General features: G+C 47.6%; 2 protein-coding genes and 1 pseudogene across 2 annotated transcripts; 2 read left to right on the top strand and 1 right to left on the bottom strand.

The window, feature by feature from the left end:
- Window positions 1–26,637: 26,637 nt before the first annotated feature.
- On the bottom strand, window positions 26,638–124,201 carry LOC144719666 (uncharacterized). The gene is made up of 43 exons (XM_078595805.1): window positions 124,026–124,201; window positions 117,753–117,985; window positions 116,706–116,844; window positions 115,420–115,543; window positions 113,763–113,913; window positions 111,593–111,724; window positions 110,035–110,165; window positions 109,190–109,269; window positions 107,913–108,025; window positions 106,592–106,676; window positions 104,090–104,264; window positions 102,452–102,589; window positions 100,973–101,993; window positions 99,312–100,622; window positions 98,478–98,626; window positions 96,703–97,096; window positions 96,152–96,263; window positions 94,588–94,744; window positions 65,877–67,444; window positions 64,352–64,730; window positions 62,989–63,400; window positions 53,951–54,071; window positions 52,803–53,072; window positions 51,125–51,291; window positions 50,416–50,555; window positions 48,657–49,035; window positions 47,462–47,544; window positions 46,670–47,077; window positions 45,619–45,712; window positions 44,945–45,153; window positions 44,370–44,462; window positions 43,417–43,503; window positions 42,393–42,654; window positions 41,591–41,938; window positions 40,839–41,136; window positions 40,409–40,634; window positions 39,903–40,057; window positions 39,002–39,110; window positions 37,959–38,056; window positions 36,913–37,042; window positions 34,707–34,922; window positions 33,094–33,258; window positions 26,638–32,908 (listed from the first exon to the last, which is right to left on the bottom strand). Exons 2-43 carry the CDS (start codon window positions 117,865–117,867, stop codon window positions 32,498–32,500), a joined length of 11,355 nt encoding a protein of 3,784 aa, XP_078451931.1. The 5' UTR covers window positions 117,868–117,985; window positions 124,026–124,201; the 3' UTR covers window positions 26,638–32,497.
- Window positions 70,030–73,164, top strand: LOC144719640 (desmin-like). Its single transcript, XM_078595776.1, has 3 exons — window positions 70,030–71,070; window positions 71,513–71,637; window positions 72,096–73,164. The coding sequence occupies exons 1-3, from the start codon at window positions 70,030–70,032 to the stop codon at window positions 73,162–73,164; spliced, it is 2,235 nt and encodes a 744-aa protein (XP_078451902.1).
- Window positions 82,084–83,794, top strand: LOC144719639 (vimentin pseudogene; annotated as a pseudogene).
- Window positions 124,202–125,239: the final 1,038 nt, after the last annotated feature.

Genomic DNA, 125,239 nt, shown 5'->3' with positions numbered 1-125,239 from the left:
CTCGGAAAGGGAGTTTCACAACATCTGTGTACGGTGATCCGCCAACCCTCGCTGTTGCCTCCACAGTGCTGGGTTACAGGCCACGTGCAGTGTAGCCACCAATGGCCCAGCGAAATAATCAGCCTCCTTTTTGTCGCTTGAATGCTCCCACTGAGACCATTTCGGTAAATGTTGTGTACTATTTCATTTGATTTATTTACTCGTTCTTTTCCAAATCGTTTTGCATTGCTCTGTGTATTCTTGTTTTAGTTTAGTATCTTCCATCACTTTATCTCTCCTCTTTCTCAACACGTTTTACTGGTAGGAACCTCCTGGTTACACCAGCCCACAGGGGATTATTGTGTCCGTCGTGCAGGGAGGGGCTGGGTGGGGAGGGTGGGGAGGGGCTGGGGGTGGGGAGGGTGGGGAGGGGCTGGGTGGGGAGGGTGGGGAGGGTGGGCTGGGTGGGGGGTGGGAGGGGTGGGGCTGGTTGGGGAGGGGCTGGTCACCCCGTGGTGCCCTTATAAAACTCAACGTTTAACCTACTCACGCCGGCTTGTGCCCGCCCTCACAGCCGGCCATATTTGCGGAATACACCACGCCGCCGTTGACCCTGGCCATTGACCGAGCAACCCAACGTTCCTACCAGCTCCCTCCGCAGGAATGTGTTTTTTGTTGTTGTTAAAAACAGAGTAGTATTTAACACAGAGTCCGTGTCTGGTCGTCCGTGCGCGTGTGCATGCGCGCATGCTATAATTTTTTCCCAACAAGGTTTATTTCACCAGGTAAGGCCCACTGAGCTGCATAGCTATTTTCAGAAGCTACCTAGCCACAAATGACGGCTCAACGAAGTGAATTATCACGTGGAACTTAAGCCACGCTCATTGTGGCACAGCTGTCAATTACAATGACGTCACCGAGCCGCAGCCATCACCGCCGGCACACGTGGGGACATGCGTGAGACTCCCCCCACCCCCAAATATTATTCCAATAATCGAACCAATAATCGGTAGAGTATTCGATGGTTTCAATCATCGGAGAGCCCAGCTCTAGCCGTCTGTGTGTCAGCGAGCCTTCGACACTTCGCATGGCCTCAAAGTGCAACTAACCTTGATTAAATCTTGACTTTAAGCCAGTGGCGGCTGGTGATATTTATTTTTGGGGGGGCGCATTTTTTTTATTTTATTGAGGGGGGCAAATAAATATAAAGCAGTACCAAAAACCATTTTGACTACTTGAATATAAATTTTGATGATCTTTATTTACATTTCAGACCAAAAGAAGTACCAAAAAGCATGTTTCCTACTTGAACATAAATGTTTCTCTTTTATATACATTTCAGACCAAAGTACCAAAAAGCATGTTTCCTACTTGAACATAAAAACGTTAGTTTCATGCTATTATCAATATGGCTGCGGCTACTTTCATGACGTTTGCATTTGTCAGAGAGATGTTTGAGGTCTCTTACCCCCGTCGTTGTCCACAAAATTTCAGTGCCGACACTTTGAAATAAAAGACAGGGAAAACAAAAAAGAGAATTGCTAACATCACATCCAGCCAGCCACCTCCGTTTCTCATAACAAGCGCGGGTGAAGCTTCGTGTGTAGCTTCGTCCTCTGTCACTGGCCTGCTGCTGGATTTGTAAATCGGGTTGGTCCGGTCCGAGATCCTTTATCTTTTTTATTTCTTCCAGCGAAAGCCTTGTGAAAGGGTTTTTTTGTAAATAAATTACAGAATTTGGATGAACTGCTGCCATTGTTTACACAAAAAATTTGATCAGCCTAGCAAGTGTCGAAGTGGTGTCGCCTGCGCACTCGCAGTAGTGACCCAGAGCGTAAATTTGAATGACAGGTGACGAGAACCAATCAGATTGGATAAAATAACATGTATCCAATTCTGATTGGCCAGGGACGCAACGACTTGCGCCCCGAGGAGAATCTTTAAGAAACCAATTAGAGACCAGCTTCAGGTCACATGCTGTCCGAAAATGTAAAGTCTCACATAGACATCCATTTGTCCGGCGCCCCGCATGAAACACATTGAAAAACATAGAAAATAGTTGACCGATTAAAGCCAGTTTTTATTAAATGCTGATGCTTTTCTTACTACCAGCCGGCACATCGTATGAAAAAAATATTTTATTTATGTATTTTTATATAATTTTTGTATATGTATATTCTTGAGTCTTGATGGGGGCGGCGCCCCTGCGCCCTCTATTGACGAGCCGCCACTGCTTTAAGCTTTCGTGGCTGCAGGAATTCTTATTCTAGTCACGTAGATAGGTTCAAAGAAAATAACAAGATAACATAAAACTACGACGTTTCGATCGCAACACAAGCGGTCGTCATCAGTGTTGCGATTGAAACGTCGTAGTTTTCTGTTATTTTGTTTGAACCTATCTACGTGACTTTACCGAAAGACCCAAAGAATATAACCTTTATTATTTACTACTATTATGAGCCAAGAATGTCTGTGTGTCCTGCGCGTGACGTCACTCCACGTCGGCCAGCCCCCCTCATTAATAATCATGAACAGATGACGTCCTCCACATGGATCCCCCCCCCCCCACATTATTAATCATGAGCAAGTGGCGTCACTCCTCAGCGTCAACTTACAATCCTCACTACAAAGGCAGAACCCTCACGTCACGCGATCTCCGTAACGCTATTGAGACATCGAAGTAAAAAGGACGTCATGATGAACAAGGGATTATAGCCTTCAAGTGAAATATGTCTGTGTCACCACGACCTTACAAACTGCACACGAATTGATGCAATGAATATCACGTCGCGGTCTGCTTTTCGCTTCCAAATTTCAGATTCACTGCAATACACCCGTCCTTGGACGGGCAAAAGGCTAGTGAATAATATTTGGTCGCGAAAGCCTACCTGTTAAACTGCACCTAGCCTGGCACGAGCGCCGTGGTGACGTCGCCGCTGTTTCGTGGCAAATGACGTCTGTTGTTGTTGTGATGTCCTTTATGCCCTCTGTGCTTTTTTTTTCTCTTTTTCACGGAGTTGAGTGGTTTAAACGCATCGCTTTGCCGCCCCTAAGATCCATCCCTTCACTCCTGCCTGAGCTAGCACAGGCTGACAAGAGCCGGCGACGCACCTGAAGCCTTCCCCTCCCCCACCTCCTCGCCCCTGTGCTGAAGGGAGGCAGAGGCAACAGGCAACCGTGACATTGTTTTTTAGAGTCGCAGGGCCAGTTTTACATCTCGACGTAGCATCTGGGGCCCATCGCCTCCTGCGATTTCTCCGTGTTGTGTGTGGTCCATAGTTTGGGTTGCATTTAGTTTATGTATTTTACCCGGGGAGATCCACTGAGCTGTATAGCTCTTTTTCAGAAGAGACCTGGCCACAAATGATAGCTCAACGAAGTGGCTTACATCACGTGGAAATGTATTGCAGCCAGATACACTTGACACGTGTTTCTAAATGTGGAGGGGGGAAAAAGGACCCGGAGAAAAATCCACGCTACTACGGGGAGACACCACAAACTCCAAATATACATACTCGTTGGTTCTTTCGGTAAAAATCACGTAGGTATTTTGTTTTACCTACGTGACTTTACCGAAAGAACCAAAGAGTATGGATTCCTGCAGTCATGAAAGCTTCAAATCAAGATCCAGATATACAGCAGGCGTCAGGGTCGAACCCACGACCTCCTATATACCAGGCGAGGGAGTTAACATCTCACCACCGTGGCACACACAAATGGTCACAGTTACTGTACTTTGTGTTTAATGTATCTCTAGACATCGCTATGGGTATCTATGCATCTCTATGTGTCTCTATGTGACTGTATGTATCTTTGTGGCTCTGTAGGTCTCTATGTATTTCTAAATTTGAAGCTTTCGTGACTGCAAGGATTCATATTCTTAGGTTTTTTTCGGTAAAGTCACGTAGGTAAAAAAAATTTAAATTAATAAAAGTAAAATAAAAATAAAATAAAAATCACGTTTCGGAGGCAACACAAGCTTCCGTCTTCAGGTGGAACTGTCACAGCACGATAGCTGTATCAAGTGAGAGAAATTCCAAGAAAACAGTATCTGTATATATGTCTCTATGTATCTCTGTGGGTCTCCACGTAGCACGATGTTTATCTATCTTCTTCTTGCGTAAGGCAACAATATGTTCAGGAGCTAAATTCCGGTGTCGAGGTCCGCTGGCCACGATGAGAGGGCTTCAGAAGAGAGAGAGAGAGAGAGTTCGTGCAGTTCTGCTGTTTCTCCTCCTCCTTCGCAGGAGCGCAGACCCACGGTGGTTTACGGCGTGGTCCATAGTTTGGGTTGCGTGACCACTATCGTACAGCGCGGGGTGGGGGGGGGTTGCCAAAAATAGAGCAAACAGCAACATCCATTTCTCAGTGAGCCGGACCCCAAAAGAATTTCCCTGCTGAGCGAGTGCGAGGCGGTGCGCGCCTCTATTGGTGGCCCTGGACCGGTGGCGGAAATTCCTCATTTCAAATGGCAGGGGCGAGATTAAAGCAACAAAAAAAGCACAATGAGTGTGCAAATCCAACAACGCTGTAGTGCGGTGGACGTAAGGGGGACTTGGGAAGTTTTGAGATGTGAGTTGTGGCGTCGGTGGTGTAGTGACTACGTTATCATCAGTTCAGTGGGGTGCGGCGATCGGTCAGGTGGGGTCCCCAATACTGTTGAAACCACATCTCATGGTGGTTGTCAAGGGGGCCCCCTGCTTGTAGTTTTGACCACCAAGGGGGTGAGGGAGGGTCAAGGTACCTCCTGCCCCTACGCTAGTTACGCTACTGTGTGGCAATCAGTTGGCTGGAGAGAGAGAGAGAGAGAATGATGACGTTTCTGGACAGGTTCAGAATGAGAGGCGTCTCAGGAGATACAAGTCACAAAAGGATAGAGTTGTGCATTGGGCACACCTATCCGAGAGATGAAGAGTTTGACGGAGGGAGTTCTCGCAGGCGGGATGTTGGGAAAGGGAGCTGAGAGGCAGAGACACAGCAGCTGCTGCTTGATCGCTTGAAATCAAGAAGAAGAAATCATGATGCCTCCTTTTCCAGTACCAAAATATACTAATAGGGGGTTTCCCCTTTTTCTGGCAACAAAACTGACTCCTTTTGCAAGGAATCATGTTTACATTAACCACAATACTTGCAGTCAAAGGAGTCAGTTTTGTTGCCAGAAAAAAGGGGAAAACCCCGATGAGTATATTTTGGTACTGGCAAAGGAGGCCTCGTGATGTAGATGCTTACCCCGAGCTCTCATTGCTCTGATAGTGCTTTGTCTTTGAACTGTGCGCCTTTTGGCGTCATCTGGTCGAACACCATATGAGACGAGGCTCTAAGAAAAGCTGTCTCTGGTGTGGACCAATGAGTTTCAAGGACAATGCATAAAATATCATAGTATTTTTCGATTTAAAGCTTTCGTGACTGCAGGGATTCGTCTTCTTGGTTCTTTCGGGAAATTCACGTAAAAGGGAAAACAAAGAAAAAAAAATTACGTTTTATTTTTATTATTTTAACATAATAATGTTTTATTTTTATTATTTTATTATTTCCCTTCTACGTGACTTTTATCATATTATTGTTTTGTTTGCATTTTGACTGCAAGTATTGTGGTTAATGTAAACATGATTCCTTGCAAAAGGAGTCAGTTTTGTTGCCAGAAAAAAGGGGGAAAACCCCCTATTAGAAGAAGACATCTAAAGATCGGTCACGACGGAGGGCGTTTGAGCCGTAGCCCAAGAGAAGGAGGAGTTATTCTTTGGTTCTTTTCGGTTAAGTCACGTCTAAAAATAAAATAATAAATTAAAATAACATATTACGACGTTTCGATTGCAACACAAGCAATCATCATCAGGTATAAAAGAAATAGTAACAAAAAATCTAACTAGAAAACTATAGACAGACATACAAGCAGACATACATCACAACGGCACACAGAGAGAGGACACACATCGGCACAAAGAGTTTTTCTATAGTTTTCTAGTTAGATTTTTTGTTGCTATTTCTTTTATACCTGATGATGATTGCTTGTGTTGCAATCGAAACGTCGTAATATGTTATTTTAATTTATTATTTTATTTTTAGACGTGACTTAACCGAAAAGAACCAAAGAATAATTCCTGCAGTCACGAAAGCTCCTAAATTAAGATAGAAGGAGGAGTGCCTCATTGGGAAGAGAAGCCAGAACGTCGGTCATAGTTGCAAGGCGGTGCCGCCCACCGCTCGTCGCTGTTTATAGTGCACTTACACCCTCGAACCTGCGAGTGCTTTATTTGTCGCTAAGAATGTGTAATGAGCGAGGGAATGAGCGCTTAAGCAAACGGTGAACACCGTGACCTCGCCGTTATTACATGAGCCATTAACAGCAATAAACAGGTGCGCGCACCCGCCGTTCGAACACGACTGCAGAGATTCCCCTTTGTGACCTCCAAGTCGTCGCCTCCAGCCAGCGGCGGCTGGACTGTGCCTCCCCCCTTGGGGCTCAATGTATGCGGGTCACGTCAAGCCGGGAGTGGGGAGGGGAGGTGACTGTGTGGCTGGGCGGCTGATACCGAGCCAGCGATGCTGAGGTCATGCCGCCCTAGAACCCGGCCCGCCGCTCGTTCTTGGTAGTGGTTCTCCAGCTGTAGCGAGATGATGTAGGTCAGAGGCCCAGTCTCCACCAAGGGCACCACCCCATTTGTGTGCTGTCAAGAAGGGACGTTGCCCGAAACGTTGCTGATTATAGATAGATTTTTTTGTCCTCTTAGGGCCACATTGTTACTGACAATTGTGTTTTGAGTGTTCATGAATTTGGGTTTATTTGGAAAACTAATTTCTTTAGAGCTGCTTTTTGCGTGTATTTGGCTTGTTGTCCTTTCCCCCGCACCTTCGATTAGCACGGTTGGCTACGTACGGTGAAAAGGAAGTTCAACATACATAACAATTATTAATTAAGTATGGAACTAAATGACTGTATTTCTCCATTCCAATTGGCAGAAAACATGTCACTATACCCACGCTCGACTCCCCTTCTGACATGTACCTGTTGTATAATATAATTTATGAAAAATTATTTCAACTTTTAACGCACGCAGAATTCGTGCCAAATACAGGGAATGACTCAACGGCGCGAGACCCACAGACAAGCGGGAAGGCAGCGGCCAGTTGTTGAGCCAGCTCTAACAATTGCTTGAGCTCTGCAGTCCTCTATATGTGAAGATATTTTCTGCCAATTAGTGAGTGATTGCTTCCGGAGATAACCCTCGCGTGCGAGGGGACAGCGCTCCATCCCATACAGACGGCACACAGGTGGAGTCCACATTTGCTCGACTGTATCCTCCCGGCGAGCCAGGTCATGGCTCCCCCTCGACTCCCACGGGGAAGGGAGTTTCACAACATTTGTGCGGCGATTCACCGACCCTCGCTGCCTCCTCACTGCTGGATTACAAGGCCACGTGCATAGCCACCAATGCCCGCAGATGATTTCCGAAAATAGGATTGGAGAAATAAGGACACGAACGCAAACGGAGAAAATAATTAACGATCTCGGATTTGCTCTTTGCGTCCACTATTTAACCACAAGTGCCAACGAATTTCAACAAATGATTGAATAGCTTGATGAAGAAGGCTGCAAAGTTGAGCTTCAGATAAACAAGGTAGAGGTGCAGCCCTGCAATTGCTTGCTCACACCACTGCTGGCAGAAGGCCCTCCACTGGAGGGAGCTTTAGAAACACCCTCGTTGGCCAGACAAACCATGGCAGATGTGGATATCTGATGCACAAATGGAAATGTTAAAACTCTCCAGTAGTGTGTGACTGTGGTAATCCAGAACAAGTTCAAGTTCATTTATTAGGTATAGCCCTGTGAGCCATTCGGCTCTTGAATTGGGTGCAACCGCAACAAACAAAAAACAAAACCACGAACAAAAACATCTTAAAGTAAATATGTGACTGAGTGCAAACAGAATATCCATGAAAAGACAGTAAAATATTGCAGAAAAAGCACCGTACACAAAACAGACCATAGTTCAACAGATAACGACTCAATGCCCCCGATCCACAAATACGAAGGAGACGTCACAGCGATGATAACACTCCTCGGGCTGCTCCTGACGTGGTTGTCTGCTGGCTTGAACGCCTGAATGTGAAATTGTAGTTTTTGCTCTGCATCTAACATCAGCAGTCAGTCGTACGAAAGAAAAAGAAGAACATTGACAGACGTCTTGGGAAGAGATGGAGGTGCCCACAGTTTAGCCCACCGTACGTGACCTGCCGCGGTCGACTGCGGTGAACTTAGTCACACCGTTGAGAGAACAGTGGTGGGTGATGTGGGATTTGAAACGTTCGTACCATTGTTTTAACCGCCGCCGCGCCAGGAAATTGAACCGGTGACCTCCAGATTGCAAGTCAAGATAAGGCGAGTCCAAGATAAACATGCTGAAACCAAACGTACAATGACTTCGCACGGCAAGTGAAGGCATTCGTTGGAGGAATACACCTGGAAAACACAAGGGTATGTATCTCTCTCGACGTGAGCAATGTCCTTACTCAAACATTTTTTTATTTTTCCCAGGTAAGGCCCAATGAGCTAAATGGCTCTCTTTCAGAAGCGACCTGGCCACAAATGAGAGATCAACGAAGTGTCTTATCAAGTGTAAATGTTTAGCAGCAAAATACTCTAAAACGCACGCTGTTCATTCTTAATGTGGAGAACACGCAAACTCCAAATATACAGGCGTCAGGGTCGGGACCGAACCCACAACCTCTTCCATACCAGGCGAGGTAGTCAACATTTAGCCCCTTCTTACAAACCACATTTGGCTCTGTTCGTAATATTTACTTCTTGTAAACTGTGTATGTATATTTAGGGCAATTATTGGCTGTTAGCCCATCTTCCTTTCCTTTGGCCTTTGTTTTTAATATTTTCTGTATTGAGTACTAATCCGCTATGAGATGCCAAGACATTTAAATGCGACATAATGTAAATCCTTAAAACGATACAAACAATACCATCCTCACTACAGCACAATACAAAACTATGCACAAGCATACTCATCGTCATCACCAGCCGTAATTTATCCACTGCTGGATAAAGGCCTCCCCAAGTCATAATTGCAAACGCAATTATCCGTCCAGCTCTCGCACCTCAGCTCATCTCCACGTCCCATCTCAGTGGCGGTCATCCTCCGGGGTGAGTTCCCTCTTCTGCCTGCCACTCTGTCGTTAGTCTCGACCACAAGCCAGTATCCCATTTCTCGCGAGATGTCCTGCGCAAGCCCCCGCTAAGATGACCAGCCAACGTGATGTCTAGAACACGATGTAAGAACCGACCACGTTCGTCCAGTGCTCGCACTCGTTACACACAAAGATACCTCGCTGATCTCGTCATGACGCATACATCGTCATCACGCGAACTCCGGTCATCCTCGGAGCAGCGGCTTTTGGCTAACCATCGAACAAAGATGGTCACTGCATCGCGCGCTTTCAGATTCGCTTCTGTGGCCGTCTGGAACGCTCTCCCTTCCGACATTAGGAAGCCACTGGTGTTGTGCACTTTTAAATCTAGATTTAAAACTAATTTCTTTAGAACAGTTTTTGTGTGTAGTGTGTTGTCCTTCCCCCCCGTACCTCCGATTAGCACGGTTGGCTACGTACGGTGCTAAAGAATGTAACATACATACAGGGTGATTTCAAGCATGGACCCCTTCATTATTCTCTGAGTAATTCTTCGACTTATTTTCCTTTGTATTTGTGCTTGTCTTCTCTGGGTCGGTGACAGGGCCCAGTGTGATCATGCATTCGCAGATTGTTGCAGAAGCTTGCGGTTCGAATGTGGCGGGCCACCCTCGTTAATACTGTGAGTGTATTAACCATAAAATAGGCATTGTTTGCTTAACAGTCGGTGTTAAATATCCCGTGGCGTCATTTGCAGAGTAGGTCAATGTGTGCCAGCGTTATGATCCAAATTTTACAACAAAATAATACTCGAATACTACTGACGATACAAAATACGAGAACTGCTTGTTGTGTTTAGTTTTTTGTCCTCAACCCGCACCTCCGATTAGCACGGTTGGCTACGTAGGGTGCGAACACAAGTTCAACACACGTACAATACGATACAACTCCACATGCAGTAAATGCTCGACAGTATGACACAATACCATTAATGCAATCCCCACACTGAACTGTGTGGGGTTAAGAGGCAATTTTTGTTGTCCTCGTGCTAGCCTGCCTGGTTCGTCTGCTGAGCTGCAGCTGGGACCTCCAGAGGGGACGTCAATCCGCACCCCAAACCTGGTCAGCCAATCCGCACCCCAAACCTGGTCAGCCATGGCTCGCGACATCATTTCTGTGAGCACCGGAACGACGAAGGCCTCCGTGCTCATGGTGCAGTGCATTCACAACTGCACCAATCCCTCGCCGTCTAAATTAGGGTCACTAAAACGAGTACCAATTCGTGAGAGGTCCACAGGAGGCGGTCCTTTAGGAGAGAATTCATCCCGCGAAGGAGAGTGAGCAATTTTTTTCCACGACAGAATCGTTTTGCTCGTGGCTTTTCCACGCAGACAATCAGCTCTGCACCCGATGCCCGTTTGAGTGGCCAGACGCTCGATTGAATGCGGCTTTGGCGGCGAGTGACGGGCCCGCATGTTACACCTGAGACGGTTGAGTCAACAGTGCTGCAGTTAGATGTGCCGTACCGTGTCAACAGGTGCGCGGTTTAACCCCGTATTCCTGTGCAGGGAAATTGAGTTTCCAGGTCCTTTCGTTGTATAGCCGTTTTAATACGGGCAAAAAAAGTTGTTTTGGTCTATTTGTTTGTGTTTCTCCATTGTGATGGGACTTTGTAGGATGAACGTTGAGAGGGCACGGGGTGACCAATAAGGTCTGAATTGGTCCGTAATAAGGTAGGGCACTGATAAGGGGTTGACAGGTATGCATTGCACGGCGAGCGGCATCATGTCGCGGCGTTCCGCGTTATATCGGGCGTGCCGCGCGCTGCTGTTGTTAACACTCCTTTGGGTCAGTCAGAGTTTTTGTCTTGTCCAAGGTGACGCTGTCGGAGCGAGCGGCCGAATGTACAGAGCACTTGGTGTGTGAGCGCCTCGGAATGTACTGTGTAGCACTTCTTTCGCGCCGTACGTAGCCAGTCGTGCTGATCGGAGGTGCATTACATCACTTGGGATTCGTCTCAGCGACTTATCATATATTTTACCGAATGCAATGATGTATTTGTCTCGTTACACGCTTGCTGATAGCAACAAATGTAATTTAATTGTGGGGGGAAAAACAGCTAAGACAATAATAGTTAAACAGTCCGAAACAAACAACAGCTTAATGATAATCAGAATTTGCTTCATGTCACTAAGAAGTAAGGACATTCTTGATGGGGTTGGGCCCATTCACCTCTGTACTTTATACACAAAACTATACATCATAATACTCATCGTAATCGCCAGCCGTAATCCACCCACTGCTTGATAAAGGGCCTCCCTAAGGCATTGCCATCCCACACCATCCTGCAAACGCACCCATCCGTCCAGCTCTCACACTCCAGCTCATCTCCTCGTCCGACCTCAGTGGTGGTCATGGATAAAGATGTTACGGCTGAGAGTGGGAGAATCTGAGACTAGTTGAAAAGGGTTTGAGAAGTCCACGGGCTGAACATGATAGCAATCATTCCACCACCCCTCGCAGACTAGGCCGTGCGGTTTATACAACGAACGCAGGCTTCGTGTGGGCCAGGAGTCGAGATGAGAATACGATTGAGGATCCGTCACCATCACCACTCGGCCATTGCCTCTCCGCTGCTGGATGAAGGCCTCCCCATGCTGGCACCATCCTGCGTTGTCCTGCGACGCCACACTCCGAGTGGGGATTCATATCGGGTGAATAAAAATAATGAAGGGTTCACTTGCAACAATAACAACAAGCCAGCTCGCCTTGCTAAGTGGCCCATTTTGTGCTGCCGAGCCAAATGCCTGCCTGGTAAACAAACGCTTTAACCATTCATACCGAAGTGCCCTCCTTGCTCCCAACGAACGACGAGACAGCGCATCTCCGTCGGTGGCCCTAAGTTTGTCAGCGGTGGAAATTACACGTTCCCAATGGCAGGGGGCCAGTCTATCCACAGGACCATCAATAATGGGTCACTTATACATGCGAGATCCCAGGGGATGAAGTTGTTGAAGTTGTGAGCGTGCGTTGCAAGCGTTTACACGGTCAGCGGTGACGTCAAGTGAAGTGAAGGCTATACGTTTTACAGGGTGGTCGGAACTCAATATACCAGCAAGACTTTGTTGCCTGAGCCGGTGACGTTGGTGACCCCAGCCCATATATTGAGGCACAGTAAACACAGAAAGCGAACAGTAAATACAATGTAAAGGCAGAGGGACGATAGGGCTGTGGTTAGAGAGGTGGGGTCAAGGCTAGACCTCGGGCTTAGAGCTGGTTGGTTATTGCGTAAGGGTTAGAGTCTGGGTTAAGGCGAGTGCTAGAAGCTGGTTGGCTAGTCTGTTACGGTTAGAGTCTGGGTTAAGGCCAATGCTAGGTGCTGATTGGCTAGTCTGTTAGGGTTAGACTCTGGGTTTAGGCGAGTGCTAGAAGCGGGTTGGCTAGTCTGTTAGGGTTAGAGTCTGGGTTTAGGCGAGTGCTAGGTGCTGATTGGCTAGTCTGTTAGGGTTAGAGTCTGGGTTAAGGCCAGTGCTAGGTGCTGATTGGTTAGTCTGTTAGGGTTAGAGTCTGGGTTAAGCCGAGTGTTAGAAGCTGATTGGCTAGTCTGTTAGGGTTAGAGTCTGGGTTAAGGCCAGTGCTAGGTGCTGATTGGTTAGTCTTTTAGGGTTAGAGTCTGGGTTAAGGCGAGTGCTAGAAGCTGGTTGGCTAGTCTGTTAGGGTTAGAGTCTGGGTTAAGGCGAGTGCTAGGAGCTGGTTGGCTAGTCTGTTAGGCTTAGAGTCTGGGTTAAGGTGAGTGCTAGGAGCTGGTTGGCTAGTCTGTTAGGCTTAGAGTCTGGGTTAAGGTGAGTGCTAGGAGCTGATTGGCTAGTCTGTTAGGGTTAGAGTCTGGGTTAAGGCGAGTGCTAAGAGCTGGTTGGCTAGTCTGTTAGGCTTAGAGTCTGGGTTTAGGCGAGTGCTAGGAGCTGGTTGGCTAGTCTGTTAGGCTTAGAGTCTGGGTTAAGGTGAGTGCTAGGAGCTGGTTGGCTAGTCTGTTAGGGTGACAGTCTGGGTAAAATCTTAATTTTGGAGCTTTCGTGACTGCAGGAATTATTCTTTGGTTATTTCGGTAAAGTCACGTATAAAGATAAAATAATAAATTAAATAATAGCATACTACGACGTTTCGATTGCAACACAAGCAATCATCATCGTGTATAAAAAAAATAGCAACAAAAATCGAACCAGAAAACTACAGACAGACATATAAGCAGACAGATATCACAAAGATACAGAGAGAGAGCACGTATCGGCACAAAGAGAGAGGGATCGTCTCTGTGACGAGGCATTAAATATAGAGAGGGGCGGGGGCGGAGAGAGGGAGGGGGCAGAGAAAAAATTTGCATGTCAATGAGTGGACGACGACGTGGTACGGTACGCAAGCTTGAAAATTAGGAGAAAGACACACTAAAATTAAATAACCACCTCCGCTTATATTGCCGCAAGCGCGGCTAGGCTCCGCCTCCGGCCACGCCCTCTCGTGGAACCTTCTAGCTGGTTCCCGGAGTTTCTCGGCCGGCCCTTCCCTTCACCTTTGGCCCAGATACCTCTCCCTTTGGGATTGGATGATGTTTATAGTGGTGCCTTTACCCGTGCTTCCTTTTACCAACCAGCAGATGTCATCATATCATTACACTAGTGTAATGAGTGGTCTCCGACACGGTAAGTAACTTCGGTTGTTTATTCAATAAAGCTCGGTACAGCCACGTTGTCTCCGTCTCTTTCTTTTGCAGGCGTCCACCCTTTCCTTGTGGCTACGCTGCCCCGCGCCACGTGGCGCTCACCCGCTCACCAATGCACCGCTAGCTGACGGTGCGCTAGGGAGCGGCTGGAGGTCGAGCCGCCACGTGGCCGATGGAAATGGCGGAGCAGCAGCGGCGGGGAGCTCCTCTTCAGTCTTCAGCACCGACCCCTCGCGTTGCTCTGTCCCCCGCTCATATCCCCCCTCCGGAGGCTAAGCCCCACCTGGATAAGCATGGACTGTATAAGTAATATATGCCCCCCCCCTTCCCGATAATCCAGGTGATGGTGCTCTCATTACACTAGGAGCTGGTTAGCTAGTCTGTTAGGGCCAGGGATAAAGGTGGATTGGTACGATTTCTCGATTCTCATTAGTTTTCTCCAACCGATGATTGCAAAATACAGCATTCAGAGGTTGTGTTTACCTGCATGCCTTGTATAACGCTCTCACGAAAGGAACTCGGACTCTGCAAAGGTCAAGAATGCTTACTTATTGTGTATATTTCCGTGCAAAAGTTAACGAACTTTTCGTCTTTCTGACCTGGTTGCCATATACATAACTCCAGGCTATCGTATCCCTGGAGTCAAACCAATAAGTACTGCTTGCGTGGTGGATTCGTACGCGGCCTGCAATCCAGTACGGGGGTTGGTGGATGCAAAACTCTCTTCCAGTGGGTGTCAAGGAGCCATGCGTATATGTATTTATGTTGAACTTCTTTCGCACGGTACGTAGCCAACCGTGAAACTCGAAGGTGCGGGGGAAGGACGACAAACTAAACAGAAAAAGCAGTTCTCAATAAATTAGTTTTCAATCGAGATGTAAAAGTGTGCAGCTCCAGTGGCTTCCTCATCTCGGAAGAGCGTTCCAGACGGCAGCAGAAGCGCGTCTGAAAGCACCACGTGACGCGGTGACCACCGTCTTTGTTCGATAATTAGCCAAAAGCCGCTACGGCGAGGATGACCGAAGTTCGTGCGATGGTTTATATTCCTTGACGAGATCAGGAGAATGTGGTACAGAAACCATGTGGACTCCACCTGTCCCGTCTGTATGGGATAGAGTGTTTCCCCCTCGCACGTGTGAGTTTTCTCCGGATGCTCCGGTTTCCACCCACAAGTAAACATTCATTAACCGGCCGATAACATCTTCATATAGAGAGGACCGCAGAGCATGGGGGCTTGAATTTTGCAATTGTTGGTGCCAGCTCATCACGTACAGTAGGGGAAAAAGTATTTGATGCCCTGTTGATTTTGTACGTTTGCCTACTGACAAATACATTATCAGTCCATAATTATTTATACTTATTTCCCTCATTAAAATGCAAATCAATTTATAACATTTTGACATGCATTTTTCTGGATTTTGTTGTTGTTATTCTGTCTCTCACTGTTCAAATAAACCTACCATTAAAATTATAGACTGATCATTTCTTTGTCAGTGGGCAAACGTACAAAATCAGCAGGGGATCAAATACTTTTTTCCCTCACTGTAGCTGCCTTCTTGCATGTACGGCACGGGGTTCCTCTACCCTCTTGAGTTGAGCCACTGTGCCCGCTCAAAGTCATTGCGAACTCACGTCGCCGGCCATGCTGTAGGTTAAACACGTACTGACGCCATGACAAACACATGTTGAAATTGTTCTCATTTCAACACCGGGCGTCACATTTTACAAAGGGCTCTGGAAAGATGGAAGTGACCCAAACCATTACATCACCCCCCCCCCCCGTGTCATTCTATCACCCGAATAAAGATCATATTTCATTTAAAATAAATAATGTAATAAGGTGGCCGGTGGAATCGTGTAGCATCTGTTTTGGAACCGGCACGATCCAGGATTCAAGGTTCAAGCCCTGGGTCTGTGTCTCTATCTCTGTCAGGATGTTCACAGGAGCCTCAATGCTATGCTGGTTTAACAGCACGTAAAAAGAACTCAACACATTCATCAATGTCACTGACCTCAAAAGGAAATATGTATTTATACAGTACTATAATAGCTCGATATAATACGAAGTAGATGCGTTCCTGGAGTTTCGTTTGTATATTGAAACTTCGTATATTGAATCACGTATAACAGTATACTATGAGGATGTGTTCTCAGCACTTTATAACTTTCCATTTCATACTGTAAACACTTCATAATTTACCATTCATACTAATAATGAAGGTTTTTTGGGGTTAGATCGCGTAAATGTAAATGTGTCGTTACACCCGCCACCACCCGACAGCCAATTCGTAAGTTTTGTCACGTAAACAGAACATGCCAATTCGTGATTAGTACAGCACACCGGTGTGTTGGAGAGTAAACCCACAACATTTACAATTCGAGTACGACCAGCCTCGTCTGGTGATAGCCAGGGTTGTGGAGATATTCTCCTCTTTCGTTCTTAAAGAGGAATAAATATGATGTCATCACTTGTTAGGCAATCAGGTGCGAAGACGGGAGGGGGGTTAATGTATTCATATACAATGGGTATCTATTATCGGTTGGGTTATTCACAGCTAATCAACATATATACTGTACATGTACATTATGTTTGGGCATTATGCGTGTGCATTCTGTCGTCTTTGAAACCGCAATACCTGTTATTGACTGCTCACAGTTAATTACCATCGACTAACGGTGACGTGTATGGGCATGAAATTAAACAGTGTTATTACTTGATAATACGCTTCCAAGCAGCACTCAGTCTGTTGCTATAAGAACGGTAAAACAAATGTTTTCTCAATTTCAATATATTCTCTAATGAGTATTGGCCAGTAGTAACTAGTTTTGCATAGAACCTCAAAATTATCCAAATCAATTGAGTGTCCTTGTTGGCACGCATGTTCTGCAACTGCCGACAGTTGCGTTTGGGAGCATTTCATATTTCATATTTGATGTTATTTTAGTCTCATGCGGATCATTCGGCCCGTCTGACCAACGAAGCTATGAACAGAAGGTGCGCATTCATTCTAGATTTGAAGTTTTCGTGACTGCAAGGATTCATACTCTTTGTTAATTTCGGTAAAGTCACGTAGGCAAAAAAAATAAAATGAATGAAAACAACTAAACTTCGTGATTTAATTTAGTTGTTTTCAATGATTTGATTTCATTTTTTACCTACGTGACTTTACCGAAAAAAACAAAGAGTATAGAAGGTGCGCACCGGATGAATTGCTCCTGTGGCAAATGCTGCGTTTTAAGGCAGGGGTCCCCAACCTCCGGGCCGCGGACAGCTACCGGACCGTGGCCTGTTAGGAACCGGTCCGCACAGCAGCAGGAGGTGAGAGCGGTGAGTCCGAGCGTGGCCCGCCAATTATCTTATTTACCACTTCCGTCCGCGACTCTTTCCCGCACTGCGCACTTGTCACAGTTTTGGTAAGCCCACAAGCTGCTAACCCCTAGTAGCCACAATGAGTAAAAAACAAACATCGCTGGAGAGCTTCTTTGAAAAGAGTGAAAGACCCAATAATGAACCCCCCCCCCACCCCGGTCCGTGAAAAAATTGCCTTCCACGAAACCGGTCCCTGGTGCCAAAAAGGTTGGGGACCGCTGTTTTAAGGCCCCCTATCTTATTCGTAAATTTGAGACCCCCTTGGGCCGCTTGGGGCCCTGAACTTTTGCCAAGGTTGCTTATGCCCAGAGGCACCGGCGGAAGTCTACCTGTGCCCGAGGGGCGCACAGCGTCAAGGGGCGACCGGGTGGAGGGGGGGGGGACGTGAGTGGAAAATTACCACGAGGAGTGTGGGAGACAGCGAGTGTGGTGGTGCTGGTGGTGGTGTTGTTATGCTCAGCGCAAAGTCACTCAAGGTGAGAGGCGGCGGCGAGGCAATCATTGATGGGCCTTGACGGAAGAGGGCGACGAGCAAATCGTCCCGAATGTTTAGCCGGGGTGGCGGTGGCGGTGACGGCGGCTGTGGTGGCGGTGGCTGTGCTGTGCGTGGAAGGTAATCCAGCGCTGTGGGAAGGGGGGGGGGGCAGCTGCGAGAGTTGGTGGATCGTGGGCATCGAGGAGGAGCCGTAACCTGTCTCGGTGCAGTGAATGTGTGGACCTCCACCTGTTCCGTTTCGTGTGGGGATCGAGTGTTTCCCCCTTCACACGCCTGGATTTTTTTTTTTTGCTGAGTGGTGCAGGTTTGTCCCACTTGTAAACACTCAACAATGGCCGACAACACCTTACTACGCAGAGGACCGCAAAGCTTTGGCAATTCTTGGGGCCGGCTCATCCGGCGACCCCGCCTGCGATTCCCCATCGCGCCTCCGAGTCGTCCTCTCTCTTTCTCCGCGAGAGCGAGCGAATAATGTGCGGCGCATGACAAGTTGGGATTATTGCTGCCACTACTATTATTGTATTGCTACACGGTGTCCAATTTACTCAGGCTCCGAGCAGCCTTGAGCCTGGCTCGGGATCAAAGATGAAGACGACACCACGGCTTGCAGCCGTTGATGTCACCACGCCTCGCCAAAGCGCTCTCCACCTTCTACCCGATCCAGCTGCCGCTGCTGCTACTCACTCGACTCGCGACCTCCCCCACCACCTGGTCTCAGGGTCACCGGAATCTTGGGAGACCGATCTCCAATGCCCGTCTCGGCAGCCGTTCCCTTGACGCCCAACCCGCACGCCGTTGTCTTCTCTGTGCCAAGGGGCCGTCCATAAATGACGTCACGCGATTTTTGGACGATTTTTGACACCCCCCCCCCACCCCCTCGTCACACGGCGTCACAAAAAGTCAGACCCCCCCCCCTCAAATATGACGTCACAAAGCTCTGCCCTCCCCCCCAAAACCATATTTCCATTTTGAAAATAAAACATGCTTCAAATCTAGATTTGAAGTTTTCGTGACTGCAAGGATCCATAGGGTTCTTTCGGTAAAGTCACGTAGGTGAAAATAAAAATAGAGAATAAAAACGTCGTGATTTTTATTCGTTCTTTTTAGTCTTTATTTTTTTATTTTTTTATTTTCACCTACGTGACTTTACCGAAAGAACCAAAGAATATGCTTCAAATCGCTTTAAACTATTGTCATTGTAGTGCGTATTTAATGTGGCGCTGTACTCTGATGTTGGAGGAGTGTTGTTATAACAATTAGTGTTGTTATAACAATTCTATATTTATTCAAAGTTGAGCATTTTGATGTGACGTCACATTTCTCACACCCCCCCACCCCCTCGTTACACATCGTCACAAAAATCTGACCCCCCAGGTGCGTGACGTCATTTATGGACGGCCCCCAAGCAACCAGTTGTCTGGGGCCCAGCAGTAGGGCGCTCTGTGCTCAAGTCAGAGGTCGCATTCGTCACACACAAAGTGCTTGCCACTAACGAACCTCGCTGATCTCGTCAAGGATGCGTAAACGATGACTCGAACTCGCGGTCACCCTCGCAGCAGCAGCAGCAGCGGCGGCTTTTGGCTGCAGGCCGTCGAACAAAGACGGGCACCGCATCGCGCGCTTTCGGATGCGCTTCTGTGGCCCGTCTGGAACGCTCTTCCTTACGATATAAGGGAACCACTGGAGCTATGCACTTCTTAAATCATCTAGATTGAAAACGAATTCCTATCGAATTGCTTTTTTTGTGTTTAGTTTGTTGTCCTTCCCCCGCACACCTCCGATTAGCACGGTTCGCTATGTATGGTGCGAAAGAAGTTCAAAATACACCCAGCGTAAGACATTTATTTTGCCCAATCAGATCACCAAACACTCGCGCGCTGTACAAACGCACATCACCAGCAGTGGAACGCACACCACATCCCGAGTGAGCAAACACGCAGAACCCAGACACGAAACCTTAGCGGTACTGGAGCAATTCTATACTAAGCGACGTTGCCAATATGAGCCCACGCACAGGGAGACACACTTAGCTCGCAATCACAAATTTCCGAACAAATCTTAGCACGGCAGCGCGTGTCATCTTGAAGTTGTGCACTATTGGCCGAGGTGGGGTTTGAACTTTTGTCTTCACAGCCTTATCACATTCATTCTCACCTCACTCGCAATCAATGCGTCAATCGTGTTTGTAGCAGGTAACTGTAATATATAGGCACAAGAGTCAAACAGAAAAAAACACAATGCCAGTGCGATTTACCAGATGTCACCGTTCATTCAAGTGCTTGTATTATTCTGCAGACATCTCGCCGTTCATTGTCACTGGCTCCTTGGGCTAAATGCACGTTTATGGCAGTTGAATTGCCTCTTCATCCCACGAATGTGCTTGCAATTGATGACAAACGATTGCACGTGCTTGTTGAACCAATCAAAAAAATCAACAGTGAATGCAACTCCGTGCTAAATCTTACGTTGGGTGGTGCTCAGTGTTGGCGTGAACACGCTGGCTTACACCTTCAGCAGTGGCTCTCAAACCCTTTGGTTTGCCCAGGCCCCCACTGGTTCCCATGCCCCCCCCCCCCCAATCGCAACCACCCACCCCAGATTACTAAGGATGCAACATAGTAGTCACGTGTCCACGCCTCTCGTCAGCGTGGTGTTAGTAAGGCATTTGTTCCACGTGTATCAGTGCGTTTTGTGTTAAATAAGGCAAATGTATCACGTGTATCAGTGTGTGACGAGATGTTAACTACCTCGCCTGGTATGCAGGAGGCCGTGGGTTCGAACCCGACCCCGACGCCTGTTGTAAATTTGGAGTTTGCATGTTCTCTTTCCTCGTGATCGCGTGGATTTTTCTCTGGGTCCTTTAGTTTTCCCTCCACATTTAGAATAAACGTACGTTAAGAGAATTGGCTTCTATATATTTCCACGTGATAAGCCACTTCGTTTAGCTATCATTTGTGATAGCCAGGTCGCTTCTGAAATGGAGCGATATAGCTCAGTGGGCCTTACCTGCTAAAATAAAATTAAGTTTTGGTTCCACGTTGGGTATCGGTGTATTGCCTCCACAGCATCGGCGCCGACGTTCCCCGTGAAAATTCAACGTTTCTCCTGCACGAGATCCATGCCGCAGCCTGCGGACCGATGCCCAACAGCGAAGCGGTGAAGCTGACGTGAAAGAGTGGATATAATAAAGGGGGCAGAGCACAGCTGCTTGTGTCAGCGCCTGTCAACGCCTGTGAATAATACACCCAATCACGCTGGCTGGATTTACATTACCAACGATGCATTTATTTTTTGGAAGAAAAAAAATAATCTCACAAAGCTTTGGAAACAGGTGATGTGAATGCACGATTCTGTACCCAAGGCTAACAACAACGACAAGGCAAATATCTCTCAGATAGCCTTCAGAGACTGTTGGGGCAAGTACTGTTAGCGAGAAGCACCTACGAAGGCCGGCACGGCACACAAAGGGGTGGGTGGCCATCACCATGCCCAGCCCGGCTTTGTCTCCCCAGTGGCGATGTTTACACGCCGCACGGTGGATACTGATTTGAGGCTGAGTCGACCTCGGGGAGGCGGGGGACCGGTTCAGATAATCGTCACTGGTGCTGGCCGTGAGCGGGAATCGCACTCTGGCGGCCGGGTTCGTAGCGCATTGCACTCACCGCTGTTAAACGAGGCAAATGTACCACGTGTATCAGTGTGTGGTGAGATGTCAACTACCTCGCTAACCGCTGCACCACAGAGCCACGCTTACACATACACTGCCAAGACACCCAGTGCTTGAACATAGACATGACTTCAACCGAGAAGATGGATACAAATTGAACAATCATTGGAAGGATGTTATTAACCAGGTAATGCCTTAACTGGTTGTGTTTTTTTTCCATCCTACCTGTCGTTTACAGGTAGCCCTCCCCCGTGTCCCACACTCAGCTTCCCACTTCTAGCCCCGCCCACTCCCCCCCCAGCCTCACGTCCTCTTCCCCTAGCGCTCACGCAGCCCCCTTCCCCTACCCCCCCCCCCTCTCTCCCCCCTTTCTTACCGATATAACCTCTTGCCACGGCAGCTCTCTCGCCAACTTCAGCATTTTCTTGCTGTGGTTGTTCCACCTGATGAAGATTGCTTGTGTTGCGATCGAAACGTCGTGATTTGTTTTATTTTATTTCTACCCACGTGACTTTACCGAAAGAACCAAAGAGTATGGATTCATGCAGTCACGAAAGCTTCAAATCAAGATGCAAGGAACCGTTTCACTACTAAAACGTAGCTAACAGCAGAATCGCAGTTGTTCTCTAAGGCAGCGGTCCCACAACCTTTTTAGCACCAGGGACCGGTTTCGTGGAAGACAATTTTTTCACGGACCGGGGGGGGGGAGGTCATCATTGGGTCTTTCCCCCTTTTCAAAGAAGCTCTCAGGCGACGTTTTTTGTTTACAAATTTTGGCTCGGGGTTAGCAGCTTGTGGGCTTACCAAAACTGTGGCTGAGACGAGTGCGCAGTGCGGGAAAGAGGCGCTGACGGAAGTGGTCAATAAAATAATTAGGTCGGGCCACGCTCGGACTCACTGCTCTCACCTCCTGCTGCTGTGCGGCCCGGTTCCTAACAGGCCGATAAGTGGGCGGGGGGTTGGGGACCCCTGCTCTAAGGGACGCGTTCTTACACTACACTGGTGGAGGGCAAAGGGCAACTTCTGATGATAAAAACAACAACACGCCTTTGAATTTAAGCGCACACCTGGATGGGGTCTGGGAGATTATATTTGCGGCTTCGACTGGCACATCAACTCGAGGATGCAGCCCTCGGCACGGCGTTTACGTCATACGCGGTACATACTAAATGACTGAATATCTTGTGCCCGTGAACGGATCAATAAGTGACATTTTGGACGCAAGTATACGTGACGTATGGTATGTACGGGTCTTCTGGATCCAAGGGGTCTCCAGGACCTGGTTTCAAATTTCTATTGCCTCAGCATCTGCGTTTGGCCCGTTGAAATCAGCAGTGTTTGGCTTTCTGGTGTCATATAGGCAAGGGCCTTCCAAGCTCATCATGGGGCATGTTCTGAAATGTTGATTGTTTCAGGGCACATTCATTATTGTGCAGGGGCACACCCGCCATTCTCCACTAAGTGACCATGACGTCACTTCGGCACCTGTGCCAGGCCAGGTGCACTTTTGAGGCCACATGAAGTGTCCAAGGCTCGCTGGCAGGTCATAAAACAGACCCAAGTGCCATGGGTTGACTTGACTGAGATGACTGGCAGATGCACCAGCTGTGCACCCCCCCACCCCCCCCCCACACACACACATATATATAAATACAAGGTGCAGCCCTGCAATTTCTTGTTCACGCTGTTGCTGGGAAAAGGGTTTCCGCAGGAGGGAGCTTTCAGAGGTGTGGACTCGAGTCATGTGACTTGGACTCGAGTCAGACTCGAGTCATGAATTTGATGACTTGCGACTCGACTTGGACTTGCATAACAATGACTTTGTCCCACCTATGAGATGTGGACTCGAGTCATGTGACTTGGACTCGAGTCAGACTCGAGTCATGAATTTGATGACTTGCGACTCGACTTGGACTTGCATAACAATGACTTTGTCCCACCTATGAGATGTGGACTCGAGTCATGTGACTTGGACTCGAGTCAGACTCGAGTCATGAATTTGATGACTTGCGACTCGACTTGGACTTGCATAACAATGACTTTGTCCCACCTATGAGATGTGGACTCGAGTCATGTGACTTGGACTCGAGTCAGACTCGAGTCATGAATTTGATGACTTGCGACTCGACTTGGACTTGCATAACAATGACTTTGTCCCACCTATGAGATGTGGACTCGAGTCATGTGACTTGGACTCGAGTCAGACTCGAGTCATGAATTTGATGACTTGCGACTCGACTTGGACTTGCATAACAATGACTTTGTCCCACCTATGAGATGTGGACTCGAGTCATGTGACTTGGACTCGAGTCAGACTCGAGTCATGAATTTGATGACTTGCGACTCGACTTGGACTTGCATAACAATGACTTTGTCCCACCTATGAGATGTGGACTCGAGTCATGTGACTTGGACTCGAGTCAGACTCGAGTCATGAATTTGATGACTTGCGACTCGACTTGGACTTGCATAACAATGACTTTGTCCCACCTATGAGATGTGGACTCGAGTCATGTGACTTGGACTCGAGTCAGACTCGAGTCATGAATTTGATGACTTGCGACTCGACTTGGACTTGCATAACAATGACTTTGTCCCACCTCTGGGAGCTTTAGAGCTCGGATATGTTTTACCTCCTCTTTCACACCGGCCAGACGTCTTGGAAGGGGTTGGAGCACCCACACTTTATCCCACCCCGTGTGACCTGCCAGGCGATTAACTGTAGCGTACAAATTCACGGCGACGAGATGTGAACGACCTCGCCTGTATATTGGGTGCTCGCGTGGATTTCTCTCTGGGTCCTCCGGTTTTTTTCTCTCCGCATTTAGAAATGTGCATTTAGAGTATTTTGCTGCTATACAGTGAGAGAAAAAAGTATTTGATCCCCTGCTGATTTTGTACGTTTGCCCACTGACAAAGAAATGATCAGTCTATAATTTTAATGGTAGGTTTATTTGAACAGTGAGAGACAGAACAACACAATCCAGAAAAACGCATGTCAACAATGTTATAAATTGATTTGCATTTTAATGAGGGAAATAAGTAACATTTTTGACATGCGTTTTTCTGGATTTTGTTGTTGTTATTCTGTCTCTCACTGTTCAAATAAACCTACCATTACAATTATAGACTGATCATTTCTTTGTCAGTGGGCAAACGTACAAAATCAGCAGGGGGTCAAATATTTTTTTCCCTCACTGTAAATGTCCACATGATAAGCCACTTCGTTGAGCTATTATTTGTGGCCAAGCCGCTTCTGAAAAAGAGCTACATAGCTCAGTGGGACTTACCTGCTAACATAAAAAAGGTTTATCGATTCGTTTCATATTATTGAGGTAATTAAGTTAATTGGCCGTTGTTTTTAACTGCCGAGCCGGGATACCGAACCAGCAAGTCCCGTGCGCGAATCGTTTCACCATGGCAGCATGCAGACGTTTCGTCAATGTTGTTCTCAATGGGCCCCAAACTGATCAAACCCACATTTTCCAGGCTGAACCCTGTTTAAACCAGTCCACGGGTATGCTTGCTTAAATAAAAGCTGCTGGGTAATACTGGTTCAAAGGGCCTTTAGGTAAAGACTAAAAATGTTACTTTACGTTTACCAATTTTATTTAATTTCTACCTACGTGACTTTACTGTACGAACCAAAGAGTATGGATTCCTGCAGTCACGAAATCTTCAAATCAAGATTGAAACCGATCTCGTTCACCGATGCTAAATGAAAATATAATATATTTTGCACACCAATTATATTTAGAAAAACTTTTACAGTAAATACCGGCAGTGTCATCGATGCTTAGGAATAGCAAATGGATGTCAAATAAAACTTGCAGCCACCCGTGACAACTACCGGGTTCCCAAGTTCGTCAAGTTCACCGTCTTGGCGCGATCGCAAAGTGACTTCAACCAAAAGAGATCCCATCACTGAATGGGGGCTTTTTACTTCATTTGGCCCAACTCCAGCGGAGGAAGAAACAAGTTCATGTGCTGCCTGACACGAACACCCTTTCAATACAGAAGCACAAGTCGCTCTCCAATGCGATAAGCGGAGGCAAGTGGCCGTCCAATCAGGCTGGCCCAGACCATGAAAATGTGGAATTATCACAAACGAATCGGGGGGGGGGGGGGCCCTCAACAGAGATGACGGCTGTCCCCATTGTTTGAGCAGGGAGACACTTTGACGAACGTTGGAGGGTGAAGTTCGCCACTGAGAATGGGACGTGCTTTTTCGGGAATTCAATGTCTCCGGCGGATGTTTACGCTCAACATGTTCAATTGGCCATAGCGACGGGAGCGGGCTGCACGGGCGGAAAACATTCAAGCCCTAATTGTTGTGCAGCTATCAGGAATGCGGCACTCAACAAATGATGTTTACGTTTGCCAGTGTTGCACCGTACTGAACTCTTGCAACCATAACATTTAGCCCGATGTGGCTCTGTCCGCCTGGGTGAGGTGGACCGTGAATAGATGGAAGTCGTGATGTACTTCACCCAACCTAAACAGCAAGGAGACGGCCAGTATGTGACGGTGGAGCAAGTAGGTTTAGGACTCTTGTCAGTACTAGGGTTGAGTGTTATCACCCAAACGCAATTATTTTGTCTGGTACAGTACTGTACTTGGTTTGGTCCTGTGGAAAAACTAGCCCTTACCATGGGGATGTGTAATTTCAAGGACTCCTGACCAAAAATATAAACTATACTAAACTAATTTTTATTTTACCAGCTTAGGCCAACGAAGATAAAGCTCTTTTTTTTTAGAAGCGACCTGGCCACAAATGATAGCTTAATGAAGTGGCTTATCACGCAGACATTTATAGCAGCCAAATATTCTAAACGCACGTTTCGAGATGAGTGCCACCCCAGTGTACCAATATATTAATTTCAAACTTGTTTTAATCTGATGCCGTGACCAAGACTATTATGACAGTTGAGAAAAAAAAATCTAAGCGACTGGCGGCCACTCAAAAATAATCTTCGCCCAATATTTTGCGCAATGGGATGGGTGCTTAAATCCACTGGTAATCCAGAGGAAGTGATGGAAATTCCACAATTCTATATCTTGCAAAGTGGTTAACCCGTGTTATTGACCTCCAAAGGAATGACGGGCTGAGTCTATCCCCAACAAGGGTTTGAATGTGTAATCTATTACAAGCAGCGCTCCCTTTAAATCACTGTGACACCAAACTGGGTTGGACGCAGAAGCATCAACACAAGTAAAAACAAAACCACCCCACATTTCAATCAGAAACAAAGATCGAGTCCACAAAAAAGTTCCAAATGAAACCACAATGTTTATTATCCTCTTTCAGAGTTTACTGTACTCCAATCAATACCTAGTTCGAGAAAGCACACGTAAAAAAAACACATTTCTGGTACTCAGCGAAGCATTAATTACAGCGTTTTTTTATTTGTATTTTTTTTACTTTTAATTACACCGCGACGTAGTAACGGTAAATTGTCTCTCACACTGCCGCACCGAAACAGTCGCCGTGTGAAGAGGAAAGCGGTGTGTGAAGGGGGGGGGGAAATCGGTAACAGCGCGGCGTTCTCGAACGATCTCTCCCGCGCCACACACCGCCCTGCCGCTGCTCGCGGAAGCCTACAAGACACAGGCTTGGGGGGTGGTGGGAACGCAATTCGGAGAACGCAACGACAAATCAAAACCAAATCCATTTCAAAGGGAAAACAAAACTGGCTCGGGTCACAATGGAACAACAACCCAAACGTGCCCCCAAAAGAAAGCCAAAGTGTGCAATCCCGAAGACAGGAACGAGTTACTGTCCAGTAAATCGCCCTCGCCCGATTTAAAGATTTGTGGGAACGAATTTTTGGGATAGGCGCGGGGGTGGACGCACGTTCTGCACGTCTCCAGGCGGCCTCTTGTTTATACAATGCATTTTTCACTTCCGACTGGACCACTGCAGTTAAATTGCTCTACTCGCAATCGGCAAGTGGCGATTTCTAATCGTCTGGGCTTAACGCGGACCATTATCTGGGGTTGTTCAAACGAGTGCCACTTTTTGAGAACGGTGGTTGTGGACCTTGCCATAGGAATGTGTAATTTCCTCTGCTGCCTTGGTAACCAACGGAGGTCAGTGCCGCTGCAAAATTAATTTGACCTGGATGATTGTTCAACGAAACATTGAAAGTTTCTGCGAAAAAGTAAAAACAAAAATATCTACTTGTTGATGATTACACAAGCTGATGCTGTAAAAGTCTCCTCCAAAAACTTGATGTGCTGTCTCAATGGGTGAACTGTGGGTGTGCAATTGACAGATATTTGACTCGGTGGGGTAAACATTAAACCCTGTGCATTGTTAGTTAAGTTGTAAGCAATTTTAGAGCAAGAGCGTGCAGCAATTAACCTAGCACCGTACACAGTAGTGTAATTCTCACTCCACCCAAAGTTGACCCCACGTGCCCATCCCTTGGCAGGCCAGCCAAATTTGGGTCATGGGTCTTAACGGCCAATTCAATAGACCTCTAGCAACGCGGTTTCACATCCAGTTTGGGTTGACCGCGACCAGCAGGGCCGACGTGGCAAACCTGGGGACAAGGACAGCGAAGAGGTCAGAACCATCCTCGCTCCCCCTTGCCTTCTCTGGTTCTAGCAGATGCAGTCTGGCCGAGTGGTTGGGTCAGTGAGAGTGCTCGACTCGGCCAATCAGAAGGTTTTGCGAGGTCGAATCGCGCGGGTTGAGAGCGCAAGCACCGCCGAAGAAAATCCAACATGGCAACAGCGGTCGTCCTACAAAGACGCTGGCCACTGCCAGAGGGAAGGTGAACTCTCCACCACGGGACCCACCACCACTACTATCAAAGAACGAGGTGGTTTTGCCTCTACGCTTGCACTTTATGCGCCCCGTTGCAGTATGGAGTCCAATTGGAGACTGAGAACGCAATGTGTTTGCCGACGATCAGAGGGTGTTTTGAAGCAAAGCATGAAAGCATTGAGAGAAAAAAAACTGCCCTCAGAAAAGGCAAGAACTGAGCCACGGACATTTAAAACCTGCTGTAAACTCGGTGCGGAAGGCAAGGGGCGTGCCACACGGGGACGGTCCGTGGAACGGGGGTGGACTGGTTCATTCCTATAGTTACCACAATCCAGTCACGCGGCTGGATTTCCAGCACTGTGGCGATACCGGCACGTGCTCTGCGATTCCCAGAAGTGCCATGAAATATAATCCAAGTTAAAGTGCCGCTCAGCTCAAACAAAAAAATGGGAGTGAGACTCAACTTCACTGGAGGTTTCGGCTTAGGGCCACCAATGGGAGAGATGTGTGCCACAATGCTCGTTTGAGCAGGGAGACCCGACGCTCGACTTTCCACCGCAGTTCCCGGCCCCCGTGGTGTTATTTTGTAGCACCGCCGGCTAATGCAACAGACGCACGAACGGCCGGACTCGACAGCTTGAATGGGAAAGCTGGCCACGAGTGCCCCGTAAAAGCTCTCATCGTGACGCTTGACAACAAAACCCATGAGGCCCATGCAGTTTCGTGAAATGAATTAACAGAGCACCAGCCCATATAGTGTCCAGTAAATCAACACTGAAGAAATGTCAACACCCCCCCACCAACACCCTTTAAGGATAACATAAAGAATAAATGTAATTACAAGCAGGCCACCTAAGCTCACGTTTGCACCCAAACAGGGAATTTGTGCAAAGCAATAAAAACGAAAATAACAGAAATCGCAGCAATGAAAAAACCCAGTAATAATATGGTTTAAATAACTTGCTTTGGAACACTCAGATTGGATTTCATATAATAGACATATGCTGTATTACGTTTTTGACGTGCAGACGTGTTGTGCGGTACTCAAACGCTCGCAACTTAAGTATCCTATAGGACAACCAAAAAAAGGGTACGAGGTGTAAATACATTTCGGTAATCGCACTGCTTTTAGAAAGGCTGGTAAATGAATGAACAAGCAGGAAGCCCCCACCAAGAACGAAAGGGGAGAGCTCGCTCTAACGGAAACCATGTTGAAGCGTTCATTTCAATTGCAGTGCTAGGAAAAAATTAAGTAATTGCAATCCCTACTATTTTGGTTCACTCCACACATTTTTATGATGCTTTTATTCCTCGACGCTTCTAAAGGTCAACCAACAGATTTTCCTATTCCCGTCCCGACAAAGACGCTCGCCTCCACTGAGAGAACATGAGTGAGCGGAGGCTTGTGCACGCACACACACACACATTTCACAAATGTCATAACAGCAATACACCAGCAGTATCATAAAACACATGTCTCAAACTGTTGCACATTATATTATATACGTTCATACATATACACACACATGCACACACATACCCATATTATAAAAATGGATGTGTGGGTGTGTGTATATATATGACTTTCAAATAAGGATTTTCAGTATATCTAGTTATTTTACATTTAAAATGGTATCTGGCTTGGTGGTGGCACTGTTGTAATGCCCAAACTCGCAATATTAAGATTTTGCTGAAATCTCAATTTAAAAGATTAATTCAGCTCATCCCTCCCAAGATCAATAACATTACCTCTTAGTGGGAGGCCAAGCGGTTGCCCAAAGGCAAGATTTGGCCGGTGTGACAGGCACACGGAGTTTTTTTCCTGCAAAAGTTGATGCAATGTATTTAACGACGGGACAGGCTGAACCAACTTGTAAATGAAGAACAGCTCACGCAAAAAAAACCCAGTATTGTAGATGCCATCAGAAATAGGGTAGGAGAGGGTGCAGGATTGAAGGCAGGCTAGCCGCGAGAGTGGCTGGTAATCCAGGACAATTCTGAAGCCAGACGTTGGTAAAAAGACAGGATGAGGAGACCCTGGAGCTCAGGTGTGTAGGTAGAGTCTTGGCAGTACAAGGGAAAAAGTGAGGTGGAATTTAAAGTCATGGACAAGACTAAATATTAATGTGTGTATAATCTAAATATTAGTTTCCTATTGCATCTAAGGGACGCTTTTATAATAGAGCACAAACTGCGTGCACAAGGCCTCTGCAAAGGGCTCTCAGCACGTGCACGTTGATTGACCGATGAGATGAAGGAAGGACTTGGGAGCATGAGGATGCACACTTCATTTGCATCCGGAGGACTGTTTCCCTGTCATACTTTTGAAGCACATTTTTACTCCTTGAGAAAGCTGTTTTAATTTAGGATATCTCTGCTTATAAAGGCCTCCACATTCAGCACCCAGTTTAACAACCTCACGATTGGCCGTTCGAGGGTCACATGATCAGGGGTTTCCTCAAATTGCTTTGGCAAACCACGTGCAACAATTGCAGTTTTTTACCATAGCAATATGTATTTGAATAAAGAGCATTTTGCAATAAACGATGTCTCGTTGCGTTTAAAAACATAGCTGTGGAGTAGAGATGTGCACCTCCGGAAGAAAACATTTTTAAATTCAAGATATCATGTGAAGCAAAGCCACTAAAAAAGCATTTCTGAGTAGGATGTATTTCATATTTTTTTTACGCGTAAAGACCTTAACTTCAAACAGGACGTGGTTGTGCATTCACATGCAACTAAGCCTCATGTCATAGTTTCCTAGGGCTCAGCTTCATAAGCTGGTATCGCCACCCCCCCTGGACAGAAGTTTACATCAAAACGTTCAACAAAGCGTCACCGTTAATAAAGCAAATGTCACTCCAGGCTGCGTCGTCTTACACTTGTGGCCTCACTGCTTTATTTGTTTTGTTGCAAAAAAAAAAAACCAAGACACACACCGAAACAATATACAGGAACTCATTCTTGCGTCGCGTGCCACATGCGGCGAACACGATTCCGGTTTGATTCGAAAAACGAGTCGTGCCACAGCAGTTGGACCGGGACCCAAACTCAACCAACAGGAGAGAGAGAGGAGGGGGGGGGGGTGCTTCCTATTGACCTCTGGCCGCCACTTGATTATTTGGCGAGGGGTTGATGGCAAAGAATCTTCATTGTGGATTTCAGGGTAAAAGCACAACAGCTGCGGCGCTGTCACAGCAAACTCACGGCGGTGTGCACGCTGTTATCAGCCTAAATTTAAACCAGCAACGGAGAAAGAAATAACGTAAAAAAAAGATTTCACGAATTGGAAAGAAAGCATTTGACTAAAAGCAAAAGCAGCATTCCATGAGTAACATGAATAGCTTTTTTTTTTACAGTAAATCGAATAATATTTTTCGACCGCCATGACTTGCCACTGTTGCCGCTTCAGTCCTGTTTTTTAATTAGGCAAAGTCGCTGAGCATGCGAGAGACAGCGCCCTGCGATGCCCAGTGTACATTGGTTATGGGGTGGGCGAGGGTCGGACTGCAAGTAGCCAATGTTAAAGTTACTGGCCAGCGAACAGTGAGCGAGCTGGGCTTGTTACAATACAGCAATCGTAACGTCGAGACTGAAAAATAAATCTACTGTGAAGCTTTACACCGTTAATTCAGTTGTCATTCGGATGTCAGGTTAAGATTTTCTTTATGGAACTTTCTAGGGATCAAAGGATGCGGTGCGGGTCCCAATTTGGAAGCTCTCAAGCCATGCTGTCCGAGTACATTGTTGTAAATCACGAGCAATTTTATTGTTTCGTTAAACTAGTCATCATACCAGTTAATAGACGTCTATGCTGTTGCATGGGCAAGCAATTGTTACAATTATGGTTCTCAGCTTCGCCTCAAGCTTGTAATACTAATAAGAGATGTGCAGCAATAGTGATAGCGCTGGATTTTAATAGAGCTGTAAATATCAGAAGGTAATGTAGTTCATTTCTTCCCACGTGTCACGGACAACGCGCTCTGGGGGTCCCCACTGCAAGGGCTGCCGCATGCGTGAAGGCAATCGAAATCGGGGGAGGACGTCACTACCATCATACACCGGGTTGGGCCAGGGCAATTGAAGTAACAACGGCATTTGGTTACCCCAAGCTTCAGAGCTATGAATGACTTCAGCAATTAAGCTATAGACTCTACACCAAGCCTGTAGCCAAGGCCTGATCTAATATGCGCACGCATGTGCACGCGCACACACACACCACACACACATTCACACGTTCGCACAAATGTACCCCACCCGCTCGCACTTACACGTCAAGCCTTGCAGGCTGCCCCACGCAAGCAACCCACACACACTCGCACGCCAATAACACGCAACGACAACACCCCAACCCTTTATCACTTGCCCTCGTCTGACTTGATCGCTTGGGGTTTGATGGGCCCGGTGCGCACTGGTTTCCCAATGGTTGCCTGTGGCGACGGCGTCTGGGCCAGCGGCGTTGTCGTCGTCGTCTGGGCAGGCATCGGCGTCGTGATCAGAGTCGGCTCGGATTCGACCGCTGCGCGCTCCGGTGGGGCCTCCGTCACCTCGGGTTTGGTTGTTGTTGTTGTTGACGTTTTGTGCTGCTGTTGTTGTTGCTGCTGCTGCTGCTGCTGCTGGGGTGGTGGCGGTTGCTGCTGCTGGGGTGGTGGCGGTTGCTGCTGCTGCTGCTGCTGTTGTTGTTGCGGCACCTGCGGATGGTGTACGACCGATTGCTGTCCGGAGAAGAAGAGCTGCGTGGATTGCAGAACCTCGGCCCTCTGTCTCGCCTGTTTTTCACAGCCGCACAGATACATAACAAAGGTCACCTTTCCACCTTTCCCTCTCAGAGCAAGCGCTGTTAGCGGGTACCGATTTAGGCCGGATCTCCTCACTTCAGTCAGTGTCCCCCCCCGAACACAGAGGGGCTCACCTTTTCCATACCCAAGGCCAAACCAGGTTTGGCAGTCCTCACCTTGATCTGGTCAGTGACGCGGGGTAAGGGGGCTCCGTGCGTGACGCCGGGGCGCACGCTCACCGGGCCCCCCAGCGAGGCTGCGGGTGGTTGCCCCCCCCCCACGGCTGGGCCCAGTGATGGGGGTGGGGCTCCCCCCCCACTGCTTCGGCCCCCACCCTGTCCCTGGGAACACAGCAGCGGTGTTTCAGCGAACGCGAGCATGTACACGCACAAGGAGGCGTACGTGCGCGCACGCGTGTATCAAGGGCGCGCATGGGTCAACGCAACAGTGAAAAAAAAACCCTGTGTGCAACGCAACTCAGTGTTGGTACAGTTGTAGCAGTGGACTTAACAACAGGAGCATGTGTGTGCACAAAGCAGTAACATGCAACTCTGTATCAGCTACACATTAACATAGCCGCGTGTCTGCGTGTGTAGCAGTAATGTGCGAATGTAGCACTTAACACAAAGGGTGCAAACAGTTCATAGACTATATTTAACACTTTGAAAACGTCCACTTGCCATGAGTTTGAGGCTTCAAGCAAATGCGTTGTGTTCGAGTAAAGGGTTAAGGATTAGACCATCGGGTTAATATTAAAGTTAAGAGTTATTCGAATTACAGTTAAGCATTATTGACCAATGTTGAGGGCGTCCAGGGCAAGGGTTTGAACTAAACATTTTTATTTTATTTTACCAGGTAAGGCCTACTGAGCTATATAGCTCTTTTTTTTACAAGTGACCTGGCCACAGATGGTAGGTCAACAAAGTGGCTTATCATGTGGAAACTTACAGCAACAGCCAAATCATCTAAACTATCTTTTTTGTCCCATCCAAGGACGGGTGTATACTGCAGTAAATCTGAAATATGAAATAGAAAATTTGTTCAGGTCATGATTATTAATGAGGGGAGGATGTTTGCCCCACGTGGAGTGCCATCACCACCTCATGGTTATTGGGGAGGGGTGCAGCATGTGGAGTGACATCACACGCGTGACACACGCATTCTTGGCTTATTATATTAATCTAAATGCAAGTTAATTGTGGAGGAAAAAAACAAAGGACCACCACACGGACAGAAGACAAATGTACAGGCGTCATGGTTGGGATCGAGCCCACGACTTGCTGCATACCAGGCGAGGTAGGTAACATCTCGTCACCACACTGATACACGTGATACATTTGCCTGAACACAAAACGCACTGACACCGTGCCGACTAGAGGCGTTGAACACGTGATCTCTATATTGTTGTCCTTAGTAACCTGGGGAGAGTGGTGGCAATTGGAGGGGGGGGCCAGTGGGGGGGCATGGGAACCTGTGGGGGCCCAGCCAAACCAAATAGTTTTAAAGCCACTGCTGGAACAGGAAGCCAGCGTGTTCATGCCAATATTGAGCAGCACCCAATGTAAGATTTAGCACCGAGTCACATTGACCGTTAATGTTTTGTATTGGTCTAAGAAGCACGTGCAATCGTTTGTCATCAATTGCAAGCACATTCGTGAGATGAAGAGGCAATTCAACTGCCACAAACGTGCAATCAGCCCAAGGAACCAGTGACAATACACGGCAAAATGTCTGCAGAATAACACAAGCACCCACGAATGTGGTGGGACGCTGTGTGGCGTGCCATTACCTGGGCGCTCACGGGACGCTGGGACATTGGAGGGGCGGCGGCGGCGATGACGACGCCGGCCGCCTGCGTGCCGGACGTGGGAGCCACGTTAACCGGGGCCGCAGCCGGTGGGGCTGCCTGGGTGGGGGCCGGCACGGTGTAGCGCTGGATGGGCGTCACCGGGGAGAACGGCGATGCAGAGGTGCTCAGGGATGACACTGGCGGGGGTCGGGGCGCCTGTGGAGGGAAGCAAACATGAAGGTCCTGCGCTCACACCCAGATTAGGCGCAAGGACTCATTGCACTGTTACTTTGTCGGCACCGCAGTGGCGAGACGTTAACTACCTCCAGCCTGGCATACAGGAGGTTGTGGATAGGCTGCAGGCTGATTTTACAGTCCATGTCATTATAATTTCCATGTCATTATTTATTTATGCCCCGTAATGCATATACAATAATCCCTCGCTTAACACATTTTCGCTGAACACGGCACTTTTCAGGAACGCATCGACCACGCTAAAACTAGGAATGACTGTACTTAATTTTCAGCGGGCAAGCAGAAAATCTAATTAGAATTGTTTGGCATGCACAAGTTAATGTACGGAGTCTTTGTCTCTTCTTCAGTGCTAATGTACACATACCGATTAACAAGACTTCCTGCAGACTTCAGGGGCAATTTTTAAAGCACCTATTAAGAAAGTCACGGCACATCAAGCGGTGGTGACAAGCACCACTCGCGGTGGTGACCTTTGTCTCCCCACAGTTCTGTTGTGGACACCCCGCAATAGGTGCTCATTTAAGTCTAAGACGACCTGAAGGTGGTCCAGAACCAGTTCAGACATCACTCGCCGTTTATGTAAATTGTGAAAGAAAATCAAATTCAGATTCTTCAGTTTGTAAGTGTGTTAACCACTGCACTACTGCTCTATCACGGATTAAGACACTCACCAATGCACATACATGAAAGATAAACTAGTTCACAAGCAAGTGCGTACACACACAAAAACATGGATGCAAATGCAGACGCTCACGTGTACATATACAACAACCGCCATTCGCCACGAAGTGGCGGTGACGTCACCAGGACGCTTGTGCCAGGCTATGTACACGTTGAGGCGACGTGAAGTGTTGAACGCCCGCTGGCAGGAGGTCACGGGGCAGACCCAGGTGCCACGGGTCGACTGAGATGACTGGCTGATGTACCACCTGTGCCCCCTACTGTGCCAACTTGCTGTGCTTTAGCCACCCGGCGCAAAGCTCGTTGTTGTGAGCGTCGCTCCTCCGCCCTCCGTTGTTGGAGGGCAACTGCCTCTAACTGCCCAGCAGCGTCCTTCACAAGCCTCCTCCACAGAGGCCGATCTTGACACCGCTGGTACCAGTCATCGGCAAGTCCACTTAGCTCCACGTCCTCCTGTACCACATCACTTCATCTCTTCTCTAGCTCGTGCTGCGCCCGTTTAGCCCCCTCGATCCGGCCGAACAAAGCTCTTTTGGTATGCGGTGATTGGGCATGCGGGCTACATGGCCCAGCCAACGCAGCCTTGCCTGCCGGAAGCGCTCACCAATGGGACTTTGTCTAGATCTTTCGAGGATTTGTGAGCTCCTCACACAATCCAGCCTGGTTAAACCCAGGATTGATCGTAGGCAGGCCAGCCTAAATGTTTCAAACCGACGAAGATGTTCCATTAGGGGGTCCACGTTTCGCAAGCGTAGAGAAGGGAGGGAATGACTGTGGCCGAGAAGACCCGAAGCTTCGTGCGGGGTGACAGACCAGGTGGCTTCCACACAGCGTTACGCAACCGATGAAAAGATAATGCCGCTTGGCTGATTCGGAGTGAGACCTCTGCTGTTAAACCGGAGCCGGTCATGAGCATACTGCCCAGGTATGGGAAACTCTCCACTCTCTCCACAACTGCCCCATCACCGATTGGGAGTTGTGGGGGTGGAGTGCCCGATGGTAAAATATACCCAAGGCAGGTGCTTCGTTTTGGTGGGTCTGATGGTAAGGCCCCACCTCTTAGTGGCATACTCCAGGTTCAGCAGCAGCGCCTCCAACTCCTCCTGAGTGAGCCGCAATTACGAGATCATCGGCATACATAACGTGGTTGACCAATAGGCAGCCATCCCTTGGCTGCACCCGGGCATCGATCAGCCTCCCATTGTATCTGTACCACACACACAACTTCACACACGCACTAAGACACCCAGAAGCCCACACACGTGCTCACCTGGTGCTGGTAGACCTGTGTGAAAGGTTGGCCCATACGGGTGGATTGTGGGGGGCCTCCCCCAGTTTTGCCGACCCCTGAACCTTTAGTCGAGGAACTCCCGGCCAAACCGGGACTGATAGAACCCGGCCTGAACCACACGCACATACACATCAGTGAAAACACACGCAACGTTATACACAATCATGCAAAACTAAACTAATAAAAACGAATATTTTACCAGGTAAGGACCACTGAGCTGCATAGCTTATTTTCATGAGCGACTTGGCCACAAATGATACCTCAACGAAGTGGCTTATCGTGTGGTCATTTATAGCAGCAAAATAATCTCAAAGCAGGTTTCTAAATGCTTAGGAAAAACCAGAGGACCAGGAGAAAAATCCACGGGGCCATTGGGACAGCATGCAAACTTCAAACCTACCGGCGTCAGCGTTGGGATCGAACCCACGACCTCCCGTATAACAGACGAGGCACTTAACATCTCGCCACCGTGGTGCCCCTATATAGTGGTGTTCGGTGCTGTACACTGCAAACCTTGTATGCTACATTGTACCATTATCAATGGGTGTGCGTGCCGTGAATGGGATGGTGTGCTGCATCATGCCTGTTGGCAAGGTGTGTACTCGACATGGTGTGTTGTGTAGCATGGTGCGAGCTGTACATGATGTGGTGCGTGGCATGTGGTGCCGAGAACTTTATGAGGTTCTCAGTGCTATATGTGGTGTGGTGTGGTGTATGCGGCGTGGTAAAAAATGTATGCGAGGGGTGGTCGATATCTGTATGGCATGTGGTGTGTGCTGTATGCGATGTGGTACTCGCTATATTCCCGCTCAATGCCAACAGAAGTGGCCTTTAACAAGTACCTGGTTTTGGTTTGGAAACAACAGCATTGGGGAGCCAAAGGTGTTTGCAAACAACCGCCTCATGAGCCGTGCCAGCCTTAATGTGCTCACGAACAGCACTTGCCCCAACAGTCTGGTAAAGGCTATACAGGGGATCTTTGTGTTCGTTTCTGTTGCTTTGTGTCACAGCGCAAGCCAAGCTACCTGAAGGGGCTCGTAGCCGGGGTGTTGCCGTGCGGAGTTTGCGGAGGAGTGTGATGTTTCACCTCTCCGGCCATGCCATAATCCGACACCTGGAAAATCTGGTTATGGGGTGGGTGTGCAAACAAACCATCGGGTTAATAAATGCTTCCCTCCAGGCCAACCGGCTTATGCTCAAACGATTTATTGTAATGGCACCGCAGTGTTACACTGGTGACATCAACACACGAGTGAACGTCATGAGGGTTTTGCTGGAAACTGCTAACATGGCAGTGTGCATGAGCAGAAGAACGATTGCATTGCATAACAGAGAGATGGCGACGGCTTTGGGAGGATTTAATTTCCTTATTATTATGCTCGTTTACCCAGGAAAGCCTCGGTATCTTTACAGCAGTGGCAAATGATTGTGATAGATTACAATTATTCTAATTTGGACCATGACGCCGTCAACACCATGGTCTACTTTTGCGAATAGCGTCACGGGATTTTTAACTATTTACTCTTTTTATTTTAGCAGGTAAGGCTGACTGAGCTGCACAGCTGTTTTTCAGAAGTGATAGCTCAACGAAGTGGCTCATCATGTGGAAATTTATAGCAGCCAAATACTCTTAAATGCATGCTTCTAAATGTGGAGGGGAAAAACCGGAGGACTCTGAGAAACATCAACGCAACCACGGGGAGAACACGCAAACTCCAAATATACAGGCGTGAGAGTCGGGATCGAACCCACGACCTCCTGTATACCAGGCGAGGTAGTTAACATTTCGCCAGCATGAAGCACATGGCGTGGTGACATTGTTATGTTAATATTCTTGGTTCTTTCGGTGAAGTCACGAAAGAACCAAGAATATGAATCCCAGCAGTCCTTTAAATCAAAATTGTTATGTTAATTACAACCAACTGCATTAATATTGAGGGCGGCCGCTGCAATCGTGCCGTGCACTTCCACAGCAAGCGGCGAACGCGCTGCCACTGGGGCACGTCACTGCCCACAAGACCGCGGCTGATGACGTCGACGACGGTTCACAGACGTGTGCGCGGCTTGCCTTGTGCTGGCTGGGCGTGTAGCGTGGGACCTGGTTGGAGATGGCTCGCGGCGCCGCGTGCGCGAGGACGCCTCTCGTCTGCGGGACCGCCATCGACGGCTGTGACATCCTGCGAGACACAAACCAGTCCTCAATGAGAACGACGCGGCGGCAACAGCAGCAACAGCAGCAACAGCAGCAACAGCAGCAACAGCAGCAGCAGCAGCAGCAACAGCAGCAACAGCAGCAACAGCAGCAACAGCAGCAACAGCAGCAACAGCAGCAACAGCCGAGCGTCCGAAAGGTGCGCGTAGGTTCCGTGGCTGGATCGGCTGAGAGTAAGGCCTCACGCTGGTTATAACAGGGAAACATCTTGTTAAAGCAGGATTAATGATCGTCGTTCATTACCCCCCTGAGTTATGCCTGCACACCCATTACCAGAGTTGACTGTAAAAGTCTTTTGTCCTCGCGAGTGAAGTTTTAAATCTGGGTCTGGAAGCCAGAACAGGGAGCTGCGGATGCACAAATATGAGATCGTTATTCTGGATTGTGCCATCCAAATTGTGTCCTCCCCCTCCAAAAGCCTTCTCTCCACACGTTCCATGCGGCCCCTGTGGGAAGACGCTAAATTAAACTGTGAAATGGTGATACTCACGTGGCAAAACAGCTATCGCCTAAGGATGTGTAATCTTCAACCGACAACACCATTAATAAAAATGGGCCATACGACGTATGTTGAACTTTTCGCACCGTACGTAGCCAAGGTACAGGGGAAGGACCACAAACTAAATACAAAAAGCAGTTGTCAAGAAATTGACTTTTCAATCAAGATGAGTTTTCAATACATATGTATTGGACGACAGAGCAAAGTCCCTGTGAACGAAGCACAGGCGGGCGCTCATTCCTCGCACACAGCCCTTACCCCTGGAGGGCAATGAGCGTCTGCTGGGTGCCTCCGTATCCCTGCATGGGCAGCCCCATGTGCTGCAGGGCGGCTGCCGGCGACTGTGATGTGGCGTAGAAGCCACTCTGCTGGGGCTGGGAGTACACGCCGAGCTGGCCCATGCCCTGTCGTGCCTGGGGGGAGCCCGCATACACACACACACGTGCACGCACACGCGTACGTGCACGCACACGGACACACGCGGACACACGCGCACACACGCGCACACACAAACAATCACCCCCCATTGAGCTGTAGAGATTGCCCAGACAAGTGGTGTGAGTCAGCACCTATGAAAGGTCGAGTGTGGGGCTGCTTTAGTCTGTGGTGCTGATGTTCACCACATGCACAAACACGCGAAAAACCACCAGACAGACTAAATTGGCATGCACGACACGACACATTCGCGCGCACGCTCCGACCACCTCGCATTCAACGAGAGATACACACGCACGCCAAGCCCTGCATCGCAGACGGACAGGCACCTGCATGAGGTGACTCGAGTCCATCATTGGCGTCTGCTCATAGATGAAGGCGGGCAGAGGCTGGTGCGGCGGTGGTGGCGGTGCAGGCTGGGGGGCCGCCTGGCTGTACTGTTTGCCCATGTCCGACGCGAAGCCTCCCCCGTACAGGGGCTTTGGGGGGTTGCCGGCCGACAGCACCAGTGCCGACGGCTGCGTCAGGCTTGGCTGCAGGAACGCCTGGCCGGACCTGCGCACGAAACGGGAATTACTACTTAAACATCAACCGAGGGAACGGCACGAGTGAAGTAACAATCAGCGGAGGTGTACATCTGTAAGGTTAAGAGGTATTTTTTTTGCGTCGCATCTTTCTTTAAACGTCGGCAGCCTTCACGCAACCAAGCCGAGCGCACATTTGCAGCGACACCCGGCAACAAAGCACGGCCACGCTCACCGGAACAGCTGCAGAGACGGCCCAAACATTTCAGGCCCCTGCGGCGGTGCAGGCTGGCTCACGGCCTGCTGCTGGCCCAGCTGCTGCGAGTACAGCGAGAAGGGCATCTGGGGCTGGTGGTGCATGGCCTGGGGTGGGCCGGGAGGGGGCCCAGGTGGAGCCGCCCCACCACCCGGCCCGCCCTGGTAGGCCTGGCCCTGCTGCATGGCTGGGGGGCCGCCCCCAACGCGTGCCTGCTGCATCGGGAACAGGTGCGACGTGTCCACGTGGTAGTACGTCGGGAACTGTCCGGTTGGGGCTGCAAGAGGAAAGGCGAAAGTCAAACAAAAGGACCAGGTCACGTCGAAAAAAATGCCCAATATAGCCGAGCGGCACCAAGTTCGGAGCGTTGGGGTTAGAATTGGAAGGTAATAAGGTTAAGCACCAGCTAGAGGTCAACTGAGCCCATCATCTTCCCTCTGATGTCAAACCAAAGTACCACGATGGGAAATCAATGGTGGTCATCCTATATTGAGACTCGTCCCCATTATGGGAATGTGGATTTTTTTTCCGCTGACAGCTCACGTCCACTAAATGGAGAGGAGTGCTGCACCAACGCTTATTTCAGCAGGACGACTTTCGAATCTTGTTAACAGAAGCAATCGGTACTTTAAAACATCATGCACGGGAGAATATGTTTGGATACTTCGAACACCTCATGCAATGAGTTAAAGATTACTTTCCACATCATCCTCTCAACACTGGCCACTCACCTGGTCCCGGTTGAGAAAGGTACAGCTGCTGTTGCTGCTGGTGCATCATGGACGGCGCACAGCTCAGCTGGGACAACTGCGAAAGCTGTGATATCTGGGTGAGCTGCGGCATGAGGGACAGCTGGCTGGCCGCCTGTTGAGCTTGCTGTTGGTGCTGTTGTTGCTGCTGCTGTTGTTGCTGCTGTTGCTGCTGCTGTTGTTGCTGCTGCTGCTGTTGTTGCTGCTGCTGGAGCTGCTGTTGTGGCTTCACCTTGCAGATGTTGCTGGCGTGCTCAGAGGTCATCAGGTTGGGTTTGGCCGCGAGCGAAGACGCGGATGAGGATGACACCACCACCCCGTGGTAGCTCACTGCGAGCACACGGGAATACGTCTTGGTTAAACTGGAAGCCAAATTGCTCCCTAAGGTACATCTAAGGTAAGACCGGCCAAGGCACAGGAGGGAATGGTGGTGGCCAGCATCACGCATAGCCACCATCTTCAATTCAACCAGTGCTGATGATCACATTCGACGTGACCTCACCAAGTGCCCAGGACAGGTTCAGGTAGCAATGATGTTATCCGTTGCCGAACATCTAGCCCAAGTCACGTGGGCGTTCACACGTGTGCCACATATTATACCGAACGAATTTGGTTAGTCCACACACAAACGAAGCTGAGTAAAACAATCAAAAGTTTTAACTGCGTGGGCAAACCGTGCTACCGTTCGGCTTCCGTCAACCATTCTGGTGACGGCACAAGAGGCTCTGGTGCGTGCTCCCGACGGACCCGTCATGGAAACGCTGGCGACCTCAGTGCAACCCACCGGGTATGGAAGAGACACCGGCGTCGGCCATCGACATGGTGCCCACGTAGCCGCCGTATGCAGCAGGCCCCATGCTGTCCCGGGGCGAGACGAGGGGCCCCACGGGCCCGCCGGGCCCTGGTGCCGCCACGACGTTGACCGCCACGGTGCTGGCCGCGGTGGGGGGTGGCGGTGGGGGCCCCGCCGGTGGGAGCACCGGCGCCGGCTCGCCGCCACCGCCCAGGCGCGGAGAGTTTTCCCACGCCTTCCGTGCCGACTCCATCTGCGAGCGGACGCAACGGTTCGTGTCGACGCTTGGGTCAGTGTGGAACGTGCCGCCGGTAAAAAAATAATAATATGCGCCGCCGATGTGGTGGCACGCGCCCGTGATCCCGCACTGTGGAAGGCAGGCACGGTGCATCATGCAGACATCTTCGTGTACTATAAGACATGCTGGGCTGAGATGTGGCCAGATGATGAAAGTGCAGCAAAGTAGGTTTGGAATAATCACAATAAGCAACTAGATTCCTTCCCAACTTCTGAAAAGAAACTGGCCAAACATCTTCTTTCAGAATCTACCTAAATTAATCTGTAGGCTCACCAAGACATTACAGGATAAATATGGGGCATAACCATTGCACATGCCTTTTTATTGCTACTCAAACCAACCAACCAAACCCACCCAAACTAACCCACACAACACGAACCCACCCACCCACACAAACCTTCCTCTGCACCTCCGATTAGTATGATTGACTACGTACGGTGCTAAAGAAGTTCAAAGTACATAGGCACATTGCCACGAATACACTGGCTCTCAATACCATCTTGTGGGTGCCATTGGCTTTTACTGGAAGTTCATCATGCCTTTATTGACTAGTCAATGATGGCCTCTCGACTTAGGTACTTTTGCGGGTCGGTGCTTGGCAAGAGCACTTGCCCCTTAGGTTTAGCATGCGAAATGGAGGCTCTGCACCTAAGATCTCTGTACGTGTGCTCTTGCGTACAAGTGCGAGCGTGCAAGCCTGTGCGAGTCTGTGCTGACCTTTAGCGTGAGGTCAGCTGCAGACAGAGCCCCAGGAATGATGCTGCTGTTACTGTTGCTGCGTGGGACAGTTCGAGGGATGGGCACCTGCAAAGGAAAAAAAACCCATTAGAGGCAGCAATGCAAATGAGCTGACCACTCCCAACACACACACACTTGAGTTGCATGATTATCGGGCAAGCTCCCCACACACAGATGAACAGAAGAGCACATTCACATGGCTGAGATTTCCCCAAAGATCCAGGGTCCTTTGAATATCAAATTAAAGAAGCAATGACTTTTCGTTTTTTTCATCTTCAAGGTGCACACCTAGACTGAGTCGTGTGCTGTCTGACATGAGTTTGAACAATTTGTGAACGACAAAAAGAAATTCGAATTATGGTCAAGTCCATAATTTTCGCACCTCGGTGACATCACTTGAGCATTATGAGGTAGCCATCTGAGATGTTAAAAGTTTGATTTAACGGATTAATAATGCATCCAAATCATATAAAACAGCAAGGAACACATAACCCATGTTCCCCTTCATACAAAATAACATGCGTCTTTTGGAATGCATCTTACAAGTCGGTGACTTCTTAAGATTATTTCTTTAAAGTGACCAATTCCACATCTATCCCGGTGTGGCAGGAGTGCTCAACACACATTCACAAAAAGTCGTGAGTTAATATAATAGTTGGGGGATTCAACACACACACACACAGAGTGGCATTAATCTCTGTTGGAAGTGCCAAGTCAGTGGTGAAGATCTTACATTTCTGTCATAGGGGAAAGGGGGGGGGGAGTCAATCTCTGCATTGCACAACTAATACAGACGACTTCTTATGAAAAACTTCCCCTAATGCAAAGTCCAGCGCCCGAACCGCCGCAACACCCAGCCCCTGTCACGGTGCACAAAGGGGGCCGCGTGGTGACATTTGGGCAGATTTATCTGCGTGCGACGGGAGGCTCACAGTAGACACGAGCGATGCGTCCAGTGCGGTGGGGTCATGGGCCGGCAGGGGTTCCGTCGATACAGCAGTCGACGTGTACACATTCACAGTTTCCTGTAAACGGAGACACAGATACACAGAGCGGCGACAATAGGAATACGTTGATCAATTGTGATACCCTGGCCTATGCCAACATCACCTGGAATTCTTCCCGGTCTCCCATTAGAAGCTAAGCAAGTTTGAGTCTGGATGAAATTTGAATGGGGGGCCAAGTTGCGGGGGGACTACTTTAAGCACAAGATGGCAGTTCAGCAATATCTGTTGTGCGCTGTACATCACATTCACCAACCCACCCTGACCAGTATGATGAAGTTTGGTAAAAATTCATACTACTCAGTGTGGGAAGGCCTTCCCTTCAGCAGTGGATTGATACAAAAGTTGTACACACACAAGCAAACACTGATAACTTGGGCAACAATTCTAATTCAGAAGTGTCTGGCAATGGGCTGTACATTTTTTTCTACATTTCTAGCTGTGACCGAATACAAGCGCCACCCCCTGAGGAAGGAGACAAGAGGACTTGACATGCCCATTACCTTAATGGCAGCGTGGCCATGCTGCCGACGCTCCTCCGATGAACACGGTGCCTGGCTGGGAACAAACTCGGGTGCTTCAACCCCGGTCAGCGCGATGCTCACAGTCTCCGCTCCAACGGCGACCGGGCTTATCTTGCCACCCAGCACCACTCCTCCACTACCGGCGGCAACAACGGTGGTGCTGTCACCACCACCAACTGCTGCTGCTGCTGCAAAGACACGCATAGCGCAGCCTGTGTCACGCCCCAATAACGAAAGCCTTGGCTGCAGTGGCCCACAGGAAACGTGATCGCACTGCTGCCCACTTGCGCCGTGTGGCCTCAGCTATGTTTTGCTTTGAGAGACAATCGGAGAAAGACACGACTTTGGTGGTTGCCCTCTCCGATGTGGTTTGCGGTTCTCCGTTTGTTTTTTCACATGATGTCCAAAGCCAGTTCAGTTCAGGAGGAAGCTCTGAGAGCATGTGGAGTGAAATGTCAGACATCGCGCTGAACAAGGTGCAACACAACCCGAAAATACATCAGACACCTGTGTAGCACAACCACTAAAAATGCAGTCGTAATGAACGGATTAACCTCTCTGCTAAATGTATTGAGCCTTCAGTGTGTGCGGCGTATGTGTGTGTGGCGTACGTGTGTGTGTGAGATGGCGCCTGATCGCGCGTGTAGCCTCACCCGTCGGGGTGTCATCCCTCCTCTGCCTCAGCGAGCGCTCCTTCCCCACGGGGCCTGGCGTAGGATCAGCACGATCGCTTGCAGTCTCCCGAACCTATAAGAAACGCACGCACCAAACACAGGATTCATGTGTCAACCTGGTACATACGAGTGCAAAAGACACTCGATCGATGACCACAGACGTGTAGGGGGATGGGGACACGAGACCTACAATGGAAGCGTGCGCACACGCAAATATACAACGCTGTCATACGAAAGAACACACACATGGGACATAAGCATACATATACAGCAATTGTGCACGAGTAAAACAAATGTGCGCACAAGCACATGGGACACACATACACCAGCAGGAGGCACACACACACAAGCACGCGACGTGTTTAAAATGCACGTTTTCAATGTAACCCTGTCCATACATTGTCTGCTGAACAAGAGGCACGGCGTATGAGAAAGAACCGGTACACTTTGAGTAGGCGGTAGGCATTATTGGCAGGGATGGCCTGCCTACTGGGACTCTCAGCTTAAGAATCAGAATATTTATTTATACTAGAGGAATCCGATGAGCGAAAAAGTTCTTTATCACAGATGTCCAGTATGATAATTGTTTTTTTAACCCTTTTATTTGGCAACAAAACTGACACCTTTTTTACAAGGAGTCATGTTTGCATAGACCACAATACCTGCAGTCGGAATGCCAAAAGGCGCATCTGGTCCAACACCATGTGAGACTAGGCTCTAAGGAAAGCTGTCTCGGGTGTGGACCAATCAACTTCAAGGACAGTGCTTACATTATCAGAGTTATGTGGTTTTTTTTGCATTCCGACTGCAGGTATTGTGGTCTATGCAAACATGACTCCTTGTAAAAAAGTTGTCAGTTTTGTTGCCAGATAAAATGGTAAAAAAAACAATTATCATATTTTTCTACTGGCAAATGAGGTTCCAAAGATGTCCAGTAGTTCACAGATAAGACTCGGCTCCAGCTCAGTGAAGCTATGGCTTTGTGCCGGACCTGCACATAATGCGGACGGCAAACCCCTGGCTCCCGTACCGGCTCGCGCTGGGCCCGGGACGACCGCGCTCTCTGCTCCTTGGGCTCGGCTCCTGCGGCACCTCCTCCGACTGCCTCCACACCGCCCGGAGGCACCTCCGCGTGGGCGGGCCCAGCGATGTGGCTCGAGCTTACGCTGGGGTGGGGCGCAGAGCCCGACACCAGGTGAGTGGAGCCCACGACTTGGTACGCAGAGCTGGGAGCGTGAGCGGAGCCCGACGGAGTTTGCTGGGCGGAGCTTGGGGCGAGCAGGGCGGAGGTTGTGACGGCCTGGTGGGCGGGGCCAGGGACCTGGTGGGCGGGGCCAGGGACCTGGTGGGTAGGGGTCTGCTGGATGGCGGGGCTAGAGACCGCCACGGCATCCTCCCGCGCGGGTTCCGTGCCTCCCTCCGCTTTTCCTGGGGCCAGCTGCGGGAAATTCACACGGGCACAAAAGACCTTCAACTCCTGCAAACGAAGGCAGTAATGTAAGGAAGTAAAAAAATTCAGTTTGTGCAGAATTTGAGTGTTTCCTCCAATATCCGTGTTTCCCTGGCCAGTATATGGGTTTTGCCCACATTCGAAACAATGAAAATACCAGTTGGCCAGATATTCCGAGCAGAACCACTTGCCACAACAATCTGTTGAAGGCTACAGGGTGGGATCTTTACCTTATCCACGCGTGCGAGTGTATACACGTGTGTGTGTGTGTGTCCGTGCGCGCACGTGCGTATGTGTCTTCACGTCTATGATCGCGGGTGTGAGCGAGCGTGCTATGCGTGTCGCCCCACAGTGCGAGTGGGGGAGGCTCACCTCCGTGGAGCCGGCTCGTGCCGTCAGGGGCTTGTTCCACGCATTCACAGGAGGCGGCACGGGTGCTGCAATCAGAGGCCCAACTGGACGCGCATGCAGAGAGAGGACACAAAGTTAAAGCACAGACACGAAAAACAAGAAGACACAAAAGCACAATCTAAGTCACAGACCGACACACAAGATATGTATCAAGACACAGAAAAAGATCCCCCCATATAGACAAAGACTGTTGGGGAAAGTGCTGTTCGCGAGCAGCAGCTATGAAGGCCAGCATGGCACACGAGGGGGTCGGTGGTCAGCACCACGTCTGGCAGTCTTAGTCTCCCCAGTGCTGATGTAAACACATCACATCAGGTACTCATTTAAGGCCGGTTTACTTATTTGCAACCCATTGTTAATCCCATTACACAGTATTGTAGCAGAAACTTGGGATTCATCAGACAATAAATAAAGCTACGACTGCAGTTGACCTGACACAGATGTATTTCCAATATTCGAAATAACATCATTTGTTTCCAACTATGATGTGCTTCTGGTAATTATCAACTCAAGAATTCTGAAACATAGCTTTTATTATGATTCAGCAGAATTATCCAACTACATGAGCCCACACTCTACCAGGTTGACGAGGGGCTAAACGTTCACCTGAACGTTCATGTTTCAAAGCATTATGGAATAAGACGAACGCTCTGTGAAAATCCAACTGTTTTACAATTAACGTAACATGCCTTCCAATGAGAATTACAATCGATGAGGACCATTTCCCATAATCATTTCCTATTTGAGCATTTTTTACACGCTTTTATTTAACTCACTCCGTCTGTTGTCGTATCCTCAAATCTTGTAACTCAATTTCAACCGTCTTTCCAATGTCGTATCGACGGCAAACTTGGTATAGGTATGTCATACTGATGACAATAATATATTCTATCATTAAAATATATATTTTTAAACAATCTTTTTTACGGCTCTAATTGTCCACGCTCAACTCACGTTGGCTGTAAATCACCACGTCCCTTATGTTATGGCAAGCCTCGGGGAGCCACGCCGAGGGGCGGGGGATGTGGAAGGAGGGGAGGGGCGATGGGGGAAGGGGGCAAGGGGAGGGGCAGCTCGGACAGTACATTTCATTAAAGCGTGTTTAAAAAAAAGTATTTTTTAATATTTTATTTCACCTCCTCCCACCCCAACAAACCTCTCTTGCCAACGTCTGCCTGCGCTCCATTGCTGGGAACAGCCACAGCTGCTCCAACATCACTCGCTCCGTTCATTCCAAACTCTTGCACTTTGCCCTGCTGCTGCTGCTGCTGTTGAGGTTGTGACTGCTGCTGCTGACTTGGCTGCTGTTGACCAAGTTGCTGCAGGTTTGGCTGTTGTGGGGGGGCTGGGAGCTGCTGCTGTTGCTGTTGTTGCAGCTGAATTCCCAACAGCTGGGCTGGCTGCTGCCCTTGCTGTTGCTGTGCAGCCTGCTGCTGCTGCTGCGTCTGCTGCTGTTGCTTTTTAGCCAAGCGAGGCGGCAGCTTATTGCTGTTGCGATTTTTTTCCTTCTCGGGGCGGCCCTTGGTCGCCACCTGCTGTGTGAACAGAGGGCAGGGATCAGACATCATGATCGTCGGCGTCATCGACATCAACAAACCAGCTAACTGTGTGAAAGTAAAAAGTGCAACTTTTTCCGTGTCCGTCCCTGAAAATGTCGTACAGTTGCATAATTCGAATTGAGGTGCCCACAGAAGTTTACAGGAAGGCAAATAGGTGGTAATCATGTCTGTTGTAGGTTGAGTGCCATCATGCCCTCATACACGGCACTCTTTCTGGTTTCCTCCCACATACAGTAAGGATTTAGCTCACCATCGCAATTGGAACCCACCATTATGGTTAAGATTGAGGCAGAGCACAAACTAGCATTTTCCCCCACAATAATATCCTAATTGTTCTATCACATTCCTAACACGAGACAAATCTCTATTTGGAACTTTCCCATTGTGTGAAATAACGGCCCAAGTTAGTGATATAGCAGACTGACTTCTGACATCTCTTCAATTCCCCTCTTATCCACACACGGTAAAGCACCTAATGATATGCCTTCAAAGAGTGTTCATCGAATGGGCAGCCAAATAAATGTCCTTGGCCTCGCGGGTCGAATACACCAAGTTATTTTAACACCGAGGGCTTTCGCATCCAATATTATCCATATGAGGTTTTCTTACAGGAGAATCTTTCCACACAATCCTGGCTGGCACCTGATGGCGCTGGTTGTAATTACCGGTGAAACATCACTCGAATTATTTTGTTAACGTGACAAACCTTACTAATTGCCTGCGTCGAGTGGTGGCGGGTTTGACGACACATTTAAATTTACGCGATCTAACCCAAAAAAACTCGTAAGGACGCCAAGACAATTGAACATGCTGGCTTCTTTGTGCAGTCAGATGCAGACACCAGTACCTGCTTAGATTTTCTCTGCAGATGGCGCTGCACGGCAGAGAAAAACTTGCAATCAGGGTAAGGGCACAACGTGTGCCCTTGTTATTAATAACGGGCGGCTGGAACCTGGACTGAACCGAATATTTCAGCGGTGCCATCTTATGTGATCTGACGTGGCCGTAAGCGCCCTGACTTAACCAGCAGGCCATCGCAAACGATCCAAAACGTCAAGCAGAAATGCTTAACAATCACTCCGAGTGATTGTTACGCTTTCCCTTACTACGCGAGTAGTGGGCCAGTGCACCCAACCACCGTACCCCGTGGGCACCTGGCGTCGGGGTTTGTCATCTGCGGAATATCTGTACCCCCCCCCCTCCCCTATCCCCGTCACTCGCGCGTTGTACCGGTCTCTCGTTTAATAAAAAAAGGTAAAAAAAAAATGTCGTGGGGATAAGAGGAGTGGCAGACGTGAGGCAAGGGGGGCTGGGGGGAGGGCAAGTCATGCCGTATGGCGTAGTGGCATGCTCTACCGGAGCGATGGGCTCCTCCTTCTTGTCCTGGAGACGCTTCTGTCGCTTGGACAGAACCTGAGTGAAGCCGGCGCCCGCGCTCTGTGGGTCCTCCGCCTCCTCCATGCTCAGCAGGGGGTGATCGTCGATGATCACCACGCCTGCGGGCACGCACACACGCACACACGCACACAGACACATCAACCATCATAGACCGTCCAAGAAAATGCTGTTTGCAAGCATCTATCAAGGCATGCACGCGACACAAGGAGGGTTGTGTGGCCAGCACCACTCCCAGCTGCCTTTGTCTCTCCGTCAAGTACTTATTTAATGGTTTCCCGTTCCGACACGTCTGCAAGTTGCAGGGTGGGTCCCCGTTCACCGCTGAATCTCGGAACGCGTAAGCAGTTGGCTTCTCTAAATAAAATTGAAGCTTAGCGCCGTTGTTTTAAAAGACAATGTACTCACACCACAGAGAACCATCGTGACACGACCGCACTCTATGATAACTGATGCCAAACTGTACCAGACGCCCTCCCGCATGAGCTTGTGGGAGCGTTGGTAATCGATAAACGTTGTAAAAATGTTTCTTCCGTTTCCATTCCAATGACGTAGGTCATCGGAACCGGAACGGGTTAAGAGCCGAGTGCTCGAAACGAGAACGCCATCCAGCAAGTTTCCACCGGGAGCCTCGCAGCTATGAGCGCGCCTCGCCCACCGCGACACTCACTGGCGTAGTTGTTGAGGTCGAACTGTGAGATGGCGTCCGCCTTCTCCTTGGCCTTCTTGGCCTCCGACTCCTGCCTCTTGGCCTGAGCCTGTTGGGGGTCTGGGGGGGGCTCCGATGGGGGACCGCCGCCGCCACCCCCTGCGGCGCTGGCGATGCGCTCTGGCACTCTGCACACACGCGACCAACAAGAAACCCGAGAAGAAAGGTGTCTTCCCCCGTTCATTTTCAAAAGGAGGGCATGCGCCGCCGGCGCGCACAATGCCAAAAGCAATCCCAAAACTGCTTCAACTACCTTTCATGTTACCAGGGTAAGGCCCACAGAGCTATTTCTCTTTTTCAGCAGTGAACTGGCCACTAATGATAGCTCAATTAAGCAGATTATTGCGTGGAAATTCATAGCAGTAGTTAAATACCCTAAATGCATGTTGATTCTAAATGTGGAGGGAAAAAAAAAGTAGAGGACCCAGAAAAAAATCGACATGACCATGGGGAGAATATGCAAACTCCAAATATACAGGCGTCAGGGTTGGGATCGAACCCATTACCTCCTGTATACTAGGCGAGGTGGTTAGTGTCTTGTCACCGTGGCGTCCAAAAGGAGAGGGGATAAACACCAACAATGCTCATGCGGAACTGTGTGCATTTGTCATGGTGTTTGCTTAAGCTCATATGAATCGGAATCAGAATATTTATTTATACTGAAGGAATCGGTTGCGCTATAAAGCTTTTTTTACAGATGTCCAGTCGAGGCGGGTCAGAATATTACAACAACGATACAAAAACAATATAGGAGTGAAAAGTATAGGAAAGGCAAACAAATAACTTAATAAAACATACAACTAAAACTAAGCTATGTTTCAGCTTAGAAAGTAAAGCTCACTGAGCTATTAGATTTTTTTTCAGAAGAGACCCGCCATCACGAATGATAGTGCATTTACGTGGAAATGTAAAGCAGCAAAAATATTTAAATAAAACGTTGCACAGAGAAGACCTGATGCAGGTCATGGTGAGAATGAAACTGGTACTATTTAGACACATGTGCAGAATGGACAACCGACGAAATGTTTTACTGTGTTCTGAATGGAAGGAACTGTAAAGAGAGAAAGATGCAACAGAGAATGGTTTGACAACGACATAAGAGATTGGTGCCAAAAAGATGTGCACTACTTGAGCATATAAGCACGAGACAAAGCAAAGAAAAAACAAATGACGAAATTCCCATGAATCGTGACGATGAGGATGATGAATCGTGTCGGCTCAGCGGCGGGGGGGCAGTGATGTCGCCGTGACAACTCGCATGGAAGTACACGGGGGGGTGGGTGTGTATGTGTGCCCGGGGGAGCAGTAGTGTAGCGGTTAGCGTGCTGCACTACAAACCTGGCGACCGGGGTTTGATTCCCGCTCACGGCAAACACCAGTGACGATTATCTGAACCGGTCCTGGGCCTCCCCTAGGTCGACTCAGCCTCAAATTAATACCTGGTGCGGTGTGTAAACATTGCCACTAGGGAGACAAAGGCGGTCGGGCGTGGTGCTGGCCACCCACCCCCTTGTGTACCGTTCCGGCCTTCATAGGTGCTCGCTAACAGCACTTGCCCCTACAGTCTGTTAAGGCTATATGGGGGATCTTTGTCTTTTATCTTTGTCTTGGTGTGTAGCGTTGTCAGCCGGCCACGTACCCCTTCTTGGCTCGGTGTGCCACCGCGCTCACCCGGTCCCCCCTCCCGCCCCCCGCCAGCCGTCGGTTTGTCCTCTCCCGCTCTCCTCCCCGAGGGCCACCCCCCAGTGCCCGGCGAGATGAACCCTGGGCAGGGCCGCCGGGAAGGGGAGCGGCCCCGCGACCGCCACCGCCGCCCCCACCTGCTCCTCCCCCGCCGCCACCGCCGCCGGTTACTCCTCCACTGCCTCCGCCACCACCACTGCCATCACCACTCGAGGAGTCTGGACCCCTATGGGAGGGGAGTGGGCGGTTGGAGAGGGGGTGAAGGGAAAAGCAGAGACCAGCAGTAAGAGTGAAACAATTGTGCAAGACCTAGTGGACGCTGCCATTGAGACTGTGTTCTGCCACAGCAATGTGGAATTTCCATCCCTTACTTATTGCTCCTTAAGGAGATGATCAATGCTCCATGCTTATTTGAGGCCATTTAGTACATCTTTGTTGAAGTGACAAAAGGTATTTAATGGGGGAGTTCCAGCAATACAATCACCAGAGCTGAAATGGCAAGGTCTACACTTGAAGATGATTCTAGATTTGAAGTTTTCGTGACTGCAAGGATCCATACTCTTGGTTCTTTCGGTAAAGTCACGTAGGTAAAATAATAAGAAAAAAATCACGTTTCGATTACAACACAATCGAAACGTCGTGATTTAATTCATAATTTTTTTTATTTTATTTTCTTTACCTACGTGACTTTACCGAAAGAACCAAGCGTACTTGAAGATGAGTTTACCCCCAGGTGTCTGAAATCCGCTTTGAAAAGGGCGCCCCCCATTGGCAAGATGTTATCTGCCTCACGTAGGATATAGGTCGTGGGTTTAATCCAAACCCTGTCGCCACCTACATTTTTTCCGGTTTTTCCCTCCACATTTAGGAACACGCGTTTAAGAGTATTTGCCTGCGAGAAATTTCCAATGATAAACCACTTTGCTGAGCTATCATTTGTGGCCAGGTCGCTTCTGAAAGAGAGCTATAGCTCAGTGGGCCACACCTCGTGAAATAAAATGTAAATAAACCCTAGATACTCAAGTGATGCTATCTGAGATCTCAGTGCTGGCGCATGTACCGCGAGCCCACCGATCCAACCGAACACGTGGCACTCCATTGTACCTGGGGTGCATGTCTCGAGTGCGGATCTTGCGCTCTCTCTCTGTGAAGTCACTGCTCTCTGAAGCCGTCTCCCACTCCTCGTTCGCAAGGTCGGACGGTTCGGGGGAGCGGGCTCCCCCACCTGGATGCACACACGCAGACACGGGAGGAAACAGAGGCAAACACATGTACCCAGACGCATACAAACGTAGACATAGGTCTTCTGTGCAGGCGTGAAGACTGCAGGAAAAAAAGTGCTTTTAGTGTGTGCCTGTTAAGGCCGACATGACACAGGAGGAAGTGTGGTCAACACCACGCCGCATTGCCCTCGTCTCCCCACCGCTGGTGTTTGCTTACACTACGAGATATTGTGCAGGTTTTCTGGGTTAGATCGCATAAGTATAAATTGTGTCGGTAAACCCGCCACCACCCGACACAGCCAATTAGTAAGGGTTTTCACGTAAACAGAACATGCCAATTCGTTATTGGTACAGCACACCAGTGTGTTGGAGAGCAAATCCATAACATTTACAATCTGAGTACCGGGTACTCGTTTAAAAACAGTCGACCTAAGAGAGGCCCAATAATGGTTTAGATTTCACGTGTCACTGAAGCTGACAATGAGCAGAATCCAAACACAAGTGTTCAGGATGTCAGTGCGCCGTGCTTAACACTTGCACCAACAACCGCCATTCGCCACTAAGTGGCGGTGACGCACCACGGCGTTTGTTCCAGGCTGTGTGCACGTAAAGGCTACGTGAAGTGTCGAACGCTTGCTGGCAGGTCACGGGGCAGACTCAGGTGCCATAGGTCACCTGACTGAGATGACTGGCCGATGCACCACCTGTGCCCCCTACTGTGCCAATGTGCTGTGTTTAAGCCGCCCGGCGCTCCGCTCCACCAGGCTCCACAACGCTCCACACGCACAACCGTGCATTTTCTGCGCCTTCAATGACTATGGACACCATGTGGCGTGCACTTTGATAGTAATGCACAGGAGGAGTTATTGGGCAACTGTGGTGGAAATTCAACTCTTGACTTTCAAAATTATCATTGTAGTGAGCGCATTCCACAATGGGATACGCAGCGATGCATCATCACCGTGATACCATCACAAACACATGCAATTATGGCACACAAAAGCCAACTGATTTTTTAAATTGCCTTCAATATAATTACAATTTAGATTTTATAAACTCTGAATGATATTGTGCCCCAGTACACGTTTCGGCAAGAAACTAGTGATGAGTTTGAATACAGGCTGAATAGGGTCCATGTTGGCTGGGTAGCGATGTGGCTCAACTCACAAACGTAAGATCACGTTACAATCTCAATCAGGGGTCATGTCAGCCCTTCATCCCTCTGGGGCTGTGGTAAGTTAGTAGAGGGTGTAATATTAAGAGTGGTCTCCACCAATGAAATCTGTTTTTTTTCCCTACATTGTTTCACGGCTGCCAGCATTGATTAGGATCGCCAAATGTGGCATGTAGATAAGGAATCATAAACCCGTTCCCAGAATCGGAGGAAAAACTAAAATAAAATCACTTTACCGTAACATCAGCAAGTCAGAAACAGAGGCTCCCACAAGACCATGTGGGAGGGCGTGGCAGTTTGGCGCCAGCTATCATTGTGCGGTCGTGACACTACAGTTCTCTGCGGTGAGCACAATGTCTTTAAAAATAGTGGCGCTCTGAGTCTCTAAATCAAATTAACGCCAACCGATTGAGAGTTCTGAGATTCAAAGGTGAACGGGACCCACCCTGCAACTTGCAGACGTCTCGGAACGGGAAAGGGTTAAGTGTATTCTGTACAATACCGTATAATGAAATACGATTTCATAACCAGAAAAGCTGTTCAAGTGAGTTTAGAGAAAAGTAGGACAGAAGTAGAACTATAAAATGAAAATATGACGAGACTGATGGCCGATGAATACTCCTAAGTATTGAGCCAATTGTCCAAACAACCCTGTGTTGTATCTGCACACTTCGAATGTATCCAAAGCAAAAGAGATCATTATATTATTTATCTTTTGTTTCACCCGAAATGTACATTCATGATCCAAAACAATCACCGAGTGCTCCTAAGAACTGCAGGAAAATGGATGAAGTAAATATTTTGTCGTGTGTGGTTTCATTCTTCTCCTTCGGTCGTCCATGTTCCCCAAAGTCAACACCAAACACAAGGTCACGCGACTTCCACAACCTGGCATCTTCTGGGTCTCTTCCAACGCTGCACATGTACCTCCAGGACGGATGTCTTAAACGAGGGTTTCCAAAAGTGTTTACAATGCAACGCCGTTTTCTTCGCTGCCGAGCCAGTGAGCTTGCTCCTGTGTGGGGTGTTGAAATGCCTTCCAAATGTTTCGGCGCTAGAGAAAGCCATTATTATCACCATTAATTAAATTAACCATATTTATGTGTGTGGCGTTTCACTTACTGTTGTCGGAACACACGTCCTTGTTTCTTTAGGTCCTGTTGAGTTCTCTTTAATGCAATGGCACATTCATTCTGTGGCCGTCTGCAATGCTCTTCCTTCCGATATTACGAAGACACTGGAGCGCTGTGCAGTTTTAAATCTAGATTGAAAACTCATTTCTTTGGAACTGCTTTTTGTATTTAGCTGGTCCTTCCCCTGCACCTCCGATTAGCACGGTTGGCTACGTACGGTGCAAAGTTCAACATAAGCTACATATTCATAAAATGTTTGTTACCGCTCCCAACATACGTTATCGGTGTGTTCTTTCTTAGCCTTTTACCAATTAAATTCACAATATATAATTGTCCAATAAGTTTATGCACTGCCAGTTCATGTCCTTAGATCTTCTAAACCCCCGGCATTCTCAGCTGTAATGCTCCCAATGCATTTTACCTCCTGGCCTCATTGTCACGTGCTGCATGGTTAGTCTGACGACAATATTGACGAACCTCTTAATTTTAAATATATATCACTTTGGTTTTCTCGATGTTGATCTTCAACCCTTGTTCTGTTGTAGCTCTGTTCAGAATGTTCAGCATTTCATGCAGCTCTTTTGTGCTAAGATAGCTAAAGGTCAGTGGTCTGCAAATCTATTAGCTTCAGCACGGCTGCATAGCCCGAATCTTCTATCCTCAACTTTATGCCATTCAGGCTTCAATCCACCTAATAGTTCCCATTTCACTCCCATTAGGGACACATTTCTGAATGTAACTTTGTCAGACCAATACAATTAAATCGGTCTTATTAGGAAATGCACTCCTCTCTCCGCATACACAGGACTGTATGTGAGGTTGTCATTCATCGTCCTTGGGCTCCACTGGGTGTGAGCTGCCCACTCCTCCCCGGTGATGGTGTGGTCTCACCAGCCTCCCTGGGTGGACAGAGGAGCAACAAGGCCCCCCCCAACCACAGCTGACCATCCACGTTCACCACTCGTGAGTGTGCCACAAGCCTGAGGTTAAGGAGGTAGTCCGGGGCTCCAAGCCATCTGTACCCTAAAGTAGTGCAGCTACAATTCTGCAGCTTTTGACTGGCCCTAGCAGTGACAGGATCAACTCGTGTACGTGCACCGCATAATGAGTTCCCTTCCACCTTTCTTAATCTTTCAAATTTATTTTTTCTAAAAAGCATTTTATGAGAATATTCAAAGTCTCTGTAGATCAACACAGCTCAGAAATTTGAGTCTAATCTCAAGTGAAAAACCAACACACGCTGGTTTAGTGAGGAATGGGCAGGCAGGGTAGATATGTTGGCAAAAGACTACGTTACATACAATCAGAGGTAGGATTCCAATGGGAGTTGTGAAATCAGAAAATACAATGCTACATGAGGGATAAAGAGTCCTTCACTGTTTTACAATAACGTTCCCCGTATAGCCTTTCAGACTTTGGGGCAAGTGCTGGTAGTGCATACTTAGGGCATAGCACACAAGGGAGGTGGAGGCCAGCACCACGCCCGGCAGTCGTTTCCCCAATGCTGACGTTTAAACAGCACACCATGCACTCATTTAAGGACGAGTCGACCTAGGGGAGGCCCAGGACCAATTCAAATATTGACCACTGTTATTGGTCATAAGTGGGAATTGAACTCGGGGTTGCCGGGTCTGTAGCACAGCACAATAGCCACTACACTACCGCTCCCCCAAATGAGTCGTAAAATCAAAGCACTCAATCTTAAAACACCATTTCACTTGAATTTTTTTTATATTATACTTTGATTTCCCTTGTTCTTTTTCTGGAAGAACTGTTGAGGTGGTGGTGGTGGGGCTCAAAGTGTGCAATTCACAATCAGATGGTTGTGAGTTCAAATCCCCTCTGATGGTTTTACTTTTCCCCTTCGCCCCTCTGTGCTCGTGAATCCTTTCCAATCTGTAAAAACGTAAACTGCTTTTCAGACAGACTAATGGGAAAATTCCACTTCTGGCCCAGTGCCAACAATAGAGGTGACAGCACTGTCAAACGCTGATTTAGATTGAATACGCATTTCGTAGATTAAGAACTCATTTCCTTATAACTGCTTTTTGTGTTTAGTTTGTTGTCCTTCCCCGCACCTCACATTCGCACGGCTGGCCACGTATGGTGCGAAATAAGTTCATACAACTTACATTTATTAAACATGGACACCAAGTTTTTTTTTTTAATTGGGACCATATATATAGATGTGGATTTTGTTATAACTGACATAACCTTGTCGTCAAGGAACCAAGGCAATAGATAAGATTTTGTACCTTGGTAAAAACTTGTTTCTCTGGTCCATGCCACTACTCAATCTCAACTATCAATTCCCATTAGGGCCACGGAACGTGATGCAGAGTTGTTGGGGTGGGCACCGTCTCTCACTGCTGCCACCTTCGTAATCAGAATCATTACTTACACTGGAGGAATCCGATGAGGTATGAGGCTTTTTTGTCAACTTACTTCCCCCACCCACTATCTATGAGCCTCGTTGTTTCTTCTGCATCTTTGAGAGCTGCAGACAGTTTTAGGCACAGCTAGAATATTTAACTATATTTAGAGCAATATTCAAACTTGTGAACGCCGAGCCTCAGGTAGTGATGCTATTTATTGAAAAAGCGCTGAAAGAATATACCAAACTGCTTTGACAAGCATTTCCTCAATAGACCTCTGATCACAGGAGTGTTTCCCCCATGCGGTGTAAAATGGGCTTAATGTGTTACCTGTTATGCATTTTAAATCTCTATTATACTGATGTTAATTATCACTACATGTGCTCATTCATGCCGTGCAGGACATTATTATTCTGCTGCTCTGTATAATTCAATATAATTATCAATGTACCTCCCCACGGCAAAGTTAATCCAAAATAAAAAAGACCAATCATGATGGGCTTGTTAAGTCATGAGTGACCGGGGCTGAGACCATCAACTTGCTAACACTTGAGAGCCCGTTTAATCACAGGTTCTTGCCCAGATTCAAACCCAGGACTCCCAAAGGTGTTGTTTTAGTGCTCAGACAAGGGCATCAAGATTCACCCAAGTCACGCGGCGACCTCTTTGAATTAGGGATTTTATTCCAGCATCACACGCATGCACTTTTTTTGTCACAAACATAAAATATTTCCTGACCACAATCTGTAAACACATTCCTCAGCATAAAAAAAAAATCACTACTGGGATGATGTTTTTTTCTGTATCTTAAAATCCTTTCACTTAACAGTTACTAAAAAGACAGAGTTAACAATGTAGCACATGTTTATTTTGTAAAACGGGTGTCATGTACAGTTATGTACAACAGCAAGGTCAGACATAACCTACAAAGCAGACCCGAATGGGCGCAATGTTGAAACGCCAAATCCTCAGTCAGCTGCCAGAGCCTCCGCAAGTTTAACTTTTTTTTTACAAAACTCCTTTAAAATGTTTTAAAAGGACTAAAAAACTAAGCAGGTGTCATGCTGCTTCAAAGAAAAGCTACACTTTTGTCAGTCAATTGCTTGTTTTGTAGAACGATGAAATGCATAACGGAAAGTCGCCAATTATTTCATTGCCTCTTGCTTTTGTTAGTTATATTAAGTGGTGAGTTGGCCGGTGAGCATTCTTTATCCGGATTGGTGGAGCATGCAGGGTACACAGAGGAGGAGTCTTTTGAGGCTTATACACAAGAGCAATTATTCTTGGTCTTCTTTTTCATAAGGCTGATTGATGTAGAGCAACAAGTGGAATTTTACAGAGGCGGTTGAGAGCCAGATGAATGTGTCAGGAGTAGCAGAGTGGTATCGCTGCGATGATGCCACCTTCGCACGAGTGAATCTGGCATGGAGTCGTTTTACGTTCCAGTCTGTTCTGGGTGTATGCTTGGTGTATGGCAGCGGCGAATCTCACCTACTTAAACGACGAACAAGCTACCACTTCCCTATTTTAAGCGACGACGACGACAACAGCATGGCAATAGGTCTAAATTGCAGCCAGCAGTAACATGCGCATGAAGCACACGGTAAGGATTAAAATTCCTCACAGCTGAATGCGTGTTGCTCATTGATATTAACTGAATCGTGGATTGCTTTTATGGGGAATGGATACCCAAAAACGGTGCTGTGAGATCTCGGTGAACAGAAATTTACAGCGTGTGGATTTACACTGAATGAGGAAGCTGTAAGGAATTTGATCAATACCATTCATACATTTACAGGCGTGTCTCGCTTAACGAGCGTTTTTTTACGAGAATTTGAGCAATTTGAATTTGACCAAATTTGTTAGAAAAACGAGTGAATGTTTGCATGTTAGCGTAACAAGCAGAGACCGATTTATCAAATGCGTCCAGTGGTGGCAGGGAGGGAAAACCACGGCCCGCAGCTATTTGCTTAGCAGCCGTGCTGCGTGAACCATGTAATTTAGGTGGGTGCAGGAGAGGGGTAGGGTGGCAGGGTGTGGGCCTCGTGAAAGCACTGTACCATATGGGTGGCTGGCGGGATGGGTGGCTGTGGGGAGCGATGGCGAAACGGTAAGCGCACAGCGCTACGAACCCATCGGCCCGAGTTCGATTCTCACTCATGGCCAATACCAGTAACGATTATCTGAACCGGTCCTGGGCCTCCCCTAGGACGACTCGGACTCAAATGAGTACTTGGTGGAGTGTGTAAACAAACATCGCCACGAATGAGGTGTGGTGCTGGCCACCCACCCTTCATCCGCCCTGCGGTGCCGGCCTTCAAAAGGTGCTCACTAACAGCACTTGACCCAACAGTCTGTTAAGGCTATACAGGGGATCTTTGTCTTGGGGGGAGGTATGTGTGCATGCATGAGAGACAGCGAGCGTGAGAGGGCTGTGTGACTGAGTGGAGAGAGTGTGCGCGATTGTTGATTTCAAATGTGGCTGGAACGAGGTGATATCATATGCTATATATGGGGGATCTTGCATTCTGGTTCCTCACGTGTGGCAAGTGTTAAATTTGATATTCATTACTTTATTTTAAAATTTTAGCAATTTGTATTTCTCATGTGAAAAAAAGTTGTTCAAAAGTGGAAGATTTTGGGGGCTGTTATGTAACTCTTGCTTTTAATATGGGAGTAGTCAATGAGAAAAACGACGACCGTTCACTTTAACCGAGCAATTTCCGCGGAACGTATATCTCGCTCGTTAAGCGAGACAAGCCTGTAGTACTACTGGCTCCCAATTTAGTGAAACGAGTAATGGGATGTTTCAGTTTTCCAGCATGCCATTTTAAGCTTGTTATTACACGTGATATAAAACACAGGAAAGCGAGCGGTACGTGTGTTGTAGTCCTCACAAATTAAAACAGGGCAGTAAAACTAAATTAAAACAACACAGTGTTATCTTAACAATTATCTTTTGTAACAAATAACACTAATAATTTATTTCCTTACCCTACAAACACCTTATTAAGACACGAAACTTATGAAGTTCCTACTTGGGATGTTTGGTTAATTCCTTTGAACTTATTTTTACCCCCTTTTGGGAATACACCTGAGTAACAGAAGAACAAAAAAAACAACCCATAACATGCACTCAAAAATACGTCCATACTGGTCGCCAACCTCCTCGGCTGTACTGCCTATCACAGGCACTTTTGCTGCCCCCGAAGGTGGCGTTTCATGCACTTCATCTCAGCATGATCCCCCACCAGCCCTGTCTCTAAAGTCACTGGAAAAGACACAAGCCACCGCGCCATTTTAACAGCGTTCAGTCAATATTATCTTCACTTCACAGTTTTTTTTGGATCAGAAGGAAATAACCTTGGGTCGGGTTTAAATCCCAATGGCTGCCCATCATTTAAACAACAAAGTCACTTGCCCTCACTTTGCCGTCCCATAAGCACTGCAGAACAGAGTTAATAAACCCCATCTCAGCCTCTACATCTGAATGCAAAAAGCCATTTGCTTCATGGACTCAAAATATTTAACTGAACTGCCCAGCAAATTCCATTGAGAATTTCCCAAACCACACAGTGTAGAGTAAAGCAAACATTAATATCATACCTACAAAGTAAGCCACAAAGTGCTTGAATCCCCATGCTTAAACCAGCAGTGGACAACGTTTTTAACTGTGGCATCCACATTCGTAGAATGAAAACTGACTCAATGACAACCGCTGTAGACTGCAATAAAATAATCAGTGCAGCCTCACAAGGTGTCCATTTTACTGACTGCAGAGGAAAGAAGCAGGAGGCAACGGAGGAAGTAAAGAGAGGAATGGAGAGTGGGAAATAAAATTGAAGAGAGGACATTTAAAAGGATGAGGGAGAGGAAGACTGGGAAAGTGATGCAGATGGGGGAAGAATAATAAATCAATCAATAAGAGTGAAGGGGAGGAGGAGAGCTGATGGAGCCAGTGGATCCAGGCTGAGATTTTCTCACCAGCTCATGACAAAGATTCCTGAAGCTCTACAAAGAGCTGTATCTCAGCCATACATCAGTAAATAACCCACACATTGATTGTAAATAACAATACACTAAATACATTTTGAGGCAGGGAATTCTTGTCCACTTACTCCCAGCTGGCCCTCTCAATCCAAGCGCCGTACGCTTCACTGATGCCTCAGCCTAAATGCAACGAGTCGCCCCCCAACCACCCACCCAAACCCTCAATGGCACGGTCGCGCGCTGTTACCTGGAGGGCCCGCTGCATCATCTCCGACTGTCGCCCCCCCGGCAACCGCCCCTCCTCCACCGATGGCCGCCCCCTCGGGTGACACGGCGGTCCCAGACGTGGCATTGCCAGCCGGCCCGCGGGAGGAGGGATCCACGCGGCCGCTGGTTGCCGCCATCGCCGCCGACCCGGGAGAGTGGCGTCGACGCGTGAACCGCGGGGGTCGATCCTGCCACCGCTGCCACGACGCCGCGTGGCCATGCGGGTGGCCCAGGGCCTGGTGGCGCCTGGGTGGGCCCTCGGTGCCACCACGCCGTGATGGGGGACCACCGGTGCCGCCGCCGCCACCCCCACCACCGCCGCCGCCGCCGCCGCCGCCGCCACCACCTCCTCCTCCTCCTCGAGTGAAACGCCGTTCTGGCTTTGGCTGCCACTGAGCGAAAATAGACATGAAACATATTATTTGGGTCTTTCGGTAAAGTCACGTAGATAGGTTCAAAGAAAATAACAAGAAACTACGACGTTTCGATCGCAACACAAGCGTTCGTTGTTATTTTCTTTGAACCTATCTACGTGACTTTACCGAAAGACCCAAAGAACATGAATTCCTGCAGTCACGAAAGCTTTAAGTCAAGACATGAAACAATTTAGAGAAATTGCCCTTCATAACGGTTATACAGACTTAATTTAAAGACAGAAAAATCATAAAATTGTGATTTTTTTTTTAGTCACACTTTCAAACTCATGATGGGGACAGCTAGTGTTAACAGAGCAAATGCATTCAAGGTTTCAACCTTAATTTGAAAGTGCTCAAAATGGCTGATCTAATTGGAGACTGGCACCCGATATAATAATAAGTTATGGTTAACGGTTAATTTTACATAGCATCGCTCATAGAAATTGCATCTCATAATGCTGAGAAAACCCAGACACGCTGGAAGGCAGCCAGGCTGTGAGAGCTGGTGCCAACAATTGCCCAAGCAATATAGTCCTCTGGATATTAAATGTTTTTAGCCAGTTAAACAGTGCTCATGCAGGTGGGAGGAAACAGGAGCACCTGGAGAAAACCAGCACGATTGAGGGGGCAACATTATTCCATAAAGAAATGACAAATGGAGATAGTCCAAATTTTGCTGTATCCCCTCCATCTGGCGAGCCAGGGAATGGCTCCGTCTCGACGCCCTCGGAGTAGCGTGGCATTTGTGCAATGCACTAACACCTGCCTCCACGGTGCTGGCATGCACGCGCACGTGACCCACCAACGCCACAGTGACGTGACAATTCCAAATCACTACGAGAGCAAAGACATAAGCCTTGTTTATAACCCTCTAACACGTTCATACCGTTGCAAACTTGCTGGCCCGTGAGCCGTGCCAAACGTTACCTGCGACTTGTCTGCGGGTTTGTCAGCGCCTCCAGGCTCAGCAGGGCCACCCCCCTCGCCCACCTCCCCGGCCCTCGAACCCCCGTGCGACCGGGGGGCCGCGCCGTTCCGCCCGCGCCCCAGGTACGCAGCGCCTCGTCCGCGGCGAGACGGTTGCCCGCGTGCCGAGAACACGGCGCCTCCCCTCTCTGCGCGTTCTCCCCCTGCCGCGCTGCCCCTCTCGCCTGTGCCGGAGCCGCCCGCTCCCCCGGAGCCAGCGAAGTTGTCGCGTCGGCGGTCGGGCGCTGGAGGCCGGTCATCTCGCTCGTAGTCATGCTGCTTGTCAGTGTCACCCCGTCTGATGTCGGTGTTTTCCGACCGGTGATCTCTGTGGCCAGACCTTAAATGGGACCATTTAAATAGACAACATGCACAACAATTATCCTCTGTTTAGTGTTGCAGGACACAGGAGTACGTTCCAAAGCACTCTAAATTGAAAACTCATTCCTTTAGAACTGCTTTGTGCAGTTAGTTTGTTGTCCTTCTCCCCGCACCTCTGAGTAGCATGGTTGGCTAAGTACGGTGAGAAAGAAGTTCAACATAATACATACATAGCGACGGTGGTGGGTTTTCCCACCAATCAAAGGGCTGCCCAGTTAAAATTTGCATGATAATGTAAGATCGTCGAGCGGCCTCCACGGCGGGCGCCCTGACGTGGCTATGTTAATTTGAGAGATTAGCATGTTAATTCGAAGATCGCAAAGCAAAAACCACGAGGTCGGCGAGCGAGGTGGCTGTTAGGGCGAGAAATTTTACCTGTTAATGTGGGAAAAACCCGCCACCGCCACGGTCGCTGCCCACCACTTACATTAACATTGGCTGGTTACATTTGGGCTACGCCCATTTCAAACCTTTATAAACAGTTTACCTTTAGAAGCTAACCCCCCTTCCTGATGACGGACGCTTGTGTTGCGATCGAAACGTCGTAGTTGTTATTTTTGGTTATTTTCTTTGAAGCTATATACGTGACTTTACGGAAAGACCCAAAGAATATTAATTCCTGCAGTCACGAAAGCTTTAAGTCAGGATAGTCTAATTTTCAAGAGTGGCATTGGACTGCCAGTAGCGGGCAATGATTGCGATGAAGAATAAGGATTGAGCAATTTGCTTCGGATAATTGACACTGATCCGACACATGACTTGCAATCGAATCTAGGGACTACGGCACAATGTGTTAGCCACTGCTCCACTCTCAAAACACAGAACTAGCCTGAAGAATCTTCTTGGTTCTTTCGGTAAAGTCACGTAGAAGGGAAGTAATAAAATAATAAAAATAAAACATAATAAAATAATTCTCACGTTTTATTTTTATTATTTTATTACTTCCCTTCTACGTGATTTTACCGAAAGAACCAAGAAGATGAATCCCTGTAGTGACGAAAGCTTTAAATCGAAATTTAGCCTGAAGAATGTTACGAACTGTGATGCAAGCATCTAGCAACCAGCAAGAGACGTGGCTATATATGAACCATAAGCTCCAACCCACCTGGCTCCTGGGGCTGCACGGTGGCCCCTGGATTCACCCACCCTCCCCGAGCCCACGTCCCTGCGAGGATGAGGCCTCCCGTCAGGCCGATTAGCCCCACCACCGCCACCTCCAACGCTACCGCCGGCACCACCACTGGGCGCAGCAGGCGCAGTAGCGGGAACGGGGGCCGGGCCCTCGCTGGCATCCGTGCTCGCGCGGTCGTTGTCCTCGTCGTCCTCGTTGTTGTTGTCGCTCTCGGGTTCGCTCTCCGAGCCACGCTGCCGTCTCCGTCGGATCGTCTGGTCCTCGTACTCGGAGCCCTCACTCCGTGCCGGTGAGCTCGCCTGCTGCGCTGCCCGAGCCTTGGGCTGCTGGTACTGCTGCTGTTGCTGCTGCACTGGATGCTGATTCGGGAATTTCGCCTGAAACTCACGTTGCCGACCACGGCCGCCTCTGTACGCAGGCGTTGGTCGAACCCCACGAGCGCTGGCACCACCACCACCACCCCCACGACCTCGGCCAGAGTATTCCCGGCCAGAGACGGTGCTAGGCACGGCATTCCCGTCTGCGCTGCCACTGCTAGATGTGCCCCCGCCAGTTGTGCCAATAGGCGCCATGAACGCTCGGGGTCCAGACCCCCGGCCCCGCGGCCATGTCCCATCCCGTCGTCGTTGGTTTTGCGGAAAGCCATGGCTGTCGTTACTGGGGAAGACATCCCTCTGCCGGCTTGATTCCTTGGACTGCTGGCTGCCACGTGGACCGGGTGCCGGGGGTGCAATCGGCTCCTGCCCCTTGACCGAACCCTGAGATCCGTCACCCTTGGCCTTGTCGCTTGTTCCGGCGTCGGCGGCCTTGGCGTCGTCCCTCTCGCCCCGGCTGCGCGAGCCACCTTTGCTCTGGGATGCTTGCCTAGTGTTTTGCGTTGGTTCCTGCTGCTGATGCGAGGACTGTTGCTGCTGCTGCCGGCTGCCACCTGCTGCCCTACCGTCATCAGTTTCGTCGCTCTTTTCCCCGACCTTCATGTCACGCAAAACCGGCTTCCTCCCACCGGTGCTGGCCTGGGAGCCTGCACTGCTGCGCCGTCCGCTGCCTGGTTTTGGCCCCCACCGCGTTTCTGTGCGTGCCTCGCGGCGACCAGAGAACGACATGGGTGGTGCGGTGTTCCGCTGCTGTTGCTGCTGCTGCTGTTGCTGCTGTTGCGGAGGCACACTGCCACCTTGAGACGACGAGGCTGAAACCACCGACGATGAAGACGAATGGGGTCTTTCCCGGGCTGGGGCTGCCACCTCGCCACTGCTGGTGTAAGGGGCGGCGGCGGGGAGAGGGGCGCCGCTGGGCGTTGTCACCGGCTGTTGGGAGCCTGGCGCCGAGGATACCGGGTGCGGCTTGGACGTCCCCTGGTAAGGAACCGGCGGAGCAGACGTGGGCAAGAACACGGGACTGGTGGCAGGTGACGGGGCTGGGTGGCGTGCAGTCACACCGCTCGCTGGGGATGGAAGAGCGCTCACTGGCTGTGCCTGGCCATTTTCAAGTGACGTCGAACGTTGGGCTGGCGCGGGCACCTGGAATTCCTTCGGTCGTCGCTCCTGAAAGATGAGAGAACAACACTGTTGGTCAGGATAGGCACTTGACCATACAATGCTTAATACTCAACCATAATCACCACACCTCACTCTCACCCATTAATACCGAAAAAACCCCACCTTTCGTCTCATTCTCTCTCGTATGCTCAATTACGATGCAGTAACTTGCTCGTATAATTACAGTGCACTCAACGCATCCTGATACACAACTCCCGCTACTGCCACTGACAGAAAATCTAAATTCACTTGCGATGTACAATAGCTGGAAGGGGAAATGCACTGGTCAAAAATCAAATCCCATGTGAGAATTTAGCTCAGCCCTTCATATTTTTTAGGGTCAATGCAAAAAGAGAGTTTGAACAGTTAAGGATTTTTTAATGGCGACAATCCCCGTCAAAGTAACGTGCAATTTACACCAATTGCAGATTCTCTTGGAAGGGCCGGTTCGCTCAAGGAGGGCGGAGGATCCCTTTCTTCTTGTTTCGGCATGGGAATATACAGTCTGTTCTAATAATGCATATTTTCACAAAGCGAATTGGATATAACAGTGATAAAAACACATTAGGTAACAGATTTTTCTATAACGCGGATGCGAGATTGGATATAACGCAATAGAGTCAACAGAACTACGCTGCGCGAGTAGGAATAAGCGGTCGTACGGCTGCCTCGGCGTAGCATCACACGAGACGGGATGATGCCGGATTCTTCTAGATGCTACTCACGCGCCTTGGTCTTTATTCAGCCAGCATATGCATTTTACGTGTTATCACAGACTGTGCTTTATCCTATATTATAAATAATTTTCATGCGATTTGTCCATAACGATGTTCTTCGGATAAACAACTGCTGCGTTATAGGGAGAACAGATCGTACTTGGCTTTTTAGTGCCATCTATTCAATATCTTTACTCAGGAGGGTTCTGCCCAATGTGTGAGGACAATCTTGTTGAAAAAATAAATTGCCCAAACACCTGGAAACTGAAACCCCTCCACGCTATCAGAAATGTACGTGTCAAAACGCTATTTGCTGCAACGCCCATAAAAAGGCACACCATTGCATACCATCCTGCTATGAGGGTACATCATGCACGTCAAATTTCAGATTCCCATAAACACCACCAAAATATTTGGATTCAAGGCAAAAGCAATACAATTAAAATTTAATAAAAGGTTCCAAGCTTTCTTTTACAAACCACCCCCTTTCTCTCTCCCTGTGTGCCATGTCCTTTGTTGGTGAACATGGCCTTCCATTTAGCTGTCCATGCCGATCAAGAACTATGCATTGGATACACTCGTTTGCATCCATTTATTCAAATAGCATATGTTCTATAATGGACCATTTCAATATAACTCTACTGCATTTTTTTTCAGTGGCTCAAGGCGGGGTCAGATTACACTCAATGCGCACACGTATTTTCCCGCAGCAGTGCCAGCCTGCACACAGAATGCCAATGAGCTCAGCTCGGGTGTGATCAGCCCACTCTTAATTTAATGCACTAATAGCAAAAATGCCACCTGCTACATACAGCAATGTCCAATGTAAATGTCGGTCTCTAGTGGAAGGTAATACATGAAAACAGTGGGTACATTTTTCCACAGCAAGCTTAATCCTTTGCCCAATTACAAAGATATGTGCAGACTTAACTATGAAACCATTAATTCAATTTACAACAATGGCATGTAACAAAATGGGAACATTTTCATGTGAAAAATGTTACTGTGGCTTTTGCATATTCACCATTTCACTGTTCAGATGACGATGATTAAAACGCCGATCAAATTCACTAATCACTTAGGTTTTAATGCCAAGTCAACCTTCAAATAAACGTGGATAAGAAAGATCCCCTGTGCAACCTTTAACAGACTGTAGGGGCAAGTGCTTTTAGCGAGCACCTATTAAGGGTGGTACAGTACACGATGTGGTGGGTGGCCAACACCACGCCCATCTGCCTTGGTCTCCCCAGTGCGGCAGAGGTCCCGGGACCAGTTCAGATATTTGCCACTTATTGGTTGCATACAGTTTCTGTCAATGCTATTCCATTATGTAACATAAGTAACAAAATTAAATATCCTATTCATGCTCTTGCAATAAAACCACCGGCTGTAAAATGCACATACCTCGTTTCAATCAACAGTTAAAAATGAATAAAGAACAGTATCAGACCACGGTTCATTTGTAAACAAGTTTAGAATTACAGTTGGAAAGTGGTGTGTTGACTTGACGTTCAGCTTGGTACCAAGTGCAGTGTTAACTTACAAAGGTCAAATTGTTTTAGTTTCTCCTTTAGAGATGACGCACGCAATATCACCCAGCGAGGAAAGCCAATGCCCAATGGCAAATCAATAAACAGGCGCATGGGAGTGGCACAGTTGGCCAGACGGGCAGGCCGCAATGAGCATGCATTTTTTTCCCATGATTTGAAGCTGCAATCTGCACACGTGCGCCTGCAGGTGTGATGCGGCACACGCTATGAAGTTCTGCTGTGCTTGGCACAAACCCTGTATTTAAGGGGCGAGATGAGCAGAGGAGGATAGCATCAGCTCAAGAGCCGGCATCGGACTGCAGCAACCTCCTCCAGCACAGCCATCATGAGCTACGCAGGCTCAAGCATCAGCAGCTCCTCCCGACGAACATACGGGGACGCGCCTCACTCCAGCAGGCGGCTCCAGAGCATCTTCTCTGGTGGACTCCGATCGTACTCGTCAACCAGACTCGGAGGCGAGCGCTCGGGCTACGGCAGCCTCGTGCATGGCTACAGCATGCCTGCTCTCAACTACACAGACAGCCTTGACCAGATCCGTCCCAGCGGGCTCACAGGAGACGCCATGCAGCAAGCTCGAGTCAACGAGAAGCATCTCCTGCAGGATCTCAACGAGCGCTTCTCGGGCTACATTGCCAAGGTGCACGACCTCGAGCAGAACAACAAAGACCTGGACGATGAGATCTCAGCACTCAAACAGAGGCAGTCGGGCACCACCCGCAGCGGGATCAACGATGTCTACGAGTGTGAAATCAAAGAGCTCCGCGAGCTCATTGAACACATTCATGGAGAAAAGACGTCCATGCAGATAGAGCAGGAGCGTCTGGAGGAAGAGATCAAGAAGCTCGAAGAGAAATGCGGTCAAGAAGTTCGTCTACGCAGTGAAGCTGACGAGCTCTTTAAGATGTTCAGCAAGAACACAGACACCGCCTCTCTGGTGCGAATGAGCAACGAGAAGCAGATACAGGCTCTGTTCGATGAGATCGCTTTCCTCAAAAAGAACCATGAGGAGGAAATGGACCAACTTATGGAGCAGATCAAATCCTCCTCCGTCTCGGTGGAGAAGGTAGACTACGAAGAGCCAGGCATCGCGGCAGCCCTGCGTGAAATCCGCGGCAAGTTTCAGCTCAAAGGGCAGGTTGAGGGGGCGGCAGAGGAGCGCTTCCAGTCCAAGTTCAAGGAGCTCACGAAGGCAGCGGAGCAGAACGAGGAGGCCCTGCGATCGACCAAGGAGGAGCTCTCGATTTATCGTCACAAGCTCAATGAGCGAAGCACGGAGCTGGACGCGCTGCTGGGAACCAGGGATTCACTCGAGAGGCAACTAAACGAGATGGAGGAGAGGCACCAGATCGACGTGGGCAACTTGCAGGTAACTATAGCCCTCCCTCAACCAGCACTGGTTTGTGCCTAATTTGTCAAAGACATGACATTCAAATACCCCTTCAATGTCCGTTGAAAATAGTCAGGTGACGCTGTGGCCAAAACACACGACTAACAAATTTAAATCGCGGGTCAACAGAGCCCATAGTGAGAAATCGAGAAGAGGTTTCATTTTGTTAGCCTGGTTCCCATAATATAAAGAGTGGAATTTGACAGATGGTTCGGAACTGCTGACAGAGGAATGCTGCCCCCATGCCCCGTAGATCTGAGGAACATTTCGTATGAATCAGTTCCCTTGCTCAAGAGCCATTTTGGTCTCAATGCCACTTGGGTGGTTTCAAACAAATGCCTTTAGAGAAGTGGTTCCGGGCCACATTAACCTAAACAGTGGAGCTCACACGGTGGTGCCCATTCCTCCCACACACCTACAGGACGTGATGGAACAGCTACAGGGGGAGCTGCGCGACTCCAAGTGGGCGGTGGCGCGTCGCCTACGCGAGTACCAGGACCTGCTCAACGTGAAGATGGCGCTCGACATCGAGATCTCTGCCTACAGGTGAGGGCTGTGCCCACCTACCCAGTGCTCACCATCTGTGTACATGCAGTCTATCAATAATTCCCGTATGCACGGCAAAGTTACACTATGATTAGTGCGCGCTGCCACTCCCAGGTCTGCTAACCAACTCGGCGCTTGATTGCTCCAGTCTACAGTGTTTGATATATGGAGTAACCCAAGTGGCCACTCCCATAAGAAATTGACATTTCAACCACTAGCTCTGGGCTTGTCAATGAAGACCAGTGAGATCTGGAAACTTTAAACCTGAATAGATTAATTGGAAACCGGGCTCACAACAATAACTTGCTACAAAATGTGATATCACACGACTCCCTGGATTCTAATTTAGGGTGTTAAAATCCCAGATACTGTTCACATGCAAACGTCAGCTTCCTAAGCCAACCAGTCACCTCCTAAGATCATTGGTTTAATTGCATTTTGGTGTGTTTTTCCTGCAGGAGACTTCTGGATGGAGAGGACTCACACTTTAGCAGCAGCCTGAGCTTGGACTCAGCGAGGTCCATTTACACCCACACACCCAAGGCCAAGTCCCAGGAGGAGCCGCCTAGCAAGGAGAAAGATGCTAAAGATGAAGCAGAGGAAACCGAAGAGGACGCCCGAGCTGATGGCAAAGAATCGGAAATAGACAAAGCTGCGGCCGAGGAAAAATATACGGCAGCATCCAAGACAGTGGACATTGTAGTTGAAGGTCCTGATAGAGTCGAGGCTGAGGAAAAGGCTGAGGAAAGTTCTGTGGCTCTTGCTCCTCCTGAAGAGGAGAAACATAAGGGAGATGGTGCTGACGAGAAAATCAAGGATGAAAAGGTTGAAGATACAAAATCCAAAGCTGAAGACAAAAAGGAAGGCAAAGAAGAGGATGCTAGTGAAGATCTAGAAGCACACAAAGAGGAACAGGAGGGAAAGAAAGTGGAAGCATCGTCCAAAGACAAGGCTGAAGAACAAGCACCGAAGGCTACAGATGATGAAGCTGCTGAAGACGAGACTGAGGAAGCTGCAGAAGACGATGAAGCACCAGCAAAAGAGGCAGTCGAGGATGCAGAGAGTGACAAGGCGGAGCCCGAAGCCAAAGAAGGTGGCAGCAAATCCATCAAGGAAGATGATAAACCAGCCAAGGATGAAGAAAGTGAAAAAGAACAAGGCACGCCTGAAAAGGAAGATACAACGGTCCCACAAACAGTGGCTCCAAAGAAAGACACAGAGTCAAAACGTGCCCTCAAGATCCTTTCCTTCAAGGTTCAGCCGATAGCTTCTGCTACAAAGACGACGGTGACGAAAGACGAGGTGAAGATTACTCAGGAGGAGATAACCTATGAAGAGACGACAGAGGAGACCTTCCTCTCGACCAAGACAGTTCACCACAAGCAGGAAGTCGAGGTGGAAGAGATAATTAGCTCTGAGACCGAGATGGAGGAATACGAGGAGATAATCGAGGAGACCGTGGTTTCCACGACCAAGAAGGGTGACCACGGCAAAGCTAGATCGGCATCGAGATCATCCCATAAGTGAAGCGGACAACCCTTAACAAGCACCTTCCCACGTTTTACAAGGAACCACGATTTGAACACCACCCGAAACTCGCATTCAATATTACCCACCCTGCATTGTGCTCTGCACATCAGCTGTATCGTGTGCCTAAGTACCTGTGGCTAATAAAAGAGTGGCATGTGTTAAATATTTCCACGAATGTATGCAAGACAAACATTAAAATCGGCAAAGGCCGTTTCGTGTCCAGATGCTTGCAATGGAAAAGGACAATAGGAAATTAGCAAAGTATAACAAGTGTCGATGTTATACCATGGTATTCCTGGAGGGCTGATGCTTAAAGAAAATAAATGAATTTTGCTGCACACATCCTTTGACTCCTGACCTTAATTTAACACCACGACCTTGTGATCATGGTTCATAACTGGGTATATTTAAGGTGAGACTGATATTTTTCACAACTAACCCACGAGCCAACTGATTATGCAAAATGCACGGTTAAAATGTTGCTAAATTTAGTTAGTCGTTTACACAAGTGCTCAGAACTTTTTAAAATGGCAATTACCAAGAAAATGCCAATAAAAGCTCAATGTGAGAAAAAAGTATGCCACACAAAGTTACCATTGCCATCAAAAACGATTACTTCTTAAAAGTAAATTTTTCAGGTTACACCACAATTCTTAATATAAAATCAAGTTATTGCATATGCTACATACATAATACAAGAAAAACTAAAATGTTAATCTTATACTGCCATAACTAATTTAGATGGTATACAAATTATACTGCATTACTATTTCTAGTATTCCATCATATATAAATACTATATTATTGCAGAGGTTAAGTTGTTTATTTTATTTAAATCAGCAGTGGCATAGCCAACTTCCACATCTCAAGATGACCATGAGACTTCCCTTAAGTACGTTTCCCCCCCTACATTTGCCTATTTTCCCCCTTTGTATTTTGAAATTTAAGTTACCCACTTAGTTCCCAGGCATGGTACACAAAGCTCACCTCCCTCATGCCCAGACGTTTTCTGACATATCACAGAACTACAAATCATGTCTTGAACAAACATCATTGACACTCCAAGATGGTAACAAAAATATATAATTTATGGCTAACTATTTCACGTAACATTCGAGTCCTTTGCACTTTATGGATCTCATACCATAGCCAAACTTTCAGCAGCAAGCTTCTCACATTAGAACTTGTGGATGAACTCAATTGTTTTTTGGGTCATATCGTGTCAGTAAAAGTGTGGTGAAAACCCTTTCCAATCAACACAGCCAATGAATAAAGTTGTCACATGAACAAAAGTGTCAATGTATTGCCAGTATGTCAGAGGGAAATTTCATGAAATTCAACAAATGGACAAAAAGTTTCACCAATATTTACAATCAGCATCATCAGACAGTTGCCAGAATTGTGAAAATGTCCTCCAGTCTTTGGCCTTAAATGGGGATGCGATGTCAAAAATGTGCACCCCCACACAAATCATGGAGACAATAATCCATATATGCACGCATCTTATTTGATGATGAATTAGTCCGGTTATTCAAATACAGGGTGTTTCAAAACCATGGACCTGATTTGAAATCACTATATCTCTGCAACCACGAACCACCCATGAATGAAATGCTTACCACTTGAAAGGGCGGGGCATAGAGTTTCAAATGATTACCCCTAGATGACTCTCCCAGCGCACAAACAGCCCCTCGCCTCAGTCATTCGCGAGACGCGCTGCCTCAACGTTGGATAGGTCGCACGGGACCCCAAGACTTGGCGCTACACTCTTGGCCCCCAAGATCCCCAGACATCACACCCTGTGACTTCTTCTTGTGGGGATACTTTAAAGACCGTGTTTTTGTGCCACCATTAGCGACTAATCTGGATGACCTCAAAAACAGAATCACGGAATCGGTGACTTCAGTGGAAGAAGACACTTTGAGAGGCGTTTGGGACGAATTCAACTATCGTCTCGATGTTGTCCGTACAGCAGGTGGAGGGCACAGAACATTTATAAAATGATTAGTTAAACTTAACTCATTAAACCGTCTAACTTTTTGTGTAATTGTAACATGTTGCCATCGTGAAATATACTGCTCTGAAATTGGGTCCATCTTTTTCAAACACCCTGTATCATCAGCATCGAAGACCATAAATAATTATCAGTCTAAAAAAATTGCAACAATGCACTAGCACGATAAAAACATGAAGTGTGAGCTATATACAGCTCATAAAGCAAAGAGTGATGTATCCATTGCATAGCACATTTTGTAATGACTTGATTAACCAGGAAAAACAAAATATATTCAATTTCCGTAACCTCTTGAGTATCCATTTTGTAGAAGTACAATTGTAATGGGTTCCGGAGATACTTGTAGAGGTAACTTCTTTATTACGATACCACACTCCAACAGTCCTGATACTCGGACACAGCCTAGGGACACAGCCTAGGGACACAGCCTAGGGACACAGCCTAGGGACACAGCCTAGGGACACAGCCTAGGGACACAGCCTAGGGACACAGCCTAGGGACACAGCCTAGGGACACAGCCTAGGGACACAGCCTAGGGACACAGCCTAGGGACACAGCCTAGGGACACAGCCTAGGGACACAGCCTAGGGACACAGCCTAGGGACACAGCCTAGGGACACAGCCTAGGGACACAGCCTAGGGACACAGCCTAGGGACACAGCCTAGGGACACAGCCTAGGGACACAGCCTAGGGACACAGCCTAGGGACACAGCCTAGGGACACAGCCTAGGGACACAGCCTAGGGACACAGCCTAGGGACACAGCCTAGGGACACAGCCTAGGGACACAGCCTAGGGACACAGCCTAGGGACACAGCCTAGGGACACAGCCTAGGGACACAGCCTAGGGACACAGCCTAGGGACACAGCCTAGGGACACAGCCTAGGGACACAGCCTAGGGACACAGCCTACTCTAGCTACGCTCTCGGGTCCTCCGGCTACGATTACCCTAGGGGAGGCTACCTGACCCGACCCAACCAAGGTGCGGGTCTAGACTCTGGCTTCCTCGGAACTCGCCCTTACAAGGACGTAGAGCCGGGAGTCCCAGAGTCCCACCATTGGCCCGCACAGCGTCCCGGCCCTTACTAGGACAAGCGGGGCGAGGGGGGCCAGGGTCCTAAGCTGGTCTTGGGTCTTGAGCTGCGACTGGTCCCGATCGGCTGGGGAGGTCCCCTTTTATCCCCCTTTGCCTATCAAGGGGAGGCGTTGCGTGGGATTGTAGATCCCCCGCAGCCCCCCCGTTGGTGGCGCCGAGGGGATTAGCTGCCTGGGGTCCCCATCGAGGGGTGGCGTTGTGTGGCATCGTAGCTCCCCTGCAGCCCCCCCCCCCCCCCCCCTTGGCAGTACGGGGCACCCTTGCAGATGGACCTCGTCCACCACTGCTGGTAAGCGTGGCCCATCTACGGCACTACACAATTATAAAAGGATGAATGATAGCATGTATAATGCAAAGCCCCTCGGGGGCACTTTACAATAAAAAACACAATAAAAAATATACTGCCCAATCAATCTGGCTCCAAATAAGCCAACTCAAAAGGTTTTTAATTGTAAGTCTTGATTGTGCCTACAATCCTGGCACCATGAGAATAATAATAACAGTCATTGTGGAGAATATCGTACTATATTAGAAAGTAAAAAAAATCCTGGCTGGATTCAGGGCTGCCTGGCTGGATTCATGGATGTGCAAGGTGTGCGCACATGTGGTGGTGACGTCATCTGCATCCAAAAGCACCGAGCCTGGTTCGTCAAGCCCCCCCCCACTATCCATGTGTAGGAAAGCGAGGTAACTAGTGATTGGCCTCAGTTACAAACAAGCTCGGCGTCGAGCGGACAAAGCGTCTTTGTTATTGTAAGGTCCTTGAGCAACTACAGTGCTCACTAACCAGGGGTCAAGCCATCCCGTGGTGGCTGAATGCATCTGCAACATTTTTTTTTACACCTTAAAAGATGGCAAGTTTGTCATTTGTCAGGTCTTTGTCCAGTTCAGGAACTGCCTGGTCTTGGGGTTTAGGTTTTGAAAATTGGCTGAGTCACTATGGCCAAAGCTGTTGTATTGACAGAGAATTAAAATCTGGTGGCAATTTGATTAAACGTCCAGGTGAGGGTGCTGCCGAGCCCAGATATTTCCTGACGAGGGTTGAAAAGGATTGTGAGGGCCAAATGGGCGATGTGCTGCAGCGCTACTGATTGACGCTGGAGGCCCCTCAGCCACCACTCTGAACCTTCTGACATTTACCTGGAAAATTTCTTAAAACAATTCACCCTCTTCAGCAGTAGCTTCTACCGATGAGAAATATTCCCCTTCCTCTCTAGCTCCTTGCAGTGCAAGGTTCATCCTCCAAGTACTCCCCCTTCCTCAGCCTGTTCATTTTGATTGTAATTACCATTTTTACTGGTTACGGTGTCCCGTTTACCCTGCTAGGGAGAGGACTGGGCACTGTATTTGCTTGTTTTGGCTCTCGCCCCATCTACAATAACACTGAAAACTTTGTTTCCCAAGCCTGGGATGGCGATCTCAAGTTCCTCAAAGGTATTTCTCTGGGATAACCTCAGGTTGTCCTCTGCCTGAGTTCTCCATAGCTCAGAAGCTTTTTCCCAGTTCTCAAAATCCAGATTTCAGAGCTCCCAGCTTATCTTACTCTGGCAAGGGGCTATGGTCCCTCTTGCTGGCTAGTTCCAGTCTCCTGGCATTGGTCTTTTACACGAGCCGCAACCCTTAGCTGCATTTTGCCCTCAGACATGGACCCTACCGGCGGCGTATCACCCTATTCCGGGTTAATTTCACCTTGGCAATGCAGACGGGAACTGCCCAATGGCTCCGATCTGCCTTTGTCTCTCAGGGTCTCCTGGGAGGTCAATGGGTAGGTATGTTTCCAGCCCCAGGGGGCCCATTGGAAACCCCGCAATGCTCCCCTTGGCCGCTGGCATCCCGACCACAGGACCTTCACAACTCCAAATAAAAAGAATCAGAATCTTTACTTAGACTGGAGGAACCCAATGGGCTAGGAAGTTATTTTTCACACATGTCCAGTAGTCTCTCAGATGTCAAACTCCTCCAGTCAGCCCACCCAATACAGCCCTCTCCTCGGCTTGCGTCTGCGAAGCACTGGAGCTATGGAGCGGCCCATCCCAGCACTCCTCACACTCGGCGACTGTCGCCTTATTTACTATAGGTGACTAGACGTCCCATATTAAACAATTTTGGGCACTATTGCCCTAAGTGTAGCACTAGAAAAAAAAACTCTGAGAACCATGCCCACACATCTAAAACATAATAAATGCATTCTTCACTATAAATATAACTTCACTAGCTGTACTACCCGGCTTCGCCCGGGACTTGTATCCACCACGCCCGGCCGCCTTTGTCTCCCCAGTGGCGATGTTAATACGCCACACCAGTTACTCGTTTTGAGGCTGAGTCCCTCCCTCAGCACTCTCCCTCCCTCAGCACTCTCCCTCCCTCAGCACTCTCCCTCCCTCAGCACTCTCCCTCCCTCAGCACTCTCCCTCCCTCAGCACTCTCCCTCCCTCAGCACTCTCCCTCCCTCAGCACTCTCCCTCCCTCAGCACTCTCCCTCCCTCAGCACTCTCCCTCCCTCAGCACTCTCCCTCCCTCAGCACTCTCCCTCCCTCAGCACTCTCCCTCCCTCAGCACTCTCCCTCCCTCAGCACTCTCCCTCCCTCAGCACTCTCCCTCCGTCAGCACTCTCCCTCCCTCAGCACTCTCCCTCCCTGACCACTCTCCCACCCTCACCACTCTCCCTCCCTCACCACTCTCCCTCCCTCACCACTCTCCCTCCCTCACCACTCTCCCTCCCTCACCACTCTGTAGAGGACGTGAAACTTTGATAAATTTACCTCAGAGTCGCGTGGTGGGTGTCGAGGCCTAGTACCGTGCAGAGCCTCCGGCCTCGCCTGATTTTCCCACCCGGCTGACGCTGGGTACGGGTGCCGTTCCCCCCCCCCCCCCCCCGCGCTACAATAATACTGTCTAATCGCTATAATTTTATAATCGACCGACCCTATAATAGTAATTGCACACATTGTGGTGGGGGGGGGGGGAGTCAAGAGGACGTGAAACTTTGATGAATTTACCTCAGAGTCGCGTGTTAATGCGTGCGCCTATTTTTAACGGGAATTAAAAATGGCGTCCACCCCGCCGCGAAGGCGTCGCTACCCGTTGCCAGGGGCAACCGCCGTCCAATGAAAGCGGCGAAGGCGTCGCTACCCGTTGCCAGGGGCAACCGCCGTCCAATGAAACTGCGTATGGTCCGGCGACACACAGACAGACAGATTCGCGATTTTATATATATAGATGGGTGCCAGGTACAGGATGGTGTTCATGTACTGTTACTATTTTTTTCCAGGTAATGCCCACTGAGCTATATAGCCACAAATGATGGCTCAGTAAAGTTGCCTATCATGTGGAAATTTCAAGCAACCAAATACTCTAAACGCACATTTCTAATGTGGAGGGAAAAACCGGTGGACCCAGAGAAAAACCCACTCGACCACAAGGAGAACATGCAAACTCCAAACCTTGATTGCTGACACCACCATTTTGAAATTCTGTCACGAGAATCCTGGCTATATCTGCTACAGGACACTCCATGAGTGGATAAGGCCACCAACAATGAACTGGCTTTGAGACTGGCCCTTTTTAACATGAGGTTTGAGCGAACACTTCAATGGGTCCTTTCCTGGCTATTCCGTCTGGTCAATGATTATAAGTCCTCAGGGTATAAGAATTCATTGCAGTCTTAAAAGTCTTTGTCAGCCTCCATAGGTTTGCCAAGCTGAATCTTTAAGAAACATTTTGGGACTAAACAACAAGCTAGCTGACTCTTCTTTAGTGACAACCCAGTGTGTCTCTTTGATTTCATCTGTAACCAACTATAAGTTATGGATGACTGAAAAAAATAGTGATCACCCCTAAAATGTGTTGTTTCAAAGGAGCAATTGAATCACATTACACACAAGTTTGCCTGTGAGCCACACCCTGGTCACTAAAGAAAGGTATGTTGCTTGCTACATGTATTTTATTCTATGCTTTGCATTTATTAACTGAAAAGTACAAAATCTCTAGGATTCATCCTTTACCCCTTAGGCCACGTTGATTCCTCGATGCCAAATCATCTTACCAGTTAAGTTCACGTCTTTCTTTACTCCTGAGTACCCACCCTCCTTCCTCTTTATGCCCCCCCCCACCCTTGTCTCACCCCTCAAGCCCCACCCCTTCCTGCTTTGGACCCGTCTATTCCTCTTTCAACCCCTGCCTCCTTACTCTTATGCCCCCCCACCTCTTACTCCTTCGGGAACCATCCCTCTTTATGCACCGCTTCCTTCACACCTTGGGTGCAAGCCCAATAAAGCCTTAGGGCCCTGCCATCCCTCCGATTTAGGCCCCATCTCCTCTTCCTCAGTCAAACTCTGCACACTTCATATTAAAAGCGAGTGACATTCCAGAAAGGTTAAGTGTTACTATTTGGAAATGTAATATCCATGGATTGCCATAGTTTTTTTTAGCTGGATCACGTAAATATAAATGTGTCGTTTAACCCGCCACCACCCGACAGAGCCAACTAGTAAGGTTTGTGACGTGAACAAAACATGGCAATTTGTTACTAGTACAGCACATCGGTGTGTTGGAGAGTAAACCCACAACATTTCCAATTGGAGTACGACGTTCCGCCAGTAATTACATCTTCCATCTTCAGGCAACAGCCAACTCTGGCTGTGTCGAGTGCTGGTGGATTTAACGACACATTTATGCGATCTAACTCAAAAACCTCTATAATGAATAACATCCGAGTTGATCAATGTTGTTCACGGTATTGCAAAGTGAAGGCTGCAATTCGAAGTAGTGTTTTGTTAGCCAGCCTCTGCATTTCTCTTTCACGAGATTTTGCACATAACAGGCAGTGCCGACATATGTACAGCATGAAAAACCACTGCACAGCAAAATCTTGCGTAAAACACGCTTAAGGATGAAGATGACAAAAGCCATTGTGTTTTAGCAAACCATCTGCAGTCCAGAAATAGCAGTGCTAAGAAGATCTACTTCCATTCAGCCGAAAATCAATTGCGTTCAAGCTGAATTACCACTTTCTAAAATCAATCACAGCAAGCAAGTACCTTTTAATTTCATAATTTCCTGATTAGTATTGTTGTAATACGTAGAAAAACATGAAATTGCACAGAAACAAAAGCAAGTGAAAGCTGAAATTTTCGAAGGTCAATAAAGGACAAGCCCTGATCAATATCTCCAATGTCAACCAAAAATGTTTGGTGGGGTCTCCGTTTATATAACTGGTCTGCATACGACAAACTGAATCGAAGCCTGTAAAATATATTCCTAATTTGTCCAAAAAACAATGCAAAGGCTTCCACTGATTAAAAAAATAATTCCATCAGAACTTATGAATAATATGAAATCGCAAGCATATAAAATGGAAAAACATTTTAAAACCAAAGTATCATTACATTAAAGCCTTCACAAATATCAATTCCAAACATAGCTTCAATGTAAAAAAAATCAATAGTTGCAGAGTGCAGCAACAACGGGCCAGACGGGTAAGGCAGCCAAGAAATGAGACTGCATTTTTTAGAGCCGCAATCTGCCTACAGGTGTGATGCGGCATGAGCTGTGACATTCTGCAGCGCTCAGCATAAACCGTGTATTTAAGGGGCGAGACGAGCAGAGGAAGACAGCAGCAGCTCCGAGCCCGCATCGGACTGCAGCACCTCCTCCAGCACCGCCACCATGAGCTACGCAGGCTCAAGCATCAGCAGCTCCTCCCGACGAGCTCACGGGGACGCGCCTCACTCCAGCAGGCGGCTCCAGAGCATCCTCTCCAGCGGAGTCCGATCATACTCGTCAACCAGACTCGGAGGTGAGCGCTCGGGCTACGGCAGCCTCGTGCATGGCTACAGCATGCCTGCTCTCAACTACACCGACAGCCTCGAGCACAGCCGCCCCATCGGGCTCACAGGAGACGCCATGCAGCAAGCTCGAGTCAACGAGAAGCAGCTCCTGCAGGATCTCAACGATCGTTTCTCAGGCTACATTGCCAAGGTACACGATCTCGAGCAGAACAACAAAGACCTGGACGATGAGATCTCAGCACTCAAACAGAGGCAGTCTGGCACCACTCACACTGGCATTAACGATGTCTACGAGTGTGAAATCAAAGAGCTGCGAGAGCTCATTGAACACATTAATGGAGAAAAGACATCCATGCAGATGGAGCAGGAGCATCTGGATGAAGAGATCAAGAAGCTCGAAGAGAAATGCGGTCAAGAAGTTCGTCTACGCAATGAAGCTGACGAGCTCTTTAAGATGTTCAGCAAGCACACAGAGGCTATGCCTCTGGTACAAATGAGCAATGAGAAGCAGATACAGGCTCTGTTCGATGAAATCGCTTTCCTCAAAAAGAACCATGAGGAGGAGGTGGACCAACTTATGGAGCAGATCAAATCCTCCTCCGTCTCGGTGGAGAATGTAGACTATGGACAGGCTGGCATCGCAGCAGCCCTGCGTGATATTCGCGGCAAATTTCAGCTCAAAGGGCAGGTTGAGGGGGCTGCAGAAGAACGCTTCCAGTCCAAGTTCACGCAGCTCACAGAGGCAGCGGAGCAGAACGAGGAGGCCCTGCGATCGACCAAGGAGGAGCTCTCCAAGCACCGTCACAAGCTCAATGAGCGAAGCACGGAGCTGGACGCGCTGCTGGGAACCAGGGATTCACTCGAGAGGCAACTGAACGACATGGAGGAGAGGCACCAGATCGACGTGGGCAACTTGCAGGTAACTATAGCCCTCCCTCAACCACCACTGGTTTGTGCCTAATTTGTGCAAGACATGACATTCAAATACCCCTTCAATGTGCGTTGAAAAAAGTCAGGTGACGCTGTGGCCAAAACACACGACTCACAAGTTTAAATCGCGGGTCAACAGAGCCCATAGTGAGAAATCGAGAAGAGTTTTCTTTTCGTTAGCCTGGTTCCCATAATATAAAGAGTGGAATTTGACACGTGGTTCGGAACTGCTGATAGAGGAAAGTTGCCCCCATGCCCCGTAGATCTGAGGAACATTTTACATGAATCAATCCCCTTGCTCAAGAGCCATTTTGGTCTCCATGCCACTTGGGCGAAGTGGTTTTGGGCCACATTAACCTAAACAGTGGAGCTCACACGGTGGTGCCCATTCCTCCCACACACACCTACAGGACGTGATGGAACAGCTACAGGGGGAGCTGCGAGACTCCAAGTGGGAGGTGGCGCGTCGCCTGCGCGAGTACCAGGACCTGCTCAACGTGAAGATGGCGCTCGACATCGAGATCTCTGCCTACAGGTTTGGCTCCTGCCCAGCGTTGGTATGGGCTCTTGGGCAACGTTCCCTGCATCACATAGGTCACGGTGCAATTGCAGCTGCTGCCGCACTTAACAGCTCTAGTCTGCTCACAGACTCCCCAAAACCATTAATAACAGACTGTGCACAAAGACGACACATCATTTTATAAACACCCCCCCTCCTCCAACAATGGCTGTTCTCTCCGTTTTCACAGGACACTGCTGGATGGGGAGGAGGCTCACTACAGCAGCGAAATGCCTAGGGCACCAGTCATGAGCACTGCACCGCGCGCATCCAAAGCGGAGGCCTACGAGGAGCAGAGCCGCGAGTCAGACACAAAGTTGGAGGATAGCGCAAGCGAGCAACTCGTGGAAGAGACGCAAGTGCTCCCCACTCTCAGAGTGGAACAAGCTGAAGAAACACACGACGAGAAAGTTAAAGAAGAGGTCGAGGCTGAGAAAGCCGAAATTGAAGAAACTGTGAGGGAAACAGATGCTGTAGCTGAGATTGGGGAGATAGGTGAGACTGAAAGTGATACTGAAGAGCAGGAAACTGAAGAAGCCATAGAAGGTGAGCCACAAGATAAATCTGCTGTAAAAACGCAGGAACAAACAACTGAAGACATTTCTGAACCAGAGGCAGAAGATGATGAAGCAGAAGATGAAGTTGAGGAAACAATAGACGGAATAGCAGCAGGTGAACATGAACCTGCGACTGAAGAAGGCAGTGAAGAAACCGTGGAAACCAAAATAGACGATGCTGACGATCAAGAGGTTGAAACAGAAGCCGAACTTAAAGAGGAACCTGACGTAGAACAGGAACAACAAAACACTGAAGTTGAGGAAAGTGAAACGGAACCTGAAGTTGAAGAAACAACACCTGAAGAAACAAGCCACCATGAAGACGGACCTGTTGTTGAGGAGCCCAGCATGGTAGAAGCAGAGAAACAAGAAGATGGTGAAGACGATAAAACAGTCACAGAAGGAGCTGAAGATCTAACACCTGCTGCTAAGCAAGTCACGGAACATGTGGACGCGCAGAAGACTGCCGTGGAGGGGGCTCCAGAAGTACAAGAGGAAGAATCTCAGCAGATGCCACGATTAATTACAGAACCTAAGGTTAAACAGGTTGTGGCAAAGAAAGCAGCTCAGTCACCTGCAATGGAAGAGGCTAAGCCCGTTAAAAAAGCTGTAACACCAACCAAGGAGGAAGGAATTGAAGAAGCTGCTTCAACGACCGAGCCAGAAGCTATCGAGGAAGCTGTTACTCCAATCGAAGAATACGTTACTGAGAAAGCTGTTGCACTAGCAGAGGAAGAAGCTATCGAGCAAGCCGTTTCACCAACAGAGAAAGAAGCTATCGAGCAAGCTGTTTCACCAACAGAGGAAGAAGATATTGAGGAAGCTGTCGCACAAACAGACAAAGAAGCTAAGCCCATCAAGAAAGCTGTTACACCAACCAAGGAAGAAGCTAAGCCCATCAAGAAAGCTGTCACACCAACCAAGGAAGAGGCCAAGCCAATCAAGAAGGCTGTGACACCAGCCAAGGAAGAAGTTGAGCCCATAAAGAAAGCTGTCACACCAACCAAGGAAGAAGCTAAGCCCATCAAGAAAGCTGTGACACCAACCAAGGAAGAGGCTAAGCCCATCAAGAAAGCTGTCACACCAACCAAGGAAGATGCTAAGCCTACAAAGAAAGCTGTTACACCAACCAAGGAAGAGGCAAAGCCCATTAAGAAGGCCGACACATCAAGCAAGGAAACGGCTAAGCCCATCAAGAAAGCTGTCACACCAACCAAGGAAGAGGCTAAGTCCATCAAGAAAGCTGTCACACCAACGAAGGAAGAGGCTAAGCCCATCAAGAAAGCTGTCACACCAACTGAGGAAGAAGCAATTGTGAAATCAGTTGCACCAACTGAGGAAGAAGCTATCGAACAAGCTGTGTCACCAACAGAGGAAGAAGCTATCGAGCAAGCTGTTTCACCAACAGAGGAAGAAACTATTGAAGAAGCTGTTTCACCAACAGAGGAAGAAGCTATTGAAGAAGCTGTTTCACCAACAGAGGAAGAAGCTATTGAAGAAGCTGTCGCACAAACTGACAAAGAAGCTAAGCCCATCAAGAAATCTGTCACACCAACCAAGGAAGAGGCTAAGCCCATCAAGAAATCTGTCACACCAACGAAGGAAGAGGCTAAGCCCATCAAGAAAGCTGTCACACCAACCAAGGAAGAGGCTAAGCCCATCAAGAAAGCTGTCACACCAACCAAGGAAGAAGCTAAGCCCATCAAGAAAGCCGTCACACCAACCAAGGAAGAGGCTAAGCCCATCAAGAAATCTGTCACACCAACGAAGGAAGAGGCTAAGCCCATCAAGAAATCTGTGACACCAACCAAGGAAGAAGCTAAGCCCATCAAGAAATCTGTGACACCAACCAAGGAAGAGGCTAAGCCCATCAAGAAATCTGTGACACCAACCAAGGAAGAGGCTAAGCCCATCAAGAAATCTGTGACACCAACCAAGGAAGAGGCTAAGCCCATCAAGAAAGCTGTCACACCAACCAAGGAAGACGCTGAGTCCATCAAGAAAGCTGTCACACCAACAGAGGAAGAAGCTATTGAGCAAGCCGTTTCACCAACAGAGGAAAAAGCTATCGTGCAAGCTGTTTCACCAACAGAGGAAGAAGCTATTGAAGCAGCTGTTTCACCAACAGAGGAAGAAGCCATCAAGCAAGCCGTTTCACCAACAGAGGAAGAAGCTATCGAAGCAGCTGTTTCACCAACAGAGGAAGAAGCTATTGAAGAAGATGTTTCACCAACAGAGGAAGAAGCTATTGAAGCAGCTGTTTCACCAACAGAGGAAGAAGCCATTGAGCAAGCCGTTTCACCAACAGAGGAAGAAGCTATTGAAGCAGCTGTTTCACCAACAGAGGAAGAAGCTATTGAAGAAGATGTTTCACCAACAGAGGAAGAAGCTATTAAAGCAGCTGTTTCACCAACAGAGGAAGAAGCTATTGAGGAAGCTGTCGCACAAACTAAGCCCATTCAGAAATCTGTGACGCCAACCAAGGAAGAAGCTAAGCCCATCCAGAAAGCTGTGACACCAACCAAGGAGGAGGATAAGCCCATCAAGAAAGCTGTGACACCAACCAAGGAAGAAGCTAAGCCCATCAAGAAAGCTGTGACACCAACCAAGGAGGAGGCTAAGCCCATCAAGAAAGCTGTGACACCAACCAAGGAAGAAGCTAAGCCCATCAAGAAAGCTGTGACACCAACCAAGGAAGAAGCTAAGCCCATCAAGAAAGCTGTGACACCAACCAAGGAAGAAGCTAAGCCCATCAAGAAAGCTGTGACACCAACCAAGGAAGAGGATAAGCCCATCAAAAAATCTGTGTCACCAACCAAGGAAGAGGCTAAGCCCATCAAGAAAGCTGTGACACCAACCAAGGAAGAGGATAAGCCCATCAAGAAAGCTGTGACACCAACCAAGGAAGAGGCTAAGCCCATCAAGAAAGCTGTGACACCAACCAAGGAAGAGGCTAAGCCCATCAAGAAAGCTGTCACACCAACTGAGGAAGAAGCAATTGTGAAATCAGTTGCACCAACTGAGCAAGCTGTTTCACCAACAGAGGAAGAAGCTATTGAAGAAGCTGTTTCACCAACAAAGGAAGAAGCTATTGAAGAAGCTGTTTCACCAACAGAGGAAGAAGCCATCGAGCAAGCCGTTTCACCAACAGAGGAAGAAGCTATTGAAGCAGCTGTTTCACCAACAGAGGAAGGAGCTATCGAGCAAGCTGTTTCACCAACAGAGGAAGAAGCTATTGAGGAAGCTGTCGCACAAACTAAGCCCATTCAGAAATCTGTGACGCCAACCAAGGAAGAAGCTAAGCCCATCAAGAAAGCTGTGACACCAACCAAGGAAGAGGCTAAGCCCATCAAGAAAGCTGTGACACCAACCAAGGAAGAGGCTAAGCCCATCAAGAAAGCTGTGACACCAACCAAGGAAGAAGCTAAGCCCATCAAGAAAGCTGTGACACCAACCAAGGAAGAGGCTAAGCCCATCAAGAAAGCTGTGACACCAACCAAGGAAGAGGCTAAGCCCATCAAGAAAGCTGTGACACCAACCAAGGAAGACGCTAAGCCCATCAAGAAAGCTGTGACACCAACCAAGGAAGAGGCTAAGCCCATCAAGAAGGCTGTGACACCAACCAAGGAAGAGGCTAAGCCCATCAAGAAAGCTGTCACACCAACTGAGGAAGAAGCAATTGTGAAATCAGTTGCACCAACTGAGCAAGCTGTTTCACCAACAGAGGAAGAAGCTATTGAAGAAGCTGTTTCACCAACAAAGGAAGAAGCTATTGAAGAAGCTGTTTCACCAACAGAGGAAGAAGCTATTGAAGCAGCTGTTTCACCAACAGAGGAAGGAGCTATCGAGCAAGCTGTGTCACCAACAGAGGAAGAAGCTATTGAGGAAGCTGTCGCACAAACTAAGCCCATTCAGAAATCTGTGACGCCAACCAAGGAAGAAGCTAAGCCCATCAAGAAAGCTGTGACACCAACCAAGGAAGAGGCTAAGCCCATCAAGAAAGCTGTGACACCAACCAAGGAAGAGGCTAAGCCCATCAAGAAAGCTGTGACACCAACCAAGGAAGAAGCTAAGCCCATCAAGAAAGCTGTGACACCAACCAAGGAAGAGGCTAAGCCCATCAAGAAAGCTGTGACACCAACCAAGGAAGAGGCTAAGCCCATCAAGAAAGCTGTGACACCAACCAAGGAAGACGCTAAGCCCATCAAGAAAGCTGTGACACCAACCAAAGAAGAGGCTAAGCCCATCAAGAAAGCTGTCACACCAACTGAGGAAGAAGCAATTGTGAAATCAGATGCACCAACTGAGCAAGCTGTTTCACCAACAGAGGAAGAAGCTATTGAGCAAGCTGTTTCACCAACAGAGGAAGCAGCTATCGAGCAAGCTGTTTCACCAACAGAGGAAGAAGCTATTGAAGAAGCTGTTTCACCAACAGAGGAAGAAGCTATTGAAGAAGCTGTTTCACCAACAGAGGAAGAAGCCATCGAGCAAGCTGTCGCACAAACTAAGCCCATCCAGAAAGCTGTGACGCAAACCAAGGAAGAAGCTAAGCCCATCAAGAAATCTGTGACACCAACCAAGGAAAAGGCTAAGCCCATCAAGAAAGCTGTCACACCAACCAAGGAAGACGCTGAGCCCATCAAGAAAGCTGTCACACCAACTGAGGAAGAAGCAATTGTGAAATCAGTTGCACCAACTGAGCAAGCTGTGTCACCAACAGAGGAAGAAGCTATTGAGGAAGCTGCTTCACCAACAGAGGAGGAAGAAGCTATAGAGCAAGCCGTTTCACCAACAGAGGAAGAAGCTATCGAGCAAGCTGTTTCACCAACAGAGGAAGAAGCTATCGAGCAAACTGTGTCACCAACAGAGGAAGAAACTTTTGAGGAAGCTGTCGCACAAACTGACGAAGAAGCTAAGGCCATCAGGAAAGCTGTCACACCAACCAAGGAAGAGGCTAAGCCCATCAAGAAAGCTGTCACACCAACTGAGGAAGAAGCAATTGTGAAATCAGTTGCACCAACTGAGCAAGCTGTGTCACCAACAGAGGAAGAAGCTATCGAGCAAGCTGTGTCACCAACAGAGGAAGAAGCTATCGAACAAGCTGTTTCACCAACAGAGGAAGAAGCTATTGAAGAAGCTGTTTCACCAACAGAGGAAGAAGCTATTGAAGAAGCTGTTTCACCAACAGAGGAAGAAGCCATCGAGCAAGCTGTTTCACCAACAGAGGAAGAAGCTATTGAGGAAGCTGTCGCACAAACTAAGCCCATCCAGAAAGCTGTGACGCCAACCAAGGAAGAAGCTAAGCCCATCAAGAAATCTGTGACACCAACCAAGGAAGAGGCTAAGCCCATCAAGAAAGCTGTCACACCAACCAAGGAAGACGCTGAGCCCATCAAGAAAGCTGTCACACCAACCAAGGAAGAAGCTAAGCCCATCAAGAAATCTGTGACACCAACCAAGGAAGAGGCTAAGCCCATCAAGAAAGCTGTCACACCAACCAAGGAAGACGCTGAGCCCATCAAGAAAGCTGTCACACCAACTGAGGAAGAAGCTATTGTGAAATCAGTTGCACCAACTGAGCAAGCTGTTTCACCAACAGAGGAAGAAGCTATCGAGCAAGCTGTGTCACCAACAGAGGAAGAAGCTATCGAACAAGCCGTTTCACCAACAGAGGAAGACGCTATCGAGCAAGCTGTGTCACCAACAGAGGAAGAAGCTTTTGAGGAAGCTGTCGCACAAACTGACGAAGAAGCTAAGCCCATCAGGAAAGCTGTCACACCAACCAAGGAAGAGGCTAAGCCCATCAAGAAAGCTGTCACACCAACCAAGGAAGAGGCAAAGCCCATCAAGAAAACTGTGACACCAACCAAGGAAGACGCTGAGCCCATCAAGAAAGCTGTTACACCAACTGAGGAAGAAGCTATTGTGAAATCAGTTGCACCAACTGAGCAAGCTGTTTCACCAACAGAGGAAGAAGCTATTGAAGAAGCTGTTTTACCAACAGAGGAAGAAGCTATTGAAGAAGCTGTTTCACCAACAGAGGAAGAAGCTATTGAAGAAGCTGTTTCACCAATAGAGGAAGAAGCTATTGAAGAAGCTGTTTCATCAACAGAGGAAGAAGCTATTGAAGCAGCTGTTTCACCAACAGAGGAAGAAGCTATCGAGCAAGCCGTTTCACCAGAGGAAGAAGCTAAGCCCATCAAGAAAGCTGTGACACCAACCAAGGAAGAAGCTAAGCCCATCAAGAAAGCTGTCACACCAACCAAGGAAGAGGCTAAGCCCATCAAGAAAGCTGTCACACCAACCAAGGAAGAGGCTAAGCCCATCAAGAAAGCTGTCACACCAACCAAGGAAGACGCTGAGCCCATCAAGAAAGCTGTCACACCCACAGAGGAAGAAGCTATTGAGCAAGCCGTTTCACCAACAGAGGAAGAAGCTATCGAGCAAGCCGTTTCACCAACAGAGGAAGAAGCTATCGAGGAAGCTGTTTCACCAACAGAGGAAGAAGCTATCGAGGAAGCTGTTTCACCAACAGAGGAAGAAGCTATCGAGCAAGCTGTTTCACCAACAGAGGAAGAAGCTATCGAGCAAGCTGTTTCACCAACAGAGGAAGAAGCTATTGAGGAAGCTGTTTCACCAACAGAGGAAGAAGCTATTGAGGAAGCTGTCGCACAAACTGACGAAGAAGCTAAGCCCATCAGGAAAGCTGTCACACCAACCAAGGAAGAGGCTAAGCCCATCAAGAAATCTGTGACACCAACCAAGGAAGAGGCTAAGCCCATCAAGAAGGCTGTGACACCAACCAAGGAAGAGGCTAAGCCCATCAAGAAAGCTGTCACACCAACTGAGGAAGAAGCAATTGTGAAATCAGTTGCACCAACTGAGGAAGCTGTTTCACCAAGCGGGGAAAAAGCTATCAAGCAAGCTGCTTCACCAACAGAGGAAGAAGCTATTGAAGAAGCTGTTTCACCAACAGAGGAAGAAGCTATCGAGCAAGCTGTTTCACCAACAGAGGAAGAAGCTATTGAAGAAGCTGTTTCACCAACAGAGGAAGAAGCTACCGAGCAAGCTGTTTCACCAACAGAGGAAGAAGCTAAGCCCATCCAGAAAGCTGTGACACCAACCAAGGAAGAGGCTAAGCCCATTAAGAAAGCTGTCACACCAACTGAGGCAGAAGTTATTGAGGAAGCTGTTGCACCAACCGAGGAAGCTGTCGCACCAAGCGAGGAAGGAGATATAGAAGAATCTGTGACACCAAGCGTGGAAGAAGCTATCGAGCAAGCTGTTTCACCAACAGAGGAAGAAGCTATTGAGGAAGCTGCCGCACAAACTGGCGAAGAAGCTAAGCCCATCAAGAAAGCTGTCACACCAACCAAGGAAGAAGCTGAGCCCATCAAGGAAGCTGTCACACCAACCAAGGAAGAAGCTCCTGAGAAAGCTGCGACGCCAACAGAGGAAGATGCTATCGAGAAATTGGTTACACCAACAGAGGAAGAAGCTATCGAGGATGCCGTTACACCAACCAAGGAAGACGCTGTGCCCATCAAGAAAGCTGTCACCCCAACCAAGGAAGACGCTAAGCCCATCAAGAAAGCTGTTAAACCAACCAAGTTGGATACAAAGCCCTTCAAGAAAGCTGTTACACCAACCAAGGATGAAGCCAAGCTCTTCAAGAAAGCTGTTACACCAACAAAGGAGGAAGCCAAGCTCTTCAAGAAAGCTGTTACACCAACAAAGGAGGATGCCAAGCTCTTCAAGAAAGCTGTTACACCAACAAAGGAGGATGCCAAGCTCTTCAAGAAAGCTGTTACACCAACAAAGGAGGATGCCAAGCCCTTCAAGAAAGCTGTTACACCAACAAAGGAGGATGCCAAGCCCTTCAAGAAAGCTGTCACACCAACAAAGGAGGATGCCAAGCCCTTCAAGAAAGCTGTTACACCAACAAAGGAGGATGCCAAGCCCTTCAAGCAAGCTGTTACACCAACAAAGGAGGAAGCTAAGCCCTTCAAGAAAGCTGTCACACCAACAAAGGAGGATGCCAAGCCCTTCAAGAAAGCTGTTACACCAACAAAGGAGGAAGCTAAGCCCTTCAAGAAAGCTGTTACACCAACCAGGGAGGAAGCAAAGCCCTTCAAGAAAGCTGTTACACCAACTAAGAAGGATGCAAAACCCACCAAGGAACATTCTAAACTTAACTGACAAACCCTCTAAGGAATCTGTAAAACCTGCAAGACTGGATCGACTAAGCCCAAAGGACACGGAAAAAAAGTCAAGGTTCCTCAACAAACAGTGAAGGAACCTGTCGTAAAAGAATTACACGACGAAACCACAGAAAAAAACATAGTCTCAATCAACGAGGTTAACAAGTTGGCTACGGTCGCAGCAGAGGCCATAAAGACAGATTCTGCACCAAGCCTGGGAACACCCACGGATGAGTAAGGGTGATTATTGAAACCAGTGCCTACCTACCACCAAGGACAATTGAGCAAGCCTACAGATGTGTGAATGTGTCCCCGAAGGGAAGTGATAATGAACATCTCAAAAGCCATAAATAAAATCCAAACCTTAAGACTCATCACAATTTAAAGTGTAATACTAAGCGAATGGATTATAGTGCTCTGTCTTGGTATATCTTGAATAGTGCCTTTAACAATTAAGAAATACGAAGCAAAAAGTGAAAAAGAATATAACATATATACAAATGAATGCTGTGTTGAATGAATTAAATTATTAAAAGTTGCTTGCTAAAGTTATAAAAATGGAAAATGACTTGAGGTCTAAAAGTATATTATTATGTTGACTTGATTGCAGTTCAGTATTGACAAATGTAACAATTATTTGAATAAATGAAAACTGCTACAGCAATGCAGAACCTGAATGTTTGTCATTTTTTATTATGAGGTAATGTATGCAATACAAGTGCGATAACAGAACATGCGGCACATCTCTCAACAGCAACCGTTCCCCCTTTTAATAACATGCTCCGGCCACAGCAGTCATTGGAATGACATTCTCAAGTGGACAACTTCACCTGCCACACCTGGAGCCAGGCAACTCCTCCACCACTCCGGCATTAATCTGCAAATGCTGGTAACCAGGCATATAAAGACTTCTTCCCACACACAATACTATATTCATAAGAGCATCTTAAATAGTGCATCCAATGAAAACTGGACACCCACACACCCTATGTACACCTAGCTTGTCACACATAAAACAAGATACCCTTATAGCCTTAACAGACTATTGGGGCGAGTGCTGTTAGCGAACACCTATGAAGGCGAGGGAGTGGGTGCCCAGCACCACACCTGGCCGCCTTTGTCTCCCAAGTGGCAAGGATTACAATCCACACCAGGTACTCATTTGAGGTCGAGTCGACAGAGGGAAGAGGCTTACAAGAAGTTCAGATAATCGTCATTGGTGTTTGCCCTGAGTGGGAATTGAACACGGGTCGCCGGGTTCATAGCGCAAAGCGCTAACCGTTACACTACAACCACATTAGGCACTAGCAAGAGTATATCAGATTTATAACCAATTGAGTTAGGTCACGTAATGATTTCACAACAGTGTTACTTCACACTACTAACGCAGCCCAAACACAGTAGTGTCACATGTACAAGCGTTTAAACCACCACTTATTGTTTTATCTCGCAGATAAATTTAAGAAAAATCTCACAAAAAAAATTCAATTATACATGATTTTCCCTTTTGAAACTACATCAAACATCCGGAGAAGATCCAGGAAGCCAGCATTACAATATCACCTGACCATACTTTTTAAATAGGTCATGACTGACAAAGATTTGGTCAAGATCATTACATGACGTAACCCAAAATCTATCAAGAATCATAATAGCAGTTGGCCTGCAGCAACATTGGCGGCATTAAATGTTTGCTAACTGCTACACACATTTGGTGATATGCTTTAATTTTCTTAAACCAATAGGGAAGTTCATTGGAGGTTGCTATAATTCGACTTCTCTTTAGACCCTTCAGGCAGCCTCCTTCATGTTTATACACCGTCCCTTCTTGTGTAGGCACCATACTTTCCTCGATAGGCTCCACACCTTACTTTGTAGGCCCTGACCCATTTCCTCTTTGGGTCCCACCCCTCTCCTCCATATGGACAGACTTTCGGCGGGTTTTGGGCTTGTTTTTTTAAAGGCAGCGCCGCATTTTTTCCTGTGAGTCTTGGCAACTGTGGTCTAAAATGTAAGTTGATTGGAGTAAGACGGCACATGTGGATAGCGTATGCAGCTGTAGGCAGTGGTGGGGCAGGTTCATGACCATGACAACCAAAACTCTCAAAAAACAGCAATATCAGATTTTCCCGCACCTTCGATTAGCACCGTTGGTGGCTACGTAGGGCTCACATACAACATAGATTGGGACTGCGAAAACCTACGTGTTAAGCCCAAATATGCCCCAACAAATGAGTGGGTGTTGCAGCTCAAGAAGAAGCATGACGCAGTACCTGGTTGCTGCGCTGCGCCTGTGCGTGAGGTCCTCCTCTCGGCTGCTCTGAAGGCTGCTGCAACTGCTGCTGGGGCTGTTGGTCCCGAGGTCCATGTGCCGGCTCATCTGGATTGCGGAGCAGTGGACCACGGCGCTCCTCCGTGTCCGAGTGTTGCCTGAAGGCGCGCGCGCACACATGCACGTTAATTTCACGTAAATACACAAGCACTAAACCATGTTAACATTATTATAATGACAAGTGTTTACCCAGGAAAATCTCATGGGAGTCTGAATATTCTCTTTTAGGAGGGTCCTCCCAAGATTTTATACTAGGGGGGCCATGTTGCTGTGTAATCCAAATTTCATAATTTGCAGGTGATTTTCCAGCATTGGGATGTTTGGCCAATGACAGCTACATTGTATGTTTTTTTAAGTTATGGAAGGGTGAACCCAGGAAGAAACCAATACAGGACAAAGGGGGGAGCATCATAAACTCCACAAAATGGCACCAAAGTTGAGAATTGAACCCAGGGCCTACCTGCTGTCAGGTAGAAGTGTTACCACCGTACCGAAAACTTAGTCATGCCGCAAACTGTCATTGCAATTCTAGCTGAAGTCCTCTGATATACACATTTCTCTCTCCGATATTCTCTAATAATAACCCTAACCGCAGTAAAAAAATACCAAAAATGGTATGTGTGGCAGGTAGATAGGTACAATAGCACTTGTGGCACACCTGCAATGCAGCACTTTGGAAACGAGTCAGCGGATCACATGCATTTGTGAAACTCTCAACCCAAGGCTATAGCGATATCCATCCATCTCTTGGCTTGCCAAGATACAGTTGTACAGCAATTAGATAAATTTTCATCTGTATTCAATCTGTACAGGGATTTAGTGTTTTCTACCCACAACCCCTCAAGCCCACACAGGTTTTTTTTCCAGGTCCTCTACTTTTCTCCCACATTAACACTAATTCATGGTGGCCAAACATCCCAATATAGGACAACAGCGATTGGGCAATTGTTGGCACCGGTTCTGGTTGTATTCCCGATTGTGGTTACCCACGCCTCAATGCGAAAACTACGTGCATTACAATTTATTTAGTATGGATATTTTGCATGAATTATGCTATATATACAAATATATTAACAGCACCATTGCTACACTCTCACACCACACAGCTCAAGGGACTTTCCCCCAACCCGATGGGTATGATTATGCCAATTTAGTTTTATGCATTACCCATTATATATTTCCATTTACAGGCCATATATCCAACAATAACAAATATCCTTCAGGCCAACTGGATTTATTTTCAATTGCAGTCAGTTCGTATGTGAAGATTTCCACCAGGGATTCCAACTCCCTCCCACAAGCAAAATTACACAAATATGAACTGGCTATAATATCACAAAACAGGACCACCTGCAAACTGCTTTATGTGTTTAGTTTGTTGCCCTTTTCCCACACCTCCGATTAGCATGGTTGGCTGAGTACGGTGCGAAAAAAGTACAATATAAACTCTCATTGGGACTTCCCTGAATAACGGAAGGATCCGATTCTTATGACTACTACCTTACCTGCTGACGTTGGGATGCCCCACACGGACATCTCGCTCCACCACGTGACCTTGACGGGGTTCATACGGCTCTGAGCTGGCGCTGTCGGCTCGCTCGCGCCTAGAGGTAGGTCCTGAACCCACACCAAGCACACGCACAAAGGCACACCCAATAATGGTTACTACACTCAGATCTCTTGTTGTCATGGCACTTAAGTGGCAGCTTCCTCGCCAACAGATCGAAGTGCTTAAAAACGCATTTAGAGCAGCCAGTCACTTAATTAATCGTTTTATCGCGAGGTCAGTTACTGGTAAGGGGCCTAACTCTGACCGTAATATACTGGGTGCTTGTACAATACCTCCTTTTGGCAAGTCTGATTGCTTTTCCTATGGAAATAGGTTCCTGCTAAAGGAATGTGTAATTTCTACCACTGCTGAGGGCTGTTCTAAATCATGGCAATGTAATATTTTGACGGGCATTTTGAAAGGACAATTTCACCTTGGCAGAATGCCTGACATTGACGAAATCGAGCAAACTGCATTCCAAAACGGAGATCTGCCCAGCCCACTCACCTGCGGCAAATCGCATGTCCACATACGGTTGAGGAGGCCTCCGTGCATCGAACGCCTGTGGCGACGTTGGCATGTGCCGCCCGCCACCCCCCCTCCGTGATGTGGGAGATTCTGGGTCAGATATCATCCCGCTACAACCGCCGCCACCGCCGCCACCGCCGCCGCCGCCGCGCCACTGCATGGAAGAGGCCGGATCGGGGCCAACGACACCACCGCCCATAACCCCTCTCCACTGAGGAGGCTGGCTAGATGGGTCCGGTAGACCGGCTGACCGCCACTGAGTGGGCTGGCTCTGGTCTTGGGGACCTGCAGAACCTCCCCGCCACTGATTGGGCTGGCCTGGGTCAGGGCCCTGCTGCTGCCATTGCTGCCACTGCTGCTTCAGAAGCTGCTCCTGTCGTCATACAGAATAAAGAAAAGCAAGCAACGCAAACAAAGTGTTAGCAAGGTGGAAACATTGCTTCTTATTGAACAGTAATGTAATACCATTATGGATTTTTTTTTATTTACCTCTGTGCATTGGGTTCCATAGACTAACATGGAGAAATTCCCACAATGTATTGTTCATCGTGACACATCCGGGACAAAGAGGCTCCCCCCAGTCTGCAGAATCTGGCAAGTGCTGTACCGACATGCTTTTAATTATACAATCATTCTTCTACTCTTTTGAAAACGTCATTTATCTCCTAGATCATGAATACATTTCTTATAATCTCCTTTTTATTGCATCTAATCATACATCTCTCATCTGACATCCATATCTCCCTTCTGTCTGCTTAATACATCTCTCTTTTTAGGTTTTTTTTATCTCATCGGAACACATCTCCAATAATGTCTCAATACACATCCGATAAACGCCAGCTTGTATCATATTTAAGTACATTTTATGGCTCTTCTACATAATGTTAATTCATATTTCTCAAAATGAACTCTTTCTTATATCAGGTCTGAATATCGCCATCTATTTTAATGTGTTTGAATAGATCTTCTCTTCCATCAGCCAGCTCCTCAGTATACATCTACCATCTCTCTTCTCTTAACCAAATACATATTTTACCTCTCCTATCCATCCTGATTAAACCTATATTCAAGTTATACCGTGGTTTCCTGCCCCACCTACATACATCTCTCTAAATCTGTCTACATATCACAGAATTCACTCATCCACAAGCTGCCATTTCAACACATTTCTATCTCTTATGCACATCTCTCTGCTTAATAGATGTGCCTTAATTACATAAATGCTCCAAAATAAGCTTCATCTTTTATCTCATATCTATTGTCTCGCTCTCATCTCGCTATATCCATCTTTATTGCATCTCACCCAGCCAATGATGAATCTCACACCGTACGTCTAATAACTACATCCTTTGGTCTCAACCTCCTCTTTCTCAATTGACTACACAACTATTAACATCATCTCATTTCAGCACGTTACTTTGCTCTTATCCCTGGCTCACTTCTATTTAACGTCACACCTTAACTATATACTTCACTATTTGGCTTAGAATTCAAATACGGCTGTAAAATGAAGTGCGTATTATTCAGAAGGATATAAGTGCTATTTGGTTTACTCCTAGAATGGAGGTAAAAGACTTGGCGCGCACCTGTGAGATCACCAAGCCTAGTTGTGACAATCATATTTTTTTGCTAAAACTCACGTCTGGAGGCTCATATTAAAAGTTCAAATGTTCATCTACAAAATAACCATTTGCTTTATTTTGCGATGCCTCTCCCTTCGACACAGGAAAACAAATTCCCCACGTGCATGTTACCTGCTGTTGGCGCTGGAAGCGCGGGGGGAGCGTCTTATGGTAGGTCTTGGCCCCAGCATGAGTATGCGCGTGTGCATGTGGGAGCGGGGCGCTCTCTGATCGGGGCTGCGTCTCCTCGCTCTCCTGGCGGACAAACGTGGGCCGTGGCTCTGCAGACAATAACCAAGCACCATCAGACAAAGCACACACCAATACCTCCTTTTAACTGTCCAAAAATAGTCATCCCTGGGACATGCAGAGCAGGCCCAATGTGGCTCAGGAGGCACAAGGTTGTTTTATCCACTCCAGTAGCAAAGCCGTGTCGCCAACATCACACGCAATAACACCCGTCATAAGCCCTAATAGGCCCAATGTCAAATTAAGATGTTTTGTAAGCCTAGCTCAGCAAGGCAAATCGCCAGTGTACTGCCACCCGTACCTTGAGAGCCCTGCGCTGTCTAAGATGTGCCAAGGAAAAGGAGTCTCCATTTCCTTCCAATTTCAGAGATGCAACTTAAAGGTGACTGGGTGGCTCAGAACACCACCTCTTCCTTAACCTCATTAAATCCACCTAAGCCTAAAGTACAGCTCCATGCGATACGAATCTTCTTCACAATGGGATTGGACATTTTTGTAAATGGCTAAAGGCCGTCAATGCAGATGGGTGCCACCCCACTGCGTATATGAGAATTGAGACAATTTAAATTGATAAGCTTCCAAAGTGAAACATGTGGCTTGAAACACAAAAAAGCAGCATCATGCAGTAGGAATGCACACTTGGCAGTGCAGTGTGCAGAGGATTTACAGAAGCACAGGTCTCAGAAAAAACCTCATCGCAGATGTGTCAGCCACTACCTGGGTGGTGCTGCGGTGGGGCCGCGGTGGGAGAACGGCTGTCCCTCCGCCGCCGCTTGCTCGGGCCCTCACCATCACGCCACTCCCCGCCAGGTGGCCCTGCTCGGCCACCCACAGCGCTTGGTTCCACCATGACCTCGCCTTCGGCCACCGCATGCCGCTTTTCCGTGCTAACCCTGGCCCCAGCGGCGTTCTCGGCCGTCGCTGTCCCCACAGGCCCAACAGGATGGCCCGTGCTGACTATCGGTGCAGCTACTGGGGGTGCGAGCGGCCCGCTCACTCCTCCACCGGGCCCGCCATCGCTTCCCGTTGGTGAGGCCGCAGTCCCAATGGGGCCGACCCGAGTCACCGCCTTCGCTCCAACCGCTGGGCCCGAGAAGGGAACCGACGCAGCATCAGCTGTTGGTGATACAGAGGTGCCACTGCCAGCACCCACAGTCCGTCCAACGGTACCAATTGTCCCCCCCCTGGGCCTGCGGTCGTCCACCACCACTCCCCTGGGTTGGTCATGGTCACCACCGGCACTCCGAACGATGCCGCAGCCACCACCGCCGCTGTCGTCGTCGCCGCCGTCGAGTCTCGGGCCGGCATTGCCCCGGCTATCATTCCTTGTGACGATTCGTAGAGGTGGCCCACGCGTGCTTGGTGCGTGACTCCCGTTAGCTGTCGAATCTGAGTCGGGGGTGGACGAATTATCGGTATCGACTGTGCTCGCAGCGACACAATCTTTGGCTGCACCTAAGTTCAAAACAGGCGTGTCGAGCAGCGGGGAGGCACAACCTCCACTCATTGCTGATGATACGATCGCTGTTGCTGGAGTCGAGGCCGCTTCCGCAGAAACTTCTCCCCCAACCGGTGCAACAGCCCCACCTGCCAAATGCCCAGCGTCCCCCACACTTGGGACGGCATCATCCGTGGTTGTGCCCAGAGTGGCTTCGTCTCCCACCGTAGCAGCCATGTCCACACTCAAGGCCGTCTCCCCCGCGCTGAAAGCCGCCGCTGTGACTGAAGGCGCCGATGCCGCCGCCGACGATGCTGGCACGGCGCTAGGCCCGTCCTCAGACACGGTGTCTTCGCCAGTGCTGTCACTGGCCCCGCCGACGGCGGGAGCGGCTCCGGCTGCCGTTGCCGTAGCTCCACCGCCGCTGCCAGCCGGAACGCTGGCGGCCATCTTGCTTTCTAGTAGACGCAGCTTCTGAGCGCAGGCTGCCAGACGCTCCTCCTCCATCCTCTTCTCCTCGGCCGCCCTGCGCTGTCGCGCTCGCTCCACCGCTGCCGACACCTCTGCGCTGCTGCCCCACGTGCCCCCGCCTGCACAATGGGCATCGGAAGCAAATTAATACCGTTTACAAAATAACTAATTTCAGCATTATTTTCTTGCACAAGGTCTGTGCATCTAATACTCTGTACCATCAACAATTATTTTAATACAACTGTACAAAAGTCAATGCATTTCCTTGCTTACACAGGTGCTGGGCGGCCATTTGCCGAATAGCAGCCGAGCCAATGAATATTCCACATTACATTGAGAGAAGCCAGTCTCTCTCTATAGGACAGCGACTGTTGACTTCGGGGAAAAAATGGTACTTGTTTTATCCAGCCCAGGGTTGTGAGGGGTGCAACTGCATTAAGATGTATCAAGATGCATTGTAAAGGCCTGCCTCTATGTGGAGCTGTTCCATGAGGACCATCCGCAGCCACAGGGCCACCTTGCTGATCACGGCGACGGTTGCGCCACGCCTCATCATCTGAGCCCCCGATAGCAGGTCCTTGTGGGGGAACAGGTATGGGTTGGGGCCCAGGACCCTTGAGGAGGCCTGGACCCTGGTTAGGCCCGGGACCCTGGTTGGGCCCGGGACCCTGGTGAGGCCCGGGACCCTGTTGGGGCCCGGTACCCTGTTGAGGTCCGGGACCCTGTTGGGGCCCAAGACCCTGTTGGGGCCCAAGACCCTGTTGGGGCCCAAGACCCTGTTGGGGCCCGGGACCCTGGTGGGGCCCGGGACCCTGGTGGGGCCCGGGACCCTGGTGGGGCCCGGGACCCTGGTGGGGCCCGGGACCCTGGTGGGGCCCGGGACCCTGGTGGGGCCCGGGACCCTGGTGGGGCCCGGGGCCCTGGTGGGGCCCGGGGCCCTGGTGAGGCCCGGGACCCTGGTGAGGCCCGGGACCCTGGTGAGGCCCGGGACCCTGGTGAGGCCCGGGACCCTGGTGAGGCCCGGGACCCTGGTGAGGCCCGGGACCCTGGTGAGGCCCGGGACCCTGGTGGGGACCGGGGCCCTGGTGAGGACCGGGGCCCTGGTGGGGTCCGGGGCCCTGGTGAGGCCCGGGGCCCTGGTGAGGCCCGGGGCCCTGGTAGGGACCGGGGCCCTGGTAGGGACCGGGGCCCTGGTGGGGTCCGGGGCCCTGGTAGGGACCGGGGCCCTGGTGGGGACCGGGGCCCTGGTGGAGACCGGGGCCATGGTGGAGACCGGGGCCCTGGTGGAGACCGGGGCCATGGTGGGGACCGGGGCCTTGATGGGGACCAGTGCCCTGATGCAGCCCGGGACCCTGGTGGAGACCCTGGAAATTTGCTGGACCCTGGTGGGGACCCAGGTGGAGCATAGGGCCCTGATGAGGCCCTGGACCATGGTGCAGAATAGGACCCTGAAGGTGCCCTGGACCTTGGTGGGGCCCTCCCAGATAGCGCTGCAGAGGAGAACGGGACAGAGTGAAGATCACACAGCTGGCGTGAGGTAAACGCAAGCTGGCAGCCAAGGGCAAGGCAGCCTGGGTGCTCACGTCCATACAATCATAAACTCGTTTCAATTATAAACCTTCATAGCTGTTATTATTTTTCTGAGTACATATTTTTGAATGTTTCCTGAAATGTTACAGTTTAAATGATAGGCTCAGCCGACTGCCGTTGCGAGATTTTAACGCTCAACTTTTAGATTGCTTGGTCACGCACTCAGAATGCCACCTGTCCAGATTATTAGGGTACAACTTCTTACTGCTGCAGACTGTGCGCTCGGCCGTGTTGCCCAAGTCTATTTCACTTATACAATGTATGACGACACTTTTCATGCAAAAATGTACGCATTTTATTTGTAACTGCGAGGAATTAAATTTGCAGCAGAGTGCAAGCTGGCATGACCAATTAATACCTGTTGATTGACAATGAGGGCAGGGGGCCCCCTTGGGCCTGCTAAGAGCGGCTGAGGAACCACGATAGGGGGACCTCCCCTGTGCTCATGACCCCCACGCATGGGCTCCCGTGGCGGCTGATGTTGACTCCACGATGCCTGCAAAGGGAAATATAATGTAGCCATATAGAACGTGCCGCAATGCTTACCCAGTTAAAAACATGTCAGCCAGCCTAATGGTAAATAAATATCTAACTGGGCAGTGGAAAACTCAATCAAAAGGTGAATTAATTCATCAAACAACACAGCCTTCTAAGCACAACCATGAAGAATCTGAACCAATGGCCGATTGATACTTGGAGAAAGAGCTGGTTGATAGAATATATTATTACCAGCACGATGCAATGGAAGCCAATGGGGTTAAGCACAATACATAGCTCATTACATTTATTTGTGGAAATAAAAATGGCTCCATAATATACGTTTTCTGGGTTAGATCGCGTAAATATAAATGTGACGTTAAAGCCTCGACCACCCGACACAACCAATTAGCAAGGTGTCACGTGAAAAGAACATGCAAATTTGTTACGAGTACAGCACACCTGTGTGTTGGAATGCATGTTCTGTTCATATGACAAACCTTACCAATTGGCTGTTGGGGAGGTGGCGGGTTTAACGACACATTTATATTTACGCGATGTAACCCAAAAAACCTATATGATGGATATTGGTCGCAAAAGCCTACGTGTTAAAATGAAAAGGTCTGTAAATTACATCCCCATGAGGGTCATGATGGATGTTTACCTGGCCATACTTCACTATCCTGGACAGTGCAGGTTGAAGGCAGGGAGCAGACATGAGGACATAGCAGTGGTGTGTTTTGCTGCACTGCCCTCTGTTACCCACAAAGTGGTACTAATGTAATCCTGCAAATAAGGATGATGGGCTGAGTGCACCCTCCTGGAACAATGTTCTGATTGTGAACCGAGCACCTCGCCAGATTGTCATGACACCTCAATAATCCCAATACACAAATGACCACTCTATATAGTCTTATAGACTACTGGTATTATTGATGTTAGCAAGCACTTATGAAGGCTGGCACAGTGCACAAGGGGGCAGTGTGGCCAGCAATATTCCCAGTGCTGAGGTTAACACACTGTATCAGGTATTCATTAAGGCTGAGTGGACCTACTGGAGGCCCAGCATCAGTTCAGATAACTACCACGTATGTTAGCTGTGGCCGGGAATTGAACTCGGATCGCTGGATCCATAGCACAATGCTTGCACCACTACACTACAAGCGCCCATCCAAAGACAAGATCCCTGTATAGCGTTAATAGGCTGATGGGGAAAGTGCTGCTAGAAAGCACCTATGAATACCGGCATGGCACACGAGGGGGGTGAGTGGCCAACATCACGCCTGGCTGCCTTTGTCTTCCCAGTGTTAACATTTACACATCACACAACGTACTGATTTGAGGCAGAGTCAATATAGAGACCCAGGACTGGTTAAAATAATCACGAGTGTTGGCCTCGTGCGGGAATCGAACTCTGGTGGACAGGTTCATAGCGCAGCATGGCAGCCACTACACCAACTGCTCCCCAGCAATATACACACACAAATAAATGTCCGCGTGTGCGCATGCGCACACACACCGGGTGTTGTGGCCGCGGCCTGACAGGAGCATCTCCCCAGTTGGCAGAGCCAGGCCCAGACGGAGGGGGGGAGGGGGCAGTATCTCCCCAGCTCGTAGACACAGCTCCAGATGAGGCATCAGAGCCACGAGCAGCCCCCCCTTCGGACACAGCTCCTGGACCCGCACTGTCAGCCCTGGTGAATAATGACAATCACAATCGCGGGTCAAAGCATCACCTCTTCTGCAATGTTGTGTGTGTGTGCGGGCCTTTTGTCAATCCACTCCTCTATGACAGCCACCCCACACAGTGCGAGTTGTGGGAGTTAGTTTAACACGTCGGCTTGTTAGAGTTACTTTGACATACTTCACCACGCAGGTCAGTGCAAGGTGATTAAGGTGGGGAGCATAGGCAGTTGGAGCATAGTTCAGTACAGCAGAGCACATGATTTTGCTGCACTGACCTCCGCCGACAACTTGGCCCCACAGCAGCCAACTACACCTGTTTTGTGTGGTGGTCACCCATCCAAGCACAAGTCAGGCTCCACTCTGCTTAGCTTCTGAGATCTGACGAGATCGGTTGTATTGGGGGCGATTTACTCACAAGCGCTGTAACTTTAGGTAGCACTAATCTTCATTGTTAAGTGGACAGTCGACAGTAGAAATCCGCGTTCCCACAAGGGAGAGGACTAGTCATGGCGGTACAACCAGTAAAGTGTTCCTATCAAAGTGGTGCAGCCTCAGCAGGTGGTGCTTGTTTACAGACCTTGAAGGGACAGTGGGGCAGTTGACTCTCCAGGCATTGAACTCATGACCTTAATCAAACCATGTGTTGCCGTGATATGGCCATGCAATGAGGCATAATATGCTGTAGGGTCCAATATATTTGTATTTTACACTTTGCAAAATATCATTGCCATAATGAGCGTAGCTCAATTTTGTTAAAATATATATAATTAAAAAAATGTGAAATGACAAATTAAATTTCAAAATAAATATTACCCATGAAATGAGTCCTTAAACAACATTTTTATGGAGTAATCTTGATGGTATGGTGATTATATGACTTCGTCTTTGAAGTTCATTGTCTAATGATACTTATACCTAAGGAAGGCTTATGTTGAGCGAATTTCAATTGAAGAACTTTTAAGCAATCTTTATTTGTACAGCAAAGCACAAAAAAACAATACAATAAAATTGTATAATACAAATTACAAAGGTATGGGAAACCGATATCGCGATAATCGTCAGGGAAACATTTGATCATATTTTGACAAATTATATCGCGGCAATCCTACTCAAAACAAGGTCACAGTGTCTCCCCTTCTCATGCAAGAACAAGGGTGCAGCTCATCTCCTTTGGTGGCCCTGAGCCAGTGGTGGCAAATCCACTTTGACAACCTAAGACTTTGCATAATCGTTAAAAGGTGGCCACAAAATTCAAATTGATGGAAAAAGCAAACAAACATCTGTATATCTGGCAAGCCAGGTGAAAAGTCATCATGAGCATGGCACACTTTTTTTAACAACAAAATTTTGAATTCATAAAGTGTCTTAATGCACCCGGCTTCTCAAAATGCTGTACATACACAGTGGCACATGTAAACGAGGCATATACACACACACACAAACGTTTTGGAAGAGAAAAGACAAGACAGTCATGATGCAGTTGAGGTCTTGAGAGTCTGGACTTAAATAAGGAGTCAACAATATGTAGGCCAGTGGGAAGGAGTTCCAGACTACAGGGAGTAGCAGCAAAGCAACCTCCCACACAGCAACCAGTTGATGTTTCAACAAAACAGGCTTCACCATTAAAATAATGCAAACTGTCCAGGCCAAATGTCAACTTAACCTACCCTCCCTCCTTGGCGGTTGCTCCTCCTTACTGCTACTGCTATCAGAAACTCCATTCTCTTTATTGTTCATCCCAACATTAAAGTTCTTGTTCAAACCTCCATATTCCCCTTCTATACAGTTTACTGCATTTTCCTTTGTAACGTTCTTATCACTCATTCTTACTGCACTACTATAGCCTCCCCTCATCTTCGCCTTATAGCTCCCAATATATTCTTTAAATTACCTTTTTCACTTGCGATACAAATTTAAATTGTATGATAGTGACTTTAAGGAAGATGCAAACCAAAAACCAAATAGCTGTTTTTTTCTGGGGGGAAAAATCCCACTTACAGTTAGGGTACTCCATTTTAGTTCTCTAGTGATGTTGTAAAGCGTATAGGGAAGTATGACATCCCAGTTACATAAGCAGCATTGAAAGCTATTTGTTTGAGTTGCATCTTCCATTACCAATGCATAAAACACGTCAGCTCATTAAATCAATGACATTAAGGATGAAGACAATCGGGTAGATCACTCAAATAAGTGTGCTTTCCGAGTGCGTCAGCGTGCAAGTAAGAGAACATGTCCACTTGCAAGTGTGTAGAACTCCACTGCACGTGGCACAGTTTGCCGTCCCACTATCAGCGCATGCGCAACGCACAGCAGCTTGTGCGCGTGTGTAACTCACCAAGACCGTGTGCTCCCGCCCCTTTCCTCATCTTCATCGTCACTGAATTTCAGCTTCTCTGTGTAGTCGACCTCATCCTGCACACCTGCACGAGCATGGACAAAGCCACTTTTAAGTTATGAAGCCAGGGACTATACCGTTTAAGTAATAACAATGTAGAGGGTATCAAGACTATGCGGTTGCCGCATTGAAATACGTGAGAAACTCTCACTTCAATTAGTGTTTTTCTGTAGGAGGAATCTGGAGTGCCATTGTTCTGAATTATCTCACGGCCGTGTTTACCAGGGAGGTGTACACCCTAAAAATGTCTGCAAAGTATCGCGTTAAATGGGCAACGATCTGTTTAAAACAGTGGCTACAGCCAGATCAATGAAAGTAATTACGAAGGAGTGGGATTCTAAGTCTCTCTGGGATTAAAAAAAAGTTTAGGATTCAAGAGTAAAGCATGATGGAGAGGAAAAACTGAATAACTACTTGCAGAAAGTCAAAATTCCTAAATACACTGGATGTGAAGGTGTCTTTTTTTTCTTAAAACTGATTGATCAGTAGTTGTAGTATTATTTACATGTTTGCATCTTAAGTGTGCACGCACAATGGCTTTAATGTTTCATGCGCTAGTTTTTCCCCACGCCGAACCAGTATATGGCACGAACGTAAAGCCTGAATAAATAACAAAAGGGTACGGATTTTTTTTATAACTACATGACAGCAAGCACAACTAAAAACAGAGCTTCCATTTAATATAAACATCATATTCATGTGGATGAAACATTAGAATATATACAAGATACCCGATGACATATATATAGTATCTGCATGGGGAAGAAACGATAAGCTGCGGCCTATTTCTCATCGCACAAAAGGAAGACACTCATCTGTTGGCAGCCATGCACTAGTGGAATAAACTGCATGTTCCAATAACAGTACCAGTCTCCCTGTAGGGTAACCACCGTATTAAAGCACATTTAAAAATATAAATAGGTACATATCCAGTGCATTTAATCATGGGACAAACTGGGTAAAAACACATTCCATCCATTCTCAATCCACTGATGGATTAAACCTCCCCATGCAATATCGGGTCATGAGGTTTTTAGTACCATACTTTACAGCGATGTCAGTGCGGATTTGAGAATAGAGGGGCAGGCATAGGACCGGTTCTGATATCACACACGCCATGGCTGGAAATTGAACTCCGGTCGCCGTGTCGATAGTGCAGCGTGCCAACCGTTGCATCACCGCTCAAACCTCAACTTCCCGTTGCCAAAAAAAGAATAATTGAAAATATAAATTGTCATGAGTGAGTGAAGAAAGTGCGCACCAGCCCAGCCATCATCAGCATCTGTGTCCAGGGTGTCCAGCTCCTTCAAATCATTTGCTTTCACGATGGACGGCCGGTCAGCTTCTGCAAGCCAGGGCGGCCGTGCTCCACGTCTGAGGATACACAGGGGCACATGCAGAGCACATGTAACAGCACACAGGCACGTCACTTTGCTCATTATCTGTGTATTGATAGTTCAACGTTAATGCGCCACTTTATTGAGGGACTGCGTGTTCTCTTGGCATGGCCTGGGACGGTGTTGTTTTTTCTGCCTTGCCAAATCTTAATAAATCTCACTGGCATAAATAAATCATGACTTTGTTCATTACTTATATTTAGTGACTTGCCTACCATTTTCTCTATTTTGCACTCCTATAATTTTTTTTATTGTTTGCTGTTGTAACTGTCTGACCCTCCCACACTGGACATCTATGAAAAATAGCTTAATAGCTCATCGGATTTATCCTGCAGTCTAAATAAATATTATGATTCAGAGTATACGAAAATAATGCAAATACACACATTAAATGCACACACAACCACATACAGGTCAAATACGATGAACATGCAAACTGCATGTGCGCACAGGTTGCTGCAATATGATACTACAATACATCGTATAATATATGATCCACAATAATTGCATCGTGTGTTTTGCAAAATAGTTATATCACACTTAAAATAAATGTTTCCCCATATTTTACTTCCTGACAAAATATTACTGAAATAAAAGCATAACATTCCAATTAAACAGATTTTTTTAAGCAACTGACTGGCATGGCGATTATAACATCTCATAATTTTCTAAATGTATTCAATGATTGCCTGTGTAATTGACAGCATGTCCAACAAACGTTATGTTGTAAAGGTGCAGTAATAAAATACTTATAACTTTTAAGTGATCCTAATCTTATGGCAAGTGCAAAGCACAAAAATAAAGTTAAATACAATTATGAAATTATGGGAAACTGGTATCACTAAGTATTGTTTTAATTATTTTTTATTTAGCAGGTAAGGCCCAATGAGCTTTGTAGCTTATCATGTGGAAATGTAAAGCAGCCAAATACTCTAAACGGACAACCTGAAGAAAAATCCATGCGACCACTGAGAGAACATGCAAACTCCAAATATACATGCGTCAGGATTGAACCCACGACCTGCTACATACCAGGTGAGGTATTTACAGTATTGTGGGAAACTGATATCAGAACACACACAGACCGTGCACATCAATTCAAGTCAACACACACAAGTGCCAGATTCATACGTAACCTCACCTGCCATCAGGCTGCTGTGCTGCAGGGTAGGCCCGGCCACCAGGTGGTGGCCCAAACCTGGGCCCAAACGGCGTACCGTCCTGTGGCAAACAACGCAACAAGACTTTATTTTACAATTACCGCTCAAAGAGCACTGCCCTACCCCATACATATATATTTTTTTTTTAATCGGTGAGGATTCACTGAATACAGGTTTCACCATGGCTGACAATCAGCCAGGTAGCACTGTGGCAAAGCCCTCAAACTGCCAACCGAACAGCCAATAGTTCACAACTCCTGGTTTGAGTTTGACTTGGTCCACCAACTTCCTTCCTGGGTCAATGAAACGGACATCACCTTGCGTGATTTCAACAACGGTCGTTCTGAGGAGAACCGCGAATGCCAAAGGAATAGGGCATTTTCACTTGTAGCTTCGGGCTGCCAATGGGGATGAGCACTGCCCTAAGATCAATTGCGCATATAGGCATTTGCTGTTTTTATACAAAAGAAAATAAAACCAATTTAGCACGACATATTTGACTATAAAAGACATTTAAAGCAAGACCTAAAGATTGCAAACCGTATTTCACTACAAAACAGGATTATTCTTTTACATAAAATCTGCAATTTTGATGGCAAATCTCTCGTGCTGGTAGGTTGCAACAGCATGTTTTTTGCCATGAGGTCTGAAGTTTCGTGCCCGACATCGTGCCCAACAGGCGGCACAACCCCAAAACACATCGGGCGCACTATAAAGCGCAACCCTAACGCAGCTATATTCAAGCACCGAGCATCGGCACGACCATCAAGAACGGGTGATCGCTTCAATGTAACAAACGTACAGCATGCAAGGTAAGTGCACGTACCGGGCGATATCCAGCAGCATGAGTAAGGGGACCCCCGTTGGGGCCCCCCATGGTGGGGATGGGCAAAAGCCCTGCACTGGGGCCTTCCTCTCGCCCGCCCGGACCCCCACCCTCACGCCAGCTGCTTACATCTGAATGTGCACACACATACACAGCCAGTCCATTATTCTCAATGCACTCAGTGCCAACTCAACCGCCTGATTCATGCGTTGGCAAGGGCGGTGTCAATCTCAGCAACAAAGGCCTTCTTTGGGAATCATGCCAATTATACCATGTTCCGTGAAACACCCAAATTTGCCGGGATGCAATGCAACCAGGAGATGGCAGCACAACAAGTTGGTTCCGGACCTATTTGTGCAGCCCTTCATACATCCATGGGTTTTGTAAATACTCAGACCCCCCTCCCCCCATGTTAAAATTGGTAATTGCACAAAACATCTAAATTGGCCAGCTGAACTTCAGTCTTCCTTGAACAAGAGACATTGTATGAAGATTTTTCGATTTAAAGCTTTCGTGACTTGCAGGGATTCATCTTCTTGGTTCTTTCGGTAAAGTCACGTAGAAGGGAACGCAAGCAGCCGTCCTCAGGTGAAAACCAGGTCTCCCCGACATACCTGGTTTTCACCTGAGGACGGCTGCTTGCGTTGTGGCCGAAACGTCGTGAGAATTATTTTATTATGTTTTATTTTTATTATTGTATTACTTCCCTTCTACGTGACTTTACCGAAAAAACCAAGAAGATTGTATGAAGATTTCAAATGCAACTACCAAGTGTCTCTAGAAACATCCAGTCACTCCTCTGCTGCCATCAACGTCTGGAACTCCTTCCCCTTGGCTGCCAACTCCCTCCCCCCTGTTGAAGTCCAGGCCTATTAAGATCTCTCCTTTGTTCTGCTCCTCCTTTAACTGTAAGCCTTTCCTAAATCAGTGCCATCTCTATCACCCTTATTGTACAGCGGACTTATTTTCTCCACTAGTTACCTTGCTATCCTGTATTCTTTTTGTTCTTGGTTTTCTGGACGCACGTATTCCCTCTTTAAGTCATATTTAGTCACTATGAATTTAAAATTAAACTATAAATTCAGGCAAAATTTATCAGGGATGAATCTGACAAATATAAAAAAAATGCTGCCTTTCTGCCAAAACATGAAGCCTCAAATGCTTTCTTGAGGCTTTGGAATACTGGGATAAGTTGACTTCGAACAATGTTTCCAGTGCATCTGTGTGTGGCTCCAACTCACAAAGTCATTTCCTGCTCAAAATGACCGTTAAGGCACTGCGCATCTCCTGTTAACAGCCCTGAGGCAGGAATAGAAGTTCTACATTCCGATGAGAGGATCGAGCATATCCATAGGGAAAATCACTGTTGACTTCCCCACAAAGTGATACAAGTTATGTCGACCCCAAACGGATGATAGGCCGAGTAACTCCCCAACCAGGATTTCAAACTCACAACCTTTTGCCAAGTCACTTGGCAGTTGCGTGGATTCCTGGAAACTCACAGTTGTGCATGTCAGTGTGCGTGCGTGCATATGCATGCATGTGTGCAAGTACGCACTCTGTGGGCGGAGGTTTAGTGCGCGCCCAGACGTAGCGTCGGAGGGAGGGGCCGGGACCTGCTCCCCACCCGCCCCCAGCGACGGGAATTCCCTCTGGGAGAGTTGAGCCAGGCCGCCCACTCGTGCTCCAACTGCACTCAGCAACACAGCAGGCCACTTCTCAGCACAACAAAGGGGGATCTCGGATTGAATGCCACACACCTGGATCTCTGGTGTAGGCCAATAAGTTTCAAAGACGATGCATATATTATCGGAGCGTGTTTGTTTGCATTTTTTCCCACAAGCATGTGTGGTGAATGCAGACTTGATGCTTTGAAGTAGGTATCTGTTTAGGGTTGGAACATCTTAACCTCCTGTTTTATTGCCAGGAAGGTTAAAGCCTATTTTTTTCCCAATAATTTTGATACTGGCAAAAAATGTTCCAATAGATACATTTTTGTCTTGTTTCCACTCCCTCATGTTCCATCTTATTAGCCAAAAATCATTATATTACGCATTTCCTAAATGCAATGCTCACACACACAATTGGCACAAGCCTCTTATTCTTAAGAATCAATAATTTAACCTATCCAACTAAGGTTGAAACTCTTTTTTATTTGCTTTGTCCGTCTAACTTGCTGTTTGTAAAAGCAAAGTAATTATCTTAAAGGTGATCCAAGTCTCCCTTAACACAGTGCATTTTAGTGTCAATGAGCTTTTAAATTTTTTTTAAATGCCTCCATCCAAGTCATGTCAAGACCATCAGAAGAAATGCAAAAACCTTGCTAACTAATTCCAAACCATCATTCATCATCACCATCAGCTACCATCTATCCACTGCAGGATGAAGGCCTCCTTACACCATCACCAACAGTCATTGTCCTGCAATGCCAGAATTAATCCCATGCCTGCAGAGTAACAGACCTCTTCGCTCCATATACACAATTGTCAACCTCTGCTTTGGCTGCCATCCCATCACCCAAGTTGGCTATTTATTTTTAAACAATGTTTCTAATTTTGATTAGTGCCCCGATCCACGCCCCACCTTTAGATCTCTCAGGTGTAATTTCAAACACCTGTGTCGCTATGCTTATTTTTGAACACATTTTAGCTATTGCTCCATTAACCATCAGTGTATGGTAAATCATAGTGGGTTATATGTACTAATTTAATCACTTGTTCACGCACATTGGTATACTGCTTTTTATTTTCAAAGTCAGCTTTACAAAAGCACTCCATCCGGCTACATAACACCGACCTTTATATTAATGCATTAATTCATCAGTCAAGACTAGCTGCATCTAACCTCGGGGAGTACATTCAGTTCCTCACTTAAGAACACCAGGAAAGTGAAGGTTATTTAAACAGGCACTCTCCTCAGGTTGAAAATTTAGTTCCCAAAATAGGTAAAGAAGAATAGAAACGTAATAGGGTAAAAGCCAGTCGTGAACACTAATTGGATTAACCTGAAGCAGGGTTTGCATTTAGTTCATGTGAATTAGACCATTACATTTCAGTTCATGGACCGATTGGTTGTGGTGTGTTTGCGCGAAATAAAAATACGGAATCTTCATGAACACTGCGTTTTCTATCAGAAAAATGTATATTAGGCCTATATCTTTCTCAATGGCCCTTACTGAGAACCACTGTAGGTTTCCTTATTTAACCAAGCGGTAAGATAAAACCATTGAAACATAAAACATTGCCTATCTTGCAAAAGAAAAAAAGGTTACATGAAGAACAATTTCAGAACACAATGTTTAATAAAAAATGCCCAAAACATTACCCTAATGTGTATTATTCTCCTATAAGGCTGTCAAAATAATGACATTTAGCCAACTGCAGATCAGGCGTAACATGAACCGATGTCATGCTAAACACAGCTTGTGTTTGTGTACATGTATGCGTGTGTGGGGAGCGAGTCTAGTGCTTAGCGATGAACCCAGCGACCAGTGTTCGATTCCCCACTCATGGCCAACACCATTGACAATTATCCGAATCAGTCCTGGGCCTCCCTTCGTTCGACTCAGCCTCAAATAAGTACCCGGTGCGATCTGCATGCATCGCCACGTGATGCGGGCCACCAACCACCTCGTGTGCAGTGTCGGCCTTCATGACGTGCTCACAAACAGCACTTGTCCCATCAGCATGCTAAACTACACAGGGGGTCTTGTCTTTGCAGGAGCCTACCTTCGACGGGCTTGGGTGCCGGTTGGGCCCAGGATCGGCTTGTGGCGGCGGGCGGGGGGGAGGTTCTGGCCACTGTGCCCCCATTCCCACCAGCTATCGCTGGGGGGCCAGTGGCCCCGCTCGTATTCACCTCTGCACTCGCAGGCGTCGTCTGTACACGCGCACAAACACAAGCAGAGCAAACACCTCCGTTTAACCTCACAGTCAGTGCTGCCAGTCGTCAATAATGGGGCACGGCACACGAGGCAGCGGCATGCCCAGCGATATAACTGGCCTCCTCGGTGCTGATGTCGACCCACAGCACCAGGGGACCCAAGTAGAAAATATACTCTTAAGACTTTTTGTAAATCCAACAAACTATTAATGTAGTACGATCATGTCGTAAGCAAAAATAGATATTAAGTCCACATAAATGGATTGCATCTTCTCTTAAAATGACACCCCAGCCTGCTGGGCAAAACTGGAAAAACTAGTAGAGGGGTTAAATAAGAACATGCCGAGTCGTAAGATGTGTTTATTCATACACATAACGTGACTGCTCATCTGTGGCGCATTAAATCCTAAGAAAAACACAATAACGTACTTACTTATTTATTATACATAGGTGTGGCTTTAATATAATTTTGGTTAAACGAGATATATTTAGCCCGGTAATACATTGACTTTGTTCATCCCTCGAGTAACAAAATAGGTAATGAAAGTCAACTGTGGTTATATGGAAGAAACGGTTCCTGATATGATGGGGAATTTCCAAATCTCAATTAGGGCCTTCAATGGAGAACACCACCCATTTCACAATAGACAAGGAAGACGCTTTGATTATATCATAGTTCTTATATATAACTAGTACGAGTAGGGCTTTAATGACTGAATAATAATGCACTTTTGCGGATCACTCACTAGACTGGGTTCTCCTTGGACCTACATGGATTAATATTGCAGCTCTATCCACTTCGAAGGACCTCTGATACACTGTAGAATTCTGGATAGCCAGATTACACATCTAGCCACACCAGATTAGGTAAATTTATTAAATAACTTTGACCATCTACGAGCAGTCTCTGCTGCTACTCACAGCACGTGGAAGCAGTTGCCAACCCTCCCCATGTGCCTGCCTTGTGTGTTTAGCATATTCTAGGCTCTTACCCCTGTGTTATTCAGTGTTAAGATTTCAAGTTCCACATTTTTTCAATCTCACCCCTATGTAGTGCATTCTTTTTCACTCGGTGTTTGTGTTATTTTATTGAGGATACCATGTGGTTCATGACTTGAGAGGGCACCACACTTCAGTATACAGTACATAACCCCACCACCTAGTACACAATTAACACCACAGATTATAATGTATTTTAAATTTGTAATATTAGGTGAATGTATAGGATAATTAGCAACATCACTTAGAATGTCATTATTGTAGCAGCTAGTTGGACTTTTCAGATAGCCAAATCAGTGCTTGCCCTATTAGCTAGCAGAAGTTTCACTGTACTGAAAATGCATTCTCAATTTTTTCTATTCAACCACCCTGCCCGTGTTACCGGAGCAGGGGAAACCGAAGGTGAATCTGTAAGGTAGGCTTATTTAATGAAAGTGCTCTTCAGCAGTTCTGGCTTTCATGGTGGTAGTGGCTCGCAGTTCCCAGTTTAGACAGAGCACCAACCTGGCTTGGGGGAGGGGCAACTGGTTCTGTGCTCTCGGAATCCGGTGTCTCGGCAGATGGAGATGAATCCTGCTGCGGCGGCAACTCCGGCTGCTGTGGCTGCTGTGGCTGCGTAGCAGCCGAACTGCGGAAGGCACCCGGGCGCCACGAGGACAACATTACGGCACGCACGACACACCCACAGCGCACACACACACAACACCATAGCACTTACCACATCATGGCATACTCCAGCTACAGTACACAACACACTACGGTGTGCGCCACGTTACATCCATCATCACCAACACCACAACACACACCACAATCATAGCAAGATTCCTATGAATGACTATTCTCATGCAAGAAAGACCTTTTGCTTGCATAGGTGGCGTACTCCCCGGATGATAAAACACTTTATACCCTTGTACTTTAAAACAAAAGATGGGTGTGTGTTACAATCTGAAGAATGCGATACAACAGCAAAACCATTTGTGATAATTCATACACGAGTGTTCATATGCAGATAAAACCAGAGCGGTATTATATTTTCATTGGCTAAATAGTACTGTAGGGAAGCAGTCTAGCCTCTGTCTCCACAATAAACTTTGGATATTTTCTGTCATGATCATTCGCTCTTCTCTATTCCTACAAAACACAGATCCCCCCTTGCACAGACACTTGTGCCAGCTTTGAATATTTCAGCTGGCCGTTCTACAATTCATCCAGAGTTAATCTAGGCTGGATGCGAGGAGCTCACAAATACTTAAAAGATCTGGGAAAAGTCCCATTTATAGGCTCCTTCATTTATTGGATTGTATAAACTTGCATGACCAGCCACCATATGGCTAAGCAAGTTGTTTGGTCAAGAGAAGGGGATGATAATGGCCAAGATAAGAGATGTGCCCATAGAGTATGTATGGAGAACTTCTGCCCCGTACGTAGCCTGTGGTAGGAAGATTGGCCTCTGTAGAGGGGGATCATGAAAAATACAACTGGGCAACTGTGGAAGCTCTGGCAACAATGGAAGGCAAAGGAGTGACGCTTTCAACTGCAGAGCACGGGCCTTAAACAGAACACTGGTTCCGTGAGGAGTCCTGGTGGTAAATATGCTAGTTACCCTGTTCTATTCACCCTTAAACACCATGGTCAGTCCTGTAATCTATCAGTGCGTTTTCACCACTCCAACTGCACTCAAAGTAAACCTTGCCTGACACAATCACATCACCACCATTAAGTGACGAGTTTGCTTTTGTTTTTGCGCTCATGTGTTCGAGTGCATTAATGCGTGTGACCTTGCCTCTCACCTGGCAGTGTCTGTCCATCCCTGGGCGTCGTCACCGTCCGTACCACCCTCGGCATTCAGGCCGGACGAGTTGGGAGGAGCCGGCACGCGGCGTGTTGTGGCCACTTTACCAAGGCTCTGCAGGCCATGGCGCGTTGCGACTGTGGGCATTGCAACCATCACGAATTACAAGTCCACCCAACCATCTGGAATCCTTACTCTGTTCTTTTCTCCTGCAGTTTGGAAGAACTATAGTGACGTTATACAGGACCCTGTAGATGCCACTCCCCCTGTACATGACCTCATAGCTAAGTAAAGGCTTACCACTCACCCCACCCACTTGTATATGTGCAAGTACATCCTTTTATTTGCTGGCAACACTGATTTTTGAAAGTAACAATGAAAATTATTACTTTTGTCCTTCCCATCCACGACTCAAAGTGGCCATGCACTCCTATTGTACCCTTTTTAAAATGTAATTTTAAACTGCATCCTAAGCAGCTTCATGAGTAATAGAAACAGGGATCTATTTCACCAAAACAGATTTTACATTTTAGTCCTGCAGGTCCTTATGAACCCATGTTTTCCAGCCCTTTGTCAAAAAATGGATCAATTTGACTGGCAGGTTACATTTTTTGGCCGTCAAACAGCCAGTTTCCTGTTTATTATTTATTACCCTCAATTTAACAAAACATAAATCATATATTTTTATGAATATAGTTGGATGTATGTTCAGCGAGTGGAAGATTCACATTTATTTACGTGCTTTATCAGCAGTTGTGGGGTACATGGGGTGACAAACCTCATTATGCAATGAAAACAGAAGTAATTTAAGATTACTTATAAACTGCCCTTTGTAATCTGACAATTTACGTGTTACTCAGATTAAATGATATAGGCAGTTTGGCAAATCGGGACCCCTCATCGTGAAAATTCACACAATCACTCGGGGGATGGGAAGGTAAATCGGTTAACAGCGAGAGCGGCAGGGGTGAATTTTTACAAGCCTTTTTTTCTGCGAGTGGCGGCAGCAAGAGCGTGGGTGTTCGCGGAAAGCGATGGCACTCACTGGTGGTGCGCTGAGTTTCCAGGGAGCGCCCCTTGTAAGTGTTGTACAGGCTCAGGGAAGCGTACTTCGGACGACTATTGTTCCCCTTGCCGTTAGACCCCGCACGATCGGACATCGCGCTGCACACACATCAGGTCGCGCTCGCGTGGGTTGGAGGGTGCGTGCTCTCTCCGCTGTACAAGATGCACACGTGTCTTCCGTCACCGATGCTGTTGCTTCTGTTGCTGCTTCTCCTACACAACACACGACGACAACATAATTGGTCATGTATTATGGGAATTTGAAAAGTTTGTTCTTTTTCAAGCACGTGCTTGATTTTACTTCAAACTGGCATAAACGGTTTAAATAATAACTATGTACAGAAAATCTTAAAGCAGAAATAGTACTTCAGACATACATAATAAACAGCCCATCCATCCTGCAATATAATTGTGCATCAATGCATACCAGTGATAATGAACAAGGCAGGGAATAACAGGACTATACTTGCACTATGGGAACCTCATTTGCCAGTAAAAATATGATAATTGGTTCTTTACCCTTCTATCTGGCAACAAAACTGACACCAAAAAAAAAGGTGTCAGTTTTGTTGCCAGATAGAAGGGTAAAGAACCAATTATCAGGACTATACTTGCTTTGACGTAACAGTTCAAGTTCCAACTAAAGACTTGACAATAATTATTGTTGTGTGTATTTTAAGAACTTTATGCAACCTGGATTTCCAGGATATCGTGAACAGACTCTAAACCCATTCAGCCATGTAGAAACACAATTACAGTAATGAAACCCATAATAATCGGAACATTACACATTTAAATGTTTGTCAGGGGTCAACTCTGCCTGTCGTTCCTTGAGGGCTGCCAAAATAAGTACCACTTTGCAGGAAGTCAGCAGTGGTTGTCCTATGGATAGACTTGCCCATGCAATGGGAATGTGAAACTTCAACTGCTGGCTGAGGGCCACCAACAGGGATGAACACGGACCCAAGTTTCCTTGAACACGGACTTTTTAAGCGGTAGGTCAAGCGATAACGTACGGCATTAGGAAATATTTTACAATTCGTATGCACAATATTTAACCTGAGACTTTTGTGAACACAAAATTATAAAATAGCATTTGATTCTCAATCACAGGTTATATAATACCGTTTCAATAAATCACCATATAATTTGCAGATTATAGTAAACTGCAGTGTGACAAGTCACACTGTAACCAGGAGACTACTGTATGGAATGTGTTGACTTCATCCTGGATCTAGCCCCAAGGCAATGAAAAATTCATTGGTTATTTTTGCGTGCGTCAACAAGGCACTCGTGACATTAAGAGCTAATGGGTACCCCCCCCCCTCATATACTGCGCCATAGCTGAAATGTACATCACTAACACCTCACTGCGCTCCAATTAGTAAGGTGGTGTGCTTGTGAATGAGATTGAATATTGTACAGTAGACCAAGCAGGCTAAACAATACTGCCACGTTAAAAATGGTATAATAATATGGCAAGCTCATTTAATTAAACAGGCAATTCACACAGTCTTAAGGCTGTTTTCAGGAGGGCTCTGTAAATGGTATTATTGTCCAATTCATTAAGTGTTCACATGTAGGTAGAAACCATATTATCTGGAAGAAACCCACAAGGAGATAGATAATACTTACAAGTGAAAAAGGATTTTCACTTTTAACAATTTGATATGTCTCAACATGGTCACAATTTTTTTCCTGCTCACTTTCACTCTGGACTAGAATTTGTACAGACCTTATAAATGACATGCAGCAAACCACTTTTCGGGTCAGGCAGTCTCTGGTCAGGTAAGAAAGGGCTCTTAAAAATGTGATAAGTAGTTCCAGGTTTGTATTCTAGGGCCATTCCCTGACAAAGCGTGGAGCCCTGCAGAGCGAGTGACCGGAACGGAAATTCTTCACCTCATAATCCCTGTGCCATAGCACAAGAGGAAAATACTAATAATCATAATGTATTGCCCTTTATTAAGCAACTACTGAATTAAAGTCTTGCCATTCTTCCCAGTCACGGGGGTTTCTTGACTGTAATCAACCATGCTGCTGGTCAGTTGCACAGAATATACCATTCTAAAATCCATAACTTTTAAGCAGACAGCCAATGTCAAAACTGAATTTGTTAAGTGAAAGAGCAACCGATAAAGCCAACATGAGAAAACTGTATGTTCTAAGGCCAAGTGACACTGCACTTCACAGTAACAAGGACACAATGTGCATGCACGCATCTTGCAATGAGCCAGGGAGTAATGAACATGCTCACATTTCAGGCCAAGTGGTATTTCTCTGTGCATTGGCTGTATCGAGACGAAATGTGTCTGCCTGAGCAACCAATTACAATTGAGTGTCGGTTTTCATTTGTACATCTTCATAATAACGACTGGATTTGCATTTTAAATCTGTCGTATCATAATGCAAGGGCACGATTAAAAAAACATGAAACACCACTAACAGGGCACTGCTTATTTTTTGTCATGTAGACATACAACACGGAAATCATCGTAATCTTTATTCGGTGGTTGACACCAGCTCATCCTGATATTCTATTTGAACAATATCTCTGGGCAACCTGTGTAGTCATTTATTTAGGTTTTTTTTCCATTATCCATAAATGCAAGTAAAAAAAATATTTAAATAAATTTTTGGTTTTCCAAGTATATCGAAATGTCGAACAATAAAAGCCCAACCTCTGACTTTGTCTGCTCGAAAGTATTACGTAGTGATGAAGAGTCCTGCCACATGCCCAATCACAATGGAACCCGCCGTGTGGTTTCAATGTTCATGTGTGGCAATCGGTTCAATTATTACTCAAATTTAACTGGATTTGGCTATCGATTCCGTGACTGTTGAAATTGATCATTAAGAACGTTTTTTAAAAATTGACAATTAATTAACAACATAAGAGTCATACACATTTAACAATTACTTTATATGATGTAGAGGTGGCATAGTGGTTAATGCAATGTGCAACGAAGCTGGTGACACCTACGTTGGGTTCAAACAACTGATGGAAATTTCTAATTCCTATAATGGAAAAGACAATTACTTGACTATCCACAAAGCAATACTTATTGTTTCAACCCTTGAGGAAATATTTTCTAAGGTAAGATTTCAACTGACATTGGCATAAAATGGTCTGTTACTGATGTTAGTCTACTGAGTGTTACAATTTGATAGTTTTGTCTGGAAATTACCAAGCTCTTGGTGGTAGAAACTCAACCACCGCCTCAATAGAAAATTACGTTGTGATAAGCACACGCACTATTCGACTATGGTTACCTTAACTACTGTAAACAACACATTACAGGTATTTGGCAGGCAACCGAGAAGGTAAAACCGTGGCATTGGCCAAGAGTCAAGTAACCATTTTACCAATCCCTTAAGAATCCACATTGTTCCTCATTAACAGCATAGCTGACTGCCACACACAAACATTAATAAAACTGGAATAAAAATTCACTGTGCTGCACTGGAAAGATAAAAGTGAAACACTACCCTGCACCGTACCAGATAACCGTTTTTCACAATTGATTAATGTCTCATAAACAAAAACTTGTGTCACAGCTACAAACTGAGAGGAGCATGATCGGACAACTCCAAAATGGTCAGAAGAAGACCGTACTGCAATGATTGAAAATATACTACGCAGAGCTTTGAGCATGACCGAATCATGTGTAGTTTTTCTCTGAATATGCCCATGTCATCACTCACGCCACTTTTTAATTTGCTCAACATCCTGAAAGTGTCTTGGAACTAAAAAAGTTAGGCTTACCCGAGTAAAGGGCATTGTTATTTCATGAATTAAGACACTGCATACGACCTACATTCTCTTTCAATTAATTTTATTTTGCAAGCAATTCAGCCCCAAATCAAGATGTGACAACACTCCCAAGAACTTTCTGTCCCTACATCTCAAAGCGACATGCTCTCTGGTAGCATACATTATCTATTTAAGCCTCCAGAGAGCAGAACTTGTGAACACACACGCGCACGAGGCAGGTCTTATTGCCGAAAAAAGAGAGATCATTCTACATCTACATTGAAAACTAATTCATTTCAGCTTTTTGTGTTTAGTTTGTTGTCCTTCCCCACACCTCCGATTAGAACGGTTGGCTACGTACGGTGTGAAAGTAGCTCAACATATCAACATATTCCAAATGCTGCCAATCTTGACATTAACCAGGTGTGAAAGATCAGGTCAGCTTATTCACAGACCAATGGCAGCTGACCATCACTTTTCTTCAGTCCACATGAATGTTGCAATATGAAAGTTCAGCTTATACAGCATCACTACATCTTGGTCAAACCAATGGTGCCAATCAACATTTACAACTTCCTCTTATTAGCTTTGTTATCCTGAGAAACCCATCAACACTTAACCTGACCTCTACTCGTCGAGCGTTAAATGTAATCCATCAAAATCTGCACTGTTAACACTGTCAGTGGCATATAACACACACAAGTCTGCATTGTGGCCGACATTATCACATAGAGCATGGGATGTTGGCATATTTCAAATGGGTCTACTCTTGTAGGATATAACACGCATCATGGTGCAGATTTCTCGACATATCCAGCATAAATTCACAAGAACATATTTCTGTTTAGAATGCATTTTGACAAGGGCCGAATCTCGGGGCGATATTTCTCACGAGTCAAAGCGTCTCCCTTTTTCAAAACAGAAATCGGCAAACACTTTTCCATTCCATATTTCCATAGTACGCAATGCTCACCATGGCATGCCATCTGTTGACCTCTCTCACAAAGTGGTACTCATTTCATCCCCATTTTTTTTTATCCCCCAGAGGGATATTGGGATGAGTGGTACCCCAGCTGAAACGTATGACCCTCCAATTTTAAGAGCTCAGCGCTACCAACAAGCACCACCACGCCGCCGGATGTAATAAGATAGGTGTTTCACAAAAATAATGTAACGATGAAACCGATGTGCTATATATTTAAATGGAAGCCAGTGCCTATTTGAAGAGCCAGGTTTCCACAGTGCAAGCGATTCCAGCCTACTGATCGTAATATGTTTCGTAACATTTTACTGGTTTATTATTTGTAAACAATTATATACAACTGTGCTTTTGGCGCACATCTACAGCGTTTGAATATAAACATCCCTCGTGTAAGCCATTATAATCAAAAGCACAACATTTTAACCCTCCGCACGATGCTAGCATAGGCGTTGTATATTTCCTATACACATCGTTCATGGGTCTATTCTTACCGTTGCTATTTTTTCTTCTCAAATCTAAAACCAGGAGTTGGGTTCGCACCGTGTGCGAATAATGTATACTTCTCACAGCTGCGTTAAAGCAATTAAACCCAACCCGGATGGCGCTGGGTCAGTGGAGGGAGGTGGTGTGGGGGCGGCGAAAGTGACCCGAGTCACCACCAAATGGGACCATCATCTTTGCGGTCGATAAACATCACACGAGTACCACTTCGGTGGGGGGGGGCCCATACGGTGGTTATTTGTCTATGGAGGACAATAGGCTCCTCGGCTAGCGAATGTTGGAATTTGAACACTGACTCCACAGCCACCCGCAAGGAGGTAAAATCATAATCACCACGCCGGGCTCTTTCATACTGAACACGAGAACAACTTTAACCACACTGGGCCCCCCATCAAACACCTCAAATATGGCAATGCCCCCATCACCAAAATCCGAACCATCGGTGCCCAATGCCCCGACCACCACCATGGCTGCCGTGACGTCACCGACCATTCAAAGCAAGGCCCCAATTAACGCTCTAATTTGCATATAATTACGTCTCGACCCCCCCACCCAGCCACCTACCACCCCTACTGGCCCCTCGTGTTGCCCCCCACCCCACACACACCCCGCCACCTTTCCCCTTTCAAATTTCCAGCCCGGGCCTGTCGCGGCTCTCAAGACTCCGCGACCTTCCCCGCCATCTTACGCCGGCGACGCGCTCCGGAGTTGTCTCAACAACCGCATGGGGGGAGGGGGGGGGGTGACAGCAGGCGAGGGCCAGGCTCGAGAGGGCGACAACAACGCGGCTCGGGCGAGGCGAGCGAGCCTCGATCGTAGTGATACATCGAGAACGACAAGCGGGTCATGAGGCACAAGAGCCATGGGGGGGGGCAGGCCTCTCACTGGAAGATGGCGGCGGGCCCTCATCATCACACACCCGCCCCCCTTCCCCCGGGCTGCTTGAACGCGACCCGCGTCGCGAACAATCGGGCGGGCACCGTGTCGCGAAACGCGGCCCGCGTCGCGTCACTTGCCTCGTTCGCGAGTAACTTGGGCGGCTTGTGCTCTCGTAGAGACCAAGATGGGGCCGCGGCGTCGTTGGCAATGGCTCCGATGCGATCGGATTGACGGAGTGGCCGGCCGCTTCACCGCGGTGGCGCTTTAGCTGGGAAGCGCCGTTGAGAGGGCGTGGCAGCATAAATTATGTTAATTATTGCGATGGATGGGCGTGGTTATGTTAATGAACAAACATCCCGGATGGGACGTGATACCTCTTTCCGTAGTATTATGTTAATGCGCATGATGGCACCAGACGTGATTATACATTTTAGTTTATAAATTAAGTGCTCGGCAAACGTTTTGACGTTACAGCGCACGGTTTACGGTTGCTTCGAAGTTGTGCTTCAAGGCTTTATTTCTCAGACTCCTCCGCCTCAGGAATGTAGATCTGTTAAATTCATTTTAGGGTCTCACACGAACAAAATCTTCCCACAATGCAGTGTGCCAGGCAACATTTAATAAAATTTACTTTGCAAATAAATGCGTTTATTGAGGAGCAATTGCTGATTGTTGAAGATTACCGAAGAGTCCGTCTGTTAGTCAATAGCTATTAGTTAATTATACATACACCTGTACTTCTTTGAAACTGGTCATCAGAAACATGTAAACTGTCATCAGACCCAATGGTTCAAACTTTATTTGAAGCTTTCGTGACTGCAGGAATTACTCTTTGGTTCTATCGGTAAAGCCACGTAGAAAGAAAATAATTTTAATAGAATACGACATTTCGATTGCAACACAAGCAACCGTCATCAGGTAGAACTAAATTTGAGAAAGAGACAAAACACAGACACACAACATAGACACACAGACAGACACACAAGCAGAGAGAGACAACACAGAGACACAGAGAGAGACACACAACATAGACACACAGAGACCCAATGCCTCTTGCTTGCTTGTGTTGCAATCGAAACGTCGTATTCTATTATTAAATGTATTTTCTTTCTACGTAACTTTACCGAAAGAACCAAAGAGTAGACCCCATGGTGTTAAGCGCAGAGCCCACCCCATATGAACTTTATCTCTGGCCCGCATTCACGTAGCAGGGCTATTGTTTGCGATGTTAATTATGTACTATAGAATTAAGGGAATGTTGTTTACGTTACGTGTTTATTTTTGTCGTTTACATGACGTACTTGTAATGATTCATTGGGAATGTCGGTGGTTGCACAATCAATAACAAAAA

Source organism: Lampetra planeri, chromosome 6 (assembly GCF_965212315.1).
Source record: "Lampetra planeri chromosome 6, kcLamPlan1.2.h2, whole genome shotgun sequence".
Classification (NCBI taxonomy): Eukaryota; Metazoa; Chordata; class Hyperoartia; order Petromyzontiformes; family Petromyzontidae; genus Lampetra; species Lampetra planeri.
The sequence above is the reverse complement of the archived record's forward strand: the minus strand, read 5'-3'. Positions and strand labels throughout refer to the sequence as shown.

What these genes read in the sequence shown, in the direction of transcription:
- LOC144719640 (XM_078595776.1), top strand. Translation starts at nt 70,030, where the DNA reads ATGAGCTACGCAGGCTCAAGCATCAGCAGCTCCTCCCGACGAACATAC. An exon ending in TCGACGTGGGCAACTTGCAG is followed by an intron (nt 71,071 to 71,512) that starts GTAACTATAGCC and finishes ACACACCTACAG; the next exon opens with GACGTGATGGAACAGCTACA. An exon ending in ATCGAGATCTCTGCCTACAG is followed by an intron (nt 71,638 to 72,095) that starts GTGAGGGCTGTG and finishes TTTTTCCTGCAG; the next exon opens with GAGACTTCTGGATGGAGAGG.
- LOC144719666 (XM_078595805.1), bottom strand. Translation starts at nt 117,867, where the DNA reads ATGTCCGATCGTGCGGGGTCTAACGGCAAGGGGAACAATAGTCGTCCG. An exon ending in GAGGGATGACACCCCGACGG is followed by an intron (nt 45,154 to 45,618) that starts GTGAGGCTACAC and finishes GTGTCTTTGCAG; the next exon opens with CAGCAGCAGCAGTTGGTGGT. An exon ending in CCTTTCTCAACCGGGACCAG is followed by an intron (nt 41,137 to 41,590) that starts GTGAGTGGCCAG and finishes TTCCTCTTGCAG; the next exon opens with CCCCAACCGGACAGTTCCCG.